Genomic DNA, 144,179 nt, shown 5'->3' on the forward strand with positions numbered 1-144,179 from the left:
GTGGGCAAAGAGGGCGTGCCGCCTCCGAAGGGCGTGGCGCGGCAACGGTGCGTGGAAACAGGGTGTGACACCTCAGGAGGGCGTGGCATGGCAACAGGGTGGGCAAAGAGGGCGTGCCGCCTCCGAAGGGCGTGGTGCGGCACCAGGACAGGGGGACGCGGCAACAGTGCGTGGAAACAGGGTGTGGCAGCTCAGGAGGGCGTGGCGTGGCAACGGGAGAGGGAAACAAGGCGTGGCCCTCAGAAGTGTGTGGCACGGCAACGCGGTGTGGAAACAGGTTGTGGCACCTCAGACTGTTGTGGCGTAGCAACAGGGTGGGACAAGAGGGTGTGGCGCCTCCGAAGGGCGTAGTGTGGCAATGGTGCGGGGAAACAGGGCCTGGCGTCTCAGAAGGGCGTGGCACGGCAACGGGAGTGGGAAACAAGGCGTGGCACCTCAGGAGGGCGTGGCGTGGCAACGGGAGAGGGAAACAAGGCGTGGCACCTCAGAAGTGTGTGGCACGGCAACGCGGTGTGGAAAGAGGGTGTGGCACCTCAGACTGTTGTGGCGTAGAAGAAACAGGGTGTGGAGGCTCAGAGGGGAGTGGTGCGGGAACAGGACAGGCACACAGGGCGTGGCGGCGCAGACTGTCGTGGCGTAGCAACGGGGTGGGCAAAGAGGGTGTGTCGCCTCCAAAGGGCGTGGCACGGCAACGGTGCGGGGAAACAGGGCCTGGCGTCGCAGAAGGGCGTGGCACGGCAACAGTACAGGGGGACGCGGCAACGGTGCGTGGAAACAGGGTGTGGCGCCTCCGAATGGCGTGGCATGGCAACGGGAGAGGGAAACGAGGCGTGGCACCTCAGAAGAGCGTGGCACGGCAACAGTGCGTGGAAACAGGGTGTGGCAGCTCAGGAGGGCGTGGCGTGGCAACGGGAGAGGGAAACAAGGCGTGGCTCTCAGAATTGTGTGGCACGGCAACGCGGTGTGGAAACAGGATATGGCACCTCACACTGTTGTGGCGTAGCAACAGGGTGGGACAAGAGGGTGTGTCGTCTCCGAAGGGCGTGGCACGGCAACGGTGCGGGGAAACAGGGCCTGGTGTCACAGAGGGACGTGGCACGGCAACAGGACAGGGAAACAAGGCGTGGCACCTCAGGAGGGCGTAGCGCGGCAACGGGGTGCGCAAAGAAGGTGTGGCACCTCAGGAGTGCGTGGGATGGCAACAGGCCAGGGGTCGCGGCAACGGGGTGGGCAAAGAGGGCGTGCCGCCTCAGAAGGGCGTGGCGCGGCAACAGGACAGGGGGACGCGGCAACAGTGCGTGGAAACAGGGTGTGGCAGCTCAGGAGGGCGTGGCGTGGCAACGGGAGAGGGAAACAAGGCGTGGCCCTCAGAAGTGTGTGGCACGGCAACGCGGTGTGGAAACAGGTTGTAGCACCTCAGACTGTTGTGGCGTAGCAACAGGGTGGGACAAGAGGGTGTGTCGCCTCCGAAGGGCGTGGCACGGCAACGGTGCGGGGAAACAGGGCCTGGTGTCACAGAAGGGCGTGGCACGGCAACAGGACAGGGAAACAAGGCGTGGCACCTCAGGAGGGCGTAGCGCGGCAACGGGGTGCGCAAAGAGGGTGTGGCACCTCAGGAGGGCGTGGCATGGCAACAGGCCAGGGGTCGCGGCAACGGGGTGGGCAAAGAGGGCGTGCCGCCTCAGAAGGGCGTGGCGCGGCAACAGGACAGGGGGACGCGGCAACGGGGCGTGGAAACAGGGCCTGGCGTCTCAGAAGGGCGTGGCACGGCAACGGTGCGTGGAAACAGGGTGTGGCACCTCAGGAGGGCGTGGCGTGGCAACGGGAGAGGGAAACGAGGCGTGGCACCTCAGAAGTATGTGGCACAGCAACGCGGCGTGGAAACAGGGTGTGGCAGCTCAGGAGGGCGTGGCGTAGAAGAAACAGGGTGTGGAGGCTCAGAGGGGAGTGGTGCGGGAACAGGACAGGCACACAGGGCGTGGCGGCGCAGACTGTCGTGGCGTAGCAACGGGGTGGGCAAAGAGGGTGTGTCGCCTCCAAAGGGCGTGGCACGGCAACGGTGCGGGGAAACAGGGCCTGGCGTCTCAGAAGGGCGTGGCGCGGCAACAGGACAGGGGGACGCTGCAACGGTGCGTGGAAACAGGGTGTGGCAGCTCAGGAGGGCGTGGTGTGGCAACGGTGCGTGGAAACAGGGTGTGGCACCTCCAAAGGGCGTGGCGTGGCAACGGGAGAGGGAAACGAGGAGTGGCACCTCAGAAGTATGTGGCACAGCAACGCGGCGTGGAAACAGGGTGTGGCACCTCAGGAGGGCGTGGCATGGCAACAGGCCAGAGGTCGCGGCAACGGGGTGGGCAAAGAGGGCGTGCCGCCTCCGAAGGGCGTGGCGCGGCACCAGGACAGGGGCACGTGGCAACAGTGCGTGGAAACAGGGTGTGGCACCTCAGGAGGGCGTGGCGTGGCAACGGGAGAGGGAAACAGGGTGTGGCCCTCAGAAGTGTGTGGCACGGCAACGCGGTGTGGAAACAGGTTGTGGCACCTCAGACTGTTGTGGCGTAGCAACAGGGTGGGACAAGAGGGTGTGTCGCCTCCGAAGGGCGTGGCACGGCAACGGTGCGGGGAAACAGGGCCTGGTGTCACAGAAGGGCGTGGCACGGCAACAGGACAGGGAAACAAGGCGTGGCACCTCAGAAGTGTGTGGCACGGCAACGCGGTGTGGAAAGAGGGTGTGGCACCTCAGACTGTTGTGGCGTAGAAGAAACAGGGTGTGGAGGCTCAGAGGGGAGTGGTGCGGGAACAGGACAGGCACACAGGGCGTGGCGGCGCAGACTGTCGTGGCGTAGCAACGGGGTGGGCAAAGAGGGTGTGTCGCCTCCAAAGGGCGTGGCACGGCAACGGTGCGGGGAAACAGGGCCTGGCGTCTCAGAAGGGCGTGGCGCGGCAACGGTGCGTGGAAACAGGGTGTGGCACCTCCAAAGGGCGTGGCGTGGCAACGGGAGAGGGAAACGAGGAGTGGCACCTCAGAAGTATGTGGCACAGCAACGCGGCGTGGAAACAGGGTGTGGCACCTCAGGAGGGCGTGGCGTGGCAACGGGAGAGGGAAACAAGGCGTGGCACGGCAACGCGGTGTGGAAAGAGGGTGTGGCACCTCAGACTGTTGTGGCGTAGAAGAAACAGGGTGTGGAGGCTCAGAGGGGAGTGGTGCGGGAACAGGACAGGCACACAGGGCGTGGCGGCGCAGACTGTCGTGGCGTAGCAACGGGGTGGGACAAGAGGGTGTGGCGCCTCCGAAGGGTATGGCACGGCTACGCAGCGTGGAAACAGGGTGTGGCACCTCAGGAGGGCGTGGCGTGGCAACGGGAGAGGGAAACAAGGCGTGGCACCTCAGAAGTGCGTGGCACGGCAACAGGGATGGCAAACGGGGCATGGCACCTCAGGAGGGCGTAGCGCGGCAACGGGGTGCGCAAAGAGGGTGTGGCACCTCAGGACGGCGTGGCGTGGCAATGGTGCGTGGAAACAGGGTGTGGCACCTCAGGAGGGCGTGGTGTGGCAACGGGAGAGGGAAACGAGGCGTGGCGTCTCAGAAGGGCGTGGCACGGCAACGGTGCGTGGAAACAGGGTGTGGCACCTCAGGAGGGCGTGGCGTGGCAACGGGAGAGGGAAACAAGGCGTGGCACCTCAGAAGTGTGTGGCACGGCAACGCGGTGTAGAAACAGGGTGTGGCACCTCAGGAGGGCGTGGCGCGGCAACGGGAGAGGGAAACAAAGCGTGGCACCTCAGAAGTGTGTGGCACGGCAACGCGGTGTGGAAAGAGGGTGTGGCACCTCAGACTGTTGTGGCGTAGAAGAAATAGGGTGTGGAGGCTCAGAGGGGAGTGGTGCGGGAACAGGACAGGCACACAGGGCGTGGCGGCGCAGACTGTCGTGGCGTAGCAACGGGGTGGGCAAAGAGGGTGTGTCGCCTCCAAAGGGCGTGGCACGGCAACGGTGCGGGGAAACAGGGCCTGGCGTCGCAGAAGGGCGTGGCACGGCAACAGTACAGGGGGACGCGGCAACGGTGCGTGGAAACAGGGTGTGGCGCCTCCGAATGGCGTGGCATGGCAACGGGAGAGGGAAACGAGGCGTGGCACCTCAGAAGAGCGTGGCACGGCAACAGTGCGTGGAAACAGGGTGTGGCAGCTCAGGAGGGCGTGGCGTGGCAACGGGAGAGGGAAACAAGGCGTGGCTCTCAGAATTGTGTGGCACGGCAACGCGGTGTGGAAACAGGATATGGCACCTCACACTGTTGTGGCGTAGCAACAGGGTGGGACAAGAGGGTGTGTCGTCTCCGAAGGGCGTGGCACGGCAACGGTGCGGGGAAACAGGGCCTGGTGTCACAGAAGGACGTGGCACGGCAACAGGACAGGGAAACAAGGCGTGGCACCTCAGGAGGGCGTAGCGCGGCAACGGGGTGCGCAAAGAAGGTGTGGCACCTCAGGAGGGCGTGGGATGGCAACAGGACAGGGGGACGCGGCAACGGGGCGTGGAAACAGGGCCTGGCGTCTCAGAAGGGCGTGGCACGGCAACGGTGCGTGGAAACAGGGTGTGGCACCTCACACTGTTGTGGCGTAGCAACAGGGTGGGACAAGAGGGTGTGGCGCCTCCGAAGGGCGTAGTGTGGCAATGGTGTGGGTAAACAGGGCCTGGCGTCTCAGAAGGGCGTGGCACGGCAACGGGAGAGGGAAACAAGGCGCGGCACCTCAGAAGTGCGTTGCATGGCAACGGGGTGGGCAAAGAGGGTGTGGCCCCTCCGAAGTGTGTGGCACGGCTACGCAGCGTGGAAACAGGGTGTGGCACCTCAGGAGGGCGTGGCGTGGCAACGGGACAGGGGGACGCGGCAACAGTGCATTGAAACAGGGTGTGGCAGCTCAGGAGGGCGTGGCGTGGCAACGGGAGAGGGAAACAGGGTGTGGCACCTCAGGAGGGCGTAGCGCGGCAACGGGGTGCGCAAAGAGGGTGTGGCACCTCAGGACGGCGTGGCGTGGCAACGGGGCGGGGAAACAGGGTGTGGCACCTCAGTAGGGCGTGGCGTGGCAACGGGAGAGGGAAACAAGGCGCGGCACCTCAGAAGTGCGTTGCATGGCAACGGGGTGGGCAAAGAGGGTGTGGCGCCTCCGAAGGGCGTGGCACGGCAACAGGACAGGGAAACAAGGCGTGGCACCTCAGGAGGGCGTAGCGCGGCAACGGGGTGCGCAAAGAGGGTGTGGCACCTCAGGACGGCGTGGCGTGGCAACGGGGCGGGGAAACAGGGTGTGGCACCTCAGTAGGGCGTGGCGTGGCAACGGGAGAGGGAAACAAGGCGCGGCACCTCAGAAGTGCGTTGCATGGCAACGGGGTGGGCAAAGAGGGTGTGGCGCCTCCGAAGGGCGTGGCATGGCAACAGGCCAGGGGTCGCGGCAACGGGGTGGGCAAAGAGGGCGTGCCGCCTCAGAAGGGCGTGGCGCGGCAACAGGACAGGGGGACGCGGCAACGGGGCGTGGAAACAGGGCCTGGCGTCTCAGAAGGGCGTGGCACGGCAACGGTGCGTGGAAACAGGGTGTGGCACCTCACACTGTTGTGGCGTAGCAACAGGGTGGGACAAGAGGGTGTGGCGCCTCCGAAGGGCGTAGTGTGGCAATGGTGTGGGTAAACAGGGCCTGGCGTCTCAGAAGGGCGTGGCACGGCAACGGGAGAGGGAAACAAGGCGCGGCACCTCAGAAGTGCGTTGCATGGCAACGGGGTGGGCAAAGAGGGTGTGGCGCCTCCGAAGGGTGTGGCACGGCTACGCAGCGTGGAAACAGGGTGTGGCACCTCAGGAGGGCGTCAGGAGGTCGTGGCGTGGCAACGGGACAGGGGGACGCGGTAACAGTGCATTGAAACAGGGTGTGGCACCTCAGGAGGGCGTGGCGCGGCAACGGGAGAGGGAAACAAGGCGTGGCACCTCAGAAGTGTGTGGCATGGCAACGCGGTGTGGAAAGAGGGTGTGGCACCTCAGACTGTTGTGGCGTAGAAGAAATAGGGTGTGGAGGCTCAGAGGGGAGTGGTGCGGGAACAGGACAGGCACACAGGGCGTGGCGGCGCAGACTGTCGTGGCGTAGCAACGGGGTGGGCAAAGAGGGTGTGTCGCCTCCAAAGGGCGTGGCACGGCAACGGTGCGGGGAAACAGGGCCTGGCGTCGCAGAAGGGCGTGGCACGGCAACAGGACAGGGGGACGCGGCAACGGTGCGTGGAAACAGGGTGTGGCGCCTCCGAAGGGCGTGGCGTGGCAACGGGAGAGGGAAACAAGGCGTGGCACCTCAGGAGGGCGTGGCGCGGCAACGGGGTGCGCAAAGAGGGTGTGGCACCTCAGGAGGGCGTGGCGCGGCAACGGGGTGCGCAAAGAGGGTGTGGCACCTCAGGAGGGCGTGGCGCGGCAACGGTGCGTGGAAACAGGGTGTGACACCTCAGGAGGGCGTGGCATGGCAACAGGGTGGGCAAAGAGGGCGTGCCGCCTCCGAAGGGCGTGGTGCGGCACCAGGACAGGGGGACGCGGCAACAGTGCGTGGAAACAGGGTGTGGCAGCTCAGGAGGGCGTGGCGTGGCAACGGGAGAGGGAAACAAGGCGTGGCCCTCAGAAGTGTGTGGCACGGCAACGCGGTGTGGAAACAGGTTGTGGCACCTCAGACTGTTGTGGCGTAGCAACAGGGTGGGACAAGAGGGTGTGGCGCCTCCGAAGGGCGTAGTGTGGCAATGGTGCGGGGAAACAGGGCCTGGCGTCTCAGAAGGGCGTGGCACGGCAACAGGGATGGCAAACGGGGCATGGCACCTCAGGAGGGCGTGGCACGGCAACAGGACAGGGAAACAAGGCGTGGCACCTCAGGAGGGCGTAGCGCGGCAACGGGGTGCGCAAAGAGGGTGTGGCACCTCAGGAGGGCGTGGCATGGCAACAGGCCAGGGGTCGCGGCAACGGGGTGGGCAAAGAGGGCGTGCCGCCTCAGAAGGGCGTGGCGCGGCAACAGGACAGGGGGACGCGGCAACGGGGCGTGGAAACAGGGCCTGGCACCTCAGAAGTATGTGGCACAGCAACGCGGCGTGGAAACAGGGTGTGGCACCTCAGGAGGGCGTGGCGTGGCAACGGGAGAGGGAAACGAGGCGTGGCACCTCAGAAGTATGTGGCACAGCAACGCGGCGTGGAAACAGGGTGTGGCACCTCAGGAGGGCGTGGCGTGGCAACGGGAGAGGGAAACAAGTCGTGGCACCTCAGAAGTGTGTGGCACGGCAACGCGGTCTGAAAAGAGGGTGTGGCACCTCAGGAGGGCGTGGCGCGGCAACGGTGCGTGGAAACAGGGTGTGACACCTCAGGAGGGCGTGGCATGGCAACAGGGTGGGCAAAGAGGGTGTGGCGCCTCCAAAGGGCGTGGCACGGCAACAGGGCAGGGAAACAAGACGTGGCACCTCAGGAGGGCGTAGCGCGGCAACGGGACAGGGGGACGCGGCAACAGTGCATTGAAACAGGGTGTGGCAGCTCAGGAGGGCGTGGTGTGGCAACGGGACAGGGGGACGCGGCAACAGTGCATTGAAACAGGGTGTGGCAGCTCAGGAGGGCGTGGCGTGGCAACGGGAGAGGGAAACAAGGCGTGGCCCTCAGAATTGTGTGGCATGGCAACGCGGTGTGGAAACAGGGTATGGCACCTCACACTGTTGTGGCGTAGCAACAGGGTGGGACAAGAGGGTGTGTCGCCTCCGAAGGGCGTGGCACGGCAACGGTGCGGGGAAACAGGGCCTGGTGTCACAGAAGGGCGTGGCACGGCAACAGGACAGGGAAACAAGGCGTGGCACCTCAGGAGGGCGTGGCATGGCAACAGGCCAGGGGTCGCGGCAACGGGGTGGGCAAAGAGGGCGTGCCGCCTCAGAAGGGCGTGGCGCGGCAACAGGACAGGGGGACGCGGCAACGGGGCGTGGAAACAGGGCCTGGCGTCTCAGAAGGGCGTGGCACGGCAACGGAGCGGGGAAACAGGGTGTGGCACCTCAGGAGGGCGTGGCGTGGCAACGGGAGAGGGAAACGAGGCGTGGCACCTCAGAAGGGCGTGGCGCGGCAACGGGGTGCGCAAAGAGGGCGTGCCGCCTCCGAAGGGCGTGGCGCGGCAACGGTGCGGGGAAACAGGGCCTGGCGTCTCAGAAGGGCGTGGCACGGCAACAGGACAGGGGGACGCGGCAACGGTGCGTGGAAACAGTGCGTGGCACCTCAGGAGGGCGTGGCACGGCAACAGGATAGGGGAACAGGGTGTGGCGCCTCAGAAGTGCGTGGCATCGCATCGGGGTGGGCAAAGACGGTGTGGCGCCTCCGAAGGGCGTGGCGCGGCAACAGTGCTGGGAAACAGGGCCTGGCGTCTCAGGAGGGCGTGGCGCGGCAACAGGACAGGGGGACGCGGCAACGGTGCGTGGAAACAGGGTGTGGCACCTCAGGAGGGCGTGGCGCAGCAACAGTGCGTGGAAACAGGGCCTGGTGTCTCAGAAGGGCGTGGCACGGCAACGGAGCGGGGAAACAGGGTGTGGCACCTCAGGAGGGCGTGGCGTGGCAACGGGAGAGGGAAACGAGGCGTGGCACCTCAGAAGTGTGTGGAACGGCAACGGGGTGCGCAAAGAGGGCGTGCCGCCTCAGAACGGCGTGGCAAAGCAACGGGGCTGGCAAACAGGGCATGGCACCTCAGGAGGGCGTGGCATGGCAACAGGCCAGGGGTCGCGGCAATGGGGTGGGCAAAGAGAGCGTGCTGCCTCAGAGGGGCGTGGCGCAGCAACAGAACAGGGGGACGCGGCAACGGGGCGTGGAAACAGGGTGTGGCACCTCAGGAGGGTGTGGCGTGGCAACGGGAGAGGGAAACAGGGTGTGGCACCTCAGGAGGGCGTAGCGCGGCAACGGGGTGCGCAAAGAGGGTGTGGCACCTCAGGAGGGCGTGGCGCGGCAACAGGACAGGGGGACGCAGCAACGGTGCGGGGAAACAGGGTGTGGCACCTCAGGAGGGCGTGGCGTGGCAACGGGAGAGGGAAACAAGGCGTGGCACCTCAGAAGTATGTGTCACAGCAACGCGGCGTGGAAACAGGGTGTGGCACCTCAGGAGGGCGTGGCGTGGCAACGGGAGAGGGAAACAAGGCGTGGCACCTCAGAAGTGTGTGGCACGGCAACGCGGTGTGGAAAGAGGATGTGGCACCTCAGACTGTTGTGGCGTAGAAGAAACAGGGTGTGGAGGCTCAGAGGGGAGTGGTGCGGGAACAGGACAGGCACACAGGGCGTGGCGGCGCAGACTGTCGTGGCGTAGCAACGGGGTGGGCAAAGAGGGTGTGTCGCCTCCAAAGGGCGTGGCACGGCAACGGTGCGGGGAAACAGGGCCTGGCGTCTCAGAAGGGCGTGGCACGGCAACAGGACAGGGAAACAAGGCGTGGCACCTCAGGAGGGCGTAGCGTGGCAACGCGGTGCGCAAAGAGGGTGTGGCACCTCAGGAGGGCGTGGCGCGGCAACGGGGTGGGGAAACAGGGTGTGGCGGCTCAGAGGGGCGTGGTGCGGCAACAGGACAGGGGACGCGGCAACGGGGTGGGCAAAGAGGGTGTGCCACCTCAGGAGGGCGTGGCGCGGCAACGGTGCGGGGAAACAGGGCCTGGCGTCGCAGAAGGGCGTGGCACGGCAACAGGACAGGGGGACGCGGCAACGGGGCGTGGAAACAGGGCCTGGCGTCTCAGAAGGGCGTGGCACGGCAACGGAGCGGGGAAACAGGGTGTGGCACCTCAGGAGGGCGTGGCGTGGCAACGGGAGAGGGAAACGAGGCGTGGCACCTCAGAAGGGCGTGGCGCGGCAACGGGGTGCGCAAAGAGGGCGTGCCGCCTCCGAAGGGCGTGGCGCGGCAACGGTGCGGGGAAACAGGGCCTGGCGTCTCAGAAAGGCGTGGCACGTCAACAGGCCAGGGGTCGCGGCAACGGGGTGGGCAAAGAGGGTGTGTCGCCTCCAAAGGGCAAACAGGGCGTGGCAACTCAGGAGGGCGTGGCGTGGCAACGGGTTGGGCAAAGAGGTTTGGCGCCTCAGAAGGGTGTGGCACGGCAACGGGAGAGGGAAACAAGGCGTGGCACCTCAGAAGGACTTATTTAAAAGACTAGTTAGAAACACCAGATACCTGCTATGAAGTGACAGTTTTGAAACCAAGTATTATGTTAGCTACTAATAATTCCCACTTTTCAAAAAGCTGGTTTTATAAAGATTAGCTCAGCTACATCCACAGAGATGGTGTGCTGCAGGCAGCTGCTCTAATAAGTCTGTGAATGATTTATTACCTTTTAGTGATGAAACACAATTTGCAAGTGTAACACAGACTTTTTCCACTACTCTGGATGCAAAGGCTACTTACAGTCCTCTCTTCCCCAGTTCAGGGTGGGATAAGAAATCATTGCCTCCCTCACACAAGCACTTTCTGTATACAGCAGCTGAAGTACAGAGAAATTCCCCTGTGCAAAGGGAGGGATTTGTGTTAGCCACCTTGTTTTCCAAAATCACGAGGTTTATTTAATGATTGCAACATTTAAGTACTAGTAATGACACTTACTGCAGCCTTAGTTTTTACACTTTCCAAATGATTCAGATACTGAGTGCAGACTGGATTTTGCTTTTCCTTGTCCCTCTTCCAGGATGTCCTCACGTTTCTCCTGAACCTTGAACTGACGGGCAGGGATAGGGGAAAATGCTTATCCGTGGACTGGCTGCTTAAACAGGTGAATTGCTTACAGTGCAGATCTATTCTGAAACCCCTGAGGCTTTTACTATCCCAGCTGGGTAGAAAGGGAGCTTTGGGGCCGGCTTTCCCACCACTAGATGGCATGGGCCACCAAGCTTTGCTGCTGGAGGGCCACCTCGATGGAGAAACGTTCAGCGTCCATCAGGGCCAATGCCGTTGAGCTTCTTTGCATTTGCTGTCGCTGTTTTTAGTAATTCTGCTGGCGTTTAGCAGGGTTGGGAAGTACAAGTGCAGCTTCTTGCAGGGGCTGAGCCTGGTTCTTGTTTGGCTGTATGCTTCACGCCAAAAAAGCTGTGGGACAGGTGGAGTCCCATGTTTAGGGGGACTTGCACGTTCCTCTGCGGCACAGGAGGAACACTGGATTTTGCTCTGTAAAAGAAAGCGGCCTCAAAAATTATCTGCCCCAAGAAGGGAGGTCTCAAAAGGGCCAAGAGGTATCTGCCTGTCTTACCTGTCACTATGCTTAAGAAAAAAACCCCAAAACATACCACAGCAGCACTTTTTCAGGTCTTGGGGTTACAAACATACTTTAACACTGTGAACAGCAGCTTAAGAAATTGGTTGGTTTTGTGGGTTTTTTTCCCCAGTCTAATCGCAAGTGTAGGCTGCCTGCCATCCAGACCTCTTCAAAATCAGTTCACAACTGTGTATCCTTATACTTCTTGTAGTTTGGCTGTGGAGTTGTGAGGTGAAATGCCACCCCATCAAAGCTGGTCTAAATCCTGCTGGTTACTGAGTAGGTAAAAGAAAGGCTTATGATCAGCTCACTTTAAAATCTTCTCCCCAAGACTAATGTTAATATTGGACCAATAGTTGTATTAATATTTAAAATATAATATTAAGAATGTATATTTAATAATCTAATATTAATATTAGACTTGGGGACAAAGAGCCTGTGTCACATTTTCTTTGCGTTAAAGACTAAAATCCTTGAGAAAAGCAATGAGATAGATACAGTAGGAGCCTTGTTATCCTGCCAATGAATCTCTGTATTCAGGCTAAGGGAGAAGGAGGGAGGACTTTCTTGCACAAGGCTTTGGAGAAACCTGTTTTCCCTTTATTGAGCCCCTCATTTATTACCTAAGAGTAACAGCGAGTCCCCATTAGCAAATCTAACATTTACACTTAGAGAGCTTCTGGCATTTGAAAAAAAAAAAAAGAAATTAATTACTTTTTCAGTCTGTGTGACTTGCCAGGGAAACAAGGCTTATTCCAGCTGTGCGGGTGCGTGCCTGAGGAGTCCTTCGTCTGCTGTTTTGGTCTGGAGGGCTGCTGCTCTTGTGTTAACGATCCCTAGCACTTGGCGAGACCATCTAACTCAAACCAGAATAAATGCATTGGGATTAAAAATGTGGCTGTCTGTAATCACCTAGCGGGGCTGAGAGTGACACTGGCTCTTACACCGCTGCTCTGTCTGGCAACAGGCAGCTCCATAGGGAGCAGGAGCGCTGCTGGGGGCATGGGACCACCACTGGAAAGTAGTGGCTTGCCCATGTGCTGGACCCTTGTGCTGCAGCCTCCTGCGGGGCCTTGGGTGGGAGGAAGAAGCCTCTGCCCTATGGCCAGCAGGAGAAACAGCTGAAGCCAGTCTCTTGCATGTGTGTTTATGTCCTAAATCAGATAGGGCTTCTATTTTTCTCTTCTCCAGACTCTGCCCTGAGGTTGACTAGTGAGGATCCATCCATCACATCACACACAGGGAATGCAACAATCATCTGGATTTTCTCCCCTCTCCAAGACCCTTCCTCTCAGTTCATGTTAAGTGAGATGTGCTCGTCATCAATGCTTTAACCAGGACTGGAAGATGCTTCAAAAGTAACTGTGAGGGACAGCAGGGTGAGCCTTTCCTAGGGAAAGGAAGAAGGTGTGCTGAGAGGAGGAGAGTGTGGGGCTGGTGGGGTTCAGTGTGTGCTTCCTGCTCTGGGAAGGGGCACAACACACCGAGGACACTGTTTCAAGGTACAGGTACATGACAGAAGCAGTTTTTTCTAGGAACACCAAATACTTCAGTGGTGGCTGCAGCAACAGGTTTCTTGAGATGTCCCACATGTAGATAAACAAATGCACTTCATGCAGTAGACAATGAAAGCCTGCAACCTGCTGCTGTGGGATGGCACAAAGAAATGTTTGTGAACCTGCAGCTACAGGTTAATGGAGACTTCCATGGGCAAATCCTAAGTTCATAGGATAATGAGAGGTATAGGCAAGGCTGCATTTCCTGACATCCCCACTCTGATGATTCCAAGACCTAGGGAGAGTCAGGGTTGTGAGTTTACCCTGAACATACCCATCTTCCCCTGCTAGAAACAGAATGGGGGGGGGGGGGGGTATGTGCACCACAGCCTGATCCAACAGGGCAGTTCTTAGCTTCTTAAATGTTGGCAGACTGATAGCTAGTGATGCTCACAGAACAAAACCAAGGGAATATTGCACACACACATCCCCTCAACTAAAAAAAGTCTCCAAAGTCCAGAATGAATTAAAAAAATCCTCTGTTATACAAATAGCTGTCATGTTTACTGCTACAAATGACCAGCAAGAAACCAGCATTCAGTGCAGCACACAGGAGGAGATGGCACCTTTTACTACCCACCTGTGCCCTGGGATGCTCTGCACACCGAGCAGAGGCAGCAAAGATCAGAGCTGGGCTCTGCTTTTGGGCTTTGTGCTGCAGTCAGAAGGTGTAAGACTGTCCCACTCTCTGTGTAGTTGATTTCACCTGTGTAAGGAAGCTCTGAAAAGCTAATTAGTTCCTACTTGTGCAAAAGGTAGTGTTTAGAAAGCTTTTTCTTCTTCCTTTTTTTTTTTTTTTTTAATAATTTGTGCTCTTTACCTAAAGTGCAAGGGCTGAAGACAAATCAGGCCTGGAGGACTTGCTGCTGTGTGAGTGGAATGAGCTTTAAAAATAGATGCATCTCAGCTGGTGATGGGGCCACAGCTGTGGCTTTTCTGTGCATAAGGCTTCTGTGTCTTCATCTTTGTGTCTGTGGAAAAGGAGCATTGCTGAGGAATAGAAATGGGAGCTTGCTGAAGTGCTCTCCTGGTTCTTTGTTGTATAATTTCCTCCTGGAAAGCCATCGATCCATGCAGGTAGAAAACACTGTATTTTGCTTTTCTACTTGATTTTTTTTTTTTTAAGTATGGGAAACAGTAATGTTCATAGAGCATAGAGATTTTAGTCTTTGTCGCCTTACCTGGAAGTAGAGGTTGGCATTTTCTGCTGAAGTTATTCCTTGTGAAGTGAGTTGGATGGGGCGCTCCAAAGATTTTGGTTTGCTGTGGAAGAGATGCTACAGGCTCCTGTGCTACTGCCCAGGACTCCAAGCAGAAAAAGTTATCTGTAGTAGAGCCCCTTGGATAAGTAACTGATGAGATGTAATGGCTCCATATGCAATACATGAATTGTGGGATTTCATCCTATGCTAGCACAACTTGTGAGGCAGATTCATCTGCTGGAAAAGTAGTCAACTGCAGGAGTCTGGACTGCATGGTGATGGTCTGGTATCTTGTGCTGGTCTCCAAGTGGGTGCTTTTGTTTCCTCTAATAGTAGTATAGTTGGTTTGTGATACAGGAGCAGTTTGTAAGTATCTTGATGCTTGTGCTAATGAGCACAATGCCTAAATATCTGGCTGTTTATTCCTGCGCTGGCAGCTGCACAGGCAGTTCCTTGCTGATACAAGGCTTTGGTTGTGTCATTAGATACAGCATTGAGGATAAGCTCTTTGAGAGTTTGTTCGTAAATATTGAGAAGAGAAAAACAAAAATGTGTGAACACTGTGGAAGTGAAAACTCATTCAGCTGGATGTACGTACTCACCATGTAAGGTACATATTGCTTGCAGTTGTCATCCTCATCCCCATATGAGGAAAAAACAGACAAAAATGGGATGAGGTGTATGTGCTGATAGTGGAGAAGCAATCAGAGTAAATGAAAAAGAACTTTCACAAAATGTTTCTAACTAGTAAAAGAAAGCAGACTCACTTTGTCAGAAAATAATTTTGAAACCCACACTTCAAAATGAAATGCTGTTTAATTGCATGAAGCTCCTTTAGCCTTCCTTTGTGATTCAGCACTTCCCGTGCCAAAGGACACCTGCTCCAGAAGTGTGGCTACTTAGCTCTGCATCTGGCTCACACTCTCCCTAGAAATGAGTGTCCGAAACTGTGTGTTGCACTGTTCCAGCAAGGCAGGGATGTGTGCAGGATTGCTTATTGAAGGAGAGCTAAACATCACCTAAACAACCATCTCTGTGACCCTAAGAACACCTGCCTGATTTTCCTGTCCTGACCCCTGTGTTTCTCTGCCCTGGTACAGGAAGAGCAACTCAACCCAGGAATGCCTTCAGGCTGGGAGCTGTGAGCTCCTAAGTAAGCCCCCCTTAACTACCTGGGCTCTGCGCTGCTATGAGCCCAGAGATGGCAAGAAAACTGCTGGGAGAGTGGAGGCACAGAAGTGTGAGCTACCTGTGTGTCCAGCTCTTCCCCCATCTGGCTCAAAGCCCCTTTTGATTGATGGACTTTGGAGTCAGGTCTGATCCCACAGCTTGGAGGCTGTCTGAGCACAGGGGGAGGTGGCAGGACTAGGAGGGGATTCAGCTCGGATGTGGCTGTGATGTTTGCAGGCTCAGGCTGCAGGACTGCTCTGACTTGCTGAACACTTTGATGGTACTGATACCAGCTTCAGGCTTGATGGGCCGGGGGGAGTCCATGAGTTTCTAAGGTGTTTCAGTGTTCAGGTTGTGACTTGAACTGTGTATGTGGCCACACCAAGTTTCAGGAGGCAGGTTTAGGGTCTGTGGGTAGGATTCATCATCCTCAGAATTTAGGGGCCTCGATACGGTCATTTGCAGCTGAGCTGCTTGTCTTGGCTGTCCTTGAAGACCTAATCACTGGAGCCTGGAGAAGGTTTAAACCTGAAGTAGGTTTAATCATATGTCTTGGTGTCTGTTCAGTTTAAAGGGGACCCTGATATCATCTCACATGCAAATGTCTTCAGGTAGGCAAGATGAATTGCATCTGGAGTGCCTCACCCAGGGAGCAGAGATGGGCTAATCCAAATTGGGGTGCTTTTGAGCATCGCCATCCCCACAGAGAAGAAAGGAGGGAGCAAGAAAGAGGCTTTCTCATTTGTGTATCTTGGTGTCTTCAGCAGCTTTACTCCTCGGATGGAGTTGGTGGTTCTGTGTACTGCCTGCATTTGTGGGACATGTGGATTTCCACCTTAACTTCTCTGTGTGTTTCTTTCTCTGCTGCTGCAGAATGGAAATGGTGGATCCCTCATCCACCTCCTTCTGCGTTTGTACGCAGGGGAATGAGGTCTCCTGTGCAGTGTGGCCCTGCTCTACGAGTGTCCTTTTGGTCATTGTAGCAATTCCTATGAAAGTGATATAAGTTGCCATCAGGCCTGTATTCGTTCTTTAGGTAAATCTGCGAGTGAACAACCAAAAGCCATGTCTTGGGCAGTAAGGCCTGAAAACAACTGCAGGTCAAGCACTGCAGAATGCACATGAACATTCTCATTTATCAAAAATTAATTTCTCTTTGAAATGCGGCATGAAGAAAAGCCAAGTAAGTTAACTTCTCCCCTTCTGGAATGCAAGTTAATTACAGGTACCCATTTCCAGCTCAAAGTGCCTCCTGAGATAAAAGGCTGCTCCCACCATCCTTCATAAAAACAAAGCACAGGGTGAAAAAACAGTAAAAGTCCTTTTTTTTTTTTTTCCTTTTTCATGTTCATGGCCACTCACTCGTATGCCTTTTTCTCTTTGAGCTTAAATGGGAATAAAGGCAGACTTGAATCACTGCACAGGGAAATGCCCTGGAGCTTTCTACCTGCACAAAAAGTTTTAAGATCTACTTTTGATTCCTTTCTGCAAGACAGTCTAAAGCCAGAGCAGGCTCTTTTTCCCCTTCCTCTCTGCTCTCTTCTTTCAGATTTTTCTGCTTCTCCTTCACTGTAACCTTCATTTAACCACGCTTAAGTCTGCCTTGATATAAATAGCAGATGCTTCTGGGACATTGTTATTGTGCCTTCCTGGCTGGCAATGGTTTGGGTAGCCCTGGCTGCAGTGTTGAGCAAGATAAAGCTAGCTAAGTAGGAAGCTATGAAGGGCCTCTTGGATTTGGTTTCCTGCTGCTTTGCATCAAGAGCTCTGATCATTTTTTCCTGTAATTAAGGGAAATTATAGGCAAGGAGGAAAAAAAAATTCCCCTGATCTCAGGGGACAACCCCCCCCACTCAGCAGCAAGATTTTTACACCCCTCCTTTGGCTGACAGAAGCTGATACCCTGTGGGTGCAAGCGTGCATGAAACCAGGGAGTTGCGATTTTTGTTTGGGCTTGTGGTATGTGTAACCTTCTGGGAGCCCGCTGTGTGCGGAGGTGGCTGCTGCTGCTGCTTGTGCCGCAAAGCCGAGGCAGAGCGTTGCAGATGAGATGAGCTTTATATATCTCCTGTAGACCCAATACTTTGTGCTCCCCCGTGCTGTTTTTGCTGTAGTCAGCTTCATGTATCAAGTTGCTGCGTGTACAGAAAAAGATACCGTGTCTCTTGGTGTTCAGCGGAGAAAAAGAAACCCCTGTCAGGGAGGCGATGTGTAGGCAGCTGCAGCAGTGCTCCTTGGGCGCAGGTTTCCCAGGCGCTGGGCTTCGCTCTTGACAGGGACTCGGAGCACTCATGGAGATGGAGGGGACAATAGCAACAAGGTGGACTCCTATGAAGAATGTTGACTTGATGGACTTTGCTTGTGGGGATGCAGGGCCAGAAGCTAAACCCAGAGAGGTGCAGAAAGAAGAAAGCAAACTGCAGATCCACTCTGGGTTGAGCCTATCCCAATACTGTCTGCAGAAAAGACAAAATTGAAGCACAGACTTGTATGAGGAGGTTGCTATTGCAAATTACACCCCAGGAGAGGTGGGAAAAAGTCATGTTCTGCTCAGCATTGCCTCTCCCTTGAAACATTTCAGCTTCTGCTCAGAAATCCATGACAACTGTGAGCCAAGACCATGTTGCTGTAGACATGGGGTTTATCAGGAGGCATAAGGAGCTTTTGTCTCCTTGTTTCTTGCCATGGATCTGCCAACTCCTGACTTTCCTGCTGCCCTGCAAGGCTGAAGAGGAGAGCTCTGCAACAGCCAGCAGTGTGCATGCCCAGCCATGCTCTGATGTTTTGACCTGACACTGCCCTTGTTAGTCCTTTGCTCTGGGAGGCCATCCCAAAGTGGTCCTAGGCACTGACCTGGAAGGTGGTGAGATGAAGAGCACCCTGCTCTGAACCCAGCAGCTCCCCAGAGGCACAAAGCAATGCTCTGGGAAGGTGTCTCCTCTGAGGTCAGGCTGCTGACTGATTATTTCATGCCCTGTGTAACTCACAGGCATCAAAAACTACATATTTGGTTTTTGAATGGAGATTGATGTACTTATGTTTCCTAATTGATTCCAACAGCCGGCAGCATGTCCAGCGTAATCAGGCCTTGGCAATGATGTGAACTGCACTCCAAATTTAGCTCTAATTTAATCAAAGTAAAATTGCCTCTGGGCAGTTCATTGGAGGGAAACTGAGGTGGTATGAGTTACTATGAGTCTGTGGCCAGCCCTCATGCTAGCTGTCAGGCAGTTAAGTTTCATGTCACTCCTCCTCTCTCTAAAGTCAGCGTGTTTATGATAAGGCTGGATTAGATGTTTCTCCTGCAGCTGTTCGCTTTATCCAGGTACTCTCAAGCCTGGATTCAACGTCCTCTTTGAGTCAGAAGAACTTTTGGGAGGACTTTGCAGTGCTAGATATAACTGTAGATTTACTCTGATATCGAAAACCACACAGCTATATCCAGGGCTCCTCAGACAGAGAAAGCTGTCTTAGGTGGAATTCGGGTGCAAAAGAAATCATTAAAAATAATCTGGACAGTCCATCTCTCAGATTGAAAAATCTTCCAGCAGAAAAAGGGCTCTGTTGATTTAAGAGTGATGCGTATATGTGGCTTTTGAAAATGCCAGCGTAACAGGTTAAGATGAAATGAAAAGGCATGTTTCAGAGTTGGGAGGAATGCTCTGTGTTGTCCTCTGAGACTGGCAAGACCCCATCTTTGCCCTGGAAATGTTCCTGTCTAAACATGGACTAATGCTGTGAACATTGTGAGAGGAAAAATGGGCAAGGAAGGGTTAAGAACTACCTTTGGTGAAATCCTATGACTTTCTAAAGCCTTCTGATTGAGACCGAGGCATGTTAAAATGGAGCAGGCAGCCTGGAAGTGGGGTTCAACAGGGAAAACGTGGATTTGGAGCAGAACAGCTACAGATGCTTGGCTTGTGGGCAGAAGGAAGGTGCTACTGGTGTAGCGCGATACTCTGAAGACCACTAGCAGTAGATGTGGGAGGGACGTTTCTGAAATGTAACCCAGATGTACACGTCGGAGAGTGCCAAAAGCTCTGGGGTCTAGAAATTACAGGTGATGTGAAGGTGCTGGGGTGTAACGTAGCATCATGCGATGGTGTGGGAATTTGGTTTCCTTCACCGGTGTTGGCTTTGCTGCAATGGCAGACAGTGGCTTTGCCAAGATGGCAGCAATGCACAGCTGATGAAAACAGAAGTTGTGCAGCCCTGGCCTGCAAGAAATGGTTGAGGTAGCAGCAGGGGTTGTGCAGTATGGGGTGCAATGACATATGTCCTGTCATGTACCAGTATGAATTGATAATTTCTCTAAAACCTGCCCTCTTCAAGGGTGGCTTTTGTCTCTCCTCTTTCTCCTTCACTCTTCACCCTGGAAGAGAAAGGGAGCATTTTTCTAATTAATATGAATTAGTATTTATTTAATGTCTGGAGTAAGGAGCCAAGTGTGTTCTGCATTTGCCACTAGTGTGAGGCAAACTTTTTTCCTACGCTGGACACCAGACAGTCATTTCACACTGGCCATCAATTGGTTGCCAAACAGCAGCAGTTTCTTGGCAACTGCGTGGGGACACTGTGGCTCAGGGAGGAGAACGAAGAGGCTCTGGTTTCTATTCTGAACCATTTTGGTTGTCCAGTCCCTCCTTTGTTGTTAGCTGACCTTTTTAAATTTAGCAGAGGAACAAAACGGAGCATGCTGGGGAAGCAGCCCTGCATCACCGGCTGCCCCCTTGTGAGGACGCAATGAGCCAGACCAGGCACTTTGCTCTTGAAGTTTTCATGGCACTTCCGCTCCCCAGCAGGAACATCTCTCGTTGGCAGCCAAGAACTGGCATAAGCACAGAGTCACCCCCAGGCTTTTTCTCCCCTTGCACACCCAGGGTGTTCGACAGGAGGTAGGGCAATGCCTCGGCAACAGCGAAATGGGAAAGTAACTTTTGGAAAAGACTCCGTGATCCTTAAAGCCTCATGGTTGTTTCAGATGGAACCCAGTCCCAGATAATGCTCAGCTTGTCACGTAGCAGAAGAGGGGTGCTCTTACCACTGGGCTGGGGGGAAAGGATGGCTACATGGAGCAAAGTTGCTCTTCCAGTTCCTGCTGGACCGCGGCCTCACCGGTGAGTGCAGGCCAGAACGGGTGGACAGTCTGTGTCCCGTCGCCTCGCCTTCTCGTGGGACTGTGTTGAGAGGAGCTGCCCCGTTCGCCTCAAGGACCCCTGCTCCTGCCATGATGAGGGGATGCAGCTCGCACAGCAGGAACAGACACCTGAAAGGAGGCAGGAGCGCAGCCCGGTGCACTGTAGACCCTGATGGTCGTATTTCGGACTTGATGCCTTGTATAGTTGAATTGGATAAATGCTTCACCTGCTTCTGGGCGGGCAGAGAAATTGTCTGTCCCTTCTCTTATACCCTCACGTTCTCACTTCAAGCTGTAAGCACTGATCAGTGGAAAGTGAACTCCTCATTTTAGAATAGCTGTGATAGTACTAGCAAGCAGCAATATTTCCTTTTATTATGCTTAGAGGACTCTGAAAACAAGCAAAAATGAGACCAAGAGCTGCCTTTTTTTATGTAAAAAAACCTAGTCATTTAATCATTTCAAAATTACTCTCTACAAGACAGCAAACTATAATACAGGCTTGCAATAAAGGTTCTCCTTTTGAGAGCTTAAACTAACATAACCACTAAGCTTCAAAACGCGTTTTCACTTTCTAAGAGTATACAGTCAGAAAAATGGACACGGAAATCCAAAAGAGTCTCAAACATCCCACTAGTACAAAACAGGTTAAACATGGACTGCTTGTCAGCAACCGGTTATCAGCTATGATAGTGTAACTGTCCTTTCTGGGTGTTACGTCAGAGCCAAGCCCTGGAGCTGATTCTGAGCCAGCTGAGGTCATGCTGGCTCCCACTGCCCTTCCAGAAACATTCTGTAGGCTCTGGAAGCGACGTTATGGTAGCTGAAAGCAGCCTTCACTCTGAGACAATACATTAAGGCTGCGAGACTTCATACGCTGCTGAAATGGTTTTGTTATCTAAGACAACAAATCCCAGTTCCATAAGGCATGTGTTCAGATACAAACTGGGAAAGTGAGAAATTAGGCAGAAGTGCCTGTTTTCTAGGTGCTGCTGATCTCACAACTGCTTATTTACCAGTGTTCTGCTTGCTGATCCAAATGCTCTGACCACACCAACATGGGACAACCCTGAATTATCCAAGGGCAGTACTGCTTCTGCTTTAAAAATGCCAGAATCACCTGGAATTTACCCGAGTTATTGCTTGCTTTTACAGCATGGCTTTTAGTCTGAGGACCACAGGAAAATGGTGTTCTGTGACTTTTTTTTTAGGGGGTTCACTAAAGGCAGTGAAGACAAATAAGCTTCTATGCCTTTTGAAGCAGACAGCATACATTACGTTTCTAAAGGAGTCTACCACTCTGCTAACAATTTTTAAGGGTCTCAATTGAAAATTACTGGGTAGGACTATGTGTATGTACTGATGGAAAGGCTCCGTTAAAACAGGAGGTCATTTTTGGCAACAGGATAGTGCAGAAAGACCAGCACCTATGCAACAGAATTTGGAAAAAAAACCCAATAGTTGAATGAAAGTCAGAATTGAAGTAGATGCAATTAATTCCCAAGAATACATCCTAGAAAAATAAGTGCTATTAAACCTTGTATATGCTATAGAGATGTTTAAATATCTGTTATTTCAAATTAAGCTGTTTTCTTTCCATGCAAATTACAATTTGTATGTTAATCCCTCTGGAAGGGACTGGTATTTTGAGACATTGCTCATCTGCATCCTCAGTGATGAGCGTGGTGGATCCTGCGATGCTCTCAGGATAACTCGGAGTCCATGAACAACAAGGCTTTCGAGCCTGACTGTTAAACTTAATTGCCAAAGCAAGGACATACATGGTAAACATGTATGAATTTACATCACTGGGAATCCATCCACGTTTTGAAATCCCATGATGCACAATTAGAAACAGCAAAATTTGAATGCCAGAAGATATTAAATACATACGACTCTGCCTTCCTCCTTAGAAGGTTCTGCTTCTTGCACGGCCTAAGAATGCTTTTCTCCCAAATGCTGTACACTTTGCTTGATGTGTTGCTTGTTGCAGTTGCACATACATGCTGGTCAGAATGATCAAATGCTGTACATAACAAAGTAACATCAAGAGGAGAGTTAAATTTCATGGAATTAACCTATAGAAAGTAATTTCTAAGAAGGGAATGGAGTTCTATGAGAACCATTACACTTGCTTCATGGATTGCTACAATAGGTTTCACAACCAAGTCCATGTGCCAAAATCCAGATGGAATGAAAATCAAGATGGAGTGCAGCATCCAGTTAACAAATATACTGAGAAAACAGGCAGTATATACAAAATACATGCACTGTTTACCCGATGTGTAATTTTTAAGGTGCTTAATTGATGTTTAGGGAATGTAGCAATATATACATATATGCAGTGTATACAACTCTAAATGTGTATTAGAAATATAATACAGAACCACATATATTCCCAGATCCCTGATTTCATTAGATTCTCTAATGCATAAGTATGTATTTAAAATATTTCATAAAAAATATCTAAAAAAAAAAAATTGATGATAACATTTACAAAAAAATAGCTCCAGTTCGTTTGCTTTTCTGTTTTGCTGCTCATGGGTTGGATTCCAGCGGGTTTCATAAGGACGCCATCTGGATCAGCGAGAGTTTGAACAACTGTGCGTGACGCGACAGCTCTGTTACCCGGTCCACCATCTTCTGCAGGGCCGCTGTGTTGGGGTAATGCAAGGCAGCCATCTTGGTAGCCAGAACAACACTCTTCAGCAGTTCACACAACTGGTTGCTGGAGTTCATCATTTTGTTGCGTATGTCCTGAGTCGTCACTTGCCTCGTGAGCGTGTCCCCGATGAACACAAGTTTGTGAGCGCTCAAAATGACAAATTTGCTGTGAGCCACAAAGATCCGGGGGGGCTGAGAAGTGTTGACACAACTGAAAAAGGCATCAATGGCGTTTAGGAGGGAGTTGAAGTGAGTCTCGCATTGGTCAGAATAGAATAAAAGCAGCTGGCTGTCACGGGAGGTGGCAGTGCTGTTTGCAGTCTGGAGAGCTTGAGGTGGCTTCCATTTTGAGATGTCGTTCTCTACTGGCTTTGTGATTTCTTGCTCCAGACGTTGAAACTGATTGATCTGAAAGGCAAATAAAAAGGCTCTCTTCAAAGAACATTCTCGTAAGACATTATGTATTACAACTTCACTTTATGCCTCAGGACACTCCCAGGTATCCTAGATTGACCTTATGCTAAATAAAAAGTAGTACATATATTTTTTCTAAGATCTTTTATTTTGGAGAGTGAGGGGTAATCAAGTACTTTGGTTACCATAAATCCAAATACACAGAGTTCAGAAGAGAAAAACATCTACAATACTTTATTTGCTTTTTTTTTAAAAAAAAAAAAACCTGTTGCTCATTTGGAATACTCTGAAATGACAAGTGAGAGAGATGGATCCAAGTGGCAATGACTCCTACACAATCTTTAAAAAGCTGCCATCTCTGTGGGATTTTGAGATGACAAACCTTTAACTCTCACCTCCACATTGCTTGTACAATTTTCTGCCATACAATATGGCAACAACATATTGAAGAATTAATATGAGGGCAAAGTGACAGCCTTCTACCTTATATGACCTACTTGTCTAGCATTTTAAGTGATGTTAAGCACAGTATGTAAGTTGACAGTATTGACGTTCGCTGATGTGCAAGTGGCATGTGTATTCAGTGTAGTCAAGTGATTAAGGCACTGTGTTGCAGGTCAGGAAAGCCAAGTTCTCCAGCTGGCTGTGACTGACCCACTGTGAGACGTTGCAGATGTCTGTGTCTCCTCTGTGGTAAACTTCTGGTGATAGAGACTGCTTTTTATTATACGTATAGACTGGGCCCACCACAATGGTGCATTGTATAAAAAAATAATTAGTTTCTTCAACTGAGATGCTTGGAAATTGTTTTCAAGGGGCTTATTCCTGTCACAAGAGATGTTGTTTTAAACACTGAGAGCTGTGGCTGTGCTTCCACTCAATTACAAAGTGGCAACAAGGAAATGAACAGGGCAGCGAGGGTGATCTTCAGAACAGCTACTTTGCAGTAAACACAATTTCTTTGGCATAAGCAATCGCTGACACGTATGCACAGGGCCAGGAAGGTGCTAAAATCCTGATGCTCACCATTTCCCATTTGGAGCATCACAGTGCGTGTCCTTGATCTGTGCCTTGATAAATCCATTAATGGTGGAGCCCGATGGGCACAAATCCCCCTTGGAAAGAAACTAACCTAGAGCCACTGTTTAGCCAAGACCTCACACCTGCCGTCTTCACCATCTAGCACCTGGGACTTTCCAACTGCGTGTGCTGGCACTGGGGCACACCTCACAGCCATGATGCTAGCAGCAGCACACTGCTAAGGGAAGGGCCCCTCCTGCTTTATTTGACCGGTGCTCCCTGTGTGCAAGGAACACTGCATTTCAATGTGATTATTGCACCTGAGTGAACATACCTGATGGTGCTCTAGCTCCAGTTTGCTCTGCTTGATGATATTTTCTTTTTCTAGCAGCTCCTTCTGTTGCCTTTCAAACTCTTCTTTCCCCTGTTTTGCATAACATAAAACACTGTGTTAAATCAAAACCGCCCCTGAGCTAAATGACAACTCGTAAGTCAAATAACAGGCTTCTTTATATTGGCTTTTTCACTGATAGTGCACCGCTAAGAGTATAGAGAAGAAAAGGACAGCGTGGCAGAGCAAAAGGCTATTGTTATTATGTATGCAACAGTCCTATTTGAGAGGAAGTAATCACCCTGGTGAAATTACTCCTGAATATGTATTAGTGTGACAATCCAATTGCTACTTTCCTGCAAACAGCTTCTGCAAAAACCAGACAGCTCTTACTTGGCCTTGTGCAGAACAAGGTGTTAGGTTTACCTACCTGCAGGTGAACATAATCATAGTCATCCATCCAGCTCTTTTCTGAGCTCTCACTGGTGGTACTGTGAGGGTGCTGACCTTTACTCAGGAGTGGAGGAAGGGAACTGCAGTGGTTCTGTGCTTTTTCTCCGTGACGCTGCATATGAGGGTTGTCATATACATAGTCGGGAGCGTTCATGATACTCTCTGGTACATTTTTGAAACGTGAGCTGCTCAATGTCTGTTTGAAAAGCACCTCTGCATTGACACTGATGGTAGTGGTCAGTTGCTTGGCATCGTCCGGGACTGTCCTTGCCACCATAACAAACCGATCCAGGTCATCACACTTGTTCTGCAGTCTGTTGACAGCTAGAACGTTCAAAGACCAGTTGTAGCTGTTCAAGTCATGACTGGTTTGGGTAAGGATCTGGTAAGAGTCCTCCAGCCTTTGCACCTCTCTCTTCATTTTGTTAAGGAGGCTGAACTCAGGGAGGCAGGAAGCATTGGCTGCTGATCCTTTTGCAAACTGGAGGTACTCCAGCAGCGACTGCTCTACCTTATCCACAGCAGTGTGAATTTCATTGATGTGTTTTTCCATATATCCATAAGACCGCCAGTCTGCTGTAATGAAGGCCATGAGGTTATTAACAGCCATCTCCACCATCTGCTGGAGGCGATAAAGCCTCTCTATAGCAGTGTCTGGATCAAGGATTAGTCTTTTGTCCTGTGCAGTTGATGCTGAGAAAGAAGAGTCTTTGGATGTTGTTGAAGATGTGGACATGTTACTCCTTGTGCTTCCTGTGCTGGAGAAAGATAACCTATTTATCCCATCAGTCATATCCTGTAAGCCTTTAGTGTCTTGGAGGACTGGTGGTGGCACATCATATACACCTTCTCTTCCTTCTGGGATGAGATTTTCACTGAGTCCTGTCTGTTGTCCTGGGAATGCAACTCCCCTTGGGGTATCATAAACATCTTTCTGAGGTGCAATTTGCTGTCCAAGAAAATGGTTTTGATGGTTCATAGGGATGTCATAAACATTCTGTTTCTGTGGCGCTCCATCTGGCAATAAGAGGCTCTCAGGAGAAAATTTATTAAGTTCTTTCCCAGTTGCTTTGGTGATGGGAGGAGGTATATCATATACTCCTTCTGGTCTTACACTGTGGCCCACTGCAGATGAAAAATCCTGCAAATTTTCCCTCAGGCCTGTATCATCTCGGCATGCAGATGGAGGTGTAGCATAGACCTGAATCACAGAAAGCAAACCATGAAACCTTTGGCTAGAATAGCAAAATATTTTCCATCTTCCATATGGCTTATAAAATGCTGGGATGGCAGATCTACCATTGACTTTCCTGGAGTCAGCTACTTATCCTGAGTTTGACTGAGCATCAGTTTTAATATCTCACTTTTTAACATTCATCCTCATGCAGGTTCTCATAAGTAGCAAAATCCAAAAAGGCAGCATGCTGACACAATATAATGTAGGTCTAATTAGCAATTCACGCTCCATAACATTAATAATTTTGATGCAGTGCTTCACTTTATCAGTTTTAACAGTTTAAAAATCTAAGGAAATCTTTAAAGTACTGAATCTCCTTTTTATTCATGATCACAGATGAACTCTTGTTTAAACATGTCTTTGGTCAAACACAAAAATCTTGTCAAAACAGTGTAATGCTTACCCCTTTGGCAGGTGGTATGTCATAGACTCCTAAAGCTTTTGCTTCTCCCATGGGAACTGGAAGTGCAGGCCCCTTAACTGATGTGGGGGGAATGTCATATATCTAAAGAAAGAATACACTGGTTACAGAAACAAGTCACCTCAGGAAAGTTCTGATCTCAGATGTGTTTTCTTGGTTTCCGTGTCTCCTCTCAATCAGCCTGAAGATAATCAGAGCTCTTCAACTTCATTTCATATGGGAGAGCTGCTTGGATTTGCCTGGCATTTCGGACAGGTAGGAGGAAATGCACTTTGCTAGGTCCCCTCTGGGCAACTGTGTGAACAACAGGCTGGAGAGATAAAGTCACAGCTGACTTTTATCCTGAGAGTTAAATCAAGGCCAGTCTATTACAGATACCTATTGGGGTGAACAGGGGACCAGTATATTTGTGTGACCAGAAGTGATCACACCCTTACTGATAGAGATTAGAGGGGTTGAGGAATAAGCTTGTACTAGTACACACTAAACTCTCTGAAATTAAGGCTGCCCCTGTCAGCATCGCCTATCTGCTTTATCAGGTGCAAGCATGAGCTGTTGTACTAGCAGAGAGTACAGCTGTCAGATGTTTCCAGCGTCCCAGGCGGTGGCAGGTCCTACGTTACAGTGGGTTCCGCGTGTGATCTGAGGTCACTGTCTGAATGTCTCTTAACCCAGACTTGGCAACAGGTCCAGCCATTCGGTGTCAGTCTGTGTTATGTACTGGTGGGCTTCAAGGCTGTTCCCTAGAGGAGCTGCTCTGTCAAAGAGCCATGGTGAGATGCAGGGTTGTTGAGTTACAGGTCCTGCAAGCATCCACTCTAGAAGTCTGTGGTCTTGGGGATTGAATGCTAAGGGTGTTCCCCAGAACAAAGATATATTTCAAGTTCAGTGACATGGTGCAGTAGATATGTGGCGAAAACAACTCCCTGCATAGTAGCTGTTCATCTCGGCGATAATTTTACCCTTTCTGAGTGAATTACTGTCAACTATGCAACAACAAAGTAAGGGGAAAATAAATTGTTCCCAGGCAGCAAGTTTATTCTGTTTAGATATACCCTTTGATCAAAACACAGAAAACAAATGGGACTTCTGCGTTTGGTGTGCTGCCAACTCTTAGTCAACATCAAATACAACTTTGAAATACTTCTGCGCTCTGTGAATAAGCCACAGCATCTAATTAAAACATATTTTCTCTCTGAAATGAGAGAACTTGCTTTGCTCATAACCTTCTGGTAGAAATTCATCACCTTTTGTGCCCTATCAGTGCTGTTGGCAGTTTTATTGGTACCTACCCCTTGGAGAGGGCGAACAGGGGGGATATCGTAGGTATCCTTCTGGTATTTGGAAGGGAATTCATAAACATAACCTTGTCCTGACCTGACTGGAGTTATTACCTGTGGGATAAAAGAAAAAGAGGAAACATAAGTCTCTGAGGATTTTGGCATGTTCTCTCTGTAACTGCACAGGGTATAAACAATCCAGTACTATTAACATTCACGCTTTATGTGGCAATGTTAGTAACACAAATCTACATATACTTCTGACAGTTGAACATTGCAAAATGACTGTTAGTAGTTACAAATGCACCATCTTTTCTTTCCAGACCAGTTCTGACACAGCTGCTTGCTAGTGCTACAGTATCTTCTGTTTGTCAAGCACAGATTCCCCAGCAGGTCTAAGAGAGCTTGGTCCCTTCTTCTCATTGAGCGCCCATTAGCACAGACCACACACGAGGTGATGGCTACACCACCCGCTCACCGAGATCTGGGCTATCTACACGCTGATCCTGCTGAGGTGTTGAGTATTCCCACTTACTGACAGAGGCTTAAAGTACTACGTTTGGGCTCTGGAAGCCTACCCCTTTGCTCCTGGAGGTATTTCTCACTTACTCCAGCAGGATGTCGCGCATTATTGTGCTCCACAGCACAACATCCTGGATAACTGAGTGTGAGCTGTGGCTTTGGAAATTCTTTACATAGAAAGGCCATGTGTAAACCTTCCAAAGTGGGACATTCAATTTTGCTATGTCTGTTTGGTTTGTCTATATTAGCAGCTAAGAGATAGGAAATATTAAGCCATTCTTCAAGTACATAATGCAAGAACAGCCTCTGAAAAAAAAAAGCTTAGAATTTACATTTTTTGTCATTTTCTAAACCATTAACTACCATAATGACTTCAAATAAAATCTGGTGAAAAATAAATACCTTATGTCTTGGACAGCATCTGCACGGCAGAATTTCAGTACAGCATGATATAAAAAATGTTACCTAACCCCACGAAAGAGCTGGGTTTACAGTGGAAATGCTGACATCTTAACCTCTGCTGGTGCTATTTAGCTCTAACCAAAAAATATAAATACCGTAACCCAAAGGCATAAAATGGCAAATTACATAGGCCCGTGTAAGATGTGGCTTTTTACTCAGCTGGGAAGAATTCTGTACCAGAGCTACCTAACTGTCTTTAGAAATGTGTGCAAGACATACAACAGAGTTTCTGCCCAAATGCTCAGTAAAGATCCTTTAACAGTTTTTGCTGTAAGGAATCCTAGCATCCTGGCCAGATTTCACCGTGAGTTCTGCTTGACAACTTGTCTGCAGGGCAAGTCCCTGATGCTAACCTGCTACCCCCCCTCTCTGCTATGTTAACACCACAGCCTTTCCTTCTTTTTACTTTCTGCCCAATTATTGCTGTGTAATCTCTGGCCCTGTACCATGAAACAATCGCTGGATTTTCCCCCTGAGGTGACTGCCATACCAGCATACAGTACAGGTCTGATTCAATGTCAGTAGCCCAAGGCCTGGTAGCACTGGCCACTGCACTGCCTGCCCGTGCCCTCGGTGAGGGAGGAACACCCGCGCCTGGCAGGAGGGGAAGACAGCAGCTTTTGCAGCTGCTTTTCCTTGAATTAGCATCAGAGGACAGGAACTGGAAGCAATACGGTCTCCAGAGTGCTGGGTCAGTTTGCTGCCTATGAGAGAAGCTGAACTCGGTATGGGGTTTATTTTATTTATTTTTCACCTCTTAAGGGCTTATATACATAAGAGTTTTTTTAAAAGAATCTAAAAATTTAGTGAATTTAGGACAGACCATGCCTCTCTCACAGAGACACCTACCGCATTGTAAAAGGTACCTATAGACAAAACTTTTAATAAAGTTCTCCCTTAAGTTACTGGAAACTTTCCATAATGGATCACTCCAAACATTATCCCTCCCAGGCCACTCTCATGTAATACTGGGATTATTTTGTTTGCCTGAGAAGCTTCTAACTTGTGTCAATACCAGTTCTTCATGCTTTTTCTGACAGTGTGAGCTAGTGATCAGACTAGCACAGTTCACTGTATATTTTTTGCAGTTTTATTTTTTTTTTCTTCAGTTGGGTGCTGCTAGTCAAATGCTTTCCACCCAAGTCAGGAACAGAAGGATTTGGTTTTAAGCAATGTTTACTCAGAAGTTCCTTCCAGGGGCTCCAAAATTACAACCATGGCATTACTTCAACAATGAGTCATTGGGTGTTTAAAAATGATCCCCCGGGAGAACAGACAATGCACAGTGAAAACAAAGGGCTGTTTCCTGGGCATCCCATCTCCATGAAGGCACTAGGCTGCTTGCTAATATGCCGGGAAACTGCTTGACCGTCCCAGACAAAAAACAGACTGTTCACGGCAGGCAGCCAGAGGCCCCCCACCAGCCCTGGAAGCAGGGAGGACCGGTGCACCACTGCAGTTCGTCTCTGCTTTACCTGCTCACCATTTCCCAGTCAGACAAGGTGGGAGTCAGGCTGTGTCAGGCTCCAAAAACCCTTGCTCAGTCGTGGTCTACTCCAGAAGCTGAACTCTATCCTAAATCCAGAGCAGGAGTAAAATTTGACCAGATCTCCTCCAGGCCTCAGATATGTGTTCCTTCTTACAATCCTGCCCACGGAGGCAATGCATGGCACCCCTGGTAGAAGCTTTATGGCACCTCAGTTCTCCAAGGTTTGCACAGCACTTCAGAGAAGCGCCTTTACGCAGGCTCGCAATAACTGTCCTACCCATCTCATGCCTAAGCTCATTCAGGATACAAGACACCACCACTCTCTCCTTGCTCCATTAGAGAATTAACTTCCATGAGCAAACTCAAAGTCACAGGTCTCAAATATAAAAAAATATATATAAAAAAAGGAGTTGAGCACAGGTAATAAGGCACAGAATCACAGGTTAGACAAGACCTAAATTTAAGATCATAGAGTACAACCGTAAACCTAACACTGCCAAGTCCACCACTAAATCATGTCCCTAAGCATGCACAAGTAAAACCACTTGCTCTTGTTGTTAGAGGTAAACATGATACTTTGCTTGTGTAGAAAGAAGCCCTGGTGGCAAAGCACATGATATCCTTACACCGTGGAGCCTGGAACATAAGTGGAGGAGAAGCTGTGCTCATGCCCAGTATTTACAGAAAGATTCTCCCTCACTGTGCATACAGGAGTATTATGCAGCTACAGTTATTCTTGTAGCTCATCTTGAGAGGCCTTTCCCACTTTTCAAAAAAGGCTGACATACCAGATGCTATATGAAAGGTTTACAGTCCTACACAGCTGCTGCTTTTATTTACTGTGCTGTGATAACAATCCTAAATAACTACACTAAAGCTAGACTGGCCAGATAAAGGAAGCCAGTTTCACTCAGCGCTGCAGGACTTTCTTTATCATTGTATCTTGACACTTTCGCTCTTTCCCAGGCTTGACTAACATGAAGTTAATGGCCAAGCAGAGTCACTCCTTTATCTGGGTGAAACAAACCCCAGCTCTGGGTGCTTCCGGCTGTTGTCAAAGGAGGTGAGAGGTTAAAACATGAAGTGTCTGATTCTGGGTATTCATCAGTACAGCCTGCCTACATGGGTGACTGCAGACAGAAGACCTGAGCTGTCTGCAAGGCTGTGCTTAGTAGTGCACTCTACTTAAGGTGGCATTTATTTTCCAAATAAAAATGCATCAGAGGCTTTTATATCTGCTCCTTCTCAGGCATCTGAAAAAGCCATACAAAAGACAGAAAATAGGGCTTTAAGAAACCCAGCAGCACCCAAGGTTTGTTGGTAACATGAAAGACAACTTTCTTCTCATAGTGACTCAGGTATATTTTCCCATGTGGAGGATTATTATCCAGCAACAAGTTCTGAGTGATTTAGTCATAAAATCCTCTACAAATGCTGATCTGGTCTGCACTGAGTACAAGAACGTTTCCTGTCGTACCTTCACTTGCTCTTCCCTTCCAACACGTTTCATAAGGTTAAACGTGCCTCTGGACTGTTTCTAGTTATTTCAGAACAGAAGCAGCAAATCACCAAAACACATCTTGAGTGAACATTTTGTAACAGTAATTAAAAGAAAACCCATGCTACCTGACATAGTGAAAACGAGGAACATTTGTCCCCAAGACATGACCTCACATGGGAAGCCAGGCCATGTAGTCACACTGCTTCGTCTGTAGGAGGAAGAGGGAGGTAGCTGGGTAGGTGAAGTAAGAAAGGTACCAAACCTAGTGTTTTCAGAAGTAACTTTTGATTTTGGGTATTCATCCATAAATAAATTAAATGAGCTTGCTGATTCTGAATGGGATGCTCAGCCATTTCAACACATTGTTGAAGCATTTTTTATGAATTTGAATGTTCGATGGCAGTTTAGTTTTGAAGATGGACTTCAGAAGGAAGGAGGTGGATGCAAAAGAAAAGTTCCCCTTCTTCCACTAACAGGGATAGCAGCCCCGTCTGGTACTTGGGAATTTATTTCCTAACAAATGTCACTAAACTTCAGACCTCATGAGGATTCTTTTTCCTTTTACCTCTTCTCTTTTAAGAATGCCTGTGGTCATCCAAGTTTAAATAATCCTGCATTTCAAACCAGCAATTTTCCTTGTTTACACGTTAAAGGAAACAGATGGTGTTCCCACAAACTATCTAGCCCAACATTCTCAAAACATTGTTAACCACTTAATCCATGCAGAGCAACTAGCGGAAACCAGGTCTGGCTCTGGTGAAACATGTAATGAGCCTACTTCAAACTTTCAATACTGCAAAACAAAGAGAATTGAGCAGAAAGTTTGTTCTGTTCTTGCTGAAGACCAAGCTCTTCCAAAAGCAATTACTTGGGACTCTTCCATGCCAATGGCATGTTCCTAACCAAGAAAAAGAGCTGAATGTGCATGTACTTTGCAAAATATCCAGTCCTGTGGTTCAATAAATCCCTCTTCCTTAAATATAAGGAAAAAAACCTCCATTCTATTTCTTACAGGATTAAAATGGACATTAGGCTGCAATAGAGAACATTCCTAACTAAGGCAGCAACAAGACAGTTTTCGTGCTTATAGCGGATGCAAAATACTGTAGTTTACATTGTTTAACAAGGTCAAAGAGCAAATAAACCTACTGAAGCCAACAGAATTACTCTGAATTTATAGCAGCACTGTGGAGCACGGAATTCAGCCTGTGCCCATGAACATGCTTGATATGCAGAATGATGGGAAACAAGCTTCACCAGGTGAGAGAACTGAAGCAGAGGTATGTTGCACCTCTGCAACACCTTGTCCCAGCAAAACCATGGGCAGACAGGGGAGCTGAAAAGGGCAGCTTGCTATTCCCAGCATGTCCTCTTAACCCCAAGACCCTACTGACTGCTTTTAAAATAGATCAGTGCTTTTTGGAGGTGGAAAATAAGATGCACGTGACATAAATTTTATATGTTTATTTTCAATCTGGATGAAGAATTGTATTAAAATATATTTCCTCCCATGATGCTCTCTTCACCCCATGGGTAACTCTCAGCAGTTGATGAGCTCCTGCCATCAACTGCTGCTAATCTCACCTGTCAGTCCTGTGCCTATTAAAATCAGCTGTAGCTCACCCTGGGAAGAGTCCTGCCCTGGAGGAGGTCAAGTGGTGGTGTGTAAAATGAGGTTGTGATAAAGCTTGGATAAGGGAAAAATGAATCAAAACGTAAGTAAAGGAAAAAGAACAAATTTGTTTTCTGTTGTAAAGTATTTCTGTAAATTTAATACAAAACTCTTCGTTGTTGAAATTCTGTTCCTAAGGCTCTTAGGCAGATATACAGTGGCTACCTGGGCTTTCTTAGGCTTGTAAGGAGAATGAAATAGCCAAAGAGAATATGGGGAAATTTTAAGAGAGAGCATTAAGAGAAAAAAAAACCTAGTCCCTACTCTCCTGAACTCCTAGTCCTTTGGAAGGCAGTGGCAGGAGCCATTGAACGATGCTGGATCAGGCAGTGAGCCACCTCTTGGCCCTTTCTGTTTTGCTGTATGTACTTAGGAAGCTAGGTGTGTTTCCTTACATGTTTTTTCTTGTGAAAGGTTCTGTGGCTAAGTTGAACTGCAAGAAGGTTATGTTAAAGAATAGAGTCTCTAAGGTAATCTGGGTATTTGAAAGAACCTGGCTGGCTGGCTAAAACTCTGTCCTTCTTGCAGAAAGTACATAGTTTCCTCTCCTGTCTTTTGCAAGCTGCATCAAGATTTCCAGTGACTGATAATGAATTTCCTGACAGTAATACCTATTGTATCACTCAGTATTGTCTGCTGTAAAAAAAAAAAAAAACAAAAAAACAAAAAAAAAAAACCAAAAGTGTTTTTATGAAGCAGTAGCCTTGACTTACTTATTTGCTATATACTATGACATACAATGTGTTTCCCAGCTGTTGGTGAGTAAAAAATTGGGGTTTCATTCTCACGTGTGCTAAGGATACTAGTTCTTATAAATGTTTATTTTTGTTAAGTTGCTATAGGTCTTAGGTTTATGGAATCATAACACTTTAACCTAAATAATGTATGAACATTAGACCACTATAAAATGCTCTAGTGGAGTATTTTCTGCCAAGACTGAACTGTTGGAGAGCTTTTGATCAAGGCTCACAAGCTGAAAGAGGGGAGGAAACTTATAGAAGTGTTTCTTCTAATGCACCAGGCTTGTAGCTGCAACTCTGAGTTGTTTCTAGTGCTATGAGCCCAAACACTTTTGCAAGGCAAGAGGAAATCAATAGAAATGACTATTCTTTTCCCTGGGCTGAGTTATCACTTCTACTGCATGGCGGAAAGAAATGTGGTATCAACATGCATAGTGACACCGCTCCTTGTCTTTGATCGGGTGTTCCCCAGTGAATTTTCTGAGAAGTAAGATTCAAGATGTGTGAAGATAAGGATATATGACAAGCACTACCCTGATACAGAACTGATTCATAGTTCTTGATGTTTCCATCTTCAAAATACCTGCTTATTTTCTTCTACGCTTTATGTCCGTATGTTGCCCAAGACTTTTATATACCTATGAAGATCTGCTTTGCTGCTGTAACTGTACATGCTCTCAGGGCTAAAGCATGTCCGGATGTCACTGATCCATGGTGCACTGAATTAAAAATGCTTAACTTTGCAGGCTCAGGGATTTAAACAAACTTTTAAATGTGGCTGTGAAATGCCTCACCAGTAGATGCCCAGTCTTAAAAAAATGCCCCCATGGTATTGTAATGCAAATAGCAACAAGTAATGAAAATGGGTGTTAACACTTTTCTCCTTTTGAGATCATATTATTTCAACCACACTTATGCAAGTTTGGGTTTGTGAGTCTTGAAGATGTAGCGCAGAAGTTGTGAAATCGATTTAAAATAAAAAAATGTGAAATCACATGCTGGTCCATTAACCAGCACACAAAACAGATTCACTACAGTATTTTTCAGTTTTGTATTTTTCCTAAATCTAAAGTGCAGGTTTATTGTCTTTCCAAACAACTTTTTTTTTTGTTAAATCTATGGTGTTACATAAATGACCTAAGCTCCAAATAACATAAAATGACAGGCCTGTATTAAGTGTAGTGGAATGGTGCTGACTTGCGTGAGCTGTAGTTTTGGATTATTGTGTTTAATTTTTGCTTGCTGCTGGTGTTCACGATCACGAACTAAATGCAGATACAAATGTCCATCTCTCTACAGACCTTACTGAATGAGCAGTGCAAGGCACAAAAAAGCTCAACAACTTTGTCACTAACAAAATTTTACTGTTTTTATTCTTTTTTTTAATGATGGTTTCATGACCCGATCTTGCTCTCGCTCACATCAGCTCTAGGGCTTTCTGCCAGTTGTGTTATGAGCAACACTTCTGCTTGCTTCAGTGGAACAGACTTGGTGCTGGCTGGCCTTGAATTGCAAGGCTGACTGGGAAGGGGTATTTCCTAGGTTCTGGTGGAGTCATTCTTGCTTATAAAATGTGATTAAAAAGAGTCAAACCAACACTTCTGAGGATGTCCCATTTTTTGAGAGGAAGAGAACAAGAGGGATGAACAAAACATACCCGTTATTATTAAATTATCAGCATTTTTAAGAGAAGTGTGAAAGAGGGTACTTGTCCAATACTCTCACTAAGAGTTTTGCCAGTGCCATACCCATGACAATTAGTCATTTTTAGACAGTGACATCACCATTTCTGCATATGTTGGCCAACAGGGCTAATGAGCTGACACGTTACAGTACTGATGATAGAACAGGCATGTACTCTGAAACAAATGTATGTGGATGGATCTTAGGGAGAAACAAAATCCCCAAATTACTGTGTGTCAAGTTCTTCTAGTAGAGAAATATGTTTATCTGATAAAGCATTCTCTGGAAACCCATGATTAAATTTGAGCTGGAGTTTTGATTAATGACAAGTGTGTGGTGAAACTTGGCACCTCAGTGTTTTGATATCTTTACCCATGATAAATACTTAAAGCAGCATCTTCCTTTGGCCATCCCGGTCTGTCTAGTCTTACCACTTTAAAAAGGTTGTTCTGCAAAGAACCATTTGGCAAACACTCGCCTGTTTTCTATGCTGGTAATACTATGACTGCCTCGTCTCAAAGACAGAAGCCTAATGAAGAAATGAAGAAAAAGGATGAGGAGATGAGGTGCTGGGACAGGTAGGGCAGAGAGTGGTCTTGCTGTTGTGAATGACATAAAAGACTAAAGGCTCACAAACAAGTTTGGTTCAGTCCAACAACTTATTTTAATTCTTTTGAGGAGCTTCATCTTATTTCTGTTATTTCTTCCCCCCTATATTTAATTCTTAGATGGAAAGTTGCAAGGGGGGAGGGTGGGGAAGCCTCATTTGGGAATTGTTGAAGTAGGGTATTTCCATGACTTATTGTTTTCCTTCAAATGTTTCCTTTCTTCCTTTAAAACATTTCTCAGAACAGATCATTCCCTTTCAACAGTGTCAGTTTTGGTGAATTGGCATTTCCAAGTAGGCAAAAAAGAAAAATGGTTGAGATTGGCAATGCTTAAAGAGTTTCAAGTCTGTCAGAGTGCTCTTGGAGGTATGCTTGGGCAGAAACAATGGAAGTGTCCCTGAATCATTTAAGTTGGAAACCATGTTGCTCTGAGAGAAGTAGGCAATGAAAACCTTCCATCAGGAAGAAGCTTTATTTAATTTGATTTGTAGAGGTTCTCTGGCTCACAAGCTATATTCTGGCTCTGTTTTTGTATGGGTTTCTCAAGGCAGCTGTACAGGCAACTGTTCCTATTAACTGGTGTTCAGATTAAGCATAGCTTGCTTTGGCAAGTTTATGGAAGGTGTATAGGCACCTCTTAAACTGATATAAACTCCATCCTTAATTGTCTGCTGCATCTATATAATAATTATACCAGACCTCAGTCAGGACTGATTATGCACATAAAAAAGTAGTGATGATAAAACCCCATGGAAATATGTTGGTGTCTTTTAAGGGTTAGGGATGGACTTTCTTATGGAAGGTTTCTGTCTCCTAAGAACTTAACTACATGAATTTCACTGATTCTATTCTAACAATCTGGTTTGGGAAAAAGCTTAATTTAGATTCTCTTTTTTAAAAAAACTGATGTAATATTACCATGGCTATTCAAAAAAGAAAAATTGAAACATTTTATGCCAGACATGTGCAATGATGATATTCTGATGCTAATTAGTCTTCATTCAAAACAAAATATCTACAAAATCATAGAATACCTGCAAAGCCTTTAGATTTCAATAGAACTGTTTTCTGACTGTCAGCAATCAGTCTTCATCTATCCATTTCCTATCTCCAGAAACCACACTTCCTCCTTATAAGATTCATTTTTTGAATAATTGGTTTTCTACTCACGTTTCTGTAAAATGCTCCACTGCTGTACTCAGGTTTTAGTACTTACAGGGAAATTTAGATTACCCATTAGTGTTCTGTTAGTGTGCTTTTTAGATGTAACCAAAGGTCCAGTTAGGTTTCTAACCACCAAGAAAGAACCCGTAAGCTCGCATTTTTATTTTTATTATTATTCTTTTTTTAGCTAAGGCTTGATCCTGCACTTGTGCCTGTGCAGGCAGATTAGTGTCCCTGGGGACCTCAGTTGTTGGATGAGATTGCAGGACTGGCCTTTTTTCTGGTACTACAGGGAAAAATGCATGCCTCTGGTCTACAAATAGAACTGATTAAAAAGAGCCCTGTGCTTAGGAAGAAACAGGGAGTAATGTTGAGCTCATATATTTGCTCAGCCTAATAAAATGCAGTCTTTTTCTCAAAATACTTCTCTACAGATCACATCAGTGACTAACTACTGCTTACTCTGACTCGTGGATGAGAGTTTATTCACTCAGTGGTTTTCATGGAGACCACTGAGGATAGATTAACTGCACAGGCTTTTTATCAGTAAAATGCCTTTTCTCCTATTAATGTCACATGGAAAGTTACAAGTGAAACTTTCGAGTCTAAGGAAAAGGCTGTGTGCTGTTTTACCACTGAGTTGGCATTTAATTTGAGGGAATTTCATCCTTTAGAGTGCACTTTCTGAAACAGAGCTCCAAGTGTTGAGGTATGTGTTGCCATTCCTGCTGCACTCGGCAAATTTGCTGTGTGTTCAGCACTTTTAGCACACAAGCAACATTTTGTTACAAAGGATACAAATCCGCAAAGTAGAATTTGTAATGTGAAAGCAGAATAGGGACTATAAAATGATTGTTTGGGACATTTAAGTGAACCACATTGCAGGAAGCTGTGGTATTTCAGTCTTGAGGGTAAACAGGGACATTATTCTATCTTGGAATGTAAATACATTTTGCCAACAAACTACAAAATACTAGATATGCTTCTGTTCTTTTTAATGACAAAATATATCTGCCACAGAACTCTTTACTATGCTTAACGTATGTCTCTTCTTACTTGCCTGTTTTCACATTTATGAAGTACTAATATGAAGGCAGGCTTATTTCTGGAACAAACGTTATATGCAGCCATTTGTTTCCTACCAGCTAAGACAGTACTCGTTTAATTGGAAGGAAAAACGTCATACTGTGGCTAACTGGCTTATGCTACTGAAGTCTGTGCCAGAACTGTCAGGGTGGTGCTGCTTGTGGGGTGGTGTTTCCATTTTCTCATGGATTCAACCAACATGACTCTAACATAAATAAAGACCAGGGAAAAAAAGGTTCCTTTAGCTGTGGTTTACACAAACCTCCTGCTGAAGGCAGTGACCTCTTGAAAAAGGTGGAGATTGCAGGATGGCAGGGTGTGAAACCCTTGATCTGTCAAGGGCATGTTTATACTTGGAAATAGGCCAGGGATGTCCATTTGTGAATATGAGTTCCTTCCTTATTCTGCTTTATCCACTTTTAAAAGGTGGCTAAATCTGAGTATTTCCTGAACTGTAAAGTTCTAGTTCAAACAGACCAACAAACAGAAAAGCTGACTGTGTTCCAAGCTGGCATTAATCTCTATTTGCCCAAGTTAGTCCATGCCTTGTGGGAGTTGTAGTTCAGGGCTGGTAAGCCCTCCAGTGCAGCCTCTTCCCTGGTTGAACAGCTGTGGTGTATCAGCCTCATACTCTATTTTGTGCTGATTTCCCTTGATCAAAGGTTCTCCTGAATGCTACTGGTTCCTACAGAAAGCTTTCAGAATTTGTCAAAACTGTTTTCTAACAAGGAAACGTTTCCCTTAAATTTTTTGGCCAATGCTATTTTCAGGATAGCAGGGACAACACAACAGATCAGTTGGGGGAAATGCTGAACCAGAAAAAGTGTTTAAATTAGTGGTGACTTTTTTTACCTGTAGTTTTCCCTAGTTTAAGGCTCATGTGTGAACTAATGATTAATCACTTATGCAAAAGAGACTTTATGCTTTGACAGCACCGTTCCCAAAGGATGTTCACAAAGCAGTCTGTACAGAATGAGTTCCCTTATAATTACCCCACATATTTTGCAGTTGAGATTGCTGAGGTGCAAAAAAACCACTCAAGACTATGCAGAAGACTGTGGCAAGGATAAAACCCAGGTTTCCTGAATGCCAGATTTGTTTGAAGGTTCCTTCTCTTTGCTGATTGCAGCAAAAGAGAGTAAGTTTGAAATCGGAGCACAGAAAGGAGGAATAAATTCTAAGATACAGCTTTCATGTCATTATTCTCCTTCAGACACTCTTCACACTTCGGGGTGTTACCATTTCCTGACTAAACTTGCAGCACAGCTATAAAAGCTTGGGGCTAACCAAAGCTAATTTTAAACCATCCCTCATTATCTCTGTCATTTGTAGGGTGAGTTTTAGAAGGTGGTATTTTTATTTGATAGAAGGAGCAGATACAGCTCTGTTGTCAACAACTACCTTGGCCAGAATCATTCATCATTATAATTACCTGCCTCAGGACTCCTTTTTGACTTGCTTTGACTTTCTGGCTAACGAGATGCGAGTTACCTCAGCACAGCTTTATAACAAGCCTGCTGTTGATTTACTGTTGCTTGAGGCTAGACAATTCTTGCCTGACAGCAGTTCCTAAGCTTTGCCTGTAAAACTTGCATGGCAGCCAAACCACACATTTACACAAAGAAAACAGGCAAACGTGCACAGAAATGGATAGGATATAAACTGCTGCTGGTCCTGCTTAGAGTGGCGTCTAGAGGACACAGTCTTCTCTAGCTACTGCTACCAGAAGGGAGAAGGCTTACATGCAGGATGGCCTCGTAGCAAAACCCTTCAGCATCCTTAAAACTGCCAAAACGCACAGCTTGCTAACCAGCTGTTTCTGCTGCTGGAAGAAGGCAGAGTGGCTCCATTAAGCCATGGGGGCAGGTGTCACAAGTCTGAGAAGAGATTCATCATTTCAGAAGTCAAAGCAAAGATTCCCAAAATCAAATCTTCAGGATTTACAGCGTTCCTTAATACTAAGGATTGTTTTTACTAATCCCTAGAGGAGGATTTGGAGGACAGACTGTTTCCTCAGACAAAGGAGACAAGTGCTAAAGTGCTTCCCCTTACTTAGGCTCTTCTTTCACAGAGACATTGGCAGATAGTTGCAGCTCTAGCAGTAAAAAGCAATTTTGCAAGGTTGAGATGATGAAGGATGGAGTACCTTTTACCTCAGACTCCCTTACTAATAACCCTACAGTTCTCCCTAGTCTACTACCATAGTTTCAATCCCAGTGGGCTCTTTTCAGTGTAGAATTGAGCAATTCCAAGGGACTAGACATGTCTGCCTCTGATCAAAGCAGGATGCTGCCATGAGGTTCGCCACCTAGCAAGCCTGCTGGTAATACATAGTGAATCCTGAGACTCGGGGCTCTTGGGTGAAATTTAAAGTCAAGACTAAAGCGATCCTCTCCTAAGTAACAAGAATTGGCTAGTGCTAAGCATGTTGGTAGCTGCTTTGAGGGTAAAATGCTTTACAAAGGTGTGTGTAGTTTATGCTACAGTTGGTAGCGTAGCCATTTGGTTTTTATACAACATAGCTGACCTGTCATAGGTTGCAAGGAATTAAATGAAACTAGTTATAAGCCAGTCGAATAAATGGTCTTGATCTTTCTAAACAAGGTGACTTGAATTCAGAAAAATGTATATTCAAGCTTGCTGAAAAATTTCTAGGCAGAAACTTGGAGAAAACAGGTGCTTTAGTGACTCTGATTTTTGCATCTCAACAAGAAGTTTGCATGTAAATTAGAACAGAGATTTCAGTTTCTCAGTGTATCTAGGATTTTAACACAGTCCCTGGAGCAACCAGATTTCTGCACAATGTCCTGTTAGTTTCAGTGGAGCTGGAGAGAGTGGAGGGAGGGAGAAGAGACTTCACATGCAGTTGGAGAATTTTTTCCTCTCAGGCTTAGACTGTGCAGAGTACACACACGCTTGCCTTATGCTAAGTAAACTATGCTAATGGTCATTTAGGCAGGTCAGGTCCTAAAATTAAAGTACATAGCACTTATTCCAAGGTAGTATCCTGGGCTTCCCAACAGACTTCAGTGCAGCTCTGCAGTATGGCGCATCTCCTGCGGCCCAAGCTGGCTACCTGAGGCATCTCTGCACCATGCTGTAATGTTTCATGCAGACATACACTAAAATGTGATCCCTTCTGTGCTGTCCCATCAATAGGCTATTTACCAGGTGTTCACTAACTACCTTGGAGGGTATCTAGAGGCTACTGTGGGCAAGTGAACTATACTGCCCCAGAAAAAAATTTTACTTTATCTAGCCTACAGGGAAAGGAGAAAAGGAGAGAAAAGATGTTAGCTTTTTCAAGAAAACCCACAAAATTGCTCCAGCAAAGCTTCTATCTCTACCTGTGCAGCAAGTGCAGTTTTCTCATTTTATCTACCTGAGCACCATACAAAGCATAATTGTGGAAAAGCTGAGAAAACAAACCTCTTTATAACTTGACTTGGAATGATATCACAGATCTTTTTCTCTTGCTCAGAGGAAAAAAAAATTTCCTTGATAAGCATAACGGATGAAATTGTAACAAGGAAATAAAAGCATTAGAAGATGTCTTCCAAAGGCCTGATGTGAAAAAGTCTGAGTTGGGGGTGAGGCAGAGGAAAAACCTGAAACAGACTCTCTTGCCAATCTAAATTAGGAGATGAAAGTTTAAACCAGTCAGGAACTTCCTGACAGAGACATCATCTGCTCATGTAACTTGGATATAAATACTGTGCTTTAAGCTCTAAAGGTAAGGAGGATGCTAATAGCTGGAACTGTTGAGCTGAGAATGGAGGGACTGTAGGAACATTTTTGGCTTGGCAATAAGGGGTCTGGAAGGCCAGGAGAATCTCCTTCCTCCCTCAGGTACCTTCCTTACCCCTTTTCAGCCACCAAGGCACTCTGTGACACCAGGGTACGAAGCAGGTACCCTGTGAAGGTAAAATGAGGGAGTGACAGGAGATGGGGAGAGCCTGAGAGGGACAGCAGGAATAAGGGGGGACCCACATAATGCAACATCTCTCACTGGAGCCTTGGGAGCTCTCAGCTGGTGCCATAATGGCTGCATCATGGAGCTGTTGCAGCTCCCACTTTCAATCAAGAAATTTACATGTAGATAAATATCAAATGCACCCTTACAAACTTTAGGTTTCGTCTTAAAACATTGCTCATTATCATCATCCTCTTGCTCCCTCACTCTTCCAAGTACAGCCCTTGCAACATCAATCATTGCTTTCTCTTTGTAGTTTAGACCCACTGGGACTTCTCCAGCAAGGCAGTACATCATTTTTAATTAAATGAAAATTACTTGGGCAGATGATGTAACTGTTCATTAATTTGTGGGAGAGTTAATCTTCCTGCAGCAACTATCTTTTGAGCATATAATGCAAGAGCACCAGAAGCCAGATGTGCTTCAGCCTCCCTGGAGAGCCTGTGAGGACACAGGATCACATACTTCCCCTCACCTTTAGCAGCTGTGGTAGCACAGCTCCAAAATGCTCTACTGTGTATCTCAGTTGCAAATTAAGGAAGCCATTAAGAAGTGGGCCTTTCTTTTCCTCTCACAGCAGTAAAGTTATTGCTGTAACTTTATACAGTTTATATTTATCCTTCCTATGTCTTAAGTCCACAGCCTATCACTAGACATTAACCACTTCATTGATGGTCAGCACAAGTGACCTGCTTTGCAGCTATGAGATGAAAGTAAATGCACTCACCTTGTTAGTCAGAGCTGGACCGTCAATACATCTCTGTGTGGAGGGTGGCACCTGGTAAATATCTTGTCCCACTACACCATGACCAGTGGGTATTTGGTAAATTCCCTGATTCAGATGGGAAGGTGGCACTTGGTAGACAGGGTCCCGTGCTGAGGCATGTGAGCTTGGTACTTGGTACATCTTTTGCTGGTTGAAGGATTGATGCATCAATCCTGAATTGGACGTATCCTGGCCAGAAGGACTGTCCTGTACCACTGGCCCTATCAGGAGTTTCACACGGTTGCCTGGAACGATGCCTTGCCGGCCGTGTAAGGAGCAGAGCCACCATCCTTCAAGACCTTCAGTATTCTGTTCTATCACCGTCAAAATGTCTCCTTTGCGGAAGGCCAACTCTTCTGCACATTCAGGGACATTATCATAGAGGGCTCTTGCCATAAGATTCTGTGGAGAAAGAAGGGTAAGAAAAACAAATAAGCTGGAGTTTTTCTAAAACTTCAAACACATTCTAGGTGGAGGAAAAATAAGAACTGAATTTGGAAGTGTGCAGGAAATCAAAATAACATGGAAAATAATACAGCACAAGATTCCTCTGTCCTGAGTTGGAGAAATGAGAGGTTTATGCATTAGCAACACTGCTAATGAGAACTTTTCCAGTAATACTAGGTCAGATAGAAGCTCTTTATATGGTCTGTTCACCTGAACAGACAGGAAGTCAGGAGAATTCTGCTCTTGACATTAAGATGTTCTTCCTGTGAATGGGGACATTGACTTCCCTATAAATGTGCTACAGCTAGCTAGCTGATATTTAAAATAAAACTTGAACAAGACTCTCAGGGACTTAATCCAGAGCAGTTGTTTCACAGAATCACAGAATCGTCTAGGTTGGAAAAGACCTTGAAGATCATCCAGTCCAACCATTAACCTAACACTGACAGTTCCCAACTACACCATATCCCTCAGCGCTATGTTGACCCTACTCTTAAACACCTCCAGGGATGGGGACTCCACCACCTCCCTGGGCAGCCCATTCCAACGCCTAACAACCCGTTCTGTAAAGAATTGCTTCCTAATATCTAGTCTAAACCTTCCCTGGCACAACTTGAGGCTGCTTCCAAACATTTTACATTTGCAGGGTCCCAAAAGACTTTCCACTAGAGGTGCAGATCCCATTAATGTAAAGACAGTGGGATGATTTTTCTTAGCTGTCACCTGCAGGCTCCTTAAAGTCAGGGATCTGTAGACCACCTGAAGGGAAGAACTGGTCTAAAATACAAATTGACAAAATGTCACAGTTTTTGAACTACAATGCTCACATTGGTATGTAGCTCTATGCCTTCTCATTCTTTCTGTAACCTTCCTTGGTGGCACAGCACAGCACACCACTAGCTTAATTAGGTAAAAAGCTTCCTCCACCCACTGCCTCAAAACCACCACCACCAAAAAAAAAAAACCAACCTCAAAGGACAAGGTTCCTCAGTCCCACTCTCTGCAGAAAGATCTTAAATAATGTGCCCACTGACCCCAGCTGGAGTTGTGCCTTTGCCGTGGGGAAAGCTGTATCACTCTACGTGGGCCTGTCCTTATGTCAAAGACCGTTAAGAATTTAGGTACCAAACGTTACCATAGAGTGCATCTATGTGTAACTTGGGAGGAGTCTAAGGACAGCCAAGAGGTGTCTTTGACCTGTGTCAACATAGTTTAAGCATGCTTATATGCATTTTAGTCGATTATGTCAAGCAGAGCAGTAACATTAACATAGGGAAATTCACAAAAGTCTACTCCTGAGTGTTCGCCTAGTGTTTCAGGCAGGCTTTGCAGCTTGCCCTGACCTCTGTTTTGTTGTGGCTATGCTACTAGCAATACTGCTGCTAAGTTCTATGCCAACTCCGAGTTGATGCAAGATTGTGGTCTGTGAGGTACAGATGTGTTACTAACAAGTGCCACTTCCTCTCATGGAATGCATTGGCTCCCCTCCCTCTTTCTTTGCAGGCTGGTATGGCACATCCAGTCCTGAATAACTGGCCAAGCTTAGGCATTCAATGGAAAGTAGGCAGGCTGTCTGTACTGACATTCTTGGATCCCTTGCAAAGGCCGAGTACATTTAATTTCTTGGCTCTGGTGACATTTCCAAATGCGTTGGCAACAACTGCTCCATACTTGCTTGTTTTTTGGTGAGTGCAGTCAGCATTGACTGTTATAAACTAATTGTAAGCACTTGAAAAAATATAGGGAGCCCTGGATCTGGAGCATTCTAGCTGAAGTATCTGGATGCAGTACACGGACTGAAATGGTGCTAATCCTCTGCAAGATAGGATATGCAGCTGTCTTGAAGACCTATCTTCCCTCTGTTAAAGATATAGTGTCAAGTACAGTTTAGTGGTTTTATCTGTCATATTTATCCTCCTTGGATGTATCAAAACTTTTTTCTTATCCCACACTTGTTATATCTTTTCCCATTGAAACACACTGATGTTTTCCCATCATCTCTATGCTTCAAGACAGCAGACTTCAATTTGGCCTTGTTCAGTTCAACTTTTCTCAAGCGTAGCATACGGCTAGGAGGTTGTATGAAGGGCTGAGACGTGGATGGAGAAAGGGTAAACTCAAGATGTCACATAAAAGGTAGATGAACATGCTTTTCCCAAGACATGTAGTGTTGAAATGGGGTGCATGAGATCAGTTTTCTCTACTCTGAATGGGGAATCAGCTTTCAAAGGTGAGTAACACTGGCTTTGGCTTTCATCAGCATCATTAGTGAGGTCAGTATAAATTAAGCTTTGGCTTGGAAAAGCAGGACTGCCATTTTGAACTCCCATGTAAACAGCGGCACTGGGGCCCACCACTCTCTCTGATGTACATCTACTCAGCTCATCAGTCAGCAACACTAAGAAATGTGAATAGAGATAAAGCAGGGAGCAATTTTGTCCATCCCTTGGCAGAACTGTAAAACTGTTCTTTAGCATGGTCAAAACCAGTGGTCTCTTCTTGAACACTACATCTATGCTCTTGCTGTGTTGACCTGGCTGCTCAGCTGAGTCCAAGGAGCTCAGAAAAGAAAGTTCCTGCCTAGTCTGAATATTCAAGTTAATATCTTATTTTTTTATATCCCTTTCTAATGTGTCTTTCACAGAAGAAATCTATGAATGTGACTAGCTCAGCCTGTCCAACTGACTATTTAAAGGAGGCTTTAGCAGAGAATGCTGTTTAAAGAAGGGGGAAGATTACAGGGGCTGGGCACAAAACAAGCAGGCTAAATCAAAGATAAATGCGTATTCTTCTATACTTCAGTGATTAAAGGTATTTGAAAAGCCTGATTAGCTTCTACAGCAAAGCAATTCTCAGAACAAAGCTGGAATGGTGGTAGAATTAGAGCAGATAAAAGTTCCCATGTGAAGTTTTTTCCATTGCTCATTATCTCTGTCCCAGTGACCTTCTCACCACCTGGCATGCAGCATGTTAATACTTTCTGGATGTGCTTCAAGACCTTCTTCGCTCCAAACAGCTTCAGATTCTCCTTGTCAGTGTTAACTCAGGCACCAGTATGTGAATTACACTAATTGGTTGCCACTTGTTTCACAGCAGTTTCCCCAAGGCCTTTTAAATAGCCCAGAGCCATGCCACCAGCATCAGTCACTGATGGAGCAGTGAAGCAGGCAAAATGTTCCTACAAATAAGCACCGGGACCAGAAACACTAAGCCTTTTGCTGTAGTCAGCAACACGGGCACTGTTCCTGCTAAGCAAACCTTCTGTGTTTTTAGCATTTCCCTGACTGCATTCTTCCTTCACGGGATTTCTTAATACAAGCTTTAGGAACAGTGTCACAGTTGCTTTCATTAGTCAGCAGTCAGTCTTGAGAAAAATGAAACTGTCACCACAGAAGATCATTGGGAAATCTTTTGAAAACCATAGAGGTACCTTTAACTTGCTGTGGTGATCAAGATGGTAGGCCTCTACTATTTCACTCACAGAAAGAAGTCCTGATCATAGATACCCCTCAATGCTTGTGGGCTTTATCTAGACCGATTTGACAAATTAGCAGAATTTTTGGATGCTGTGGGCATCACAACCCATGTCTTGCAACACTCCCTCTCATTGGTCTCATCAGCTCAGAGACTGGGGAGGGTTATCTGGAATTAACTGGATTTGCTCCTAGAGGCATGGATCTGTCTGTCACTCATCCATCTGAAATAAGCACTAACATCTGATATGAGAAGGCAAAGGCACAGCAGTGACCCTTTTTGTATGACTAAGTGCTAAAGAAACCTTGGCCATTTCCTAAACAAACTGGCAATAGAGAAAGGGCTGATGAGAAACTTGGTGCTCGTCTTCGCAACTGGCAAGTTGCACAGAAGTCCCTTTATATTTCTAATACAAAGAGAAAAAAGGAGGGCAACAGATGTGGAGCTACAAATTCAAGTTCTGTAATGGCAGGGGAGGAATTATCTGATACTAGACAGGGAAAACAGTTTGCCATAGAAATCAGCTGCACTTCATAAAATGGACTGGCAGCTACCACTTTCTTTTAATAAGATTAAGGATGAAAACCTCTATTGCTCTCCTCGGGTCCCATTAATTTAACTACATGATAGGTGCAGTGGTGCTCTCCTCAGAATCTGAAAGTACCTTTGGCCTATATACAGCTCCATTCACCTGAGCTCTCAGTGTTACAGCAGCCATACTTCAATTAGTAAGTGTTTCTCTACAACTAATGGTTGACTGGAAAGATTCAGTACAGCTTTTGTATCCCCCAGCCTTACTAGCAATACTGGGATGTTTGGAAGTCAAAGCCAGGGTCAGGTCCTCACTGTGTTAATACTCCGTACAGGCAAAACAAAAAAACCCCCACATTTGTTCTCAAGAAGCTTAAATTCCTCTTAACCTCGGACTCTTGAGTGCAATAGAAAGTATCTTCTGTAAAATCACTGAAAAAAAGGAAGTTTTTCAGTCTTCTGTTAAATAAAGTGCTATCCCAGTCATCAGCAGGTCAAAGTGAAAGGGAGTCTGACCCTAATGACTGCTGCCTGGGGATTTTAGCTGGAACATTGCTGCAGGAAAGGCTCAGCAGACATGATGCCTTGTGTCAGAGACTCTGTCAAAAAGAAGTAAAACTGAAATGGATACTCTCTAGATTAACTGCAGATTACATTGCCCATGGTCCCAACTTTCTACATTGGTTGAGACAAAAGTAAAGCTTTCAAGCTCTCTCTAGGTAAAGTGAACCTGGGATTTGAAACGTCTATCTGAATTTTCCTTTAATGCCAGTTGCAAATGCATTAGATAAACCCTGGAAAGGTGCAATTCTTATTCTCTGCACACCTTAGATTTTTCTCTCTTTTGCATCCAGGACGCATGTCCTACTAAAAGCTGACAGAGAGCAAAAGATCCTGCCCTGAAAGATGTCAGCTGTTCTACTTGCAGAACCTGAAGGAGAAAAAAAAAAACCTCTATAAATTATTTTTCTTCTCAGATGCTGAAGAAATTACTGGCCAAATTCAGATGCATAAATGTGGTCTACTATACAACAGTCAAAGGTGTCTACTCTCTCCTTAGCCTGCTGCAATTGATGGTTGACATGTCTGCAGCTGAATAAAGACACACGAAAATACTTTGAAGAATATGATCAGTTTTGGCTAGCCTTCCCTGCACTGAAGGGAACTCAGAATTCCGCCACTTGTGGTTTGGAGAATTAAAAGGTTGATTGATTGTTGATGAGGCTGTGGCAGAAGAGGGAAGAGACAAGAGTTAGAGTGGTGGAAACATCTACTCTTTCTGTTAGAGTAAACACATTCAAGTGACGTGGGTAACAAGAGCGTGTGAGGTGCCCACAGCCATGGAAGCAAATATAGGAATAATAAATGACATGCTATGAGATTAAATACAATGGATTCTTTAAGGGCTGAGTGTCGTGGTGCCAAACTCCCAGAGCAGGGCTGCTGACTTGACTCCTCAGCCAACTCTGCAATGAATGAACACTCAAGGAAAAGGTTCAACCAACCATAAGCTCAAAGAATTTCAGTTGCTTCCCTCAGAGATGCAATATGAGGATGTTCCAGAGCATGCAGGCTTGTGGATACTGATCCCTGCTCTGTGCTTGACTGGTGGGGTGTTTTGTTTTGTTCTGCTTTGTCTTGTTTTTAAGTATTGCTTCCTATGTGGAGAGTTTATGTGTAAATAGAACTAGGGAAATCACCTCTGCTCTTAAGTGAAAAAGGGTGGAACCCCTTTTTTTCTATTATTGGACAAACTTTCTTAAAACAGCAAATGGCTTCTCTTCTACATTTAGCTAGCTTAGAAGGAAGGAAGAGAGGAACAAAGGAAGGAAAGGTGGGGGGGACACACCCCAAAGAAGTGTCTGTGCACAAACCAGTAGTTTCATTTTGGTTAGATCACTTTTAATTATCCATCACATATTTTAATACAGATTCCCCTGTCTTTTAGGTTTCTTTAAAATGAATCACTGCCATTCCCAAGTAAGCTTAAGCATTTATGTACCCCTGTATGGTTGCAGTAGGCCTAATAGTAATGATTTGCCTGTGAGACTGAAGAACCAATATGAAAACCCAGAAAAGAGTGAGTTTTATTCTGAGAGAAAGTTTGACTACAAGCAGTACTGGTAGAAGAGAGGGAAGTTTGTGCTCTGTGCCTTCTGACAGAAGGGCTTCAGTGCAAGAGTCACTGGACAGTTTAAACATTGGTGCTTTTTAGCTCCTATCTCCTTTTCTATTTTTTACTGTCACGGCCCCTGAAATAAAGAATTTATTGCGCTGTGTTTGCAAGGAAAGAAGCTATCAAGGCACAGTAGGTAATATGTCTATAACAAGCAACTTTTCATGAAAGCTACTTAATACAAGTTGAGAGGTGACTGACTAAGCCTTGAGCATTGTCTGTTGCTGGTCTCCTCGAACCTGGAAGAAGGCCATGTAAAAAGCAAAGGAAGTACCTGGTACACATAAAGCTGCACTGTCACATTCTTAGACATGTCCTTGGTCCCTGTGTGCACTGACATGGGGCATGGACTACAAAATGGTGCCTTGCTGCTTGGCTATAACAGCCCTCACGTGTGCAGACCTGTAATGGCTAATCACCAGCAACAAGCTGCGTGCAGGTACTTACTTTTTATCTTAAGCTGATAGCTACATACAGGAGGCAGGAAGTGTTACCACAGCACGTACAAAAGAGCTCACTACCAGGGTGTTCCAGTTACCGCAACTTCGGCAGGAGGACTCTGAAAGGCTCTGAGCATTTCGTTCAGCTGCGGGTCTGCCCACTGGCTCTGGGAACTGTGAGCTTCCTTGGCTCACAGCTATTGACAAAAGAGGGAGCCTGGTTGCAAATGCTCAGCATAGTAATGTTTCAGTTCACTCTTACAGGCAAAGCTCACAGTTCCACTTTTCAGGCACTCTCTTGCTTTCTTCCACCAAAAAAACCCAAGTTTTCTGGTCAAGCGTTGCTAGTCCAAATAATTACAAGTCCTGCTGGATAGAAATTAAAGCAGTTTTCCACGCACAGATTTGGAAGGCTGGCTTTACAGCTAATGAGCGCTATGAGGTAACAGCCTGAGCAGAGCCCTAAGGAGGACAGGTCTTAATCCACCCTAAGTATCCTTGCACTCTGGTCCTGTGCATCTCTGGAACAGAGGCTGTCAGTCATGCTAAAGTATGCCAAGCTGCCTGGAGGCTGTGATGTGGAAAACCTTGGGTCTGCAGAGGAGAAAGGCAAGTGTCTTATTTCAGTGTTCCACAGAGCTGTCCCAGCCCCTCTGTCTGGCCTTAGAGGTCTGAATTTCAGAATTTGTTCTGCCTGGGTTTTTTTTTTTGGTAGTGTGACCAGTTACACAGAAAGTTAAGGATGAAAAATGGGAATGTCTCCCCTTACTGGATCATACCTGGATAAGTCTTATCTTAGTCTTAGGGTTACGGCTGTCATGCTCTTGATATATTCACTGTCAGTTCTTGCAGGCACATTACTTTACCCAGCAGAGATGGCAGGCAGGCAGCAAGCAGAGCGACTGGGGCCTGGGCATTTCGCACTCCTGCTCAAGATGCTGATGTGGTTCATCAGTTCACCCAAAATGTAACATAAACATGTGAGAGATGGAAGGCTCTCTGGTCTGCGAACATTATTTGTTTCAGTGTAGCTGTTCCACTTTAAGGAAATAGGAGATATTTGTGTATCCTGTTTTTTTTGTAAGCAGTCTGCAAAGTACTTTAAGAAACTGAGGCACAGTGGTGAAGCTGCAACTCAGGAAGGAATCCAGACACGTGAATTCAAAAGCAGGAATTAGGAGGGTAGAAAAGGTGAGGGAAGTAAAAAAGGAGAAATGCAAAAATGAAGGTTAGAGCAAAAGATCCTAACTGAAGCTTTGGCCTGTGTGAATAAAATACTTCATTGTTCTGCACTGACACTTCAAACTGGGTGAGTTGAAAGTTTTCTGGCTCTGTATCTATACAGTGATAACTCTACATTGGCTAAAAGGACAATAAACTAGGCTTCATCTCTTCATTTGGAAGATATTCTTTTGTCTCTTGAGTTTTGTGTTTTGGCTTGGCTGGTTTTATTTTATTTTAGTTAGAGGGGAGGTGAGGTGTGGGGGTGCTGCTTTGCTTTCATGGGCATTACAAAGGCAACCAAAGAAATAGAATTTGAGGTCAGATGGTAAATAAGGAGTTGATTTACCCCTTCTGTTTCTGATGCAGTGAAGGATGGATGTATTCTATCACAAACACCATTTAAATCACCCAAAACGTCTGAGGCACTCAGTGAGCTTGTAGGAGCAGTTTAAGAGAAGTGGCAACTCCCTTTTACTACATAGCAACCTTCTGTTTGGAGTCTGTGCAGTGAGATGCAACAGGTCATAGCTACGCTAGAAATGGGCATATATGTGAGGTAATGCTCTTTGCTCAGCCCTGGGGATCACCCTTGAGGTTAATGCACCCTGCTGCGGTGTTGTCAGACCACCCACCTTGTTTTGCAGCTACTGTAGAAGACTGATACGATTTGCAGTGAAGCAGCCTAGTGATCCACTGATGACACATCCTGATCTTACTTCCCTGCCCTCTGAGTTTCTGGGGTTTTACGGGAGTGCTGAAATACCATTTTCTATGCTCTTTCTGGGAATGCAAACCACATCGCCTGACTTACCTTCAAGACCTATTAATATTTTGGGAAATTCCACCACACCTAACTCGCAAAGCTTTCTGTGTATGTTTTACCCTCATAAACAGTTTCCTTTCCCCCCACCCAAAGAAGGGTGTGATCTAGTTCCACGACTTTAAAAGGCCTTTTCAAATCTGTCTGAGGGCTGTGTGCCTTCTGTGACATCAATGGGAGGGGGGGGAGATAAAGGAATAAATAAAGCATGCAAACAATAGCCTTAGAGTAAATATGATCTCACTGTGATTAAACCGCACTATATCAAAATCAAAAAGCAGATGGAAAACCTGACCTCTTTCCCTCAGGCAAGCAATTAAAAACTTAATGAAAGGAGATCGGATGTTGAATGCTTAAGAATTGAAGGAGCAGAGCAGAAGGGGGGAAAAAAAGAAGATGGAAAGAAAGAATCTTGAAATGTGTGTTTTGAGTTCTCAGTTTTCCATTTTCTGGCATTGGCAAGCAGTCTTCTCCCAAAGTTTCCTAAAAAAAAAAGCCCCTCCTCCCAAATTTAACCCTTCTCTGTGCAGTTCTGGGGAAACAATCACAACTTGACTGTCATGAAACCATAGCTGTGTACATATAGGACCTCAGAATTGTCACCAACTTATTTCCATCTGTCTTCAGCTTTGGAAAGTATTTTTTAATTTTATTTTTTTTTTAAAGCTAGAACTTAGCTGAACTGGGACACATTCTTCTTCCCCCAAGTTTCCCCAAAAATTCTCCACAGAAGGGAAAGCCACCCTTCTCAGCCACTTCAGTGTCATCATCTGGGATACTACACAGCAGCTGCAACTTGGGGTACCCTACAAGCCCAGCTTACTGAAAAAAACCAAGCTTGGGACCTTGTGTTTCCAGGCTCCTACCAGCCCTCAGCCGGCTGCTGCGGAGACAGGCAGCAAGTTGCCTGTGAATCAGACACACTTCCAGGGGAGGAGGGCTTGGCTGGCAGATGAGGCTTGCCAGGTGCAGTCAGGGTCTTCTCCATACCACAGGGCAGCAGCCAGAAGTCAACAAGCCTCCCAGAGCAGCTCTGTTTTGGCAAGCTGACATTTTCTAGGAAAGTGTACACCGGCAAAGGGAGAGGGAGAGCATGTGGGTGCGTTTTAACCAGTTATAGTTACTATGTTTAGTCTCAGATTGAAACACAACTTCAGCTGTATTCTTGATCGCATGAGAGATTAGTTTGTGCAGTTTCTGGGCTGCGAACAAGATAAAGCAGTATAAGCAGGGAGGGAAAAAAAAAAGAGAAGATATCATCTGCTTGTAAACTAGGCCCTTCTATAACAGTAAAAATTGGTTTATTACCCTAAGTGTTTTAACTGGATGTAAAGTCCACAGGACAAGGGCATTCATGACCCTACCTACTGCAAGCTGTAAGTTAAACAGAGTGCACACTTCCAGTTGGTTTGTACGTAACCCTTTGGATCAGAAAATTCCTTTGAAAGAGAATCACTGAGTTTTCATGGTCTGTTATTTTCCCTCCCTGCCCTCAACTAAGCAGGACATTCATTGGAGGAATTGAGATTTACTCCTGGGATCCTTCAGCATTTTCTAAGATTTGTTGTCACCAAATGATTCACAGTACTGCTATTGCTAAAATTTTCAACCTTGCTGTGAATGAGGCCTGCTTAAGAAAGGGTTTCCGATGCGCTGACTGCATTCCTGTAGAGTAAATCCGTTCTTATTACTCTTCCTTTTCCGGGCAGGCTAATCCACTCTGACTGTGAATGAAGTGTTTTTAAAACAAACACAAAAATAGAAAGGCAAGAATGGGCCTCATTCCTACAGAGAAAAAAAATATACATTTTTTGTCATGCTATGCACTTGTGTTTCTAGAACTGCAAACTATAGCTTTAGCAGTCCTGTTTCTTGTCAAACGCAGGCTACGTCCAAATCTACTGTGGAAAAATGAACTCCTTAACTTTAAGACAGTTTCCACTACTGTAATGTCTAGACTAAAAGGCAAAAGAAAAAGGTCACTTGCCAAGAGCAGCCTGTGATAAACAGGCAGCAATATTCAAGGGCTGTACTTCTAGCTGCTGTAGAGTGACCCAACTTCACTGATACTGAGAGCTGCAGGCATTTACAGGCAGCAAGGGGGATACCTCTAAATACAGCTTTACTCAACAGTAGCCTGACTTAACAAATACTGCTGAATAATATTGCCATAAATATTATTTTGTAGTACAGTACCAGAGGACTGTCTGATCAATTCTACTGAACACCTAGCATAAAGCATCTTTCAGGCGTCAGAGTACTGTAACAGGTAAATATCCACTGCTTTCATGGATGCTCAGAGAGCACATATTATGCAAAGAAGCATCTTGAAAAGTGACTTGCACATTTACCATTCCAAATGTCACTGAATGCGGGCTCCTAGAGAGGTGTGTGGACTTGAATATCTCAAGAAGTTCAGCTACTTGTCTCCATCAAGTGCAGCCAGAAATGAGAATAGTAGAAGATAAGGGTTCTCCACAATCGTGGCAGCTAAGGCAGACACCTGTGCATGCTCCTCTTAAGCGCTTATATCACTTTAAAAATGAAATTAAACTTTAGATCTTGGAGACAGGCAGGTTCCTAATTCCCGTTGGTATGAATGGGATTTAAATACTTAAATGTCTGTGATAAGCTAGTCCAAATAAAATAAGCAAAACAAAAGTGGCTTTACCTAGGCTCCTAAGAGACGTATGCCCATCTATCGTATGCAGAAGACATTCCCATGCCCCAACATCTTTGATAACAGCAACATGACAAGGAGGAAGCCCTGTGCTCCAGTCACGGTTTTCTTCTTTTTGTATGCACAGAGACACAAGGTTGTTTGCTGTTTCCAGGTACTGAGAGAACATCCTCTTCTCCTGTACTTCTGTGCAAGAAGAGGCCCTCATGCTTGGCTGAGGACTACCATAAGCGCAAGCTCTTTGCAAGAGGACGAATAGGTTTCTTGTCTCCTACTGTTTCTAAAGTTGGCCAGAGTAGCCAGTAGGTTTACTGTTCCAGTAGTGGGGCATGGTGGTGTGACTCAGGAGGATTGACTCATTCCAACTGGTCACTGGATGCACCTTGACTTGCTGCAATGACTCTGTTATTTGTAATGGAGCACAGACAGTTCAATAATATAAACTTTTCCTGAGCCACCCCACATATGAGTTCAATGTTCAGTGATAAGATATCAGTGCAAGTTTAATTTCTTCTAACTCCACTTGTTGTACTTGAGATCATAAGATTCCAGAGGTAAGTCGGTGCGTGCTTTTAAGAATTGTGCCCAACACTTAACAAGTTCACAGTAACGCTTCATAAGACTTCTCCAAAGTCTGGCCTGTATTCTGCAAAATGCCAGTTATCAGCTTAGAAGGGCTGCAGAACTCTCCTGAAACGTACTTTCATTTTTCCTTTGCAGAAGATGTTTCCATAAAGTCTCACTATTTAGGCAGTTCTCCTGCTCTCTGATCTGGTAGGTCCCCCTCTGATATCAGGTCTTTCGAATAGTATGACACTGCTTTGGAATGACTAATGTTGAGTCAAGGTTCCCCGAGGCAAAGTAATAGTCTAATGTGACTGCAACCTTAGCATGATCTTAAAAGCATGAGTAAAACTCCCAGATTAGTATCCAGTGCCTCTTGTACCATCTAGGGTCAAACTGAATCGCAACGATAAAAAAAATATAAGGAAGACTGTTCATCTGGCAGCTCTGCTTCCCCATGATATACTAAGAACTACTGGACAGAGACAGATTAGGCTACCAATTTCTTGATGAAATAGATTTTACAGCTACATTACTCAGGAACAGCTGTTAGCATAAAAACAGAAGTTTAGAAATCATGCAAAAACTTGCATGCTGTTAGCTGTAATGCTTTGTGATGGCTCTTCTTCCTCTGAAACAAGTCCTGTAATGTCCCTAAACCTCAGCACCTCCCCCTGTGAAACAGAATAAACAGCACCTTGCTATTCTACCAAACCTTTGGGAGGGCAAACAAATTCTGTTGTAGGAATTTCTCAAATACCCTGAGGTATTGAGGCAATTACCTCTATTAAGCATACAAATACATACTTGACCCAAAATTGGAGGCTTATAAGCAGTACATAAGTTGGAGCGGGTGGGGGAGTGGCCCACAGAGACCACATGGGGAAGAGTGGCAATCTCAGAATGACCACAGCCCTCCAAGCTTTGGGAAGGAGACAGTCCTACTGCTACATCTCACTAATGCTGCTGCTGATTTAGGCCTGACCCTGCTAGACTTCTGCCACCTCCCTCCATATGCACACAGAAGAGAGAAGAATCATGGAACTTCTGTTGCAAATTCACGATGGTTACAGAGGTGGCACAAACTTGGACTGTTTTTCCTTTTGTTGGTTTGTTCCTCTAGTATTACCTTCTACAAGGTTTTACAGTTCCTATTTAGTTCTAAGATGATTGTCACCCTGTGATTGCTGAGACACCAAAAAAAAGGAGAACAAAGAGGAGTGTAAGGAATAAATGAAATGGAATTTGGGTAGTAAAGTACAGGCAGTTCTTTTCCCTTTACATGGCCCAATGCTCAGAGTCTTTCATTGCCAGGGTTACAAGCAGCTTTTCACAAGCATTTCTGGTTGGGAATATAGTATTTCTTCCCAGTGACACTATTTTGTTTGTCTTGGCGTGCAGGCATTGTAATCAAGTCTATATATTACAGTACTGTGCCTTAGCACAAATGGCAGGCATTTCAAACCCTATTTACTTAGGTTTCTTCCTTGCCCAAAAAATTATCTAAAAATAGATAATCAGGACCTCATACTTTACATCTACGTCACTGCTTTTTGCTTAAATGAGGTAAGGAATGTAGCAATTTTTTTCCTCTCCTCTTTCACTAACTGTTTGGATCTCTTAGTAAACAGATAAGTCCCCCTTTCTCCTTCCCCTCTTTTTTTTTTTGTCTTGCTTGTGAACAGCCAATAAGCTACAAAAGCCTTGTTATGATAATGTCTTCTCCTTTTTGCTTCTGTTACACTTTCATTGCCTGAGATAAGGGCATTGGAATTGCTGGCCAGATACATCCTCTCCCATCCACGTTCTTCTCTGATCAAAGTAACCCCCTGGTATTTCTGTTCCTACCTATAGTACATTTCCGCTGTAACTGCTTCATCCTTGGAATCACAGTCTGGGTTTGGTTTCAGGAAGGGTTGATCCTACCTTCTGGACTGCAGAATACTGGTATGGCATCCTGTGAGAACTTGACAGGATGCAGTTTTGTGGTACATGGAGCTCTAGCACAAAAAGGATGCTGTGGTCATTAAATGAAAAACCGGGGTGTTGCCATAATACAACCTGCACCATTTCTGAAAGTAGCTTTTAGAAAAGTAGGACTAATAAATGCTCACAACTAACATGTAAGTACTTGTTATGCTCAACGTTTCCTATCCTTCCACGGCTCAGAATAACTTCTGGGTTCTCCAATATTTAACTAGTACATGAATGGTATAACAGGACCTAACCTGAGGTCAAATTTGCTTTAAACAGGCTCATCTTGACTGAAATTCACACAGTGCACAAAAGATAGAAGTGTAGAGACATATATAAGGTAAAATTCTGAACTTGCTTAAATCCACAGGGATTTTCCCAGTGGCTTTCAGAGGATTTAGACCTGAGTATTATGTTGGAAGAATGTTTAAAGAGTGGGATGGACAATAAAAGAAGCTTATGTGAAAGAAGAGAGAGAACAAGTTTTTGAAATGTTTGAGTGGTAAAAAGGGTAGACTGAGTAGCAGAAAGGCTTTCTAGACAAGAAAAGACCTTGGGTTTAGTCACACTGAAAGTGAAGCCACGAGTGATGGAGAGATGTACTCAGGGTCGCACACATGAGTCAGTTCCTGTTCTGTCCAACTCTTAATACTCTAAATAAACTCTAATAAGCATCTCAATCATTTCATTAAATGAGGCCTTATCCTACAGACTATCAGTATAAAAGTAAAGAATGACAGGCCCAAATATAACACCAAGAGTAGTTAAATTGACCCAACTCTGCACCTGGAAGCTAAGCCACCTCTGAAGTGATAGTATGTCCCAAGGCAGGCCATGAGCACACTCTGTTCCTTTATTTTCTGTATACAATAAAAACTACAGGACTTTTGTCTTCCTATAGAAAAATAAAAGAAAGACAGAAAATAAAGAAAATAGGAGACTAAATGAACAGTTATTTTCTTTATATGTTACTCCAGGGATAAGAAACAGATCTAAGGATGTTTGTCCTAGTTAAACAGTGTAAGTAACTACTTCACATTTCCCAGGGAAAGTAAACACCCTAGTCTGACAAGAAGGTTTTTGAGGCCAAAACCCTCAGTCTTTTTTTTTTTTTAATGGCTTGTCCTTTCTTTGTCTAGCTTTCTCTGTCTAGAATTACATAATCACAAACCCAAACCTAAATGTTCATTCCAACCAGACAGGGCAAAGAAAACTATAGAGCAGGGAAGACTTCCCCCTTTTGAGCCACCTTATTGGTTCTTGCAGTGCCACTGGGCTACATAGGAAGCACTATCTCCTTGAAGAGAAGAAGTTGGGAAGCTGTATAATTATGCAGGACCATTATTTTGCCACTGGAATACAAGTGTCACTTAGCCATGGGCAGCTGGAAAGCAGTTCATGAGTTCTGGACTGAGATGCTGCTCTTCTACCCCCAAGTGCCTCATGTTTTGTGGCGAGAGTCACAGCTTCTCTAAGCAGGTATAAAGTCTACCTGAACTGATCTGAGGGGGAGTAGAAAGGGACAGATAAATTTGATCTCAGACTTCAAATCAGTCAGTTGTTTTGAGACAGAATTAAAAAAAAAAGGCCAATCAGATCCAGATCAAAATTTTCAAAGTCATGGAGCGTTTTGTCTATCTATATCTTACACAATTTCTTTTTCCTGGTTATTCTTAACCACCATGAGGTGGAGAAACTGGCAGCAGCTTTGGAAACTTAACTCTGACCCTTCCTTAAGTTTGGGTACGTGAAATCCTGAAAGCTTGGGCTGAGCTCCGAGATAAATGGAAAAGCACGAAAATCTGTGTATATTTACCTAGGTATCACTCGCACATCTCATTCTGGCTGAGGTTTATAAGCCTTAAACGTTACAGCATCAGGGCTCTTTTACACTACACTGCCTAAATTCAGCAAGAAGGACTTTACTTTCAAAGCAAGTTAGTCTCCAAGTAAGTATATAACGTGTGACATTTCCAAATCACCTTTTTATTGATGCTGAAGTTATTTTTGGCAGAGGAAGGAAAATTTTTTCCTTGCCTCCCCCTTTTTTTTCCAATCACACAAGATTATGGTATGTCTGTACAGTAATCTAATGCCCTGTGGGCAATTCAGCACCTTGCCCAGACGTTTTTAAGTAGAGTAATACTAGGATGAAAGCTTCCATTTGTGTCTTCCGGGAAGAAAAACCTCTGGTAAAAGGTTAAGCTAAAATCACTTATTTAACATGGAAAAGGGGGCTACCCGTTTTTTAAAATATACAGTTGTTTTGTTTTTTTTTTTTTTTTCCCCTGCTTGTGACCCATCAAACCGACCGCCCTGAAAAACTGCCCTGTGGTAACGAGACGTTGACAAAGGGCTGGAAAAGGGGTGCATTCCACCACGGCGAGAAGCAGCGATACCTGTCCCAAAGCGATGCTGGGCACGACGTACAAACCCGCCTTTCCCGAACCACCGGGCTCATCCCGTCACCAAGCGCCGCCGCAAGCGGGAGAGGCGCGGAGCCACCGGGCGCGGGGGGGAAACCCCTTCCCCCCCCCCCCCCCCCCCCCCCCCCCCCCACCGCGAACACCCCAGAGCACCGGAGGGGTCTCCGCGGACTTGCCCCCCCGCGTTTCCCCCCTCCCCGAACACCTTCCTTGGGGCTCTGCACCTGGAGACAGCACAGAGCGGCAGGCGAGGCGAGCGGAGGCCTGGCCGGGCCAACGGCTGCACCCGCTTGCCCTGAGGGGAGCCCCGAGCCGTCCGCCCGCGCTGCGGCCCCTCAGCGAGGGCTGCCCGGCTGCCGCCAGGGAAGCCGCTGACAAGCCGGTGAGACTGGGAACGCCCGCCCCAGACCCAGACTCAGACCCAGACCCAGACCCGGGACGGCGGCTCACCTTGTACTTCATGGCTGCGGAGCGCTGAGGGGGCCGGCGGGGAAGCTCCGCCGCCTCCCGCCGCTCTCGGTGCCCCGCCGCCCGTCCCGCCGCCAGGATACCCCGCTCATTTGCATAGCGCATCCCCCATTGGCCACGCTGGGGCGGGGGGTCAGGGTGGGCCCGCCCCGGCCCCGCCCCGGCCCCGCCCCCTGCCTGCCCCCCCGCCCCGCCTGTAGTGCCGGTGGCGGCGCGCGCCGGGGCCGTTAGCGCGGCGGTGCTGAGGGGAGCGGGCCCGGGCGTGGGCCCGGCGGGGGGAGCGGCTCCCCGCTGCCGTGTAGCGGGAGAGAAATTCCCGCAGCGAGCGAGGGCTGACGGCCCGGCATCCTGTGATCCTCTGGCTCACCACCACCACCCCCCGTGCCGTTTCAAAGCCGCTCACCTCGAGGTCTCCGCATAAAACGGACGCTCGGAACAAAAGGCCTTCTGTCTAACGCCCCCGCCCCGGCTGCTGCCTCCTGTGCTGGGGGATTTCTGGGCCTGTCGAGCTTCAAAGCGCCCAGGCTGTCGGTGAAGGCAGCTCTGGGAAGAGGCACCAAAAATGCCCCTCACAGCCTAGCCCGGGCCGGAGCCTGCCCCGCCGGCCGGGCTGCGCAGCGGTCCGTGCCTGCTGCTAAACCGCCTGGTGCTAAACCTTCTCCGACCATCCCTTCCAGTCACCTTTTTCTTGTGCAGCTTTTGGTGGGGTTGAATACATCACGTTGCTCCATTCTGGTCTTTACAATCGATTTTTGTTCTTGTTTGTCCGCAAAAGATGATCTTTTAGCTATCGCCTCTTGAATCAAAACACCACTTTGCCTGAGAAAGCCTGCTGTTTAAACACCAGTTAGGTACCAGGGGCTAAGATGGCTTTAGTGATCTAGAGGTGTCCATTATAAAGAGTGACCATGGCAAATAAGGATTATTTAGAAGAGAGTAATAATTAACTCTCGTATCTCGGGGGCAGGGAAGAGCAGGGAAAATAAATGTGTGGTGATTCTCCATGCATTTTAAGTCAGACCCTTTAATCAGGCATGATTAATATGGTGCACATAATAGGAATCTTTGTGTATGGGACATACTCCAGCTTGTTTAGATGAACAGGAAATAAATTCTCTCCTTTTCACCCGAGTTGGATCTTACCCAACATTTCTAGGTCGCAGATGGACTCAAAGACTATTTCTAGTGGCCTAAGGAAAAACAGTAAAGAATAATCTTGTACTACCAGATTACAAACATAACTTCATTCCATAGTACAGTGATATCCTTAAATTCTCATGTGACTAATCCTCTAGAGAGGGATCCTATTGCTAAAATGGCTTCATGGCTTCTAAAGAATGTCATACTTCTATCTGCAATCTCCTTCGTTCTCTAGTTTCAGTGTAAAATAAGTGGCTGTGCTATACAAATTTACTAAATGAATGCAAAAATTGTTTTTTTTCTATACCGTCTTCTTGGCTGCACATGCCCTAATAGTTCATCAGTATGAGTCCCTGTCAGTACAAAAGATGTCTGAGTTATTAGTGAGAAAAGTGAGCTTCTGCTCTCTGCAGTGCAGAGCACGCCACTGTGACTGGGCTCCCTATGCAGTGCTATAGTTTCACTGGCTATAACCCCTCGTAGGAGTTTTTCTCTGGGTTTTTCTTTCCGCTTTTGTTGTTGCTGTTGATTCTTCTGATTTTCCAAGAAGATACTTGTAGCATAATATTTTACATGCACTGAGTTTGGGGCAGCATTGTTTTAAGTGTAGCATCAAAATAAATGTGGGTAGTTTGAAGAGAATAAAGCTCGTTTGTATGCTGTGTCCTTAGACACTTTATTTAAGAAAATAATTCTTCCCGTGATTATGCATAACCAGCTTACTATTAGGAAAGTGCAAATCTCTTTGGAGCGTTTCTTAACTGTAGAGTTTGACCTTTGGTTTTCTTTTTGTGTGTTTTTGCCCTTCATACTCCAAGGATAAAAATTTCTCCTGGGAGGAGAACATTTCTCCCAAGTACAGAGGATGCAATGGCTAAAGGATTAGCATGGTATTGGACTACCATCCAGATCCTGTTCCCTGAATAAACTCTGTATAATCTCTTTATGTGGCACCACTGTCACGAGGATAAATGCATGAAAGATTGTAAACCCCCATTAATAAGAACCAGATATGTATCAGAGATAAAAATAAGAAAAGTAGAATCACATTTCTGACTTCACCTATGTTTAAATGCAGAGTGCATCTGGTTTCCAGTTATCCCACCAGTAGTGATACTTTTCACGTAATTGGTGTTTTTCCTTTCTCAGAATGCTTTACAATCACATTATGAAACCTAAGCACATTTAAAAAGCTGTGCCTTCTGCTTTTGTTTTAGCTTGCATTGCTTTTAATATACGTAAAATGTCCCTGACCAATCTTAATATGAGGTAACAGATGTGTTAATGTAAAATTCTAGTTGGATTGTTCCCTTGTATGTATTGTTTTGCCTTTATCGCTCTCCATAACTCATATTAAACCTCTTAATTAGATGCCACTGGAATGACATTTTGGGCACAAAAACACAAAGTCTATCGGTGTTGATAGCTATACTTTACAATTCTGAAGAAGCAGATACAAGACTTGGTATTTTACAGGGAGAAAAGGAGATTGCCATTGCACACCACGTCCTCAGTGAAGTCCCACTGCTCATTTTGCTCACGCACCCTCCCTCCTCCTCTCTCACCTACTCCATTTACCGTCTTAGGTTTTCTTTGCACTTTGAGGGGGTTTTTAATTTCCCCAAGGATGAAATACTCCCGCTTAGTGCAACACTTCTAGCAGATCTAGCAGCGTGGTGGAGCTCCCCAATCTATCAGAATATCAGGAATTAGATATACCTTGAAAGAGAGATTTGTAAATAAGATCCTCTAACCTTGACGCGTTACTGTAAGAAGTCAGGATTGTGGTAAGCACGCATTTGTGGTTAGTGCAAGCACTTTGCTTTTCCTTATGACCTTGTCGACTGCTGTGCCTTTGCTATATAATATTGTGTTTCAGGCATAGTCTAGGAAAGTTTTGCGTTGGTTGCCTTGGATAATGAGCTCAATTATACAATGGAACATGCTGATGAGGAAGCCAAGACCTGGCATTACTGATGTCTGTGTTGTAGAGGCAACTTGAGCTATATCGCCAGGATTTATAACTACAGGGTCCTATTGAAGTTCTCAGGAGGGTAATTCATGTAATGTGTCTTTTTGCTTCACAGCACAGCAATGGCTTGATTCACCGCCTCATATTTTATGCTGCTCCAATTCCAGTGGAGTAGCAAATGGGTTCTGTGACTTCGTCTTGTGCCTGCTTCAATGGCTTTTGTTTGTTTCTTTGCTTTTGCCAAGGGCAATTAATATTACTCTCTGCTCACTTGGGCAACCTACTGCTTGTCTCCTACTCTCATACACCATCTTGAGGAGCTTATCGCTTGCTTTATTTCTCGCCACACCAATGGTCTGGGTCTTCGCGGTGCCCTGCTGATTGCCAGTTCTGGCGTATTTGGGGGGCGGCAGCCAGTGAAATGGTAGGGCAGCCAAAGGGACTGCTTGTCAGCCAGGCTCTGTGGCTTGCCCGCCACGACCCTCAGTACATAACATGAAACGGAGCTGTCGGCTGGGCTGGGAAGGGAATACCCACTGAAGCAAATCAGCCAGCTATCACCCAGTGACAATTGATAGGAGAAGAACACAAGATAGATATCCTGCTCTGAAAGGTTACTCAAACAAAAATCCCTTGTTCCTGTTTCCCCATGACACAACCTGAGAAAAGAGAGACACAGCAGAGTGTCTCCCTCACAGTTGAGAGAGTCTTTTCAGGAAGGGTCTGTGAGCTCTGTGTTTGGGGAACACTGACCTATCTTTTTTTTTTTTTTCCTTGCACAAAGCCCTAACTATTCTTTGGATAATATTGTGTGACATCTGCATCACTTCTTGCTGTGATACTTAGCCAGGGGATTGAGATTAAATTTAATTTAGTTATAGTGCTGCTGCACTTTATGAGCAAAGGAGTCGTAATTAGCCTTGGTCCTGCCACCTCTGTAACGCTACCCAGACTGGTTCAGCGGGTATGCAGTGGATGGAATTTCTTCAGTATAGAATGGTTTTGTACACACTCAGAGTGGTGGAATTTGCTTGCTTGGACAAATCTGCTAAAAAAGATGAAACACTGCTGTTTCCTGAAAAGAACGTTAAGAAAAATTCACCACTGACGTGGGCAGGCTTCTGTGTCTGTCTGCGCAGAAATGCCCCTCTCCCACCTCACTAGGAGATAATGAGAAAAAGATTTCATTCTCACCCAAAGAAGGAAATATTTTGCATTTCAGCAAACCAAAACAAAGTCTGCTCTGTTTTTTTTTTTGACCAGGGATGGAAATCTTTGCAAGCAAGCAGTTTATTCCATTTAACAGTAACAGAAGTCTGTCCTGGCAGATGGAGGGGTGGGTAGTGATCACTGTAGCAGTCAGGTTTAAATGCAAGGGTCAAATTGTGAGAACAAAAATTGTTAATAGAAGTATCTTTTTAAATTTGACTGTCCTTTCCCATTCTACCTAAGACACCTCTTAACCACAGAGCCGGTTCACTTGCCTTGCTCTAGAATTCCACATTTCCTTTGATATATATGAACTAATCTTATAGGCATCCCACCTCCTTTCATGATAAAGCACAAAAGCTGTTCATGTTCTCAAGAAGGGCATTTTATGCGGTGTTTCTTCAGGAATCGCTCATTTAACTTTGTAAGTCAACCATCAAGGCCCTGTTTAGTGACCCGCCTTCAGATAAAGGGAATAAATGCAGCTCCCTCTGTCCTCTCTGTTTTGCTTCAAATGCCAGCCAGAAAGAAACATACTGGTGTCCTCCCACCCAAAAAGTTTTGAAAGTGAATCTGGCCTTTGTTAGTTTGAGAAATCATGGAAGGTAGTTGGAGTTTAGATATTCTGGCGCTGGCTATCCCTGAGCCATCAGCCTGACCCAATGAATAAAACCTGAAAAGTCTGTTCAGTTTTAAAAAACAAAAAAGGAGGAAAACAAATACTGCTACAATTTTCACTTGTTATGAGAAGCAGGCATTTGCCTTCTCAGGGGGAAATGGGAAAGGAAAACAGTGGAATCACTATTAAAACAGCATGACCCATCTCACACTGGAGAAAGGAAAGGAGAGAACAGAGAATCAAAATCTCTGGTCCAATGCCGCGTACTAACTGCAGATGAAGATGGAAAAGAATCTCTTTTCCAGCTGCAGCACAGCAGCTACCCAGCCATGCAGCTGGTGTAGAGCACACAGGTCAGGGGGACTTCATGTTCTCAGCAGCGTTGGAAGGAGTTTGTGGAAGACAGCAGCAGTCATAGCTGAGCTGCCCCGTGCACTTTGCAAAGCCGAGGCAAGTAAAAGTTCTGAGAACTTGAGATGTGCTCTGGTGCAGATAACATTGGTGCATTGGGCAGGAGAGATGGCAGAAGCCACTGGCTTCAAGATGGGTGTCGGGCTGTGGCAGACTGGGTCCCCAGCGCTTGCCTGCCCATGAACTGGTGGTGTTGGGAGGGCAAGAGGAACATGAGGAATGCGGGGAAGACTGGAGAGGGGAAGGAATGTCAGGATGGAACACGCAGTGGCCTATTCCTTCCTGAGATACTGTCAAAGGCTTATTCATTTTCCAAACAAACAAACCAGTCTAACAGTCGTGCTCGCAGAATCCACTCCTTTATTTTCCCCTCCGGCAATGAATATTTTTAATACATGGGTTAAAAAATACAGGCTTGCTTCCAGATGTGTGGCATGCATGCCATTCAACCTACTGATGCCAAAAGAGGGGGGTTTTTTGTTTTTCTTAAGAAAAGCTGAGAAATAGCACAACTATGGAGTCTGCAAAGGGCTTCTGTTCTCTCTGGTTCACAATTGTGCAGATGAAATATGATAAATGTAATACAGGGAGGTTGCTCAAGAGGAAATGTATGTTTAGACATCACAGCTCGTTTGAGATGAAAGGAATCCAGAATTGGAACCGGAATTGCCTCAGATGAGAAACTTAGGCACAAAGCTTAGGCATGTTAAGCTTTTCATGCAGTCATAAGAAGTCATAGTGCTGGCATCCAAAAGTTCAGGTCTTTACCTGAACTTTCTATTTGAACTTCCCCTGGTTTGGGCAAAACTCTGGAGCTGAGATTTTATCCATGTGGATCACGTTATTCCACCAGGTATTAAAATCGTTAAAATAGGAGTGAATTGAGTAAGGTTTTTATTTTCTTGTTGGTTTTGGGTCAGGTGGGGTTTTGTTCTGGAGGAGGCCAACCAGCCCACAACAGCACTATGATCCCAGATTGGAAACACCCCAGGCTCTTTCAAATACATGCGTCTGTCATACTAGGTTTGTGGGAGCGAAGTCCCGACTCAAATAGCACATAACCCACCCGCAAAGGAGTTCCTTCATAAAAGCAGGAGTGTGAGTGTGGACAATTAAGTGGTCCAGAGGAAAAAGGTTCACTTTCCTGTGACATCCTGTTTGATGTCTAGAAGGATAAGGTTTTCTAGACTAGCATCAGTAAGGTTTTTTTCTCAGCAGTTGCGATCTCTCTCGCCTCCACACATGCACACACGGAGTAATATGCAGTGATTTCCATCCCCAGAAGCTCTGTCCTGAATGTGGTAGTGCACAGTTCTGCTCTTTCCAGTCTCTGGTGCCCTGCTTCTGCCTACTCTTCCTGCCTGCCTCTCCTTCCCCTCCTCCTGCCTTTCCAGTCCTGCAGTTAACAGGGTGGAGGCCGCCACTTCCAAACACACATGCCAGCACTTTCCTCTGTATTTGTGTGGAAGGAGGTTGTACAGAGACATGAAGCTACAAAACGGTGTATAAAGAGGGGTGTGCGTTGAAGTCCTTACACATCTACTAGATGGATTTAAATACTGCATCAAAATGCTTGAAATCCCATGAATCCTCTGAGCAGAGCATTTCTGCATCTTAGCCCCATCTCAGGGAGCCAGGAAACCGTTGTCTAAACACTCTCCCCTTCACCCTGATTTGCAAAATGCACACCATTTTAACTTGGCAAAAACTCAAAACTGACCCTAAAATACTGTCTCTCCTGACTAAATTATCTGGCAGTTTTACATCATCCAAGGAATCGTCCTGTGACTGGACTAGTCAACTGTGTCCATTTTGCTTGCAAAGTCTGTTATTTTTGTTCTCTCTGATTTTAGGAACATTTTGTTGCATATCTCCCATGCTTCTTTTAGTAAAGGTAATCTGCTGGTTTTTTATTTTATATCCTCATGTTTTCCCTCTCACCAGTAACTCTTTCATAGCACCAAAAGCATTTCTTCCTGGTAGGGACAGCAGCTTGGTTGTTGTCCAGTAGCCAGCAGCCAGTTCTTTCCAGTGGGAGGAGGGGAAGCAAAAATGGAAATGCAATAAAATGCAAATTAGGGATTTAAAAAAAAAAAATCAATCCAAAGAGGAAATTCCTGATTTGCCTTTACCACCGATCTTCCCATGAAGTCCCATCCTGGAGGTGTTTTGGATCTTGAGGAATTTCAGGGAAACTTGCTTCTTTTGGAGGTGTTTGGAGGGAAGATACATGATAGGAAAACAATGACCTTTTTCTCTCTTTCGTCTCAGCCAGATCTGTGGAGGTCAGATGATATCCATAACAACAGAGAATGGCACGTGAAATGTCTCACACTGACTTATTTTTCTCTTCTTTGGGTGTTGGTGTTTAAGCTCTCATCTCATACTCAGTGTAAATTTGCATCTCCACAGAACTGCCAAAAATGGTTATCTTTGCTGCCATATAAATCTGTTTATGGTCTACTCTCCCAAAATCATTCTTTAAAGGAAAATGACTGATTTCCAAACCCCTCCTCCTCTTCTGTTATTTTTAACAAGCACTTCAGTCTGATGTCGTTTAAAGAAAAGATCATTGCATTACTGCGTGTTGCGGGACTCTCAGGAAACAATACTAGAAGAGAAGGAACGTGGGAACTCTGTTCCCTCTCTTTTCCATTGCTATCGTGTGCAAACTCTGAATGCTTCCAGCAATGGGGTAGCCAAAGACGGGGTGAAAAGGACAGAGCATGTTCCCATTGGCAAAGCTTCCCTCCACTTCACTGGGACCAGGATTTGGCCCACGCCACGTAACATCCCGAGCCTTGGCTTTGACTTAATTGGCTCCTGATAGTAGACTGTCTCTGCTGAGGGAGGCAGTGCTTGCAGATAACTTGGCTCTCATGAGTAGCCACAGTATCTCACGAGTTACTCTTCTGCTTGCTTCAGTCTGTATGCTTACACTTGCACAGCTGATAGAAGCACCAGCCTTGGGATCACATGAAAAGAAGGCTCCACGCAACCCTTTGCTGGTCTCTCCTTAAACACCTACATTCTCTTCTCTGTCTGCCCTTTCCCTCACATCCCAGTTGACTCATAGTGTTTGCTGTTGAAGTCTGATGAGGACTTGAGTCATAGTGTTGACACAAGGATTTGACTCCTCACCTCCTCAGAGTTCAGTCCTGTCTGGGAACTGTAAAGATCTGTCTCCATGCATACTCATGGCTTTTGAGGAGGGGCTTAGTTAATTTGTTGTGCCATAAGGTCCTGGAGAATGTATGTCTGGAAGTCATGGCTAAAAATCCCTGGGAGTGTCAGGGTACTGGAGAGGCTCTCCTTTAAAGTTTTGAGATAGAGTGTGTTGGCTCTGGCTCTCTAGACAGTAAGTAGGCACTGTAAAAGGACCTTAGTCATGCTTTCAGAAGTAAAGCACTGTAGCACACCGTACTGAATGCAGCTGCTGTGGGATGGGTCCACAGTAGCTATTCCAGAAGTTGTTGCTTCCAGTGAAAGACCATGGTATGGATGAGTGTTTGCCCAAAAAGAAGACATGAGGGCTGTACGTATGCAATCCCCTCTCCCCAGAACATAAGCAGTTGTCTGAAATTAATGTCTAGTGGTATAAACGCTGTTTCAGAAACATGAAAGTCAAAGATGTGCTGGGAGAGTAGGTTTCAGGTGTATATGTGTAGATAGGGTCAAAAGGTTTGGACTAAAGCTTGTAGAGTAAGCTCCTTAGAGTGGTTATATAATTTCATTTTCCTCATTTCTCAGAGATGGATCTTCTGGTGCAGAGATCAAAAGTGGGAAAGCATAAGAAATGCAAGGTCCCAAATGCTGACTCCTGACCTAAGCACACGAGTGAAAGAAGAGTCTCTTGGACCAAGTTGCATTTGTAGGAGCTGTAAACATCATGGGGAGGAAGAGAGGGAGCTATTTATTTGAATTTGTGGGAAAAGGGAAAGAGGGCAAGAAAAGGAAGATGGATAGAGGAATAGACTATTATTAATCAAAATAATGAGAGATAAATAGTCAGGGGCATTAGGGATACAAAGCACCCCACACCGTATGTGGATCAGCACAGATTATAGCCTTTTCTGTCTTTTGAGAAATCTGTTCTCCTCCTTACTTTGATATTTAAAACATTCTACACTTGATAAATAACAAAAAATATGGTTCTTAAAGACTAAACCACATTCTGGTAGCAGCCAAGATAACTTTATGAAGACAGACAAACTTGTGTGAAATTAAAAAATATATATATCACGCTAGAAAGTTATGTAAGATTCTATTTTAAAATCATCTGGTCCTAATTTACTAAATTTACTGCCTCAGAGCTAATGCCAAACTGCTACATTTGATTTATAGAAATACTTTAGCACATTTTTCCATCAGGCTATTGTAGAGTATATTTACTGCCTTTTTATTATTGTTAAAAAGGCAGACTTCTTTAAAGGAAAGGAACATTTTGGAAGAGCTTATTGATAGTTTCTCACAGGATGCCAGGAGACATGCAGATAGTAAACAATGCTGTGTGCTTAGGAACATTCCACTCGATTTTCAACTCCTTCACCATCTTTTTTTTTCTTTGTAATTGAACAAAGTGATCCATCTGGTAAATAGATGTTTGAAAATGTCCAGTTTGTGCCAAACCACTTTTCTTAATGTTCTTAAAGCACAGACTACATTTTTTTCAAGCAAATATTTAAACAGCAGCCGTACTGTGATGCATTGCTAACCATTAAAAAAACACACACTAAACCCAGACAGCAGGCAGGGGGGAGTCAGGGTGGAAGAAAGCTTAACAAATATTCCATTAAAAATCTATCTAAAAATATCATGCTAAACAACCCCCCTTCCCCTTTCTCTCCCTGACAAGGGTTTCCAAATGGGAAATGACTGCTAGGGAGTAGAACCTGTGCCCTGTGTTCAGCAGAGTGATTGAACACGTGCTTAACTTTACACACATGCTTAAGTCCTCCCTTATTCATCTGTATGTGTGTGATTCACTGAACTGGGTCCTTGATGAGTCTCTGTCCGCTTCTGCAACAGAATTGTGTTTCACAAACCTAATCTCCTTCTACGACAGGGCGACCTGCTTATTGGATGAGGGAAAGGCTATGAATGTTGTCTACCTTGACTTTAGTAAGGCCTTTGACACCATTTCCCACAGCATTCTCCTGGCAAAACTGGCTGCTCGAGGCTTGGATGGGCACACGCTTTGCTGGGTAAAAAACTGGCTGGATGGCCGGGCCCAAAGAGTTGTGGTGAACGGAGTTAAATCCAGTTGGCGGCCGGTCACGAGTGGTGTCCCCCAGGGCTCGGTTTTGGGGCCACTCCTGTTTAACATCTTTATTGATGATCTAGACGAGGGGATCGAGTGCACCCTCAGTAAGTTTGCAGATGACACCAAGTTGGGTGGGAGTGTTGATCTGCTCGAGGGTAGGGAGGCTCTGCAGAGAGATCTGGACAGGCTGGAGCGATGGGCTAAGGCCAGCTGTAGGAGTTTCAATAAGGCCAAATGCCGGGTGCTGCACTTGGGCCACAACAACCCCCAGCAGCGCTACAGGCTTGGGGAGGAGTGGCTGGAGAGCTGCCAGTCAGAGAGGGACCTGGGGGTGTTGATTGACAGCCGGCTGAACATGAGCCAGCAGTGTGCCCAGGTGGCCAAGAAGGCCAATGGTATCCTGGCTTGCAGCAGGGACAGGGAAGTGATCTTGCCCCTGTACTCGGCACTGGTGAGGCCGCACCTCGATTACTGTGTTCAGTTTTGGGCCCTTCACTACAAAAAGGACATCAAATTACTCGAGTGTGTCCAAAGAAAGGCAATGAAGCTGGTGAAGGGTCTGGAGCACATGTCCTACGAGGAGCAGCTGAGGGAACTGGGGTTGTTTAGTCTGGAGAAGAGGAGGCTGAGGGGAGACCTCATCGCCCTCTACAGCTACCTGACAGGAGGTTGCAGAGAGCTGGGGATGAGCCTCTTTAACCAAGTAACAAGCGATAGGTAATGGCCTCAAGTTGCGCCAAGGAAGGTTTAGATATTAGGAAGCATTTCTTTACAGAACGGGTTGTTAGGTGTTGGAATGGGCTGCCCAGGGCAGTGGTGGAGTCCCCATCCCTGGAGGTGTTTAAGAGTCGGGTTGACATAGTGCTGAGGGATATGGTGTAGTTGGGAACTGTCAGTGTTATGTTAATGGTTGGACTGGATGATCTTCAAGGTCTTTTCTGACCTATATGATTCTGTGATTCCAGAAGAGTTATGTTTTTCAAGACCTTGAGAAGTCATTGTAGCTTTTTTTCTCCTGCATCCATCTCCTGTTGAACTTACCAGATGCAATGAGTTCTCAAATTTATGGATATTAAATAGAGCTCTTGTTCAGGCCTTTCCCTAATTTTTATTCATCTCTGTATACTGATCTTCTGAACCCAGAAATGCCAAAATACCACAAGCAGAGGGAATTTTTCTGGTATTTTCTGCTTGAGTGGAAGTAGGTGGTATTAGACAGCCCGTCTTCTTCTGTGGTAAACTCAGACTAGTTCAGATCTAATATAGCAGTCATACCAATACATCTTCTCCAAAAGTCCCCATGCAGTTACCTGAAACTTGTATCGTCTTCTTTCATTTTGATACCTCTCTTTCCTTGTCCATCTGTACAACTGTCCTCTGTTGAATCTTAGATTCAAGTTCAGTTTCCTGAAGTCAAGCAACGAACTAGCCAACTTCAAGGACTTTAACTTCAGCCCTGCTTTGAGTCCATAAATTCCCACCCATTTTAAATCCCAAATCTCTGAATAATTTTGAAGCTCAAGGGTTGGATATTTTTTGCCTTGATACAGCAATGCATCAGACTCTTAATGGCAGCTTCAAAAAAAAGCATCAGTGCTTTTATAAAATGTCTGTTCTCAATAGCAGTACTTCCAGATGAGTCGGGTTTGCATAGCTGAAGAGGCTGTTACTTCAGTAAAAGAATGAGAGGGTGTAATCCCAATCTTAGCAAAGCTGACTCAAGGGTAGCTGTGAGTCCACGATATCATATTTAGTCTCATGATACAGAAGACTTAGTCAGCTATCCCAGTCTCACAGTGCCAAGGCAAAATTGATGTCTATTTTGTATCCATGAATGTCTTGTCACTTTGTCTGCTTGTAACATCCCAAGATTTTAGGGCATTTCAGTTTTGTGAAACAGGTTACTAGGCTGTTGTGGGTTTTGTAGTTGTTGCTATGGTTGTTGGTTGTTGGAGAAGGCCCATCAGAAAAGGAGGACTGTGTGTGCTGCCCAAAATGAAAGGTTCCCTGCAGCTCATCAAGTACAAATACACCGAATCTTCTCAAATGCTTCTGTGAGATGAGAGCCACTCATGAAGAAATGGACTGACATGAAAGGGAAGGAGGGTAAAAGCATCGCAGCTGGGAAAAGAAATGATTCAGCGCTGTATTTTGTGGGCTGGCATTTGTGTAAAGTTGTAAATGTTCTATGTTCTGCTCTGGAAAGGAGATAACAGCGCAAAAGAAGCAAAGCGCTAAAGTCTAAATTTAATTTGACACACCATGAAAATGAGACAATTGTGTGCTAGCTGGTTGAGGTCCAGAGATGTCACCTCCCATTACTATCATTTGTTGAGTGGTTGCCAACATTTGTCCATTTTCACAGTCCCATCAGTGCTATAGAAGAATATTTCTTGGACTCCTGGCAGTCTGAGGAAGACTGGAGCTTTGTTTTTCGGGAGCTAATCCCCTTAAAGCACTTCCTCTTCCCATTGGAGTGAGGTTTTCTTAATGCTTTTTTGTTTTGTTTTGTTTTGTTTTAATGACCAGTGCTCTTGGGGCTGTTTCCAGGTCTCCCTGAAAGGTCAGGTCTGCTTTTCTCTTTGCTTGCCATTCATACGGTGAGTAGCAAGTGCTCCCCCTGCTCCCTTCCCTCACGCCTTGAGGTTCTCTGTTTGCTGACCTCAGTTCTCTTCTTCGAGGTTGACAGTGGTTATTTCATTATTTCACTTTTTAGAAAAATTAAATTAGTTCCTTAAAAACTTGTGCATTTATATCCCTTTTTGCTTTTATATCCCTTATCACTACTTCACCCAAATATCTGGGTAAATAAAAAGTGCGTCTGCATCTTTCAGCCTTTTCTTTGCACAGTGATAGAGTGAAAGATCTGATGCAGAGAGGAATTTTTTCCACCTGCATCTCTGGAGAGCTTTCAGCTCTGCTTTAATGTTTGCCTTTGTTGTTTTCTCTTGCAGGGTTTGTTCAGCATTTCAGAAAACAAAACCAAACATGCATGTAATGTTTCTATAGTCATAGTTCTAGACTTCAGATGTATTGTGTGTAAGCAGGTGTTCTTGTATAATCTAAAATATGTCAGGCATGCCATTTTTATAGATATGTATGATATAACTACTTAATTAAACTAGCCATACATCCTAAAGACTGCATCTGTCTTTGATTCTTTCTTGGTGGTGTTGAGAACCCCCAAGCTATAACTGGAGCTGCTCAGTTTTATGAGTGAATACTGGCTCTTGGGACCAGTCTAGTTGATAAAGCCTATGTTGAAGTAGGTGTCAGTTGCATTTGTATGTGTAGGGTAATAATTCTCACTTACTACATATAGATGACTTCATACAGATTAATTCTACATGCTCACCATGAATGATGTTGTTAGATACAAAAAAATCTGTGGGGGTATGAGAAAATTTAACATAAAAGTGAGTCCAGCCTTCAAAGCAGCAACTACCTCCTCTCTAATCAAGGGCCTGTCTTTTTATAACATTATTAAGTTCCAAAGTTCAGACAGATAGCTCATATGAGCTGGATGAATTTTGCTTCCTTCTTGCTCCATTAATTATTTACAAACAGTTTGTGCTATTTCTCAGGTTGGCTGTTTTATTTTCAAAATAATTCAGGGGTTTTTTTGCTCATATCATGGCTCCATTTCTTTAGAAATATAATCTCTTGGGTTTTTTTCCTTGCTATTCATAACTCTATTCCCCTTCAAGATTTCAAAAATGAATTGATTGCAGACAGTGCCAATTTTGGACCAGATGAGGTTAGAAAACAAGGGCTGAGGTGCTAATATGAACCTGTCTCTGCACCACAATGACAGCTGACATGAGAAAAGGAGTACTGGAAAAGAAGTTGGTTCATTTAGCTGTGTTCTTTAGCAGAGGAAAATAAGGGAAGGATTACATACATTATAGTCTGTCAATGGTTTATTGACCACATTGTGGTTGAATTTTGGTTAAAAGAACATATTCCAGTGTTTAAATATATATTGACCTAGAACTATATATGGCAGAGATGTAATACACCTGTTTGATCATGTAGTCGCTTGCATTTAAGAAAATTTTCTGCCTCCTCCACTATAGGTTTTTCCTTGGTGTATGTGGGGTGTGGCAACAATCTCTGAACTGCTGGCTGTTCTTTGAGATGGAGTAGTAGTATCATCAGTATTTTGCAGGAAGGAAAACTAAAGCACTTGGTGATTTTCTCATGATCACACAATAAGTGCAAAACAGCTGAGGTACAGACAGCCATCAGCTGATTGGCAGAGGGAGAATTGGCTGCTTGACTGCGACAACATTGCTTAAAAGGGGAGCACAGACATTGCGCAGTGAGGCTGCTGTATCTTCACTGAATTTCCCCCATTGTATCCTTGGCTGTGTTGTAATGCTACAAATAACACCTAGGTGGATTTCTTTTTCCGTTTCTTGAGCCTGTATCATTCTTCTCCTCAAAAATCAGTGGTTTGGAGGTTGGTTCATTCAGGCATGTGAATGTTCGAGGGCTAGATTTTCAGAAGTAAATGTGGGTCTACCAGGGATGGGAGTGGGTTGCCTGAGCATAGCGTCTATGGACAGATCTATCTTAGGGTATCCCAGCTGACATATTGTTTTGCTGATTAAGGACACCAATTAAACTCGGACACCAGAGTGAAAAGAGTAGGCGTATTTTACTGGTGAAAACCAAATAATGTAACAGTGTAATACAGAAAACATGCAGTAAGAAAAAAGCAGAATAGTGCACTTAAAGCAACAAACAGGAAAATACAGGGTAATGCATCAAATCATTACTACACAAGAGAGAGAATAGTGATTAAGAGAGATACATTACCACTTGCATATATCACCATCATCCAGATCCGCAGACACTGGGGAGCCCCAGTTACAGCGAGGATTTGGAGAGCCTGTCCCGGCAAGTGGGAAATCCTACGCCGTGCATCCACCCATAGGTGAGGCAACCAAAGTCGCTGCAAAGGGGCCCAGCCTTATATACCAGAGATCGACAAGCCAGAATAGCTGGCACCTTTGTTTTGAGAGGAAAATTTCTGGTTTCATTCTCCTGTTGGATTCCAGCCAAAGCTTGGCCAGGGCTCGCGGGGAGAACCAAGGGAGTTTCTAACAAAGCCAAATACTTGGGTTCTCAGCCTTGAACAAGGCTGCGAAATTAAAGTTGAATACATTCTCTCCTCACTACTGATTATATTTTGTCTTTCACTAGCGAGTTTACATATTTTATTAATGACTACATGCTAAGTTAGCAGCTTCAGCTTGGGGCCTGTTGTTCAGGCTGCAGTATTTCAATGCTTTAGCACTTTTTACACCAGCATAAGTGGGTTGTTATAACTTAGTAGAATACCTACTAGCACAATGGTTATCAGTTATAAAATATACAGGATTCATCTATAGGTCAACTCTGGCTTGGGCCTGTTGTTCAAGCCTTAGCACTTCACATATAGCTGCAACTCCAGGAAAGCAGCAGTATCCCATAGGTCCTATTGCATTATATCCACCCTTGCATAGGTGGTTGAGAGTTGGGTGCCTCAGGCTTTTGAATCCAGCCCCTGAACATTTGTTGGGATCATGGCCAAGATACCCAAACGTCCTGGCTCAGCAAAGCTGAGCTGGAGTTTGAGACCTGTATCTCCTCCATCCACATATGCATTTCTTCTGGCAGAAACCAGACATGCTCAGGAGAAAACATAAAATAATAATCATCACATCTTCAGAATATGTTTGAGCTGTTTCCAGGTAAAATTTTGGTCCAGGAATTCTGGGAGCAGGAGAGATTTGGTAGTCAGAGTAATAGTAGTAGAAAAATCTGGGCCAGTTTCCGATCCCTAAGGTTCAGCCAAGTGAAAATTCATCCATTGTGAAATTGTCACAGCCTGCTTGCTTAGGTGGCCGCAACCTCTGCCACTTTTGTCCTTTAAATACAAACTAGCCTCTTCCCTGGTCCAGCAAGGAACAGAAAATGATTCATGGCAGTCAAGCATCTCAGTGCTAAAAGCAACCAGTAAGCTTTTCCCAGGACTTCTGAAAAGCCTGTTCATTTGATGGAATGCACACAGAAGGCAAAGACACAGTAGAGGGAAGCTACTCTTTTCAGTTGTTTTCTGTTTCTACTAATCTGTGCCATACTTAAAGACCCCTAAATCCATTACTGATTCAGTAACTTCTGCACCAATATCCTGCTCTCTGCACCAGCAGTCTAGCTACCTTACTAGCTGCAGCAACAAAATGTGTCTTTCTGTTTTTTTAGAGTAAAATCACACCTCACACTGGCAGTTTCTAGGTCATATGTTCACATTCAGAAAGGATGTGGTTTTCCTGTTCTGTAGGTTGCAACACAGAGCTGCACCAAAATGGACTCTGAGAAAGCTTGCTGTGTAGTGCCAGCTGTGACAAATGCTTCAGCATTATTCCTCACAAAAGGGTGAAACCCACTGTTGTTGTCTTCTGAACTGCAGCTAGCCTGCTGGGAAGGCTAGACTCAGGTTTAACTTGCACGCTGGGCACAGTAGGACAATAGGACAATAACTAGAAGGACAGGGGATGAATGGAGACATTCAGCGCAATGATTCTCACCCAAGTGCTTGGTAAAACTGGCCCTTACTTACTCTTTGCTTTGGCTTCTGCTCATGTTGAAGGTGCCACCACAGTACATCTGGACTCTTTCATCCTCTGTGGCAGGTACCTAACTAGACTTTGCATCCTGACTTGACTCCATATCCACAAAGCTGCACTATACAAGGAATCCTTATGTGCCACCTTTTTGCTTGCCAAACATCTGCTAACTCCTTGTCAGTGCTTAAGAGGTCTAGTCTGAGCCCTCCAGCTTTGGAGTCTGCAAAGGGCCTCACTGTGCTCGCGGGAGCTAGTTTCTGTAACCAGTTCTCATTCAGTTACAAGAGGCTTAGCAGACTTCCCAAAAGCATGGAAGAAATGTAAGTGGGGACATCTGCTCCTCGAGCCAAGTGATGGGGAAACACGGGTGGAGTGGTTCCTCTGAAGCTTCTTCCAAAAGGTCTACACATTTCTAGGAACACAGGGCTAGTTTGGCAGGGACTGGCTGTGTCATTTGAAGAAGCTTCACGTATTCACTCAACCCTGCTAAATGTTGTAACAGTGTAACATGGAAAATACTGTCTTTAGTTTTTGCTGGCAGACAGTCATGGTTCATCATCAGTGCATTTGTATCTTCAGGGAGGGAGGGATACACTCGTCTTTGCTGGCAGCTCAGCAGTCTGTGGGTCTTTATGCATGAGTACCAAAGGTTCTCTGTCCTCCTTCCTGACATATTTGCTAATAAATTGAGAAGAAAAAAGGCTCACTGCATTAATGTCATTCCTCCACTCACTGCCAAGCAGTGGACACCTCTTGTGCTAGGTGCCAAGGACAGCCCTGATGTGACTAGGAGATGTACACAGCTGTGCAATTAAAACATCCACCCACATCCTGGGAGCATTTGCCATACTCGCTGCTGTAGGCCAGAGGGCCTGTGCCTGCTAATGCTCCTTGGCAAATCTGTAGCAGCACTACATTTGACAGAAATGGAACTGCTGAACATACTCAGCATGGAGTTCTTTACTGCTAGCACTGAAATCATGTCTCCATCTTTCTTCTCCTTTAGAGAGCAAAAAAAAAATAGCTTTATAATCTAAAATCCCTCAAATTCATGGTTTGAAACTGCTACCAAAGAAAAGTTTTAAGGAAATATTTGCCCACCTATTAGTAAACTGATCTTTAAGGACAAGCTTTTGATACTACTGCATAATTCCTGGTCTCCAACCCCATAATGAAAAAAAGCAACCCTTCTCTAAAACCACCACCTGTCTATAAATTATGATTTAATTTTAAGGAAAAGCTGATATTAAAATAACAAGACCGATTCTATGTATTACATTTTAATAATCTTCCAGACCATCTCATTTATGCTGAAGTGGCTTCCCTTTTTCTCAAAGGAAATTGTGTAGAGCCTAATCATGCATAGGTTGGGTTCTTTTTCCCATGAGTATGTTTTAAGTGCGAAACATGGGCTTCACAACAACTTGTTTTTGGTCTTGATTTCATCTGGATTTTTAATGGGATGCACAATGATGTCAAAATGGCTTCTGACCTAAACAACTCATCATTCTGGTATGGCTGGAGACTGTACGTTGTGACTTAAGAGACAGTAGTTGCTGGTAGATCTCAGATATCTTCTCACCCTTCTAACAGAAGGTAACGTTTTACATACAGAAGACGTTACTGCAAAATTTCAGCCCATATTGAAAAAACCCCTGAGTCAAGACAGACATAGTAGTGTAGGGGACTGCAAAAGCAAAAGACTATCTCAGGGCATGTTTGCAGTAACCCAAAGGAACTAGATACATTCTCCAACTCTTTTTTATTTCAGACAGCCTCAGGTCTGTGGAATCATTCATAACATTCAACAATGGAAAGTTTCTACAATCTTACATTAGTTGAATTTTCACAGGACATCTTCCAAAACTACCCATGGCAGTATGCAATATTTATATCTAATCTAACATTTACACCCCCCTTCTGCAACTGTGCACCTTCTTCCTGGAACAGTGAAATTGCTTCAAGGTGGCTCCCACTCATGAGTGGATCTTGTGGTTAATGTGCCAGGCCCCCAGTTTAAGAGGGAGGCAGTTTGGCGCACTAGCATGTGAGCGTCTCTTTTCTCTCTAATATAATTCTCTAAGTTCAAAGAATACCAAGCACAGATGAAAATGGCCCTGACCTTTCCACTAAGCCAGCAGTGTTGTTCCATTTTTGCGCTCTAGTAAGCAGTTCTAACAGCCTGAAGCCCACCTGATTCTATGTACGTTTAGCTGTGTTTTGTTCTGTTGATAGTGTAATTTATTTCACATGGAACAAAGGGTGCCAGGGGAACTGGATGCTCTTCCACTTGAATAGCACTCTCAGGATCTGCTCCCAAGTTGTTCTTGTCTCTGCATGTTTTCTGAACACCTACGTTTCAAATTGTTCCTACCAGCCTGGCTTGTAAATAAGTGGTGATGACTGCAGCAGGTCTTGGAGAAGTCTTATGGATGTCCATAGGCAAAATTATTAAAACTATCTCTAGGGGAGGATTCTACTTTATTTGTGAAGTATCATAACTGATTTCAATGATACTACTCATCAACCGAGGTGTTTTCAGTCAGAATAACAAAGTATTTGATTCTGTACCTTCTAAAAAGGATTCCTGCTTTCAGTAATCTAGTTTCTAATTATAATGGATCTTAAAATGTGTGCATGTGTACAAATTATATCCCCATGTTAAGATACTAATTTTACAGTTTATCCTGTTTGCAGCTGATATGGTAAAACATTCCTCTGCTTTTTAAATACCATAAATGTATCTCCACACAGTCAGTAAGTACTGACTGCATGCTTCATGCAAAGCACTGGTATTTCTTTACTCATGTTGGGTAATATCATTCATCTTAAATTGTTTATCTCCTTTCATAAGTCCAACGGAGAAGTAAATATTCTGGTTGAGAAAGAGTAACCAAGTCTGACCCAAGCACCTGTGTTGATTAATGTAGTATGTAATTTTGCAGCAAGCACCTCAAAGAAGAAGGAGTGAAATTAATTTGACATGTTTATTTCCTATTTTATGGCATATTACATTGATTATTGAAAGGTTGAGTTGAAGATTCCAAATTAAAAGGTATCCTCCTCAGTAAGGAAAAGAAATGGCTAAAAATTCTTTGGTTTTTTTAAACAACAACCCCTAGAACTTGATTTATCTGAAATATAAATAAAGCCCCACTTGTTGTCAAGTGCAGACTGAAGAGTGAGCAAAAAAATGTCAGGCTTGTCCCTCGGCTTAGCGCAAATCATCCTAGTTCCACTGATTTGAATGGCTTGACACACATCTTCACTAACCAAGGATCTGGCCTTTAGAAGTGGCTGTGTGAAATGACCTCTACTTTCACAGTATTCAAGACTGACTATCCATTCATTTGAACTGGATTAAGGTCCAGTGTCTTTCTACTAGATTGCAATAGATACCAGACCTCTAGCGCATGCTGCTTCCCACCTTTCAATTGCCTCTACTTAAGGATTCAAGAAAAAAATCTTCTCTTTCTTTTCCCTTCTACTTCCATTTAGATCTTTGACTTCTGCAGTTGTTGCTAGTCCTCTGCAAAAGGACAAAAATCAGATGGTGTTTACCCAGTTGTTTCTGGTCAGAAGTTGTCTCTAGTCCTTGATGGAATGGGCTTCTGGGTGGCTACCGAGAAAAATTTGTCCCCTTGCCCCCTTTCTGAAAGTTGCGCCTATGAATCTTTCCATCATTCTAGTTCAGTATTTAAAAAAGCAGTAAATGGATGGGGAGAAATTTAACCTGATCCCCTTCTGGGTGATAGAACAAAGGAAGATCTGGAAATGTCAAGATCATCACCATTTTCCCTCTGTAGGTTTTCTTTAAAGCTAAGAAGTTGTTTGCTGAAAGTCATTGTCCTACCTTCTCATGCTTCTTCAAAAAGTGTTTTAGAATTGCAATTAACCCAGCGAAAATTGGGTATTAAGGAATTTGGGAATTTCCCCTTGCCTCTGCAGGTGTTTTTAGAATGGCAAGCCTTCATTTCTCCTGGAATATGAAACACTCATATCCAACTGCTACATAGTGTTGGGAATATATCTATATTGTGTTGTTCCTCTATGCAGATATGTAAATGCTGCTATTTGAGGACACAAAACTGTTTAATTTGGTATACCTTAAGATATTTTTCTATGAGCTAACTTAACCTTATAGAAATTACCTATTTCCTCCTTTGCTATTGAAGGAAGCCTTTAAGACAATGCAGAAAAATATTTCCTCTTCTGCTCCCTGCTATATCTATGAATATTGTATTTCCTATTAATGTTGTCCCCTTATATTGAAAACGCAGGCAGATAGGGTAGGAAATAGCATTCACATAGCTCCTTATGAGAGCCTAGCTAGTGATGGCAGTGTTTCGGATTTTTGGTATAGGAAACCAAACGAACATAGTATCCTGAGGTTAGTGACACAATGGCAACTAAGTTCTGTGTATTCAAAATGACCTGTATACTGCAGGTAATGATACTGAGGCAGACCAAACAAAAAAACCTGTGCTTTTCTACATGAAATTGCTTCAGTTTTGCTGGCAGAGATTTTAAAACAAAGCCAGATGACCTTTCTTTCAATGTAATTATTTAGTTTCTGGGAAGAGAAACAATATGCTTGTATTTTGGGGTATTTCTACCTGATTGCTCTCATTTTTCTCTCAGCACAAAAAGAAGGTGAAACTGTGGGGTTTCTAAGTCTGAGCAAGTACCCCATTTCTAGTTGTGAAAAGAGAACAGATGTTGTGTGAAAGGGTTTTATTCCCTTTGTCTTCTAAGATTTTAAACATATTTTCCTTCATTTTTAAATGACACAATAAAACCTCTATAATACCTGGGGGTTTTCCTCTTTTTTCTTTTTTCTTTTTTTTTAACATGTAGAGAAATGTAAGCTCTTGATCTACTTCTCTCTCTTCCAGGGAGCGCTTGCACTGCTAGAAGCTCTCATTCCTCTAGGCCAATCTTTTTATGAGTGTCCATCACTGTAAACACCATCCACTAGAAGACTGAAAACTTCATGTTTATTGATCATCATAGCTTTGCTTATAGCTGAAGCAGTCTAGTAATTCACATTAACAAAACAAGATTAAAGTTCTGTCCTACTACCTAGCAGAACAGTTCTTGCTCTCTCAGGTAGTGCTGTAAAGGACCTATGTCTGTTGTGAATAAAACCTTGTCTAAAATTCAGGCTGCCATAAAGGAGGTAGCTAGAAGCATTTGCAGGACACCATAATATCTGGAACTCATCCACAGAAATGCAATGAAGTATTTTAAAATACATATGAATCTTCCAAATCTTTGGAAATCTGAGCAGTTTGCTTTGAGAATACCCATAAATTAGATATCTCCCAGACCTGCAAACCACATCTGTTGCCAGAGTTTAATCCCAAATACCAAAAGTGCAGAAAGAAGCTTGCTCATAAAGTATGCAGGGCTACTCCTGTGTGCCGATAGATCATCTACTTTTGCAAAGTCCCTGACAAATCCCCAAAATTTTCAATATGCAGAATCAACTTACATCTGCATAACTGCTACAAAGGGGATTTCTGCATAGCAAAGAAGTGGTTTTCTTGGTGGTATTTTTTTATGTACACCAAGGACTTCACAGGCATCTCACTGGGTTAGACTCTGGAGGAGCTATCAGCCTTAGCTCCCTGAAAGTCAAGAGTCATGAGTTTCTTAAGTTCAGGTAAATGGTCATCCATGCACATGGTGAAGTTTTCTAAAAAACATATACATCTACACTCACAGACTGTTATCCCTTAAGCTCTCATTTCATTAGGAAACCAGGCATACACCCCCCCACACACAGGTGAACAGACATACAGATAAACATTTTGTAGATTGATTTAAGAATCAGTTTGACAAGTTTACCAAACTGTACTGGTCCCTGAAGTCCTATTTCGTCCTCTTGCACATTTACATAAGCTGCATTGGTAGCTGACTTTCAGAACTAAATGCAAGGGAATATGTGTGGTTGCTCTAATGCTTTCAACATACATGTAATTGCAAATCTCTGCTTCTCTATGTGTTAACTGGTCTTGTGGGTTTGGTAGCACTTTTGCTAACTTCTATTTGTGCAGCTGAAAATCTCTCCTCTTCCTGCACAATCAAGTTCTAACCATTAAAATCAGAACCCAACAAAAAAGGTCAGTGTTTAACAACCATCTGTTATAGAAGATGTCCACATGTTGTTTCCTATTCCCTCCCTAGATAACAAGCATGGATTTTTAGGTACTTTTTGGCTGACAGTTAAGACATGTTCATCGTATAGTTTGTGTCTGTATTCAAGTACTTTGAATCTCAGCTTGACTGCTTTTATGTGATTTCTTCTGCAAGGAAATAAGGGTTAGACTTTTCCATCAGTTTCTCAAGAATAAGCTCATTCTTCTGTTGCTGCTGGTGTATATGACTATTTATATTGTGCTGAGGTAGGACCGAGTTAGACTGTTCAACTAATGTTTAGTTCCTTGGATCCTTCCAGCAAGTAAGATGTGCAATTCCTCAACTATTCAGTAGGATAACATTATGAAATCATATATTTGTTTTACCAGCCAGCAGATAAAATTACAGCTCTCCCTGTGCTCTGGAATGTCATTGTGGTGGCCTCTTTTACAAGTTTTGTCAGCTTAAATAAAACAAATACCCTACTCATTTGCCTTAGGTTACAAAACAACAACTAGGCATTTACTGTTGTTACAGGGAACCATAATTATTATCAATTACTAAGTATGCAAACGTATTTTGTATACTCAATGGATTTAGACCTATTTTCATTCCAGTCTAATTAGAAAGCTACATGGTAATCTTCAGCCTCAGGCTTTTCCTACCCATTCTTGAGTGACTGCTTAACTTATCCCTTCAAAATAAACAAGGAGCTGCCACATCCACAGCAAATCTCCAAAAGGAGGCCCCATACACAGTGACACAGCATTAAGAGATTACTTTTTTTTTTTTTAGCAATTCCCTTCTATTTTGCTTTGAAAAATTGTCTACTACTAGCTTCAATGGGAAGATTTAACTCTGAAATTCAATTTCAGTATTTCTAGACCAAGTTAGTATTTTCTTTCATGCATGCTAGGAAAGGAAGAAAACAAATTTGAAGCAAAGACTAGTTAATTGACTATCAAGCAAAAAAGATAAATTCTGGGAGTATAAAGTACTGAAGCAGCTATCTGAACGAGGTTATAGGCTCTCCTTTCTCATATGCCTTCCAGAGCATGTTAAATAAACATATGTTGGGGTTAGCTTAGGGATATCACACCCTGACTGTGGGCAAAAAATTATATTAGGTGATCCCATAAGGTCTCTTTCAGCCCTAGTTTTCTAAGATTAAATTCAAATTAGACAGGAGCCTGAGCTGTGTGGGTCACTGAACTTAATCTATTACTGCTAGAAATCAGGGTGCCCACCCTGAAAGATAAGAGCAGACCCTCCATTTGAGAACTGTGCTGCTGTAGGAGGATGTAGACATGGAGATGAAAGGTTGCTGGCAGTACATCTCCAGGATGGAGGCAGTGAGCAACGCCGATCACAATGGGTCACTCTCCTGGCTTCTGGGACTGGCAAGGTGTTAGAGGGAGAGTTCAAAGGGAGTCTGCACACTCTTCCTTCAGGAAGACAAAGAACTGGCTGAAAGAAGAGGGTTTCTAAGTTTTGGGTCTCTTACTCCCTGCTGGGACTTGGTGAGCGTCTTTGATGTTAAATGAATATTTGCTGGAAGGTAGCTTGATGCTGAGCTTCCACATCCCAGCTGAGCATCCAACTTGCTGGGTTATTGATCTACCCTCTCACTTCCTGTGTTGTCTCTGTCCCAGTTTAGGTGAGGGAACAGAGTAAAATAAGTCCATCTAGTGAGACAGTGGGAGGACCACTCCACAGTAGCGTGTAACATAGTGGCTAAGGCAGCCTCCTAGGAGTTTGAGAACCCATTGTCAAGTGCCTGTTTCACATCAGGTTTGAACTCTCGCTTCTGGTGTTCCAGAAATAAGATTCAGCCATTGGGCGTCTTTCTAAGAGAGAGGCATAGTCCTCGTAGCCTCTTCCTGGGCATGGGTTTCAGTTGGGTGTCATAAACAAGCCTGCTGTAGGACCAGTATTTAACATGTATTAGGTACAAAACAGTTTGGAGCTGAATGAAAGAGAAAATGAGAGTCAGTGTCTGCAGGCTGAGGTCTGAGTTCTCAGGGTGAAAACCACAGGCTTTGTGCAGAACATGTCAATTAGGCACCTAAACAATCCACACAAATCTCATCCCATCAAACTGTGGTGTTTGTTTACGTTTATAATTATGGTTATATTTATATTTTAGAGGGAAACGAAAACAAGCCTCTTTACCAGAAAACAATAGTTCATTGCACAAAGAATATTTCTGTCAGGAAGAAGGGACCCCATATGATAGAGATGGTCACACCACCTGATGTGCAGCCAGGAGGTGTTTGATACCACAGCAATGATGCCTCCATGAGAATTCGGGTAGTTTAGAACAGAAGTTTCAAGCTTCAGCAAAGGGCAGGTAAGCATATATATCCTCGTGTTCGCTGTTGTGTGTGTGACAGCACAGGTATTTTAGCCACAGGATGGATATGCTTTTTGATTATGGGAGAAGCCAGAGCTGCTTGTGTCCATTTACAAGGTTAGGTAGCCTGACTCTGGCAAACAATCTGGCTCTATTTCTCTGCATCATGTTAATATTTCTACTCTGGGATATACAGTGACTTTAGGACCTCAGAAAGAGCTTGTTTGTGCAAATTACCAAGCAAATCAATGGTATGTGCATTCCAAGGGCTCATAACTCAGGCAGAAAGAAAAAAAAAAAATCATCAAATTGCTCAAAGGAACTTGTTTAGGGTGGCAATTTCCTTGCCATATTTCAGCTCTCTGTCTCCAGCTATTCAGGCTGTCTAAAATAAATCACTGTCTTTTTTTTTGCCTTTTTTTTCCCCTGAACAATGGGGGAAATGTGATCAGTTTGTTTGTGCTAACTCTTTTTTTTGTTTTTAATTCTCCTTTTCCATAAAACCAAACAAAACCTGTGACTGTTTCCGTTGACAACTCCACCCTAAGACCTAAACATGCAAAAACTTTCAGTGGGCTTAAAGTAGTGTTTTAACCAGGAGAAGTCAAAATAGCTTAGCTGTTTTACCCACCACTGGAATGTAACATAAGCTATGTACACAGGCCAGGCCTCACTTATTAAAAAACATCAATAAGAAGACCCGTTTCCCTCTTTAGAAGCTACGGATTTCATCCTACGTCAGAAGGATGCTGAGTCCAGACTCCTGTTAGGTGGCCTCATCCCAGACAGTGGTGAGCCCATATAAAATCACAACCACTCGTGGGGTTTTTTTTGCCAAAGCTGAATATATTTCCCTTTGAAGTACTGGTGGTGAGGAGCATGTTTTTTTATGCATGGTGTTAACCCCAGTTCAAAATTTTAAGTCCTTTTTCATACTAAAATAAGAAATCGTGTCCATGAGAGCTTGAGACTGGCTTTTTAACTACAGGCTGCAACTCTTTTTTTCTCAAATGAAATAAATGCTCTGCTTGGGAGCAGGAGACCAAAAGGATGTTTCTAAGCTAAAAGGCAGGCAGAATAAGCTTGGCTTGTCACCAAGTTGCACTGAATTTGACAAATGAAATTTCATTAGAAGTGCAGGGGCGGTTTTGAAACTGCCAGTAAATAACTGTTTCCCCAGAGTCTCACACTTTTTCCAGAGTCTATTTACTCTTCGGACTCCATTCTGCCAGGGACGATATTTTAAAAGCAAAAACCAGAACTAAGCGTCAAGAGTTAGAAGTTAGTAGATAATAAAGGTCAAATGTATTTTTTTCCAGGAGCTACTGGAATTTATGCCATTATTTTATCTTTTCTTCCTCCCTTGTGCTTTCTCTCACAGTTTTTACCACTAATGGGTCCAAGCCAAGGCCATGAATCTAGACAAATTCAGGGGTGGTTCCAGAGCTAAATTGTGTAGCTAACCATTTTCTCTCCAACGACCTGAAGCAAACCCCTGTGCCCATCACCCTGTGCTCTGAAATGCTTGGAGCTGTTTCAGACCTGGATCTGAACTTCATGGGTGATGACTCTCTCTAGTCATCATGCTTCAGTAATTCAAAATATAAATTAAATGCACATCATCATTCATCCCACCAAACCACATATGTGTATGAAGTACTTTTGGTCTCTCATGGCATTACAAAACCATGAAGTATCTCTTCTCCTGCTTGTTACTGAGCAAAGAAAAAGGGTTCTTTGTTTTGTTTCTTGCTGCTTCTGTAAGGAAGGTTTTCTACCCTTTCTGGCTCAGGGATGTAGAACACTTCCATTTCCAAACAGGAGGCTCTATCATGGCAGTTTGTGTTTTCTGTAAGGATTAGCTGTTGAAGTTATTCTTCTGTATCACCCCTTGCTGCTCCTCAGCTGTCATGTGCGCTGGAGTAGCCCTGATAATTCAGCTTCTTTTGCTCTGAAGCCAAGGCAGGAGGTCCAGTGATGGTCCAAAGTATGGGACCATAGCTTTCCTGCACAGATGCTAGCACTCGTGACTGACTGAGACTGGCTCGATGGACGACCCAAGCTCTTTTCATACGAGGCTTCCCCCTCATGACACAGTCTGTATCTCTTCTTTCAAACGGCACTCTGAAGGACACCTGCTTCTGAAAACACATATATCTATATCTGTGTCTCGTTGGTTTTAGACACAATGTTGATCATGTGTAGAAATGTTTTGCAAGTGAGCTCTTTCCTTCCCTGCACTCATTTTCTGTTTTCTAGAACATTAATTAGAACTTCAAAAAAAATCACTGATAACCCAGTTGTCTTGCCACTGCTCTTAGTAGAAGATAATCCTAGATGACCTTCCACAAATCCCTTTTAATTAGCCTCTTTCCCAGAGTGTGCCATGCCAGCAGATGATTAATACATTAATCTTACTGTATTTGCACCTGATTCTTTATTCTTTCTTTACAGATGGAGTTTTATTTTGAGGTCCCATGAAGTTTTAGGTCACGATCATCTACTGTAAAATCTATTCTCACCCTTAGAGAGTCTAGTCACATTTTGGGGAGGATGGAGTGGATTATCTAAAATAAAATCTTGCAGATGATATTGCACAAAATACCACATACAATTGCACACAGCAACAATGCTGCCAGCAGTCCCGCTGCTGGCAAAGAACAAAAATTGTCTCTCATGAAATCTGAATTTACAAGTTGATTGTAATGGTATTGAACAACCTAACAAATGCCATGCCATTGTACAAGCTCACACAGGAGGCAGTGCTAACACATTCGTTAATGGTACTAAATTGTGTAGATTGTGACATTGGATATACTTTTTGGTCTTGAGAAATAAGAATTTATTTATGCTGCTTTTTATTGAGGAGTGATAGAAAATGGTTCACATGAGAAAAAATTCCCATTAAGGCACTTGATATTCACCATTGTACTGGATAGAAAGTAACTCTGTGAAAGAAAAATCGGGGGGATTTAGTTGAGCTAACTAGATTTGCTGGAAAATATGTCCTGCATATCACCTGCTGCAAATTTGATCTGAATTTGGGTCATCAGTCAGATATTAGACTGAAATGTAACATAACATTAGGGAGGCTCAGCAGAACATTGAGCTTTGTATTTAAAATAGTACAATCTATGTCAGGCATTAACTACATCAGCTGCTATATACGGCACTATGGAAAGCCTTTTGCAGCTGGACTCAGTAACTCTCTGAAAACATTTTCCCTGAAACTTTCTGCTGGGGGAAAAAAGGTAAAGAAATAGGTAAGTACACTTTTGCCATCTCTGGGCTTTATGAAGGTATCACTTCATGGATGGTCATGGGGAGTGTGAGGAGGGCATGGTTCAGGGTAGCGATTGGTCATGTGAACCATGGGGAGTCTGGAAGGAGGATCTATCAATCTCCTTCAGTCGAATTTATCTGTCCCAGTGGTAATCTGGTCACCAGCAGGTATTTGATGGCTTTATGGTAGGCGTGGGTTAGAAGCCACTGGAAGGCCTATAAATTTTCAGACTTGAAGCATGAGCTGACATGTAACTGACAGAGGTTAGGGACAAGCTTCTCCTTCGGGGAAACTGCTGGGTTATTTCTCTCTTAGCAAGGCAGCTGGTTTTACATCAAAATCAGCACATGGATTAGATGGACAATTAGTTGTCTCAAACACGGTGGTTCCTGTGTACTCCAGCCATCAGGCTGGGTAGGGAAGCTCTGTCAGATGGTGAAAGCACACTATAAAGAGATCTGCCAATAACTTCTTACAATAGCTGTATATATACCGTACAGTTAAATGCTGAGAATCAGGTCCTGCAAGACCCTATCAGTGCTGTGGTTTGCTGAAGTTCCTCATAAATGGAGGGTATGCCACACCTTGCAGAATGGGAACCTGGGGCACCTGCCATTTGAGTGTAGCAAAGGGGAAAAGCCAGAAACAGGGAAATCTGATGGCAAACAAATCTGAGAGACTTTCAGCAGTGGTATTTGCACCATTCCCCACTACGTTCTGGGAGCCAGTAAAGATTTCTGAAGATATTTGCTTGATAGAACACTCAGTGCCTGTTTTAATTAGCTTGGTCTCATTTTTAATAGGTACCAGCTGAAAATTTTGAGTGGGGTCTCACATGCATTTCAGTATTAATGCAGAAAGATGGGCCTGACAGAGTTTGAGCTTGCATCCTCATTATTGCCGGCGTAGTTCCATGGGTCTGGTCTGATGCAGCATAGAGGGAGCGGCAGGACCCAGCCAAATTAAACTTTGCAGGTTGGGGCTATCTTTTAAGTTTCACTTAAAAGACGTCAAAACTTATAAAGGCCGTTTAGGTTCCTTTTCACTCATCTCTGTTCAAGGCTGCTGAGGTCTTCTGTTGAAAGCAAGTAATGATTGCCTGTGGTGGATAGCTTTTCTGTTAAGAGATTAGTTAAAGCATGTCAGCAATCTTTGACTGATAGCAGACAAACCAAACTCCTCTCATGTTGCCTCACACAGAGCCTTTAAGTCTTGCTGACATGCCTGGAGTTGAAAAAGCCAACTATGAGCTGTGATAATAGCTTGTAAACACAGAGTATGGCCACACCTTACAGTGTCTACAGCCTAAGGGAACAGATCTGCTAACCTATATCTGCCCTTAAATGCTAGGAAACAAATCATTGGTAATAAAATACAATGGCTGTTCTCCATCTGCAATCAATTTCTGTTTAACTAATGAAGTTAAGTAGAAAATAGCCACAGACATCTCTTGTTATGTTCTTGAATAAACAATGGCTGTAGCTCAGACGCTTAGTTAACAAGGAGAGAAGCAGCCATCAGTTACTTTTCCAGGTGTCAATAGCAGCTAGGGTTTGTATAGCTGTGGTTAGACAGGAATGGCCCATGTTGCTGCTGTTGTCCTTTGCTTGTGTGATGGAGGAGAGTATGCCTCTTTGCTGCATGGCCTGGACAAGTATGGTGTGCTCATAACAGCAAGGCAAGCTCAGCAACCCTGTGAAAAGAGTAAGTCTTTCTGCTAGTTGCAAATGGTCTTGGGCTCCACCATAAAACAAGTCAACTAGGGTCTGGGAGAAGTTCTGGGTGTCTGGGGGAAAATTACGGAGCTGGGTCTGTCTCTAAGCTCTCAAGCAGAAAGCCTGAGACAAGCTGCCTTACATGTTTCCTATCTCCCATTGAGCAGGCTTGGGGTGCAGCTGCTGGTGGCATTGTAGTCCCCTCGAGCAGGCCAGCTGTATACAGTCAAGACATTTCCTCAGGCTTAAGAGCAGAGAGAGGTTCAAGATGTAATATTGGATTTGGGGTCCAGTGCAACAGTTGTCAAAAGCTGAAGGTGATGATATGGTTTTGATGTGATTCACCAAAAGCCATACATAGATAATGCCTCTCAACTTTTCTAGGCTTAAGGTTATTTACCTTTTAAGTTAGTTTTTTGTGCCATCTATAAATTACAGCTCTCTTATGTGTTATGTATGCACACAGGGCTTGGCTGTTCTCTTACAATAAAATGCCATGCCAAATAAATAATCATGAGCATAAGGAAATGTCATGAATGAGAGAAGGGAGAAAAAGAATAAGTCTCCTTAAAAACATTCTGGGAAATGAACAGGCTTTATGAGCAAAGACAGTATAATTTGTAGGCAGACTGGTGAATCTATGTTCTTTAATGGCATTCTAAGGCTGCTGATAAGAAATACATGTATTCATGGAACTTAAATAGGTGCTAGATCCTCTTGCTTTAGGATTAAAGTAAATAAAGCTTTAAGGTATTTTCAGAGATCCCCTTCACTTCTAGCCTGCTCTCTGTTAGTTTAAAAAAACAAAACAGAAGAATTCCTAGAGGAAAATATTTATGTTCAGTTGGGGCAACCCAAAGTCTTTCATTTGTTTTCATTTTGAAAGTCAAATGTTTACCCTGAGTCTGAGCCTAGCCTGCAGGTGTTGTGGCTGGCCCTGTTAACCTGCATGGGCCTGCTCACACGCAGGCGGCTTTCAGGGTGGCCTGCCTCACTGCACTCAGCTTAGCTTCTTTCTTTGCTGGGCGTGTTATAGATCTTCTTGTGAAAAATCTGAGTATTTCTGGCTTGGATTAGGTTAGAGAAACTGTGTAAGGAAGGGGGTTTGTCTTGTTCTGGCTTTCCCTTTGTGCAATTCAGCGGTAATAGCTTCAGCCAGATCAAAATCGAGAAAAGCAAAAGGGTTTTCTCCCTGACTTCCCTCCGGTGTCTGACTGCTTCTGACCATGAAAACAGTTCTGAGAATTAAATGTTAGCACTGATCCATTCCAGCCCTTTTGTATGTATCTGTATTTAGTTTGCTGTTCTAGATCCCCGGTTCTCCAATGGAATAGTAATGGTAATCATACCATAGGGGTTTATGTAAAATGGGCATCCCAAAAATGCTATATATTACTACAAAGAGTGTTTACTTTGGCTGCTTCTTATGTGAATCCTAGTGATCCACATACACACTGTGGTAACCCTACGCAACAGTGAAACATGACTAGAGGCTGTCTTTAGTTGGACAAGGTCATATTAAACAGTTGTATGAAGAGTCACCAAAGCTGGAACAGCCCAGCCCTTAAATACCAGGTTACTTGACACCTGATGAACATGTCAGCTAGGTCCCTGGGTTCTCCCTTCTGCACTCACCTTGTAACTTGGTGATACTTTCTCCATTTGGTCAAGGATGCATTAATCCATAATTCAAACTTCAGCTAAATCTCTGTATCTCTGGTTCTCATTACTCCAGTAGGCTAGAGCTTGAGATGTGCCTCACTTGCACTTTGTCATACTTGGAAAGGAGAGAGGACTAAACTGGCTTTAAACCTGGCTGCAGTCTAGGAGGTACTGGGTTGAATGCAGACATAAAACAGGGTGGGCTTAGGCTTTTTTCCTCACTTTGTTTTGTCTGCCTGCATCTCCTGAGGACCACTCTATTGCATGAGGATTGTCAGGGGCTGGACTCCCACTTATGAATTGTCCCTGAGGCCTTACTGCTTCATTGAAGAACAGCAAATGCAGAAGCTGTTCCCAAGACCAGGCGTCCTTGAAGGATTTCGTTAGTTAAACCAAGGCCAATGTGTGTTGAACGACTTGCACAGCAGACGGGAAACAAATGGAAAGCATACAAACCCCTCTATCCACATTACAAGTTTGTATATTTTTCTGCCTCTACTTCTAATCCAGCCTGAAGCTCTCTTTTTTTCCTTTTTTTTTTTTTTTTTTTTTTTTTGTTATTAAAAAATATATCCAAGCACTTGGTATTTTTCTTCAAGATCCATTATGAGGTACCCTGTTTTTCTTGCTGCTTCACTGGACACTAAACCCAAATTTCTCCATGGTAATTTTTAATGACCTAAAGCTCTGTGCACAAAATATCTGTAATTGGGTATATTTCAGGCAGTTGCTACTTCAGGCCTTCATCTTCCCATATTTCAGTGGAGATGAAAATAAACCATCTATGTCAACTGGAGGTAGAGGTTAGAGATGGAAAACTATGGCCCACATGAATGAAAGAAGTATTCCTGTAGTGAGATGTAATCCCCAAAATCCAGTCTGGGAGAACCGTTGCTCTGCTGAGGCCACTTTTAAAACCTATAAGGCAACGTGCTTTCCTTGTAAACTAAGGAATTGGGTATAAATACATTTTACTGCACCTTTAAAGTACAAAACAGAACAGATGGTTGAAAGATACTGTGATCTCTTGTCCGCTCTCACCCTATTTACATGGACTTCTTCCAGCCCTCCCAGTCTTTATTTGTGGGTTTTAATACAGTTATTAATCTCAGCTTCCCTCCCTTCTTGGCAAGGGGCCTCTCCCCTTGCCAGTCTTTGGTCAGACAATACTACTGAAGCCTGATTCAGAACCTGCTGATGACACCAAACCTGGGATTAGCTATTGTTTGGAAACCGTGACAATTAGGCAGGGTGTATATGTTCAGCTGGAAGCCAACAATCTTGTGCAGAAGGTCAGGAGGTGGGGATGATTTGCTGGACAAGTGTCACAGAGCAGCTCAGTTGACTGTGGTGCAAAGCATTAGGGGATGTGCACTGAAAATCCCTGATGACACATTGGGAGAGGACATCCTCAGGAAGGGCGTGTTGTGCTGCAGCTGCCTGCACAGACCAGGTGAGTCGGCTTTGTTGCCTGAACTGAAGAAGCAGATAAAGGACTGAGAAAAAAATATATAGCTTTCTCTAAACAAAAAATGACTGAATGCTGGGATTCTTGCAAAATCTGGGAGCTGGCAGGGCACTGTAGAAACCAGCACGTATTCTTAATCTTGTGCTCCAGAAAATGCATCGTGAGCTGGAGGTGCTGGACAGTGGAAGGCTCATAAGGATAAAATATTAATGCTGTGTGCTTTAAGGTGCTGCATGTCAAGAGGGAGGTACTTGATTCAAATATAACTTGCTTGGGGGTAATCTGAGCCAGCAGACTTGTTTCAGCTTGTTACTAACCGCTATGCCTTGTTTCTGCCATTACATGCAAGCAGAGCTTAGTCGGGTTGTTTGTTTGGTGCTAGTGTTAGGTGCAAATTATATTTCTTAGGGCAGGAAGGCTGAAGTTTATCCTGCCTAGCTGAGATGCTGAGAACTAGGTACCTCCAGGGCTTATTCAGTCTTAATACTAGTTTCTACTGACTGTGGAGAGAACAACCTGGGCTAGTTGGCTTTGTTATGTGAGGTAGATGCTAATGCCCCAGATCCTTGGGTGCAGGGCTGGCTGAAGAAATAAAACGCTGCAGTGCTAGCAAGATATCCATGGACCAACTCTTCCTTCTGTAAATCCCGAATATGGAGTTAAGTGATATAGTGGGAGGGGATGGTTGCAGGGGCATACACTGAGGCAAATGTGATTGCCTCATTTCCATTGACGAATTGAGGATGGAGTGATCCTGTTCCTCTCTTTGATGGGCTGCAAGACAGAGTTGCCTCCTCTCTTCTAGCTGGGCACTTTGGCCCAAGTGCAGAGTGGTGGTTTTGGTCAGTTCCTGAGAGTAAGAAAAAAGCTCTTTCTGAATCCTGCTGTCTCTTCCCAGGCACACTCCCAATGGAAGCAAGCCTAAGTTTCTTACTTGACCTCAATTTATACTTCCTAGAGAGAAATGAGGAGGGTCTACAACTGAGAGTTCTGACTGAAAGAAAGCAAAGTCTGACACAAGCATCTATCTACCTCCTTTAGTAACAGGAGAGAAGGGAAAGTTTCTGCTTAGTAGAAGAAAGAAAGTGAGCACAGCTAAAACCTTGCTAAATGTAGGGAGTCACTTGCTACCCTTCAGCGCCTGCTTACTGCCTGTGATTTGGCAATGCTCCATTCTGCCCACACAATTTCTTCAGTGTGACTGGGCTTTGCAAAAACCTCCTTAATCCAACACAGAAAGGTTTTATGTAATTGCATCCAGCACAGTCCTATTTCACTTGATTTAAATGAGAAAGTTAAATCTCAGTCTAGACGGAGTGCTCTCTAGCTCCTGTGAATCTTGCACCCGGCGAGATGTATCATCTATGAGTATGTTTCTCATTTTCCAGACAAGCCCAGGGGATCTGCACCCCCCTCCATAAAATTTCTGTCTGTGCTAAATTGCCTTTTACTCCTGATTTATACCTCAGTAAAACACATCATGAGAAGGAGAAAATGTTTAATTGTATAACTGACATGACTTACAAAGGGCACATTTTTGGTGGTTATTTATGCACTTATCTTCTTTAAAACGGGTATAAAGACTCATGACTTTCATTTACGGTGGGAACAGTAGAAGGTGAGGAAAATAAATGCAGTGAAGGATAAGGAGTGAACTTTAGTATGGCTTCTGGAAAAGTATCTCTGTTAAAAGAATCACTGAAAAATATGAAGAGACGCAGGTTGGATTTGGGATCTTAAGGGGTTCCAAGAAAAACTTTGAGATTCCTCCTGTCCCCTATCAAACCAAGCCAGAAAACAATGTTACGTTGGGGCTGTTTGATCTTGGAAGTTGGAAAACATTTCTGTTATCAAAGCAGTAACAAGTGAAGAAATATTTTATGTTGCTTATGACATCATTGATTCTGAGTTCTTGTTTGATTTCTTTCACCCAGACCCCTCCAAAATTACACTGTGGGTTTGGGGTTTTTTTAAACAGTTTTCTCAAGGGTGAATATGGTGCTGGAGACAAAGAGGCAGGTATGCAAGCCTGTGTTCAGGTTTCTGCTTCAAAGTTTCTACTGGCTACCCTGTCCTACTGATGACAGGAACCCTGGCAGCACCTTAAACAAGTGTTCAAGTGGCACATGCAAGATAAGAAGACTCCAGGATAATTAGAAATGGGTTCATTACTGGGAGGCCAGCATGATTCACTTAATTATATCATAAATGTTCTCCCTTATCTTTTCTATCGCCTGTGTAAGGATGTAGCCTCTAAGACTGTTCTTTGGGGGTGAAAGCTGAGGAGCAAAGTTAAGCTTGTTGTTCAGCTCCAATTTGGACTCATTACTGATAAAATGTTTATTATGGCATGGAGTTAGTGTTGACATGTGCTTTGTTCTGCATGACGTTACTCTTGCCTCAAGGGCCATCTAGACTTCAAACGCTGGAGAGTAGGTGCATGGTAATGCATGGACATGCCTATATATTCACATATTAGTCAGGCTGATAGAGAGAAATACTTTATCAGTATGTAGCTCAGCAGCATTCTTATATCCTTGCCTTCCACTGTCTCGGCCCTGAGCCTGCTTGCCCTACCTGTGGTGTTGCCTTCTGCATGGGAAGTCGGCCATTATGGTTCTGCAGACCAGCAAACGGGGAGTGTGAAGTCAGGAACTTGTTGTGATGGTTTAGCCCCTGCCGGGGTCTGAGACCACGCGGCCGCTGCCCCTCCCCCACAAAGGGAGTGAAATACAAAGCCCCGAGACTGAGATAAGGAGAGGTTTAATACAACAGAGCAACAGCAACACAACAAACAATAACAGTGATAACAATGAACAGAACAGAGCAAAGTATATACCGATACAGCAGTGAGAGAACCGGCTGTGCCAACCCACGCAATCACTGATTCTTCCCGCGCTCGCGCCAGGATGTGATATCAGCACGGTATATGAATAACCCGGCTAGAGCTTCCCCCCCACTGCTGGGGAAACTTAACCCTATCCTGGCTAAACCAGGACACTTGTGAAGCTTTCAGAATGGTGGGGTACAAAGCCTCCTAAAATGATTTTAACTGTCCATAGGAGATGCTGAATTTTTCCTGGTAACATCTAGAAATTTCCCTTAAATATGAGAAGTGATCAGCTCAATCTTCAAAAGCTCTCTTCTAATGGAGAGATGGACAAAGTGGCTCACATCTTCGTATTTAGATACTGTACCCCAATGGGCTGTACCAATCCCCTGACATATTGTTTACTAGAGACAAGTCTTCCCCTTCTTCACCAGAGAAGACCCTCCTGGCAATATATTCAGAAAAGATGCATTTACTACCAAGGCTTGTAGCATTATCCCTTCCCAGGCTACCAGCTCTCACTAGCTTTGGCACTAAGACTGGTTGCAACCAAGCCTAACGAGGAGCGCTCTGCCTGACTTCTGAACATCGTGGGTGTTGGTCAGCCTCTGAGAAAGAGAGTATTTTCTTGCTGAACTGAAAAGAAAGGCAGTTGCACTTCTATTAAAACAGCTTTTGACTTTGTAGAAAGTAGACTTACCATTATCCAGTGTTTTTGGCTTCCACCTACAGTATGTTAATCGAAGGAACACAGGAGCTTTGTGCATCAGTGATGGTTATCTCCATACGAAATCCAACATTGTGGTTACACTAGCTGGTTTTTTGCCTTTCCCAATTGTAGGACTTCTTTTCACTTGCAGGATTTCCTTGTTCCAAATATTTCTTCACAGACCCAAGTGATTTTTTTTTTCCCTCCTCTGAAAGAAAAGGTGAATGAAATGGAGATGATCAAAGGAGGAAAATATCTTTCAATTTACCTACTGTCCTGCCAATTCAAACAGTTCTGCACTGCACAGGGTTTCCCTGTGTGCCTCTCCTGATGATGGACAAGACTGACTTCAGGGAAAAACTCGGATTCTCTCTAAAATATGATTAAATAACTTTGCCACTGTCAATGATATGTGTTTTTAATCAGTGGCATGACCTTTTTTTATATCCTGGTTAAGGGTTGAAGAATTTTGGCAGGTATCATAAACTGATGCATGCTGCATGGCCTTACTTTATTTCTCCCAATGCATTTATCAGGAAGATTGATATTCAGAGTTCTTCAATAGCTTCGGAATGCTTGTTCCTTCATCTGCAGATCTGCAGCCTAATATTGCAGCTTTGTGCTGGAGAACCAAAAGGTCAAACAGACCTCATCCGGGATAAAATCAGCTACTTTGTGGGCTTCACTAAACAAAGCTTTGAAAGAAATGCAGCTGGTAAACCAAAGCACAACCAATCCACAATTGTGGATTGAAATTATGTTTTATGAGTTTGAATAGCTTAGCCTTTTTTAAAATATTTTTGTTGCTCTTCGTATTGGGACAGTGCCTAGAGCCAGACCACCATATGGATTATACAAACATAAAATGAAGGGTTGATCTCTACACTGGAGATCATTAATCTAGCTTTAAAATGACCAATTGTGCTTTCAGAGGTCATTTTGGTTTGTTTTTTAAACCTGCTTGTTGTCTTGAGTAACCCAAACATGACATTGCTGAGGCCCTGCCCTTATTCTGATAAGGGACACAAAAGCTGTTATCGTGCATGGAATTTGCCTCCTGAGCATTCAGGTATATAGGTGATTGTCCACTGATAACCAGATCCTCTGTGTGAATTTTCTGAGACACTTCATGTTTCAAAGAAAGACGTGAGCTGCGTGAAAAGAACACCAAAACCAACCCATGGGGGTTGTCAGGAAATAGCTGAGCAAGCTTGTGAGAAAACTGTGAGTTAAAGGAATATGCAAAGAGTTTATGCCACGTGTGGAGGGTGTGAAGTTTTAGACGGGCTCAGGGCATGGCTGCAGTAAGCCATAACGTAATCCTTCTAGCATGCGATCCGCAGGATGAGCTGGAGGTTGAGTAGAGTCACTTGGCTTTGGGATGTTTTCCATTTGCCAGGAGAGTCAATCTGAAGGAAACCTTGGAAACAGAGCACACTTACTTTTTTGGAAGAGCTCAGTAACTTTCGCTATTTGTACTTCCAAATCCAGAAAAGTGGTTATCACAAACAACTCTGTTTCTCTGTTTCTCTGAGGTATGACAGTGGCTCCTGAACTTCAAAATGCTTTCACTGTCCTCTTGGCAGCATGCAGAGAACCCATGACTTCCCCCCCTGCCCCCAAATTCTTCTAGACAATGTTAATGCCTTGTCCAAAAATTACAGAGGACAGAACGGCACAAAATGAGGCAGAAATGACTGCTGCCTTAAAATATGCTCACATCATGGCACTAACACCTGCCCCCACTCCCAACCAAAATAGATTTATAACAAAGGCACTGAATAAGCTGTAGGGTCCTTCAGCTGACAGCGAGACTGCTGGTAAAGGTTGCACAGCAGTCTCCTTTCTCTGCTCCCAACAAATGAGGAAAACTGATGTCCTGGCAAGGACTTTTCCTGTCTGTCTGGGTCTTAAGCACAGAAGCAGCACTTCCCAGGGAAGAAAAAGAAATTATATTTTTGTGTGCAAGTAACAGCCAGCTGCTGGTTGTGTTTTTTGTTTTTATTCACCCTGCCCCCTGACTTCTAAAATGTGTTCAACACATTGAACCCAATTTCTCACCCCTCATCCAACCTGTAGAGGTTTTAAAGAACAGGCTCAAAAACTTCCCTGTATGTCAAGTACAGCAAGTGTCCTGAGGGATGAAGGGGCCAGAGGCAACTGGTTGCAGCAAGTCCAGTGTGCATCCAGAACTGCGATCAGACATTAGGCCAAAGAGTTTGGCCAGGTGAGAGACAACTTCAGGGGCAGTCTTCATGAAAGCAGTATGTGCTGCCTTGCTGCAGGACTGCTGATGTTGCCCTTACTTAATTCATCTCCCTGGACTCTGTTTTATAGAAGCTTTAGTAACTGCTTTTGCTTTCCTCTTCCTCCTCTCCACCTCCTGTGGTGCAAGCCATTCGCTGCTTGTGGTCCTTCCTCTCAGAGCAGAGGGCAGGAATGTTATTTCCCTCTCTGTCTTTCCACCAGGCCAACTTTTCTTCTGCAAGAAGAAGGGCAGTCTGTGCCCTTGAGGAAGGGCACAGACTTGAGGAAGGGCAGTCTGTGCCTGCCTTGTCTCCCATCAGGGGAGTGATGGGGTCAAACAGCTTGTGCAGGATTTCTTGTTCCTGCTGAACGTGCATCTCTCCTGTGACCTGGGAGATGTGCTGACACTGCTGGGTTTTATCTAGGTGTGGAGAATCTTACAGGCATAGCTGTAGGGTACAGTTATGCCATTGCAGTAATGCCAGTGTCAATTCCTTTGCTTCTGGATCAAGAGTGTAGTTCAGGCTGTTTGAGCTATTTCTGAAGTAGTAACTCTCAAGTATGGCAGGACAGGCAAGGCATTTGATCCAAGCAGTGCCCCTGCTCTCCTGATATGCGTTACTGACCTGCTGGTGTGTACTCAGCAGCTGGGGGGAATTGCTAGCTGAGGGATCCGTACAACAGAGTAAAACAGGATGGCCTTTTGCTAAGGGCATCAGGTAAGAGTCTGAAGTCTGTTGGCATGTTATTTCATCTGTTGATATGGGATTTTTTCCACTACCCAAGAGTGAGGCATGAAACCTGCCTATGAAGTGCCTACAGCATTCATCCCTCTTGCTTACTTAAGAGAATTTTGAAGGGAATTATATTACTTGCTTTCATGTTAGGCAGGGGTAACCTTGTGCTAAATCCCATAAACTAAAGGCTGCAGCATACTTGATCTTTCAGCCAGCACTTGACTTCATAGCTTAGGCAACCAAATAACACTCCAGAAGTAAAACAGGGTTTCTCAAACGAGTGCTTTGGGTTTATTACCCTTACATTTCAATTAATACGTTCATTCCTGTAACACAGTCTGAGGCATACAGAAAGCATTTGTCTTGCCAAATGGTATCAAGAGCAAAATTAGCCTTCTATGATCCATGTGGTTTACAGGGGTAAATCATAGTACTAAAAAATGATGGAAAGACAGATCCAATTAAAATCCTTTTTTAAATAAAAACACTAAAGAAATCCTTGTCAGCTGTGTTTAAGGAAGAAAGGCAAACATAAAATCTTAAGCCCCTCTCCTCTAAAGAAGGACAACATTGTACTGAAAGGGCTAACTGCTTCTCTATATATTGCATGATTTTACTTTGTAGCCTTTCATGGCACTGAGGAAAGAAAACAAGGTACAACCCACATGCCTTAAAAGATCTGCCACAAGGCATTTTTCCCCCCTTCTTCCTCCATAATGAACAAATGCTCTGTGCCTTTGCTTCACAAACAGATTACTTATTGCTTGACACTGAATCCCCCTTTTATTTGCAATATTATTTGCACCAGTGTATTTCGAAAGTTGCTCTTTCACGTACCTGCTCTTCTAGCTCTGAAAAATGCCTCTCTGTGCTGAATGAATTACTAGAGGAAGTTATTAGTTTCTAATTAGGAGAATAGCCTAAGGGACAGGCTACACAGGCAGCCCTTGTGACCTGAGCAGGTAACAGGGAGAGAACAAGCACTGATATGAGGACCTGAAGGGATTTGTACAAGAGCTGGGCAGAAGATCCATGGTGGCACCTGGAACAGAGCCTACATTTTCTGCATCGTAGGAGGATCTCATCTTTGACAACTCTGGATGGCAGGATTTTCAGGACCCCAGAAAACAGTCACTGTTGTAGCTGGAAATAACCATCTAACCTGCTCTGCTCATGGGAGAACTGGTCAGAAGAGTTCTTCTGACCAGATGTGGAAATGGAGAGGAAAGTGTTAGTAGGTAGGGGTGAAGAGAGCTGTGAGAAGTTGACAAAGAGCAGGGATATATGACTGAGATATAAACCTCAATTAATGGTTTATATTGCAGAGCTGCATTTAATTTAAACTACAGGGAATGTACCCGAATTCCCAAGTAACCTGCAGTGAGAATCGCCTGATGCTTCTCATTTGGAATGTCCAGCTTGAAGGTGTTCACATGTCTACCAGGCTTTGACTGGGTGGGTTGATGACTTTGGGGTCAAGCCACAGGCATGGATCCTGTGATCGGCCCCAGTGCCTGAAGCGAGAGCCACTCCTGCCGTGGCTGCATGGGGTGGGCCTCACCTGATGGCTGCTACTGCACTGCAGCTTTAACCACCGCACTTTAACCATAAATAGCTCTCAGTCTATTAGGCAAGCTGGAGCGTAACTGGTTGAAGAACATTACCCCGGAGGTCGTTCTCCTTCAGGGGTTGCAGCAGAGGTCTGGGCTGCATTTCCTTTCTCTGCAGTAGGCTGAAAGCCTCCTGGAATCTGTCTGTCTCACCTTCTGGGAGGAGGACCATAAAGGGAATAATGATGGGTTATTGCATTAGCTCTGATAGAGACGTGTAAATGTTGCTCACAAGAGCCCATTTCACAAGTGAAAATCTGTTGTTTCAACACATTTATTGTAAAATATTAAGGAAGTTATGTTAGAAGCATCCTATTAATGTTGTTTGGTGTGTTTTGATGATACTAATGGTACTTGTAAAAATGAATCAATGTCAAAGTCAAGGTCATCTGTATGACCTTTACTTGAGGTTAAGTTGCTTAAATCATAAAACTTTTCTCATTATCACTCAGTGTAGTCATTCCCTTTCTGTTTCCTTTTCATGCTGCCTGGCTCCATGCATTATCTGGTATATACTGTATGTACTCCTCAGCCCTGAACTACATAATTACTTTTATGTTCAGCTGTCAGGTAGTGCTGCTGTTGTAGATGTCCATACAGTGTTTATCTGCCTAGTGCTGAGAGGTGATTTTTTGAAAGAAGCAAAGAAGCACAGAAAGTTAATTCAGCATCATCCAGGGCAGGATGTGCTGTGCCTCCCATCAGGCATCTTATCTGAGCTGCTTCTCAATGGATGGGTAAAGACATTTCTAAAACGTTTTCAGCTGAAATCTACTTCTTTTATAATTATTTGGGGCGGGGAAGACATATGCAATCCAAAATACTGCTTTTCATTTCCATTTAAAACATGCTTTGTATATCAAAATTTAGGTACCTGTGTTCTTAAAGAGTTTTGTTTGGAAAACAGTAAAGCCAAGTGTTTGAATTTCTGTTAATATTGGCTGACAATTATTTTCTGACTTTGACCCAACTTTGCTTACAGGCTTACTTAACTGAAAGCCAGATTTGTTTTCAGGTCAAAATGGACTGTGAAATTGAGAGGAGAAAATCCCAAACCCTTCTTACTTGTACATAACATTTTTCTTATACTACTCGATTACTTTAAGTATAGCCCTCTGCTTTTGGTTGTTCTTATGCTTGCTTACCATTCTAGCAAAGCAAGCCAAAAATGTTTCAGTGTAATTAATTGGAAGTAGATGAATATGAAGTATCTATTTTCAAAGCATGGGGTTAAATAAGGTAATAGGCATTTTGTAGGAACTGTGCAAATGTTACGGATGCAATCTGAGACTATGGAAACTTTTTGTACAAGAGACCATGATTTTTCTTTCAACAAACTGCGTTCACTATTTCAGCAGCACGTTATGACTTTACAACAAATAAAGCAGGAGCCTTCTAGACAGGATACTTACTAGGGCACAGCCCCTGACTAACACTTAAAGTACTGGCACTGAATGAGGCAGGGGATTTATGGAAAAATAATATGTGATAAAATGCATATGGGTGAAGACTAAAAGCTAAGAAATGCAGATATAAAGGCTATTTGCACAGTCTGGATTCAGAGTACTTGACTTCATAGCTGTAGTATTCTTTTAACTTGCAGTCATTTTTGATGCTAGGAGTACTGGACTGAGATGTGTGTGTGTGCATATATATATCCATATTTAGAACATATATGTTGGTCTAAAACCCATGCTTAGTTGTTCTTCCAACCTGTATTCTGTCTGTGTGGAGAGAACTGAGGGAGCGGGGACCTGAACCTTCTCAGCCTTCCTGAGAGGTACAAGCCACCAGGCTGGTGCAGAGCCCTGCAGTACCAGCCGTGTGTGGCACACATGATGTCAGACAAGATATTTGGGTCAATAGGACTCCCTTTGCCACAGAGCTTCACTTGGACGAGGAAGAAGAGCAGTTCTAGGGCCTGCCTGTGTTATTTAGCCTTGTTAAGTCATGAAAAAAACAGTGGGCAGCATGTATGTTGCTGATGCAGGGTGCTTAGTTCTGGTGACAGGTTGCACCAGGTTGGTAACTGCCTTGCCTGAGGTGAGCAAGAGGAAGGAAATGAAACCAAAGATTAATTTTTCTAGCCTTTTACTCCTGGAGGTGGATGAAATTTGTTTGTGTTTCCATGTCAGATCAGCACGGACATTGCAGCCTCCATCCACGTGCCCTGTGGCACAGCAAATGCCGCTGACGCTCTGTTAACAGCGTGCTCTGTAGCTCCCAGGTTGAGCCCTGCCAGCTCCCTGAGCAAACCGTGCCAGGCCTGTTGTTAAGTAACAGTAGTTCAGTGCTCAGAAAAAACAAGCTGGGCTAAGTCTTGGGAGTGTTTGGCAGCTTTTTTCCCTTCTGTCGCAGAGCAGTAGGGAAATGTAACTGCCCATGCTGAATTTCCCCACAACAGATGGATGCAAGCTCTTGAAATACACTTCTGTACTTTGCAGTTTCGTGAACTTTCAGGTATAAACTGTTGCTTTGGGCCTCTCTCAACATATTTGCAAATAGGAAGCAATGCTAAAGAGATTGATAGGGATGAAATACTGCACCAGTAGGTGCTCAGTGTGTGCCAGGCTGTGCCACTTTCTCTGTTCAGGCACATCACGCTTTGGGAGGTACAACCTAATAATGGAAAAGCCAGAGGCATACCTCGTCGGTAGGGTTCAAACCCATGCCCCTGCTGAATGAGTTGCCTAGGGAAGATTATTACACCTGTACATGTACTTGCTTCTGGACAAATCTAGAGACTCGTGTTATCCCATCTGCAGTGCTGTAAGCATGATGTTTGCCACCCACCGAGTCTTCAACTGTGCATGGGGGTAAGAGGAGGTAAGTCATACAAAACAGGAGGTAATAAAGAGCTTAATGAACAGCAGGAAAAGCAGACATGAGTTAATGTAAAAGCAGAGTGAGCAGTGTAGTTAAAGGAAAATAAAGCTTTGGCTGTCCTGTTGGAAGTGCATGTATCAGCAGGAGACCCCATGTTCTAATTTAAGTGAAGAATTAGTCACAGGTGGCAGAACCTCAGGGAGGTGAAGCAATGCCTCCCAGAGCCCCACTCTTCCCATGAGCACACCAGGAGCCCTCCTGGTGTCTGCTGGTGGGCAGACAGGGATCAGCCCTTGTCCTGTAGTCACTGCCTCACAAGATCAATTTATCAGGGACCAGCTTGGTCCCGGGCAATAAATGAGCAATAAAGGTTGTTGTGGTGGTGGAGAGGAGCTGCAGGCACCCATTGGGTTCTGTCTGGGCAGCTGTTAGGAGGAAGGTGTTCCACCCTGCTCAAGCTCATGCATTTGTAAGGGGGATGGGAGTGCTCTGAGTGGCACCTGTGGCATATGGACAGGATCCTTGAGGAAGTCGTTGTCACAAACCATTGTTGCCTATGTGAACATAACCTAGAATTACAGCTGTGATCTTCCACCTGACCGTACACTAGCTAATGCTTGCTGTACGCCGTGCTGAAGGCAGGAGAAAAGGTTATAGGTCAGTAGCTCTGTTTGGCTTCAAAGCTGATGCTAGAAAGAAGTGCCTTTCCCCACCCACCTGCTCCTTCAGTTAACCGCTATGAATAAGCTATTCTGAGTTAAGGCAAGACAAACATCAAACACTTAAATTTACACACACCCCCCCTTCCTGAGTTTGAGACATTCCTTGCAATTCCTGTCTGGTCTAGTTGCAGCAGCAGATGATGATGTTGCCGTGCTGGTGTGCCCAGCTCCTCTGCCAGAAGTTACTGCCACCGTGGCAGAGATGACAAGAGAAGCACCATGCTCCTCTCTCCCCAAGGCAGTTTGCAGCCTCATGCGCTAACACCAGCTGAGGTCAATGCCGGTGTGAGGGCAGGTGCTGGGCTCCAATGCGTGCGGCTGCAAGTCATGCTTCAAATATTTCTGTTGTAGCAGTAGTAGCTGAAGTTTACCCAGCCCTTGGCAGGTCAAGAAGGAGCTTTCAGTCAATAGGGATTGCAAATTGCTTCTGGCCTTGCTTGGTCTACCTCAGCAGTTTTATATTATGGGAGGTAAAATAATTGCTATGCAGACCTCTTCCCCAGCTCTGAGGCATCCATTTCATCATCCCTGGTCAGAAGTCATGTGTTAGGGCATATCACTGAGATCCAGTCCCTCATTCTGTCTTAAAAGCTTTATGTTCTTAAACTCCTGTGGACCTCCTGCTCAATTTACTTCCCATATTATGACTTCACCTCTTCCCAGTTCCTGTTTTACTTGTCTTCTCTCACTTTCTTAGGATTTCTTGGCTGCCTAAGTCCATACTCTAAACAAAGCATATAAGAAAAATGAGCAAAACCATAGCAGAGTTTGGCTTTGGATGTGTAATTAGCAATTGCATTGCTTCAAGAACTTTTTTTACAATTGCCATTGAAAGCTCATTACAACTTGCATTTCTTTTTCAGCAATGATGCATCAGCTCATTGAATTAGTAGATGTAAATGTCACTTGGACTTGACAGGAGGAGGACAAATAATCTAGTTAAATAGTTTCATTCTAAGATGCTGGGGTGAGTAGTGGTGGGGCCTGATATGAACTCCATAGGGGAAGGAGAATGAAATTAGAACTATAAAGAAATGTAGAAACTGCCGTAGTTCGCAGGATAATGATTAATATCATCACTTGGCTAATTGACAGTTTTTAAATTTGGTGCCTACATCCCCTCCACCTCGTGAAGTGAACTGTGAGCCTCAGCATGGCTCTCCTAGTTTTGCACTGTGTCAGTGATGACTTGCTTTGTGACTCTGGCCTGCACACTAGGGCACTGGTGGGTCAAGAGGCTAGACTCGCAGCCAGATAATATTGAAGAGCTGAAAGCAGACCAGATGAGTACTCCTTCCTCCTTTTCCTACAAGATTTACAACTAGGTTGTTGAAGTATGTTCACAAGAGTTGAGGCATGGGTGACCAAGTGAGACAGAGGAACAGAATTAAACATTGGTTTCCTTGCATCGCAGCTGGGCTGTAGGGTACGAGGAGAACCACAGCCTCCTCCAGTTTTGTTTTATGCAAACCTGTGAGTAATCGCTCTAGTTCTCTACTAAACTGGGCCTCTTGGACAAACTAGGCAAATGAAGTCTTAGTCTGTGGATCCCCTCTAAATCTGAACTTGAGCAAGCCAGCAGGTTGTTCAGCTGTAACTTTGTTGGCCAAGATGTCTGCCACCCCTGCTTTGCACAGTAATGACTGCCATAGTGACAGGATATGTTATACAAGGTAGACAAGGGTCTTGGCCAGCAAAATCCATCTTCCAAACACTGTGTGTTACAGTGGAGTAGCTGCCTTTGACCAAATGCTCCTATACCTGCAGGCTGGCAGAAATAATCTGGTTCCCTCCACTGCTGTGAATGATTTTCCATATGAGGTTAAGAGACTTTGGACTATCTGAAACACTGTGACGTTAGTGAAAGGGACTTGCATCCAAGGTGACGGTAGTTTATTAACGACATGTCTTATGAGATGAATGACTGCTAATGAAGTCAATTATGGTTTGAGCTGTCAGGATGGTAACTGCAGACAAAAGGACTAGTTTGGACTCTCATGTGTTTAAAAAAAAAAAAAAGGTCCCAAGCATACCTTTTTATTGAAACCAAATATGTTTATGTGAAAGGTGGGAGTTACCTAAGAAAGATACATATTTAAATGTGCATAGTTAAGTGTCAGTTGTCAACTGCTCATTTGAAGCCCTATAAATAGTACCTCATCCATTTTTGTGTTATGAGATGTGCATATGATAGTTGGAGGTTATCTTGAGTATGCTTTTCTCTCGGGGCCAATCCAGTTCTGCTTCAGGATCAGTTCATTCCCTTTCATGTTTCTTTTCCCCTGGCTTACTTGCAGCACTATCAAATAATCAGAATTTGAAAATTTGCCAAAGGGTAATTGTTTTCAGCATTGGGATAGATATGAAAACACCACTTGTGACATTTTAAGTTTCATTTTTGTTTTGCATTTTTGTGGGTTACGTCCCTAGATAAACATCTCACTAGCATACCAATTAGACAGTCATCCAAGCCCAAATGTATACGTTGGGTTTGCTGACAAAAAGAAGGGCATACCACTTGGCAGCAAGTGCTTCTCAAAGTTCAGCAAGCCTCTGACATAAATTTTTATATATATAAGGGGGTTTTGGTTTTTTTTCAAGGTTCTGGAAACCATTTTCCTTAAACTCCAACAATAATGAAAAACACTTGTTTGTAGCAAGGTCTGCACTGTTGCACAGGAGGCTTGCCTGGAATTCACTGGCTCGGGGGGTCGGTCAGATGAGCTCATGGCAAAGATGGGGAGGTGAGCGCGAGGTGGCAGGCAGGCCCAACACCCTCCAGCAGGCAAGTGGGGCTGCCCACGCCATAATGAAACGTGGCGTGTTAGGTGTTAATAACCCTGATAGTCACAGTTTTCTCATGTACAAAAGCAGCTCTCGAGACTTTCATGCTCCAGCAGCTCCGCTGCAGAGTGTACCACCTCTAGGACATGGTATGAGGAACTAACACCCCACCTTGACTTGGGCCTGCTCCAGGGGAATTCAGCTCATGAGAGCCCTGGCCACTGCTCAGCATGGTGCAGGGGCTGGGACTGCTCTTGCCCACAGTGGTACAAATCTGTAATCACTAGAGAGTCAGATAATCAAATCAGAGCATTTCCCTTGCCGGGTCAATAAGCCTATGTCACGTTTACATTGATGCATGGCAGAATGTGGTCTCAGTCCAATGGTATGCCACATAGCTCTGACCAGGAGCAGGATGTCCTCTGCTCCTCTTGTGGGGAAGACCTGTCCCTTTCACCTGGTGTGTTCAGGACCACACACAGCCATGTTATTTCAAGGGTGGGAATAAGAGCTCTTGTACCTGTTGCTCTGATCTCTGGGCCATTTGGTCTCAATTTGAACAGTAATTTCTGTGTGGAAGAGTTATTTCATGCACTGTGTTTCATGGCTACAGATAAATCTGATAATTAATCACTTCAGTTCATTGCAGTATAGTTGTGGAGAACTAATCTGGGCAGAACCTTGGACAGGGTGTCATGTTTTCATTGCAAATGGTTCAGTGGAGGAAAAAGTCACCTACTGGAGCACCGTGGAGAGTTGTGGTTTCCCTCCTCCAGACATCTGTCTCTGGAAGCCATGTGTTCAGTTGCAGCTGAGACTGATTTAAAAGGGAAAAGTCAGTAGCAAATGAAAAGAAAAGGTGGCAATCTGTTTGCTTGTCTCAGCTGCCCTGGCTGTATCCATAAAAATGTGTGATTGCTCTTATATGCCACAAATGTGAAGCAGGTCTAAAATACTGCTTCTCAATTTTTCCCTGAGTTGGTCCCCTGGTTCTGTAGGGACTGTCTGCCTTAGGAGGAGTGAACCGCATTGCCTGTGGCAGCTCTGTCAAATCTGGCAGCAGATTTGGGAGAGAGGATGTGGATTTGCCCTTTGTCAGATGGCACATTTTTCAAACATGCTAAGTGATTAAGACTGGACAAGATTAGGATCTGTATGTAACCTTCTGGTGGTCCTGGTAGCATTTGGATGCATGCAGGGGCAATCAAAAAGCAGTTTCAGTATATCTGCTTCAGTTTGCCAGTGGTCACAAACTCATAGTTGCATATAAGCATTTTTTTTTGTTGGACAGATGACAGAGGAGATTGTGCATTCAAAGGAGTATTACGACGGGTCATTTTTTTGGTGGCGTTGGTACGTGCTTTTCTAAGCGTGGAAGCTGTGGAGGTCAGAGGAGTCTCTTCCTGCTTTTGCAATAGCAGTAAGTTTCAGTTTACAGAACAGTTTCCCTGGGACACCAACACAAGGCATTTGACAGCCTTGTTAGAGATAAGTTGTTTGGGAATGTTTTCTCCAGATCATTTTTGTAAAAAAAGAAAATCCTACTTTGTCTAAAGCTAACCCTTTTCATGAGAATTAATAATTATAAGAGACCTAGCTGTAAAAAATTCAGATTTTTTTTTAAATTCCCTGTTTTGATATTTTTGCGTAGAAAACTCTAGCTCAAAACTAAAACTCTATCTCAAAATTACCTTAACACTTGCTTTGTTATAAGAACCCTGAAACAAGAAAAAAAAATATTTTTAAGTGCTCAAAGCTTAAAAAAACACAGTGAGGGAAAGAAGGGATAAGTGTATTTTAGATTTTCATTTTTTATAAATCTAGATTTTTCTTTAGAATAATTCTTTCAAAGCCTCAAATATTTTTCCCCATGTAGGAGGATTGTTTCTAGTCCCATTTATTATGGATTCAGTAGTAAAGCTGTGTCTTCTGCAACGCATAACTTTTTGCAAATACTGTTTGAGAAGGGAAGGAAATCTGACCCAGTTGGTCTCTTAGCAGAATTACTCAAAGAAGAGGCCTTTCCTACATGATATTATGGGTACCTGCTTTCTCTCTGATGCTTTCCAGACAGCAGTCATAAAAAAAAAAAGGGGTGGTGTCTCTGAACAGAGGGGTATGGAGAAGTTTGGGCTGTGCGGTGGAGTGCCACTGAATGCATGAGCATGTACCCAGAGGCTGGGCAAAATGAAAACTGAGTTTTGCTGAGCTCCACCCCAGTCCTACCTCCACTGCTCTCTTCTTGTGGCTCTTTTCCCCTTCAGCCTTTTCTGAAATCTTCAGCCTACAGGAAGGGAGAAGAGACTTCCCTGGAGAAACTGGGGGCCCAGCCATGGTAGCTGTGCCTAGACCCTCTATGCCATGCTGAGGAATGGGGTGAAACAACTGGAGGTGTTTCCCCCACACACCACAAAAGATGCATATCAATAAGGTGGAGCATCTTTGAGATCTCTTATGATGGACATAAGGCTTTTCAGGTAGGCTGTAGTGCCAGTCCCACATTTAAGAGCTTCCCAACAATCCAGGATTACCAAGTGGGACTGAAATCATTCACCTTCCCTGCCTGCTGCTTGTCACACAGCCACCAGTAATGCTGTGTGGTCTGTAGGGCTGCTGGCATCACTTGGAGATGGGCTTGTGAATGATCCGGACCAGATCCTGGCATTGATGATTTGTTTGCTGATGGGGAGATGGTAGAGGAGTACCTCTCCCACATCCTGCATAACTTTATTTCAAGAACTCTCCTCTCTGTCCCTTTGCTTTGATGCTTTATTCCCCTCTGTTTCCCTCCTTCAGAGTTTAATTCTTACCACTTTTATCCCCTTTTGCTTTTGTGTTTTGAGAGCCAATGATGAGAACAGTCACAGCCTAGGACTTGCTATGAACAGGGCCTGAGCAAATCCATCCATCGCTGCAGTCATGGGCTTCTTTATTATTCGCTTGTTCCATATCGAAGTTTTTAAATTTCCAACTTTAAGTTTTAGAGGAGTATCTCAGAGATGGGAGCATGACAGTAGCATCGCTGGGGAAGTCCCAGAGGGCTTGCTCTGAGAAGACAGCACGGACTGGGTTGAAAGAGGCTTTATGTAATAATGCTCTCTCCAGCTTCCCCTGACACTTCAGATGAGTGGTCCTCGCCCTTTCCTGAATAAAAAAAGACTGACTAAAGAGGTCCCTTCCAGAAGGTCAGCGTGCCTGCCGCTTCTTGATAAACATTCTTTATGTCAAACAACTTAGCTCAGTGCAAGTTTTCCCTGCCCCTGAGCCACTCTCCTGTTGCGATAGCTGTTGCTGCCCTTCCTGCTGGGAGTGAACATGTTCATCAAGGGGAAAACGTCAGAGCAGGTTGTGGGAGAGGAAGCATATCCCTGACAAAGAGGAAGAAGAAGGTGGAGACCAAGACTTTGCACAAGGCCCCCTACCAAAAGCCCCTTAATCATCTTGTGTCACAGCCCTGGTGCCTCATGTTTAATTCCAGGAAGTCCTTAACTCTTACCTAGTTTTCCAAATATTGCCATCAGCAAGAAAATGGTGCTTAAACCAAGAGCTGCCAGGGCCTCTGGAAACCTCTGATCTTTTCTGTCTTGACTCTGGAGCCAGCTAAGGCATAGTGGATCACCTCTTGAAGGCTGGCTATCCTCAGAGTAGCCCCGTAAGCTAAATCCAATGAGCACATTGGCGTGGAATGGCTCCATGATGCAAAGGCTGTTTTGTGTTGGTTTAAACTCAAAAGCTGGAAAATTCAGCACTAAATATTTGTTCCACTTTCAAAGCTGAGCATCAGGGAGCCATTCCTCAAATAGTGGATGTCTGTTCTCTGAGCCCAGATGTGCTTATGCATGGGTCTTGCCAGCGTTTTCCCTTCCTCATGCTTCCGCACAAATGTACATGCAGCTTTCTAGCCATCTGTCTTTACCCTTTAAAGTTGATGTGAGGGGTAGCAGCTGTTTGTTCTTCAATACAGGTGGCAATAACATTGTACAAATTGTTTTCAACCGTAATCAGTAAAGCTTGCCACACAAGTGATCCTATTTCTTGCCAGAAGTGATAAATCGGACACAATTTTGGAGCAGATGAAATGTTAGACAAAATATATTAGTCAAAGACATTTCAGAGTATCAGTTACTTTCCCATGGTATGTAAGTAATAATTCAGTTCTTAAAACCTTCCACCTGGATTTGGAAGGTGACCTGAGCTCCTGTTGCAGGCATTTAGCAGTGAGTTAGTGTGAGGTAGCAGTGTTAACTGATATGTGAATTGATAGATAGCATCATGTTACCATTTATGTAAATAGAAACAGCAGCAGACTCCAGCCTGGAATTTGGTATACTGGTCTTTACTAATCCATCTTACTGGGCCCAGGCTGGGATGTTCCTGTCACTTGCTATCATTTTACAGAGGCAGCCAATCTCAAATTATCACAGCTTTATCCCTTCTTTAAATAGCACAAGCTGGGCAGACCCAGGGTAATGGCAATGCACAAGAGATGCACTAAGCACACATGGACATCTCCTGAAGGTCAGTCGTCCCTTCCTTCCACCTTTGGTGACTGCCTTTGCATAGTGCATGCAGTGGAGAGGTTATTCTGAATGAACCACAGGACTCAAGAGCTGAGGTGCTTAGGGAGGGGAGCTTTTTCTTTCCATAATGCTTCTGCCACCTTTTGTTGCCCTGAGTAAACCCATTGCTCCTCTCAGGGAAAGAAAGTGCTGAAGGAGGGCAGTAGGGCTATCCTCCTGTTACGGGTCACGTACACTGCAGGTGTGAAGGGATCTGTCTGACTGGGCTTTGTCTTAGGTGCTACACAAAGCTTAATAAATGATGTGAAGTGATGGAGTTGCATCACTTCAAGTGAACTCAGTAAGAGTTTGGTGCAAAAAGAGATAGATTCCACCTGCACCTCTTAGAGCAGGTTCCTTCCCCTGACCTAAAGAAGAGCAAAGGTGAAAGTTTTGAGATTTTTAACCAGGCTTTCTACTTTTTTTTTTAAAAAAAAAGCAACCATGCTTGTGCTTGTGTGTAGAGATTTTATTTCTAACCTAGCTGAGGGGAAAATGTGTAGAGGAAGTCAGAATGGCCAAGACAAAATCAGTTTTCTCTACTGCGGTCTGAGGAAAAACATGTTCTTGTTTACTGCACCTATACCTCCATTATATTTCTTCACCAAGATTTGGAAAATAATGAAGTCAGTTGTCAAGACATTGAAGCCAAAACCAGCCAGCTGAGTCAAATAAGCAAAAGATGGGAGAGATGACTCCAATAGTTGAAGAGGAGGTGGTAATCTGCTCAGTTCTGGGGCAAATCACAGGAAGGCTGATAAGGAGTTAGGAAGAGGTTAGAAGAAGGTAATAAAATGCATGGTAATCAATGTAGTTTTATGAAAACTGTTTTGTTAAATAATTCAATCTAATTTTTGTAAGATGCCACCTGTTTGGTTGTAACAGAGGTAACAGTTTTGATATCTACTTAAACATACAACTACTGAAATTTTATAAGGCATGTGATTTTGTTCCACATGAAGTTCTCAGTAAAAAACAGAACTATAAATATGTAAGATTAATTAAAGACATTAAATGAATTGCAATCTGGCTAATAGTCACACTTTCTAAAGTAATTATAAATGAGGAAGTATTCAGAATGAATGTTCCTGACAGATATACCAAAGTGCTCATTCTTAGGCTCAGAACTATTCAGACACTTGGTTTTTGACTTGAGAACACGTCATATTTCATTAGGCAAAGACAATAATGATGATACAGCTGTTGATGAAGTAATAAAGGACAATGTCAAGGACAGAACTGTTCTTCAGGGTTTTCTGGGTTGTCTAGGAAACTAATCTCATCAAAAAAAAAAAAAAAAGTGTATTTAAATCTTCAGTCAAATTCAAGGTACTTACAGAGCAAAAAAGGTACTTTTAGAGTCATGCCATTTGACTGGGATATTATGTGACTTAGTCAGACTCATTGTTATAATGGATAATCAGCTAAACATGCGCTCCCTGTGTGATACAGTATACCTGAAAGCAAATGCTACTGTCTCGGATTAGAGCAGATTGCTGAGTAAAGGTCAAGGAGGTGATATTTCCATGTGTACAGCATTAATGAGACCATTACTGAAATACTGAATCCTCTCCTGGTGTTTACGTTTTTAAAAGGATGTTGACAGATGGGCAAAGAACAGAGAATGACTGAGCAGCATGAGCATAGGTTGAACTGTGACGTCTGAAGAGAGGCAAGAGAAACTAAATCAATTTATTTTGTTGAAGATGAGATTTTATATTCTTCCGCTAGCACTTGAAAGCAAAGAGATAATTAATAATCAAAAACTACCTCTGGGTATAGCAAGGTGGTTAGGTGCTGAAGGTGGAAAAATTCAGGGCAACTAAAACTGCCTTTTGCTTTCAGTGTAAGCAACTAACCCCTTAACTCAGGATGTGGGGCTTGCCTGTTACATGAAGTCTAAGTAAACACTGAACCTTTTTTAAAAAGATAGGATGCTAGTAAACAAGAGTTTGTGTGAGGCATAAGTGATGTGATAAAAATACAATAGCTGTTATAGTTCAAGCAGGTCAGGCTAAGTGAATTTACTAGTTTCGGTGGCTCTAGACAGAGAGAACTGATTTCTCCCACATAATTTTTGCCATTTGGAGTAAAAACACCAAATGCTTGGAAACAATCAAATGTTCAACTGTTGCAGCCAGTGGTGTAGGGAAACTTGGTTTCATCTGAGCATCGGAGGTGGAAAGGGCAGAGCAGGCAGCAACGTGTCATCTTTCAGCTTGCCAACCAAACGCGAAGCTCCTCAGGGATGCTGCCACTAACCACCAAGAAGCCATCCGGTACTCTGTGTTTAGCTTAGTTCACCTGCTAACTCAGTGACGTTCCTGGTGTGTTAAAGCAGGCACGAAACCCCCCTGTGTCCTTAACTTAGGGCTGTTTTCCCTTGGTCCCTTGAAGAAGGGTGTCCTGCACTCAGGAGCTGTAACGTGTGAGAAGACCCAGCAGAAGGGTACTGGCATGGTTCTGTGGTACCAACATGGAAGCCTTAAGGGAAGAAAGCTTGGCTCTATGGATGCTTTATGCTATTTTAGTGATTAAATTCCCTGGAGAGAGGGTAAGCCAGACTTTGGGTCAGTATCTCAAATCTGTTCAAAACACAAACAAGAATGAAATCAGGACCTAATAATCCCTTTCACCTTATGGTTGTCAATTATGTTTATGGTTCCACAGCCAGGATGTTACTATTGGGTTTGCTGTACTTCTGAACACTGAAAATATTGAGTAAAGGTGAAGTTTTCTGGGTTGCAGATAGCCTTTCAAGAGGGCAGTGAAAGAACAAAGTTCTTAATACCCAGGAAAATACCAGGATGGCTCTTTTGTGGATCCATGAGGCACTGAATATTTATGTCAACTTACAACTGGTTTTGGAATTTGGTATATCATCAGAATATAAATAATGTAGAACACAGTATTAGGCAAACTGTGCATAAATACACTGAAGACTGAGAGGTAACAGATGTACTGTACGTATATATGTAGGAAGGCCTAGATCAGGATGACTTCTGGGTTTACTGTGTGATCTGAATCCTAGTTTTGGGACATCAGGAACCCGTCAGTGATTGAAAGTACTGGCTTGTACACATGTGAAGAAACACCATCACCAACCTTCCTCCACAGCTGCAGTAGGAACAGAAATGTTAGACGTTTGGCTGCACTTGAATGCAAGCGAAGGCATTTTATGTTATGTAGCATATGCAGCCTGAAAATCTATTCCTTGCTAGTTTAGGGGACTGAAAGGAGTAGGCTAGTAGGCACACCTATCTTCATGATATGGTTTATATGAAGTAATTGCACTCTAGATAGTGTGATGTGTGGTGGGGGTAAAGTAGGAGAGAGGGGCAGGGGTTCACTAATCTCTCAGATAGGGAGACAGAAGTTGAATGAGAGAGGCATAGAGGGTCATTACTCAGTGTAGAGATAACTGGCTTTCTCATAAATTATCTGCCTCCACCACCACAGAGGTCAGCATGGGCAATTTATGAAGTTTGTCTGGCATGTGTGAGCTGCAATGGTGCAATAAAATGTGTGTGTGTGAGTATCCATCCTGTATGTGAGTGCTTTGTACCTGAAGAACCCTGCTTAAGGTGCCGTGGGTTAGGAATAAATGCCTGCAGATCAAAACCACTCAAAAAGTCTCTTGATTCCTTCTGTAAGACCTTCCTCTTACCTCCAGCACAAACACTGCAGAGCAAGGCTTTTTGCACAGGCAGTGAGATACTTTGACTTCTTCGGAGGCTGAAAGAACTTTGACTTTACATCCATTTGTACCTCAGATTAATTTCCCAAATGGAACTTTACCAGCAGAAGAAGGACTTCTGATGTTAGTATGATTGTGTCTACACCGGGGCTTTGTTATGATCAAAATCTTTGATGGGGTGATTTTTTTAATGTATTCATTTTCAGAGCTATGTTAGAGCCAAAGTATAGATTAGGTTTAAGGACTGGGGTCCTACATATCTTTCTTTCATAGTAATGGCATTGCCCACATGTTTGTTCTTCTTTGTGGGACAAAATTAGAAAAGCTTGTTTTGATAAACTGTTTGCTTGCTTGGCTTGGCATTCCCAAACACCGTGTCAGCTTTCCACAGAGCTGTCTCGTTTGAGTCAGTCGGGGAATTCAGCCTGCTGCTCGGCAGCACTCAGCTAGCAAGTGGTATGACTCAAGGAGAAGATAATTGGGTTTTTTTCTTTTTTTTTCTGAGTAACTACACAAGAATTTCAAAGCTACTTTCCAAATGTGGGAAGAGAGGGTCCAGAATGGATCTGAATTTTATGCCGGGTGTTTAGGAGTTGAGAGCTGCATTAGGCAGTGGCTAATGATGGTAATTGTAATACTTTCCTTTGGGTGGGGGGTGTTTCTAGATGTGTGGCTTGTCAGTGTGTGTTTTTCTGTGGCTATGTCTGCAGCATAAACCACAGTTCCTTGTGTGGCTGCTGCCAGCTACTTAGAGAGCAAGTGTCGGGGAGTCTGCTCTCATACCAGCAGGAGGAGAGGGGGAAAACATTCAGGGAGAAAGCTAGAGATGAGACCTGAATACTGAGGGACCAATCTGTATCAAAGGATTTCTGAAGTACAAAAGACAAGTGTCTTGGCTGCATGGAGGACCTTTATGGCTCGTGTTGTCCCTCCTGATCATCTCTCTCCCATTGTAATGCTTTCTCTTATGAGCTTCATTATGTAGGTACAGAGGTGGAGGGTGCCTGGAGGGTGGGTTAGTAAACATAGGAAGAATAAAGTGATCAGCCACTATAAAACTAAGTAAAATAAAATGGGAACATGGACAGTGGTATCTGGAAACTAAACAACACTGAAAAGAGAGGGAAGGCTGATGGGGTAGTCCACAACTTCTGTAGGCTGGCATATTTGCTAAGAGAAAACAAGTGGGATTTGGGCACGCAGCATTTCTTCAGACCTATGTACTTGAAAGCTTGTCTGTTGTTTTCCTAATTTCAGTGTGCCCAACACAAGCTGTTGCTTCTCTGAGACCTATTTGTCGTTTACATCCTTATACTACTGTGGCTCTGCCTGTCACTAGGATGCTGACAGAGAAGTCATTTTGCAGGGAACGCTAACGGTGGGTGAATGCCGAAGGGATTCTGGTTTGGGCATTGTTTTATTTGTGGAGACAAAAATGCTGAAGACAGAAGAAAGTAAGTGAAATGAAGAGGAAATGAAACCTCATTCTAATTTCCAACCTAAATGTATTACTGACCAGGATAAACACATTTTCAGGGTGTGGGAATAACACTGTCTTTCATCTTTGGTCATTTGCTCTTTTCTGCCGTGTTCCCCCACTGGGGGTGTTTTCAGGCAGCAGTTGGACCCTCCTCTACCTTCCCTCACCCAGGCTCAGCTCCTCAGCTTGCTGGATTTCCACCACAGCAGGTCCCAGCCAGTGCGAGCTGGTGGCTGCCGAGAGCAGTGGTCCCACCCTCCATCCCACTCCCCTCGGGACCGCCGCCGCCTCCCGGGCATTCGCCCGGCTGGGAGCAGAGCCAGCCACTGCCCTCCTCTCTTCACTCTCCAACCTTCTTCCCCCTCCCACGCCGTTATTTTTAACTCGGATCAGCATCTGGATTCACTTCACCCTGTGGCCTCCTGCTTCTGCCAACAGAAACAGGCTGAAACTACAGAGTTAACCCCAAATTCTTCAGGCTCCCTGCAGCCCTTCTCACCCTGGGCAGCTCATCCCCATCTGCTGCAAGCATCTTCCCTGGTAACATGGAAGATGGCATCAACTTTTTACACTGCTATGGCACATGAGGACAGGCTCATACAGCCTTTGTTGTGGACTCAGGAAGAAGTCTGGCACAATGTACATAGGCTTTAGTGAAAAGTTATTGGATACTACAGCATTCATAACTTGTAAGATGTGCTAGTACAGTTGGGTATTTTTCTCCTCTGCTTTCCTCATGTTTTTCACTATGAAATTTCACCCAATCTCTTGTTATAGTCCTCAAGACTGTTCCACCCATGATAGTCAAGAAGGAAGATATCTCCTCAATAAATAACTGTTACAATCACAAATTTGTGGGAGTAAAACTCTAAACTGAAAATGCACCAGAAATTTATATCTGCATGGAATTTGCATATTTCACTTCTGAGACTGACTGTGCTGACCTTGACAGGTTCTAAGCACAATCCACACACCCTACTGAAGTCAATGGGGTGTGATCCATCTGATCTAACTTTACAGCTCAGGTGTGCACTATACACAGCTATATCTGGAGTAGTCAGACTCCCGCTGTAGTCAGGGGAGAGTAAATGTGTTTTGGCACTAATCAGTCTGACCTATTTTAGACTTCTGCCTAAGTATGTGGACTTATATCTTTTCGCAGAGGGTAATTCAGTTGCCAATAATGAGTTCAGATTTGGATATCTACATCTCAAGTCAGCTGAAGTGTACCCTCAGACTTTCCAGTTACTTCACTTGGCTCCAGACCAGGACTTAGCAGATCAGCATTTAGTCATGACCACTAACGTAGTTATAATGATGATAACCTTTGAGTTCTTGCCTCAGAAGATCTTTAACTAAATGGATATGATGCTTTTGGAGAGAAGGCCCAGAGCTTATTATAGTTTAACTGTCCTGTGTGCTCTCAAGAGCTATCCAGTGATGACTGGCAATGTTTCTATACCTTTAGTGACAAATGACAGTTTACAGTATGAGAATCTCAGAATAGTTTAGTCAGGAAAGGGACCTCTTGAGTTCACCTAGCCCAACTTCCTGCTCAAAGCAGGGCCAGCTATGGGATCAGCCCAGGTCACTCAGGGTTTTTTCCAGTTGGTCTTGAAAACCTCCAAGGGTGGACACTTCATGGTCTCTCTGGACAACCTGCTCTGCTGCTTGTCTGTCCTCATGGGGAAAATTACCTTCCTCACATCAGGTCAGAAACTCCCCTGTTTTGATGTAGAACCTTTGTGTTTCATTCTCCCACCATGCACCTCTGAAGAGCCTGGCTCAATGTTCATGATAACCTTCTTGTAGATACTGTAAGGCTGCTGATAGATCACCACAAAACCATCACTTCTCCCAGCTGATTGAGCCCTGGTGCCTCAGCCTCTCTTTACAGGTTAGGTGCTCCAGCCATGACTATCGTGGTGGCCATACACTGAACTCGCCATAGGCTATCGGTGTCTTTCCTGTACTGGGGGTGGTGGTGGTGAAACTGGACACAGTGTGTAGATACGCTCTAATGAGCACACAGCAAAGGGGAATAACCACTTCACCATATCTGCTGGCCATGCTCCTGCTGGTGCAGCCCAGCACTAAGCTAGCTTTCATTGCTGCCAGTGTGTCCTGCTGGCTCATGTGTAACCAACCCTTTACCAGGGCTCCCGTATCCCTTGCAGCAGTCAGTTGCTCCCCAACCTGTACTATTCAATTAGCAGGATTTTGGCAGAAGTTTTGTAGCGATTGAGAGCTGTGCTAAGAAGTAGGAGTCACTCTTACTAATTATTGTTAAGCCATGCATTTAGAATAGCTCTAAAAAATCAAAAGTCCATTGGTATTTATTTGGAATACTTCCCTGAATCAAAATGCTCACTGGGATTCATTATTTAGCTGAATCCTGATACAAAAATAGAATTAAGCATCTGCTGTGGGAACTCTCAACAGCTCAAATAAAAAGAACAGTTTATTATATTTCTGGGAGATGCTGGTGCTATTTTGAATGAAAGCCGTGAAGTGCTGAGGTGCTCAGGCTGGTTGCGTACAGGCTTTTTATTTTCTTTTCAGCGCTTGGTAGTGCACTGTGTGCACAATGTAGGCCCACTGTTGTGTTCAACCTTGTGACTCCCTTGAAAAGGAGGAATGAGTTGCACTCGCTCTTTAAAAGGGAGAAGCCACGGTGCAGAAACTCAGACACCTCTGACCTAATTTTAATTGTCAGAAAGTTAGACATGCAGTCCCAGGCTAGCAATCCACAATCCTTCTAAAAGGGAGAAACAGGTTTCTCTAGAGGTTCCTGGATTTCATCTCTTCCCTACTTGTTTCAGGGTGAGAAATGACCTGTCTGTCTTCACTGATGCTGGCAGAACCTGAACAGTCAGTCTAAATTATTAGTCTTTAACTGAGATTTGGGGCTAAAATCCTAATTAAAGCTAAGCCTTGGCATTACCATTTAAGTGCTTCACCCCCAGACTAGTCGTGGAGAACTGTGAGTGCTTCTAGGTTTTCCTCCAAATTAAACAAAGCCTCCAGACTGTTGCCTGAGGGATGCCATGGAGATGGGGTGGTGCTGAGGGAGATGATGAACAGGTTATTCTCCTCCTCCTCCATCACTCCCACCTTTGGCAGGACATTTGCCCTCCATTGGTGTTGGTTGAGTTCGTTGCCACTGGGGAGGCAAATGGGGGGTTGTACTTAATGTTTCTATTCCCGTCTCCTTGCATCTGTGGATGATCCTGGCAGTGGGGTCAGAAACTGCCCCCTGCTCCTGTTGAAAAGGGACCTAACCTATTTCACTGGGGAAAATGTTGTCATTTAGCTGCCAGAGTTCTTGGAAGTATCCCAAGTTATTTCAGTAGAAATGGCACTAAAATATCCCTAATTTTCTGCCCCATGTCAGGAACTTTACTACTACTTTCAGTGACACAGATGTCACAGCTGAACCACTTGTTTTCTTCAACACCTCCGCAGACGCCTAGATGAAACCCAAATGCTAGTGAGTTTTGCTAGGGGATAGAAGGCTTTGGTTTTTGTGTTGTACAGTTCTCGAGAGAGAAGCTGAACTCTCACATTGTGGAGGAAAAAATCACCCATGTGTATGCAGCACAAAGCAAAATGACAGCACCCTGGGACACAAAGCACTGGTTTTATTTCCAGTCTGTGGGAATCCTGGCTGGGTTACCCTGTTCACAGGTTTGACTATGAGAGCACTTCAAACAAAGAAACTTTAATACTGAAAAGGAACTTTGTTTGCTTTTTCCTAAGTTTTAAGAGATCCCTTGCACAGCAGTCTCACAGTAATGAGAAGGGCTAAGGGTCCCTGTCCCAGTCCTTCCTCAAAGGTGCCCTGGTGCTTTGGTTAGAAGAGTCATGTAACTAAATGACAGCAAGTCTCGACTTAGTTTGGAGGCTAAAAACTATCCAATGATTTAGTCTCAGGGATTAAGGAAAACAAAACCTTACCGACGGCTGGATAAAATTCACATTCCTTTCAATTGTGATCATCCTACATCAAGGAAATGTTTGAAATGTTGGCAGTCTCCTACAATATGCCTGCAAAAGTTATTATATTGCTTTAAGTAATTTAAGAAAAAGGAACCAAGAGCTATAGCACAAATGTGTTATATAAATCTTCATTGGAATTGCTGTTGTTTTTACAAAAATAGTTTGATTGATGTTGGGTCCCAGTGGGTGACCTTTAAAAGAGACCACATCAAATGGAGGGGCAGAGCTGCAGCTCTCCACCCCCACACTGGCTCTTCTCCTCCTTGATTCTCTTCACCAGAGTGCCTCTAGACAGCTATGTCATCTGTAGCCATAAAATAAATTGAAGAATGTCTGTCTTGCTAAAGACAAAAAAGGAGCCCTTTTTTCATGTCCACTGAAGTGGGCCATGTCCCTGTCTGGGCTGCAAAGTGAACTGTGTACCTGCACGGGGGCTTAACTGACCATAAAATCTCTTCCTCCTCCTCCCTCACCTCGGATCAAGGCATCCTGTGTTAAGAGGGATGTTTTTGTGGAGCCTGGGCAGGGAGTGACAGAAGTCCTAGCTCTGTGCCACCCTTAATTTGCTGTTTAATTAATGCGGGAACAGCATAATTTACTTCTCATGTCTATCAACATCAAACTGTTAACGCTAGAGGAAGGAGAAAGTTTGATTTTCAGAGGGGCTTTCTGAAGCACAGCTCCTCCTAGGAAATACATGTGGGATAGTTCATCGTCAGTGATGCTTCTTACCCTGAGTACTTCTACTCAAAAGAAGAGTTCAGCACAGCATTGAGGGTATGCAGCTCACTAGATCGCTTGTCTGATATTTGAACTAGGCTGCAGGGGTCAAAACTCACAAATTATTGTGGTAGAAAATCTGCTTTGGCATTTTCTTTCCATTTTCTTCAACAATGGTCTGCTTGGTTGCAGCTTAGAAAAAGAAAATCTTTTTTGTACCACTTTGAATCAGAAAGGTAAGTAGAAACAATCAGTGCTATCGTTACACAGGGTGTCTTATTTTTAAAAAGCCATACAAGATGCAATAATATAAGGCAAAATAAAGTCCTGCTGAAATGTCCTGTATGAGACGTTTAGAGATTTTGTATTGAGAAACAAAAGATCATCTACTCAGATAGAAATGGCACTGGTGGAACAAACCATTATTCGGCGGAAAGTGAAGTGTTAGTGAAAACAAATATGTTTCCTTGTGGCCTATGGGCAAAGGCAGGTTTGGGGATGTGGGTGTTTCACGGCTACCTGCTCCTCTATGGCCAAGTTTCTGCACGAGGCCATCATGTGATCTTCAATGCATCAGGTGAAACTTGTGAAGAAACAACACACTGGTGCCCAGCTAGCCAAGGCAGCCTCCCTCAACCTGTAAATCATGGTAACGGAGGTAATTGCTTGCAGTTCAGATGATTTTATAAAATAAGATTCCTTTTCCCTTTTTGAAATCTTTCCATGACCACATGAACAAATATCCTTTCCTCGGATGTTTCAATCCCTAGTACTCCTTGTCACCCTCTAGAAGAGCCCTTCAGTCCCTCTCTAGCAGCAGAAACCAGCAAGAGGATCCAACAGGTTTAGAAGCTACCTTAGAGAAGGGGGAAAATGTTGTAGAGCTTAGACCAGCTCTGGTTTAAGCATCCCTAAAGGTCACAAAATCCTTTGGAGTTTTCCCTGCTTGTGCTGAATGAATGGATATTGCAACAAGTAAGGTCCAGAAACCAAGATTAAGCTTTCTGTGAAAGATAAGAAGATGCAGCAACAGGCACTTGTTTGGATGCCCTTTTGGGCAGGGACCCTAGTGCAGTTCAGGCACAGGACAGGAAGATCTTGACCAGTAATTGGATGGAGGGAAGAACACGAATATACATCTGGGTTTGATCCCTGCTTGCTCCTTACCTCAGGGAAGATGTCTATGCAGTATCTTGAGAGTCTCTCCAACAGGGAGAATCTCTCAACACAGGGTGGATCAATTATGGGGCATGTTGCACTTACAGCGTTTTTTCTGGCCTGCCATGTAGATGCAACCACTGAGTTTTAAATCAGAGGGATTGCAAAGATTAACTGAAGATCATTAATTTTTGCCTTATGATATACTGGCCTGCCTAAATCTTCTGGGAATCTGTTTGTTTAGATCTCTTTTTTACTGCTGACAGAGGAGAACTGTTGATTTGATCTTAGACAGGATGTCAGAGGGTCTGAGCACAGCCGACTACATGCTTCAAATCAAGTAATGGCATATATTATACCACTCACAGACAGAGAACAGTCTCTTCTTTTCAGGCTGTTCCCCAGACACTGTTGGGAATGTTTAAGTATTTGGTATTCATGACACACTCTTTGGTTAGTATTTGATTCATTCAAATTGTTTTTCCACTGAGTCGCAAGAACAATAGTTTCCAGTTTTGATTCTTGAAAGTACAACTTTAAAAGTTCTTTAAAATATTCTGCTTCTGATAAAATGCCTGCCACTAAGCTCGTATGGTAGAGCACTCAGAGAATGCTTTGCACTGAACGCAAATTTAGGTAAGAGAAAGTTAATGAAAATTGTTTTGTTTTTAAAAAAAACAACCTGTAACCTACAACCAAAAATATTCTGAGTAGTTATGGAATCATGTTAACTATCAATCTCAATTAGCCTACCTTGATTCCTGGGGCAAACTCTGCAGGAGCAGAGGAAGCCCATAAGTTTGAACTTAGGAGGATAGGCTAGATATATAGTTTAGTGCTTTAGGGGGTGCTAGTGCAGCAATCAGTTACATTTTATGTAATAGCCCCTTCAAGTTTGTGCTCTCTGTGGGAAACCATGCAGATCAATGTGCATGGTGTAGTGGTAAGGAGAAAATTCACTTCTGGGGAAAAGATAGGCAGGGCGACTGGCAGAAGTTGTTCATGGGGACTGTTAAGAGGGTGATGGAGAATGCCGTACCTTCCCCTAACTTCTTCAGCCTTCGTCATCCCCCTTCCCCCTCGAAACACCAGATTCTTCCTTCCCTATTTGCACTCCTCTCACCGGCCTCAATTTTGAATGCTCCTGCTGCAAGGTGTTGTGTCTCACCAACCTTCAAAGCTTGGTCCCAACATGTTCATTCATCTCTGCTATCAAGTTTGGGCTAGCCCTCTATGCCACAGTGGGCCTCTGGCTCTGAAAGAGAGTCAAAGCTCTTTCCAAGAGGCAGTGTGGCTTGTCTGATGAAACACAAGTTGCTATTATCAGCCTTGTTTTGTTTTCCTGGGAAGCAGACAAAAAATTTCATGTTCCAGACACTTGGCCTCAGCACAACACTCCCATGCCCATCCTTGGTTAAGCTGTGCCTGCTGTTTATATGATGCTTTTACCAGCATAGATAATGCTTTTAACTGACCCTCTGACGCAACGTTGCTTCAGAGGAAGCCTCAGCACTGAGCTGGATTTTCTCTCTGTTACTTCCTGGCTTAGGGAGGGCTGTCATATCTACAGCTGGTAGATACAGACTTCGGTGACCTACAGGGAGGTTGTTGAGGGTTGCTTTCAGTGAGTTTTGACCACTACGCAGGTGTCTCCAGCTTTTTCTTGTCCTTCTGGCTGAATATGGACAGCTCTCAAAAGGAGAAACTGTTCAGTGAAGTAGAAGCAGTAGTCCCTCTTTAAAAATTCACAGGGTGTTGCAAATTACTTAGCTGAATTTGCTCTACAAGCATTCTATCCAAGTGTATTTTTTAGCCCAGGGAATGATTCCTTCAAAAAGGTCAAAAGAGGACAGAACAATTCATTTTCTTCTCACAATGCATAATGTGACCCAAATCACATCCTTTTGTCATATCCTCTTGCACCCTGAATGGTGTATCTCAAAGAGCCTGGCCTGCCTGGTGCAGGTCACAATGTAATATTGCCTGAGTATTTGTCCTTGGTGTCTCTATAATCGCAGATCAGTTGCGAACAGCTGCAGAAAGTGAAAGAGAGGGACATGTACCGCTGACACAGCTTTGCAGTCGTTATTCAAATAAAGTTCACAGATGGTTTCTTGTCAAATTTTTTTGCTTTTTAAATCAAATGCCACCAGCATTAGAAAACGGCTTGCGACCACAGACTAGCAAGATGGCAATCATGTTATGTTCCTGCATCACTATGAATTGTCTAAATAAAGCAAAAAAATTGCGATGTAAATTCAACCGCATGAAAATCTATAGGCTAGGAAGCCTAGGAATGAATGACTAAGGCAGACCTATGGTGAAATCTGCACTTGCAAAAAATGATCTCTTTTGTCTTTAAAACTGCATTTTAAAATTATCTTTGAGCTTTCTCACATCCTAAACTTCTGTTTAGAGAACTACCAATATGTCCTGATGCATCCAGGACTAATTCAAACAGATTTTACTGTATATTCAACACTAAAAAGGAAATTAGAAACCTCCTGTCTGATAAATATAATCAATGATATAATTAAGAGCTGATGATCTGTTTGGAAATGCATAGCTTAGAGTAAGAATGGGCTTTCTCCAGAAGTGTTTATAATGTGTTTCCTCTAGGCAAATGACAGGTACATGGGTTTTGGCCCCTTCTCAAACAGTAGTGGCAACCCTGCAAATAAACTAACTGCTGCCAGCCAACTTCCTGATTTGCCTTTAGAAATGAGGCATGATTCTCCTGATTTCTCATGAAATGCATCTTCATTAAAGAACCTACCATCATCCAAATAGTCAGAGGAGGAAAATTGCAATGCTCAGTGTCACACAGAAAATATTATTTCAACAAAAAAAGCCAATGAGAATAAAACGGCAATTAATTTAGCCTTTAACAAGCACAGAGTTCAAATTAATTGGTAAGGTTGTTAAAAAAAGTCAAGACAGTCACTGCATATCTAAAGGAAGAGGGACCAGACTGTTTATAGACTTGCAGGTTCAGGCTCAGCTGTTAGACAGCAGCACCTCTCCGAAACACCAGCAATCGCAACAGAGGGGTTTCGTTGGGCGGCACTTACCTTGCCAGGGACGCTGCTCTTAATGCCCTCCACCAACCCTTCTCATTGGGTTTCTCACATCCGCAGTAGGGTTAATGTAGCCTGAGAAAACACATCTGCCCATTGGCTCGTTAGGGAAGGCTTGGTTGTAGGAGTACATTTTTACTCCGTCTCCGCTCTTTCTTGTAAAAGAGAGAAACCACAAATGTTTTTCTTCCGGTTTTAGTAACTTCCTCTCTGCTTGGCAAACCTTGTTTTTTGACAGGATCTCTCAGATATTCAGGCTGAGTGCTTCTTGAATAGGAGAGCCCACAGGGAGAGTTCAGTGGTCGTCTGTGGTTGTCTTGTAGGCACCAACTTCAGTGGAGCTATGCCGAATAATAATTTCATTTTACTATGATGATTTACTTGGCAGTCCCAATTCCTGAGGATATTTCTAACCTTGCTTCAGTGCTAAAAAAGAGCTCTGTAGCTCTGGAAAGTCAGACCCTAGGCTTTGAGCTTTCCATGCTGCTGCCCAGCATGCCATGTGTTGATGAGATGTCTGCTGGTTCCCACAGCTCAGCACCACCATGGATTACAGTTATGGGTGATAAGAAATGCCTCTGTGCTTCAGAAACCTCACTTTCATTATCACAAATGATTAAGAAGCCAAGAGCGTGAGTTGCTTTAAAAAAATGGAGTTAAGGAATAGTGGGATTGCTGCAGACAGAGGTTTCCTTCCCACGCAGGTAGGGATTGGGAGTGACAGAAGTTTGGTGTGCACCCCTTTACCGGTATGGAGCTGGGACAAGGCCTGGCCATTCATCTAAAACCACAAAGTGGGAAATTACGATTAAGTGTATTACCTCTTTCTCTGGCGGCAAAATTCCCATCGGTCATAAAGCAAATAACATCTAATGGAGGAGGGAGTGTGAGGGAAACGCGCATGTTTTATGAGACATCACTGTGTCCTGACCACAGGTGCTAGTAATTTCTAGAGAAGCAACAGATGTAATATGATGCTGACAGTAGGTTTTTCAGTGGCAGTTTCAGCACCTGAAGGGAACAAGCCATCAAGCAGTGGCCATACAACCATGCTGGCCAAGCAAGCAGGGGAAAATCTAATTGAATCAGGAGAAAGGCACTAATGTCTATCATGCAAACAATACTGAGTAACTGATCTCTCTGTATTGAAATATCAGTCAGTACGGAGGAGTCTCCAAACTCCCCTCACTGCATGGTGGAGCATGGCTGAAGGGGGAGAGAGGGTGGTATGGAAAGAGATAAAGTGATGGTGTGAGAGAGTAAAAAAGTTATACAAATTTATTTGTCAAGACAAAGTCTGAAGAGCTCTGTCAGTGAGTGGGAAAATTGAGTCAGACCTTTGAGGTCAAAAGTGGTGGGCAGGGGGGAAGTGGGAAGCACCAGGGGTTGACAGGCTGCTGGCAAGAAAGTTGGAGTTAGCAAGAGGAGAGGAAGAGAGAAAGGCTAATTCATTGCAGCTTCTTAGTCTCGGCGCACACGACTTCAGAGCAGGGTACTTGCTGAAGCCCTTCCTGGGGGAAGGTAGTACAAAAGGTAAATTTACTAATTTCTGTGTGTCTCACAGCTACAAAGAAGCCTTTCAATCTGTCCGCAGGTCTATTCTGCTCTTATAGAGATAAACAACCAAAACTTATCATATTTTTAACACATTTTTAACATTGTTAAATATTTTTGATCTTCAGACATAAATATGGTTGTTAAATTGCTTGTGGAACACTGTGCCAAAGACTGGTCTTTGCATCTGAGATAGGAGGACCCAGACCAAGCTCTGTGCTCACTAATAGCCAGCAGCCAGTCATGCTGGTCTCCTTCCTGAAGTAGCATTTCCCTTGTGCTTCATGAGCCAAGCTGGCTGCAGCTTCTAGCTCCATGGGTGCTAGTATCTGCTAATTTATTTCAAGGTGGCAAGATCAGGACTTCAGGTTCAGGTCCACAAAAGTGGATTGCCTGCCTTGCCTGGTCCAGAGGTTATCACCTCTGCAGATGCAGCAGCCTGGCTAACATATCTGCTCTTATATTTTTAGGGATGACCACGTATACGAATGTGACTAGTATCAGCTTCAACCTGGACAGAAGGCCTCTTAGCTGAGCTTTCTGGGTTGCAATCCCTGCTGCACTGGGCTGCTGCAGCTGAAACAGGGGCAGTTGTCAAGCTCTAGCAGCAAGGAGTGCTCCAGCTTTTGCACCTTTTCTCCCTCGGACAATGATCCAGGCAGGCACCTCAGTGCCTCTGTGGGTCATGTTTGGAAAGCCTGCTTCCCACAGAAACGAACCTTCTTTAACAGAGGTAGGAGTTGCAGCCATGTATTAGTGCTGTGGGTCCATGTTACCTCCAAAAGAACAAGGCAGGTAGGAGGCAGAACGGGTCCTCAGGCGTTTGGAAATCCTAGAAAACCCAACTAGTTAGAGTACTAGTAGAGTCAGACCTGGACAGGCTGGAGTTGTTATTGATGAGGTATGAGTATTATTTTCCTAACTTGCACAGTCCTCAGGGCAAACTGACATTGACAAAAGATGCCTCTTGCTGGTGAAAACCAGTCATCTTTTTGTATGCATATAGGAGCTTTTTCATATTTATTTCTGCTGCACTGGGAAGATTGCTGTTTTCTGTGTCAGTGGAGAGGTGAAGAATTTGCCTGGTCCTCAAAAGTCTCATCATAGGTTTGTAAACTCTTTGCAGTAATTTCAGATACGAAATCCCAGCTAGGATGTGGATAAATGCTCCTGGTGAAGTCAAATAACAGATATCTTACAGTAAATCCAAGGTTACATATCTGAGGACCCTCCTTCATCCAGAAATGAAAGGTTAACTTTAGATGAAAGGGAAAACCCAAATGCTTTTTCTGCAGCATGGGGAGCACATTAAAATAATTACTTGGGTTTTCCCATCTCTTTCAAGTCAAAGTTTTCATTCCCAGCTTTTCATTTTCCTCAGATGGACAGACTGATGCGTGTAACCAAATTGGTGCTCTTCCTTTTTGGGTATGACAGCTGTGTGTGTCTTGATATTTGGAAGGGACGTGTAAATAATTTTGTCCTTTCATATGTGAAACCCATTATTCTCCAAAATTTTTGGTTGAATAATAGTTCCAGGCTTACTTGTCCCAAAAAGAAATTTAGCAGTCCTTCCTGATGGTCACCGAGTTGATGAAAAATGCTAAGAAAGTGTTGCTCAAACACTGAAAGAAAACAGATTCCTCTTTCAGGCAGCTTCAGCACATTTCAGAATGCATCCACATTACAAACATCAGCTACTGCCACATTTCAGCTCACAGAACCTTCTTCTCCCAGAGAGATTCTTGGTATAAATGCCACTATTGAATAATTTGCTGTCTGTTAATTCTTTCGCTCTCTTACAGCCTACAGTGTTGCTTGTCAAAAGTTGTTTCCAGAGATATTCCACCTTTAGAAGAAAACCTTTCCCTATTCAACTCTGGTCCAATGGTCCATTTATTCTCCCAAATAGTAGCTTGTACCCCTGCTATCGCCATCTGTAATCATCTTCCCTAAGTCCAGTGGCCATCTCTTTCTATTTTTCTAAAGATACTTTTTTCGCCAAATCGTCTTCCAGCAGCCCCATGAATCTGTATGTTTATAGCCCCCTTTAGGGTAATTATTGCCTTGTAATGTTTAGACTCATCAAGTTTTGTCTGAGCTTCAGCTTCCAGAGCTGTCTATGTATCTGCACCCCAGCTTCTCAGGAAAAGGATGTTTTACATAAATCGCTTTTACATAGTGCAGTTGTCGCATGAAACATGACATGAAACAAACATTGCACAAAATGACAGCAGGCTTGAAGACTTTTGTATCTTGCTCCTTTCCCGTTTTCATTGTCTCAGGCATGCGCCCATCATGGCAGGCAGCCCTGTTTAGGCCCATGCCTCTCTGAGCCAGAGTCTGCAGACCCTGAGCTGCTTCTGGAGCACTTCTTAGCTAATTAAGCGTAACAGAGCAAGCCTCTGGTTGTGGCTAGTTTGTGTCTTATTTTTTCCTCCAGTAGCTGCTTTGGCATAAATTTGCCTGTGATGGAGCTTGCAAGCCAGACAAATACTCAGGGAGAGGTGGATGTGTCACCCCAGTGTAAGCTGGGGGGTTCACAAAGGTGATATAGCTGGTTGAGGCAATGGACTGAAAGCCAAAAGGCTTGAGGCTCTTTTCCCAGCTCTGTCATGGAGTGTGGTCTCTGATAAGATACTCTGGCACCTTGTTAATACATTCTTTCTACTCTTCGCCTTGGCAATATCAACTGCAGAGTCCCTTTGTTTCAGGATTGAGTTTTGGCTTATTTTTTTTCAGCATCATTAAAAACTGCTTCCTCTCCCCTTGGCCTATAAATTAGATTGATATATTTATCCATCTAATCAGAAATGATCCTTGGTACAAACCTTGAATAATGACAGCAAGAAAGAAGGAACTAAAGAGACTTTATCCTAATGAACACAAATTACACTTCATGGGTGTCTGCATTTGCATCAGTGTGTATCAGTGAGCTCTTGGGGACAGCTTCCTTTGGCTTTCCTGAAAAACTTCTGTTTCAGACACATCTACGTTTCAGGGGTTTGGGTCTGACCCCACCAAACACTCCAAAAAGCCCTTTCCTCTTTCATTGGAACAAAAATCTACATGAAAAGAATCCCAAACGTAGAGATATTGAAACCAGGTACAAACTCTCCACCTTGGGTGTCCCTCTCATTTCAATGCACTGAGTTCATTTCTCTGCTGAGGGAATGAAGCTGTCTTGAAGCATCAGCAGATACCAAAAAGTAAAATCATCCACGGAGTTTCAACTGGGCTAGTGTCAAAGTTATGTGAAATGATAAGTCTCACTGGGCTTATGAGTGAGACTGTAATGATTGCTCAAAATTGTGCTCAGGACATTGGAGATTTGCTGGAAGATTCATGGCCCAGAAAGAGCCTTTTACAGTAAATCTGGTCCCACATCTGGTTTGACATTGCAGTCTGAAAATGGGTACGATTTAAAGAGTTTTGTGTCTTTCCAGGAAGGCTGTAGCAGAAAGCACTTGGTATGTTTTTCACCCACTAGAAACAGAATAGCCTAGGCTTCTGTATGTCTGGATGCTGACTAAAGTGGTGGCTCTGGGAGAAAAGACAACCGTGGCTTCTGGGTGTTTTTTACACAACTGAAAATACATGTCCAAGAGGCGGATTGTGGTCATGGTCTCAGCAGTCGTGTTGAATGACACTGCTGGGTTATGAAAGGGTAAGCGGAGTCCTTTCTGATACAAGTCAGCACCAGGGTGGATTAAACACAGGAGCAGTTTGCATGAAACAGTGCAAGCGGGGCTGCTGCTGTGCTTAGCAAATGAGACCAGGCTGGGACCAGTGGGGAGAGAAGGCATAGCACAAGCCAAGTCATTGCAACTGGCCTGGTAGATCCATTTCAGTTGTGCTCAGGGTCCTGATTCACCTCCCACCTTTGGGATGGTTGCAGTCAAAAGAAATAATAGAAATAAGTTACTGTAAAATGGGAGGCTGGGATCAGCTTTGTAATTTATAGTCAGCTGCACTTTAAATTCCTTTTTTACTGCTTTCTAACTGAAAGCTTCTGAGGCATGACTTTCTCTGAGGGCAGATAGATTATTGCACTAAAATGTCTCTGGGATACTTTGTTTATCTGTGCTAAGGTTAGATTGCTCAACATGCACTTAAGAAAATAACATAAAACCCAAGGACTATCTTTAGCTACTGCAAAATATTTTCCCTAAAATAATGAAGTACGTAACTGGCATTGCTTGAGCAAGAGTTTATTATATTGTTTCAGTATTTTTTAGTGTACTAAGAAGAGGGCAGAGTAGTAGAGAATACCTGAGAGTAAAGCACTTACCCTTTTTGTTGGTGCTAGGAAAAGCAGCCAAGACTGGCTCTGAGGCAATAGCAAACCTCACCCCACAGATGTCTGAGTGCAGACGTCCACGTGTGTACGTTGTTGTGACAGGACAGGGGTGAGCAGGGTGGGTGGGAGACCTGTGTTGGGGGAAGCATCAGATAGCAGTGTTCATGGAAAAGAAAATGGGGAAAATGTAGATGTGACATTCATTAAGGTCTGTGGGCTGTTGTCAATCTGGAGGTGCTCACAGGCAAAGATTTATTTTGGGTGGAATATCCTACATCCCTCCAGAGCTTCATTTCTGGGCCAAGGCTGGTATAGGGAGTGAGGGGAGCTTTAGGGGAAGGAGTTTGGTGGAGCAGCCTGAATGTGACTTGTCAACCTTCATGCTTGGTTTTCATAGACAGGGAAAGGAAAGATGTGAGTTGTACCCTAGTTGGGTACTAGCTGATCACAGATCACCCTGAGTCACTAGCACAACCTGCCATGAAAGAGAGAAAATGTGATCTCAACATGAATTGCCAAGAGGGGCATAGAAATATCAGTGCTATGTTGTAAAGCACCAACAAGATGTAATCTAGAAATCTAGTCACCTACTTCCAAGAAAAATCAATTCATACTGGGACAGATGCAGAGACAGATCATTAGATTCATTAAGTACATGATTAGGGGTTGTTTTTTTAATTAGGAAAAGGTATTAAAAAGCCTACTGGTTTGTTTAGCTTAGCAAAACAAAAGCTTCAAGGGGGTACAATAGCTGTCTATAGATACTTCAGCAAATACACACCAGAAAAAGAAGAGAGCTGTTTTAGCTAAAGGAGAGCTCTGACACAAGAACAAATGAACCTCAAGTGCTCATGTCAGTCCTGAAAGGAGACCTCTACCCTCGAGAGTATTAGTGTGATAAAAACAAACCTCATTTGAAGGTACGGATGGAGAGGCATTGTATGACCTGGGACAGTGAAGTAGTTTACAAGCTTATGTCCCCATTTTGCAGCAGGGTTTACATTGTCTTGTGGTGAGAACAGAAGCTTTTTAGTTGGTGGGCAGTTTAACATGGGAAGTATTTACAATCTTCCCTCATCTTTCTAGTGCCTTGTGCTTGCACAGTTTTGTGCTGCTGTGCAAAGAGCTGATTGCAAAGAGCCATTGTTCTGACTTACCTTTGCTTTGGGTTTATTTGGACAAGGTAAAAGTCTGCATCAAGGTTGAGCTATCGGTTCATATGGAGACCAGCTGTGAAGAAATGGAGAACTTCTGTGAAAGGCTGAAGCATGTGCGAGGTTGCTTGCAGCAGTTCTGTTGGTTGCATGTCTTGTTAGTCTTTGCTGTTTATTACTCCATTGTTTAAGATTAATGGGAGTTGTATGTATCTTGTAAATGAACATATAGGATCATTTCCAAACTCTCTATCCATTTATTTCTCTCCTAAGTAGAAACTAATGAGATCTACAGGAATTGTTCATTGTAAATAAACTCCTTGACAAATATTTGAATGTTTTTGTTTTATAAGTTAGTTGTAAATATTTTTGTCATTGTTCGATTGTTACCAGAATAACTCGGTCCTGGAATTCACTCCCTGATAATATGTTACATCTTCCTGGAATAACTACATTCCAGAGGTCACATTCTGCGAATAGCTTTCCTAACTTAAGTTACTAGCCAAATAGTCTGAAGGGTCCTGTATGACTGCTATTGCAAAACCCAGCTTTCCTGGTAGCCATCTGCATTTAATCACTTTCAGGGAAAAAAGTTACGTGCAGTGCTTTTGGACTCATGCTTTTCTTTTGAGAGTGCATACCTGCAAGTATGTTCATTATTCACGTTTTATGTTCATGTGAAGCATGTTCATACCTCCTGTTCCCAAAAAACCCAGTGGGGTACTGCTAATAATGACCATTCTTCAGTGTCAAGTTATACTTTGGCAACAGCTTCAATATTATCACTATGATGCTGTAAAGAAATGAGGAATATACATTTGGGCTTTGTTTAGAACAGAGCACTGCAGTTTTCATATATGTTCTCGTTTCTGTAATTCAAGAACTTCCAGGCCCGGTAAAAGTTAGAAATCAACTGGGAGTCTGGAAACAGCACAGGTAACAAAAGGAACAGTTACTCCTTATTTCAAACTAAAGTTATTACTATCCTTAGGGCAGGACTCAGTTGGCAGGGAGAAGGATGCGAGGTAAAAAGAGATGGATGGGGAGCACAGATAGAGTGATGTTATTCAGGAGATACCATCTGAATTTAACAGAACAATTTCACCTCATCTCTTCAGCATGAAAGGCATTCAACTTGCTAAAAGAAAACTTTACAGGACTAAGGACCAAACCCCCTTTCTCAGTTATACCACCTAATTCCAGCAGCTCTGTGAAGTTAGTGAGGCAACTGGAAGGCAGAAAGGGAGGGCCTTGGCACAGGGGTGAATGTGGCCCCAGAGAATGGAGCACCACGGAAAAGCATCAAGTGAGCGGGACATTGCTAGTGGAAAAATACAGGAAATTCTTCCTGCAGTCTCCAGGGAAAAAGGCTTATTTCAAGATCAGAAGAAAGCAATTGTCTCTATTTTCTTCCAGGTAAAAAAAAAAAAAATCCACAAGCATTTATCTTCCTTTTTCTTCAAAGTATAATTTATCATGAGTGCACAAGCAGAAAAAAGGCTGATTCTGAACAGCCTACATAACTTTTTTGTTTCCCTGCTAACGGTAAAACACTGGTATGATCCTGACCATTTGATGAGAAAATAGGAAGGTGAAAGGTCCCTCTAGAACAGACACTACTTTTTTTAACATTTTGCATGAAGAAAGCTGAGTTGGGCAGTGTATCAAAGCTTGCAGTATTTTGGCTGAACTTTTTTGAGTTTGGGAGCATATGGGGTTTTTTCCCCAAATGGTAACATTTTACTCTCTATTAGAAGTACAGGATGGATAATTTAATTTAATCAAACCCCTGTTTTTTCCATAGGAAACCATTTGCACTGGAAAAAGGTTTTGTTTCAGCTCAAAGAGCAGGCGATGGGCTGCACAGCAGGAGGACCAGGTACCTAACACAGCCTCAGTCCCAGCAGCAGGGCTTATGAGGGGATATGTTTTCCCTGTAAGCTTTTATAAACTCAGCAGTGTTTCTAACAGCAAGCAAGTAGCTACCAGGACTTAAACAGCTCTCTGGTGACCATCATGTTCCTGAGGCTCTGCTTGACTGCAGCACAACTTTATATAGCAATTTATTCCTTAATAGCTACAGGGATTGACCACATGGAACAGCATCCTTGGAGCCGGCACTGCGCTGGCTCTAAGCCTGTGAGGCCCCCTAATTTCTCCTGTTACATCCTGAGGTTGCTCTTTTTGGAAGGCCCAGGCCTGCCCCACCAAGCTCAGTGGGATTGGTTACAGTGCAGCTGCTGCCAAACTGCTTCGTGGTACTGCTCAGGAAATAGTCTCTGAACCGGCGAGTCTTGGCTTTTCTAGCAGAGGAGCAGTGAGGGACCTGTGCTGGACTGAGTCCACCAGGGAAGACAATAGGGACCAACACGTGTCCAGCTCCGGGGTCCCCAATATAAGGACATGGACCTGCTCGAGCGGGTCCAGAGGAGGCCATGAAGATGATCAGGGGGCTGGAGATCATCTTGGGGGCTGATCCAAGAGGACAGGCTGAGAGAGTTGGGGTTGTTCAGCCCAGAGAAGAGAAGGCTCCTGGGAGACCTTATAGCGGCCTTCCAGTACTTAAAGGGGGCTACAGGAAAGATGGGGAGGGACCCTTTATCAGGGAGTGTAGTGAGCGATAGGAGGAAAGGTAGCGGTTTTAAACTGAAAGAGGGTAGATTTAGATTAGATATAAGGAAGAAAAGCTTTTCTGTGAGGGTGGTGGGACACTGGAACAGGTTGCCCAGAGAAGTTGTGGCTGCCCCCTCCCTGGCAGTGTTCAAGGCCAGGTTGGACGGGCCTTTGAGCAACCTGATCTAGTGGAAGGTGTCCCTGCCCGTGGCAGGGGGGTTGGAACTAGATGATCTGTAAGGTCCCTTCCAACCCAAACCATTCTATGATTCTATGACAAGGAGAGGTTTCTTCGTTGTAAGCAGAGGTTTATACTGTGCACCAGTATTGCAGTGCAATGCACATCAGGCTCTCAGTACACCCTGGGGGACAGTTGGGAGTTAAACCTTCAAGTGGTGGGTGTCCTCAGGATCGGGGGTCTCAGGCATCTGTCTGCACCTGATGGGGGCAGTTGACTGAAACACCAAGCCACTGCTTGGTGTGGGGAAGGGTTTTCTGCTTGGTTGGGCCAGCAAGTGCCTGATGAGCGGGCATCAATGCTTTTCCCTCCCATAATCACTGTGCAGATGTGCAGTGTGCAGTGATGGACAGCACAGCTAAACCTGCTGAGGCCCTGGACCACCCAACGCTATGGATTGTTGTTGCAAGACTATGTGGAGTGGTCACTCATCAGTACGTACTTGATCCCCACCAGGGAGGGACACACAGGGACGTTTGCATGTGGTGGGTGGGCCAGGCCCTGCTAGGTCAACCAGAACCTGCAGTACAGGATTTATCCTGATTTCATGCTCTTATGGTGGCTTTGTACTGATGGCAAGGTCTGCTCCGGCATAAATCTTGCCAATGCAAGAGTAATCATCAACACTTTTTAAACAATTTAAGCCAGCAAAATGAATTTATGTCAGATCAGTTTTTGCATCACATGGTCATACAGTTTAACACACAGGACTAGAAGTATCTGAATGTACTGTTTCTCCTAAAATGTGCTCTGCCTGAAGAAAGCAGCTCTGCTGATCAGCTGCCCTTGCAGAAAGGATGGGGAGGAGGAGGGAGAGACCAAGAGGATGAGTTTGCCTGCTGGGGACTGAGGACTTGCAGTGGTCCTAGGAGAGAGTTAACCCTGGAACTCAGCTCTCCCACCCTACAGGGCTCTCCTTTGCTTGCAGAGGGGCTAGTAACCCCTGGATGGAAGTGAGTCTGTAAAGGATGGGGGAGGGCAGGGGGAGTTTTTATTTAAGGAACATTTCCAGAAAAACTGCCCGTGAGATTATTCTTTCACTGTTCAATAACACACGTTGCAAGAGAGAGGGAGTACGATATTTTCCAGATTAAAGAAGAGGACTTTCTGTGGTTTGAACTGTTCCAGAGAGGCCCCTCACAAAGACTTCAGAACAAAACTAAAAATAGCTTACTCCATTAATACCAAGGAAACACTTTTTTTGCCAAGAAACTGCAATCCTATTTTTTATGCCCGCTGATTTTAGAAAGCGGACTTATAAGTCCCTTTGTGTTGGGCCTCTTTCTGAGTAAAGAGCATTAAGAAGATCAAGGTTGCTTTGTACTTTGTTTGAAGAGCTATCAAATAGCAGCAGTATCAGATAATGTGGATTATCATAGCTCTCTACAGTTTTATGCATTTTAATTACTTGTACAGAAAGAGTTCTGTGGGACATCTGAGGCTTAGAAACAGAAACTAATTAAATGAGAAAAGTGTGCTGAGATGTCTGTTTTCCTGAACTGTATCAATAACAAAATAACAGAACAACACAAACTTCCTCCTCCCCCTCTCATCTGATCTGTGGGTACTGAACAGTATAATGTTTTCATAATCATCTGATTTATGTAAGAGCAGATAAACTCAAAATACAGACAAAAATTGGCCCAGGAAATCCACAGTGGCCATTCCAGTAGCTTTCCAGAATCCCTGACAAACCTTATGTCAAATCCCCAGCTGCAGCTTTACATCGAGAAAACCCATTTTTCCCTGTGGATCAATGTTGTTACGAAAAAATGTTATTAAATCATAGGTGATCTGTTCAGGGCAGCATAGAAACATGTCCAAGCTCAGCCTGGTCCCACTTCATCTTCCTTCGAGTAGGTAGGTGCCGGGAGGAGCATTAGTGCAAGCTGAGCACACCTTAGAGACTTGAAGATCATTGAATACTTGCCTAAAGTCATCAGGAAGCCTAACAGTTGACCCTGGAGGGGTGGAGAAGAGACACTGAATCATGATCAAGAATATGCCAAGATTATAGGAATATGGATGAAGGGTTGGCAATTTATTCCAACAGTCTTGTTCTTCTGTCAAGATGATGATATTTTAGCTCCTGTCTGGCCTGCTGGCTCTGGGCTGGTGAAGAAGGTTGTTTTTATTGGCCATTTTTGGTTGAATTGCTGGCTGCACATTGATTATAGAAACCCAAGTGCTAAATACAGTTGCTGAACCCTCAGCATCCTTTGTCTTATTCACTCCCTTCCTTAATAGATCCAAGTCCTCGGGGTCAGTTGCATGCTATTGCAATTTAACAATACTTGGCGTGACACAGAATACTGCAATGCTTCCAGGAAGAGGGCTCTCTGAGGCAGGTGGTTTCCAGTGCGCACGTATGTGCCTGTATTTGTGTGCGTGCTGGCTATACTGTTCTCTGAAGCGGGGAGATAAGAATGGGATTATCCTGTATCTGCCAGCTACAGGCTTCTCAGACCTATCTCTGAAGCATCTGGTGCTGGCTAGCATCAGAGACAGGATATTGACCCTTGTGTCTAAGTAAGTCTGGCAGTTCCCATATTTCCAGGCACTGGACAGAAACAGACTGTTTTCTAGTAAAGGGTGGCTCATATTTCTTGCCAATGCTGACAGTCAAATGCTGCTTTCACATTCTCTCTTACTGCTGATACACAACCTCAGGCTGAAGGTCAAAGGGTAGATCCTGGATGTTCCCATGCAAAGAAAATCAATTTAGATTCACAAAAGACAGAGCAGTCAGTGCAGAAGGTCACTGCATGGTCTCAGTTGCTCTTCGGGTTTAGAAATTTGAATGGGGAGGAAGGAGAGGAAGAACAAGGATGAATTGATGAAGCAGGGTTGCTTGTGGACTGGCAGAACAAGAGCTTGAGAAGAGGCAAAGGCAGAAGGACCATCTGCAGTAGAGACCAACCCATCTCACTGTTTCAGGACCTGGACTATCCCAAAATCTCATTAGTAGTTGTAATTTGGTCTTAGTTCATCCCCTTGTGAAGCAAGATGTACACCAAATTTGGATTTCAGATCCAACCTGACACTTTTTACTTTATTTTATAGGGAAATTTGATACCAGATAGTTTGCTTTAAATCAAGCAAGAGACTCAGACAAACAAATAACCTGATTCCATGCAGAAGGATGAATAAAGATGCTTTTGAGCTTAAAACACTGGGGTAAAGCTACAAGTCTGGTTTCCTGGTGTATCGGGAAAATCTCCTTGGCCTATAAAAGACAATTTGACCCCATAGGAAATTAGAGCTCTCCAAGGGGTTTGGGGGCAATTCTTTGCCTTATAAAGATGCTCATTTCCCCCAAAAGGACATTGGCAAGAGACAAATATTTTTTGGAGGAGCCAGGGCAAAAGACTTTGAATGAAAGGCAATGGGGAAAGCAACTCTCAGGGCAATAATGCAGCGCATGTCTGCCCCCAGTATAGAGTGTGTGGAGGAAGCATCGGTCCTCTCCACCTCCACCCCACCACTTGCCTTTCTGCTTTCGGGTTGGTGAGTACATTGAACAGAGTCGCACTCCATACATCTCACCCGAAGTGCTTATAGCTTCGTATTAGGGATATTGGCAAACTCAAGCTACTCTTTATTGCATCATGTTTAACCTGTTTTACAAACGGAGACAGACTGTTGCTTCTCTGAGAGGCTAACACTGTCATTTGGTAAAAAAGTACCCAATGCATGAATTCCCCCTCTTTTTGAGCACTGCTCAGTAATAACACCATACTCATCTTCAAATTTAAGCACAAAGATCCCTACAGACACAGACTGTTTTGCAGCTTTCATGTATAGAGCAGAGCATGAGAGCTCCCCAAGGGCCAGACCAGTGCTGCCATTTTCGTCTGGAGGCAGATTCTTGCTACAGAGTCTAATGCCCCATTGAATTCAGCAGGGTTACATCAGAAGTAGAATATGAATCAAGATCTTAGTTTGTCATTTGGCGTTTAGTTCATATTTGGTGTTGCTAAAAATAGGTCATTTGGCTGCAATTCTTATTTCCAGATTTATTTCTTTTTTTGTAACCTCAGCTACGCTTTTTTAGACCACAAGCGTGTGATGAGTCTCAAAATGTCAGACTTGGAATTGGAAAGGGCAGATAACTGAGGCATGGCTCACTCCTGTCGCAGGCTGCTTGCTGCCTTCCCACCATGGACAGAAAAGGGCCAAATGATCAGTCTTGGCACAGTTACCAAGGGTTGTTTTGAGTTCCTAGGAATTTAACCCTATGACTTTGACCTTTGACAAGAACACTTAATTATTTCCAGCTCTCCAGCCAGGTCATAAACTGGCCCTTTAGAAGAGTTTCCTGCTCTCCATAAAAGAGAGCTCTCGGCTCCTGTCATAGCAGAGTTTACATTCTTTTTATGGAGGGGTTTCTTGAATCAGCAGGATACTATGGTTGGGTTAAAGAGTTCAGCATTTGGTTTTGTTTTTAACAGTAGATGAATCTGTGTTCCAAAATGCCATCCTGTGTCCAGATTTTGTATCTCCCAAAATTTTCCTTTTGTTTTTGTTTCCCCAGATTCTGGAATTTGAGATTGTAGAAAAATTCTGGTTTTATAACGGAACAAAATCAGAATAAAAACTATTCCACTCTTTTCTTATTTTCAGGGTCACACCTGGATAATGATCAATATTTTATTCATCCAAATACCCAGCAGTGACTGCCTTGTGCTCCTGGAAGTTTAAGTTTTGGTAACAGCTTATGAGTGTGTCTCTTCCTTTGGCTAAAGTATCAAGCTGCGTATGGCATGCTTTCCATAGGAGCAAGAGAAACTTTTCTTTTCACCTTTGTCTGTAATGCTCTCCATGCATTTCAGTTTGTCAGAGGGACATTTCTCCTTCAGTCAAAAAATAATACATGCAAAATATTACTTATGCCAGACTATGAATAAATTGGAAGGCAAGACCCCAGCTGCAGCACATCATGCCCTAGTGAAGAAGTATTTCATCCCAAGCTTTCTCTAATTTAGGTAAACACACAGACCTAAACAACTACAATACACCAGGGAGTAAAGAGAGCTCCTGGCAGCCTTGCAAGGCTCCTGCTTTTTCACAGCCTGAAGGTGGGTGGGTGGGGGGTGTGCTGACCTCCATGCACACGTCACCCCCAATAAGGAGCTGTTGAAACCATCGAAGCCTCGCTTAAATGACACCAAGGTTTAAGGGAGAATGTAATTCTGCCTCCCCACTTAACAGCTTTACCAGTAAGTTGCTGCTTTTCCTTACATGGGGATGTGGTTGGTGGGGACATTCTTTCAAAATGAAAAGGCGGCGCTCAGTACCAAAAACCACTTGCCCACATTTCTAGCATGATGCACTGTAAGGCAGCAAAACAGAGCTGAAAAACAAGCTTTTACTGAAACACCTATTTTTAGACTGATTTTCCAGCTTTTGCAGCCCCAGACTCTGCCTGCGGATCTGAGGCAGAGCCCAATGCCCCCCCCCCCCCCGCACCCCCCCCCCCCGAAGGCCACTAAGATAGAGATGGCCTGAAGCAGGCAACTCACATCCAAACCTGCATTTTCATCAGCCCAGGTGTGCAGCCTGGGGTCGGAACGGGGTGAGGAGACATCACTTGGAACGTCTGCACCCTGTGAAGCTGTGGCCAGGCCGGAGTTGCAACCAGAAACCCCCCTGGTGTCCCCATGCCTTCACCTCCGGGTTTGGGGTCATTGAGGTGCCACAACCAACTGCAGGACCATCATGCTGGGGAAGCCTGTCAGATGTCAGTAAGGAAAGAAATGAGCAGCACCCTTCTCTTGTCTCACTGCAGGGAGGGGAAGATGGAAATGCATGTATTAAAGATCACCACTGGTAGCAGTGATTGCATTTTTTGGTCTGCAGAGAATGAATTAATTTAGACAGTGATGTTATTAAACTTGTCTCGGAGAACAGAAAGCAGCTGTAAGCATCTTTCCTGCTCTGAGGTAGTGTCCCGTGCCTTGCAGAAGACTGGATTCCTGAGCATGACCTGGGAAATTCCAGCCCTTCTCCTGCCTCTGGGGGCCTACCTGCTTCCACCTTAGTTATACATGGGAACGCAGACATTGCCAGGCAAAGGGAAAAAAAAAAAAAAGGCAGAAAACTCTACAGGCCCACAGGAAAATGGCTGCGTTTCAAGATAAATCCGTTTAGCTCTAAACACAAATGGCATGTTTGTAAAATGGTGCAGAATCTCAATTGCTGAAAACAAAACAGCGATTAGCGGTGATGCTGAAGTCTGTGTCTTGAAGGATTTGTCTTTTTTTATACTTTTGTTCCTTCACAGTCTCCTGCCTGTACACAATGTCCTGAAAA

The 144,179-nt window shown here is 44.6% G+C and overlaps 1 protein-coding gene across 2 annotated transcripts; it reads right to left on the reverse strand.

The window, feature by feature from the left end:
- Positions 1-20,718: 20,718 nt before the first annotated feature.
- Positions 20,719-98,569, reverse strand: NEDD9 (neural precursor cell expressed, developmentally down-regulated 9). 2 transcript variants are annotated; one of them, XM_074828299.1, is made up of 7 exons: positions 98,384-98,569; positions 43,741-44,181; positions 28,126-28,227; positions 26,816-26,917; positions 25,153-26,376; positions 24,726-24,815; positions 20,719-23,365 (listed from the first exon to the last, which is right to left on the reverse strand). In XM_074828299.1, exons 1-7 carry the CDS (start codon positions 98,384-98,386, stop codon positions 22,856-22,858), a joined length of 2,472 nt encoding a protein of 823 aa, XP_074684400.1. In that variant the 5' UTR covers positions 98,387-98,569; the 3' UTR covers positions 20,719-22,855. The 2 variants fall into 2 exon arrangements, with proteins under 2 accessions (XP_074684400.1, XP_074684392.1); XM_074828291.1 differs by lacking the exon at positions 98,384-98,569 and adding an exon at positions 60,986-61,058.
- Positions 98,570-144,179: the final 45,610 nt, after the last annotated feature.

Source organism: Strix aluco, chromosome 1 (genome assembly GCF_031877795.1).
Source record: "Strix aluco isolate bStrAlu1 chromosome 1, bStrAlu1.hap1, whole genome shotgun sequence".
Classification (NCBI taxonomy): Eukaryota; Metazoa; Chordata; class Aves; order Strigiformes; family Strigidae; genus Strix; species Strix aluco.

Bases quoted from the DNA above. Each gene is read 5' to 3' on its own strand.
- NEDD9 (XM_074828291.1), bottom strand. The intron at 28,228-43,740 runs GTGAGTGCATTT...TTTATCCCACAG, and splicing joins GTCCAGCTCTGACTAACAAG to GTAATAACTCCAGTCAGGTC. The intron at 26,918-28,125 runs GTAGGTACCAAT...TTCTTTCTTTAG, and splicing joins CTGTTCGCCCTCTCCAAGGG to ATATATGACATTCCCCCCAC.